The following is a 129,933-nucleotide window of genomic DNA, read 5'->3' as shown; positions in this document are numbered from 1 at the left end:
TTTGCTGTATGTGTAAATAAGCAACTGTTTGCTAACAAGTTTGTCATATTAACTTAAAGGGTGATGAAAATCATTTAATGCAGGTTTAAATATAATTTCTGATGCTCTTAGCAACACAAACAAAATTTCATTCAACATACCACCAATTATTGTATATTATTAACTATGAGGAAAGTCTGCTAATCTGCTCAATCTGCTAATGAAAGGACATGAGAAGTGACTGAAGCACCTGATGCACCATGAAGGTTTCTAGTCAAATGACCTTTAAGACAGAATATCAAAGAATCAAAGTCAACTGTTCCCTCGTCTGATCCATTTGCAGTGGTGGGAGGCCAGTTTCCATTGGCTCAAACACACACACACACACACACACACACACACGCAGTGGCACAGGGCTAAAAATTGAGTGGTGGAGTTGAGAGTGAACTATCAAAGGGAAGAAGTGTCATGGGAGGGCAACTTGTTTTTTGCCATGTAATTTTCCCATATGCTGTTAAAGCAGAGCAGATGTCACTGAGTATTGGCAGGGGTGGACCTGGTGGCCTTGGGGACCCAGTTTGGGATACATGGCCCTGTGAAGAGCCACATAATTAAGTGCCGGACCAAAGGGAAAGACCATGTAAACTGCTGTGGTGCGGTGCAGCGAGAGAAAACAAGGTCAAACTACCTCTGAATTCAGACACCTTAAGGCTCGATGAAATTAGTCCAAACTTCAGTAGAAAAGAATCACCAACAGTAGAAAAATAGGACAGTTCTGAGCGAGACAGTTTTGCACAGTCGAGATTTGTTTGCAGTTTAGTGAGTGTGTTTCGAAAGTGACATCATTCAAGCATTGGCTGGAATACCCCGATGGGGTTTGTGACTGCCTCGACAGCACTGAAGACAAACTCAGGCAAGGAAATGGATGTGCCAAATTACACAGTGCCACCCCCTGGGGAGAGCTGCAGGTGTGTGTGTGTGTGTGTGTGTGTGTGTGTGTGTGTGTGTGTGTGTGTGTGTGTGTGTGTGTGTGTGTGTGTGTGTGTGTGTGTGTGCGTAGTATGTGTATGCAGATATGGAAAAATTTTATTTCAACTGCAGTGAGCCTGTTGTTACCTATATTTCCTTTCATCCTCTTCCTCACCCTCATCTTTGTCTTCCTGTGTCTCATCCATCTTTTCTCCCTTCTTCTTTTTCTTTAATGCGTTTTTTTTGTCCTCCCTCACACAAACTGCAACCAGAGCAGCTCTACCTCCATCACATACATGACTGGCCCATTTTTTTCTTTCTCCTACTTTATAAGTGCCATAATCTGGACAATTTGCTCATTTCTGATCATTTAAGGTCTAATTTTCTTTAATTCCTGAGTTTCACTGCTGACTTAAATACTAATGAACATTAATTATTGGGAAGTAGAGTGGAACCAGTCACTGAACCAAAACTTTTGTGCTTTAAATTTAAATAGCCTGTTTTTCTCCAAAGGGAAATCATACTGTGTTTCTCAAAGCACCAATAAACTATTATTTCCATCTGAAAAAAAGCACTCCTGACCATTTTTTTTTTTTTACCCACAGAGCATTAGAGAAATCACTGACATATTTTTCAGGTTTCCCTAACAAGGAGCATCATGCACTGGAGCGTTTTTGGTGGCATTAAACCCAGATATTGTAACACATTTTTCACTAGAAGCTAGAACTGAAATCAACAAAACCAATGGAGTTTGAGCCCAAATATCATGATAAATCTCTGTCATCTCAGTGTCATCATACAGATTACTAAAAATGCCCTGTTACTTCTTTGTTTATGTCCATAGAATGTCTTTATAATCACGCAAACTGTAGTAATCAAAATAAATATCTATTCTTTCTGTATCTAATTGTGTTTCTCTCGAATACAGAACATGACATCCATTTTCAGGAGGCGTGAGACCAAGAAGTTTGGTGCTGATAACAGTGTTTTGTATTTTTCATCCTACAAATTGATTATAGAGAGCATCAAAATCCAAGAGACCATCTCTGTAAGTGCTAAATTTGAGCCTTCTGTTCCTCCAAATATCACACAGCTTTCGCATTAAAGGATGAAGATGGCATATTTTATCTTTTTTAGTATTATCAACAAATCCCACAAACAGACCAAAACAAAAATATGAGTATATTTATTTATGTTTCTGTGCTGCTGAACTCATTGTCGTGCAAAAACTATTAAAAAACACAGAAAAAAAGAGCCAAACAAGAGCCAGACTGATGCATTGGGTGACATAGTCTTTAATTGCAACAAACACAGACAGTGTAGCTCTGTTCCTCATAGCACTTCAATCGAGCTGAGCAAGGTGCCACATCCCCCAGCATGCCCAGTGACGTCTGCCCAACATGGAGCCGCTGTCCAGAGAAAATGCTGTTGCAGAGTTGTGTCAGAATAAACTAGAATATCACCCAATGGTATAGCTGTTTTATGTGTTTTTAATGGTTATTGGATGACGATGGAGTTCTGTGGCACAGAGGCATAAGCTCCAAGCTGTGGCTGCACAGACACACTTGTTAGCAAGATAAATTCAAGGCTGTGTTGGTCTTTTAACAGGCTTTGTTGATAAAAATAGAAAAAGATAGAATAACACCAGCATGATCTTTGAAATACAGCTTTGGGTGCAGCAAACTGTGGCAGCATTCCAAGAATAGAACAAGCTCAAGTGTAATGAACTATTCAACAGTAAAAGGGGCTGGTTTGGTTTTTATGGAGATCCAGTAAAGAACAGTAGCAGCCTATGGTTCATCCAGTACAAGCATTCCCACCTGCCCCCAGCCTAAAGCTACCTGTCGACTACGTAATGATCTGCTCTCTGTAGGATGGATGGCCTGGAGATACCACTGAGGCTGCTGAGACTAAAGCCCGTACACTCTCAGTGTGTGTGAGGGAAGGCACCAAACACATTTTAAGCCTCTACAGAAAATCCATCCTCTTTCCTGTCCAGAAAACCCTGTTACCACAAGATGCTACTTGAAGGCTCATTTTTCCCACTAGTTGGTCTAGTTCTGATGGCGGGGGATCGGAGAAGAAGTTTCATTTCAAGATTCACAACTTGTAGGAGGTTTCATTTCTGTTGTAACTGCTCTCATCATTCACAGCATTATCTTGCAGATTCAGAGCTATTTTGCAAAAGTCGTTCCTTGCCAGCTGAGGCCAGGACGGCGACTATCTCTCAGTTGCATCAGCTGGGGTTCACCATCAGAGGGCAGTCCACTAATGCCTTTCTCAGATGTGGGTTACTGGTGGCAGGGGAAGGTTGCGTCAGTGGACCTTTGGTGTCTGAACTCGCTGGCCTGTGGTGCTTTGGTAAAGACTAAAGAAAACTCTCAGAGGACTTCCCAAAAGTATCTTATCGCTTAGATCACATTAAAATGACTTTCAGTGGTAGCAGTTTGATCTTTGGTGCTAATCCAGACTACCAGGCTTTTTACAGATCTTTCAGATCAAATACACTGTGAGCTTGACATCAATATCTGAGCTTACTCCAAAAAAATCTGAACCGTTTTTGTTTTCTTTTTTTTTTGAAGCCTATTCTAGCTCCAGGATGCAGACATTCATTTGTCAGTGATGCATTGATGTTACTCCTGTGCACTGAATTCTCCTATCTTTCTAACAAATTGAATAGATGTTTGAATGGTAATTTTGACCCAAATTGACCCAGATATTGTTAATACTTTATCATAAAATTTAATAAACATCTGACCTTAAGAAACGTTTACAATTTTCTTTTAAAAGATGCAATAGTTTTTCTGATGGGAATCTAATCTGAATTCCACCATATCTCAAAATGCCTCTAGTGTTTACGCATGATACAAATAGGATACTAATGCATTTTCACACAACCTACTTTAAAGAATTTAAAGTCCGAAATTATGAGTTGTGGTATAAAGATGTCATCCCAAGTACCCAAGTATCATCCAAGCCACAAAAAAATTTTCACACCACTAAAATACAAAGAAACCTAAGCAGCTAGGCATTCTGGATACCAAAGGCAACTCTAAAGTCTACTCTTGGATCTTAAAAATTGTCCACATTAGTTTCTATCTGCTCTACTGAAGCTACTAACACACTGGAAACATTTTCACAGCAGTAAAGATGCACTGAGACCTCCTTGTGTGACTGACAGCTTACTAGTTTGCAAGCTTACAATAAAGAACACATTTTTTTCCTGCCCACTAGGTAGCCCATGGCATTTGCTGTTCACTGTCACTTCCATTCATGCGTCTACATCTTCTCACAGTTTGTTTTTACTCCTTTTTCTCACCAGTGTTCAATTTATAACTACCACTTAGACTGGACATTATTTTAAACACAAAGGCTCCCCATAATCCAAGAATTGAGTTGTGAGAGTATTTCAGCTCTTTGATATATTTTGTGTTGTTTGCTCGAGTTTCAGTGATGAATTCAAATAAATTGCCTGTCTGAGTTGAAAGAGGAAGGATGAAGTGGCGTCAAGAAATCCCCAGTCAGTAGTGATGTGATGCCTCAGTTCAAGTCCAGGGAAGACTGGATGAGTCACATTCTTTGGGAATGAAATCCTCTGAAAGGAATTACACCGGTTTCCTGTCTGGGTAGTCAGACAGCAAAACAGGAAATGACCATGGTTACAGGTGGAGGCTTAGATTAACGTGACAGTAACCCCAAAAAAACAAATTAGCCAATTAAATTTTACCACTGAAGTAAGTAGTTCAAAATGAGGAAGCAGTGAGTTTTTTTTTTTTTTGCCTGAGTGAGTTAAATATTGTACAATGTATCGGTTTTACTTTTAAAACCCAAGCAGCCCATTAAAGTTGTTAATGTTTTCAGATACTGGTAAAGTTTTGTTTTACATCAGTAATTTTTGTTAACATAGCAGAAAAGCAGGTCAGTATGTTCAAATATGATAAGTTAATTTTAAAAAAACAGTTTTTGCATGATTAAGACAAACTTCAACTAGTATACAAATACACTAAAATTTTGCAGGCCCAAAACAAGACCAAGAGCCTACGGCCCATCTAGCAGCTCTGAGGCTGTGATTAGGCACAGCGGTGCTTCGAGGTAAATGCTACAGTCTAGCAGGTGTAATGTACCATCTTAGCTAACTTTTGCTATTTAGCGCTAACACAAAGTACAGCTGAGGTTGATGATGTCATTAGTTTTGAAGGTAACCAAGGTAAGTACGGGGATCTCCAAGGTCATTAGAGTTCCCCCTAGGGGGGTCATGAATGTCTGTACCACACTTCATGGCAATACATCAAAACCACTACTGTCAACCTCATGGTCGTGCAGGAGAAAACATCAGGGGATCACCGAAGTCATTAGGATTTATCCTCTGAGCACCATGAATCTCTGTCCCAAATTTCACAGCAATCAACGCATGTTGTTGAGATATTTCGGTCTGAATGAAAGTCATGGACCGACTAACCCTTGGACGACATTGCCATTCCTGGAACCACGCTGCTATTGAGGCTGAAAGAAATCAAGCAATATAAGACTGTTGTAGTCAGTCCTAAGTGCTGCTACAGATCAGATCAGTGTTTACTGTCATCCTATGTCACAATATCTGAATTACTGAGAGATTGTTTTACAGTATTTACAGCCTACGTAGATATCTCACGACTTAGGAGAGATGTCATATGAGAGATATTATTTCACAGCACAACAAATCCTTTTATGGTTCAGGCACCTCACTCTGCCCTTTGTGAGTTCTGCAAGAATGATCCGAGTCCTTGAGCCAGGCTCAGGGACTGACCTCAGTTATGTAAGTTATGTAAGACCCAGTCAGAACCTGACAATTCAGTGCATGTGTGCGCACACGTGTGTGCGTGTGTGTGTGTGTGTGTGTGTGTGTGTGTGTGGGGGTGATGGGTGGTTGAGCCAGCTAATTCCTTGGGAGAGCATTGTTAGCCTGGACCATTTAGAGAGCTCTCAGGGGAGAGGCGTTGCACCAGTCTCTCATCAGGCAGATGACTGCGTGCTCTGCATACTGCACTCATCTCGGCCTCACTGCACAGGCCATATCTCTGCTTCATTTACTCATTGTCTGATAATAACAAGTGTCTCCTTTCTTCTATACTCAATTACATCTTCATTAGCTTGCTAACTAGCTTAAAACAAACCAGAATTGTGTGCAGAGATTTTAAGTCTATGTGACATTTATTACCAAGACGCCTGAGCCTATAGGTGATGACCGTGAGGAGTACAACAATTTTATTATTTCTTCATCTCTCAAGACCATTCACTCTCTCATCATAACATCAATTCATTTTAATTTTTCAGCTAATGAACTCAGTTCATTCATCATTTACTCTAATATCTAAACAAGTCAACTGGCTGACATACTGGCCTCTCACTTAAGTGTTCTGCCAATCAAATACCAGCTTCATAGTAATTAGCGGATAAACAATGGGGAGGCGTTCCCATAAGACAATGTGATATATATGATATATTGCATGAGATCCCAATGAATAGCAATCTAATAAAAATCATACAACATAATTAGCTGCCAGTGACTTATTGTGTACAATTGAATGATTGTGGATTAGAGCAGGTAAGTGTGGCGGCAATGTCAAGAACCAGACCAGATACAGAGCTGCAGATCTGAAAAATACTGTTACAAAAACACATAATGTGAATTCTAATCAAATGCTTTTCAGTTTCATTTGTACTACACCATCGCGTTTCCTGCACTGTTGCAGTTCCTCACCTTCTGTCTGAGAAAACAGGATGTTCCTTTCGTTTGAGGGAAGTTCCATCATGCTGAAGCAAACTTTGTTACTGTCCTGTAACAGCTCTCGTCTCGATCAGTCATCCTCGAAGTGGAACAGACAACACAGGAGGAGCAGGTTACTCTATACCACCCCTTTGTATTTCCCTATTGTTTCATCACACTCATTTTCCCTTTTTCTCTCTTTCTCTTCACATTATTCCACTTTGCTTTACAGTAATGTCAAATTTTGAGCTCATTTGTTCTCACGACTATACCCTTCTCTCCTCCTCTTCCCAGACCAATCCTATCTCTCGTCCCGGTCAGCAGGGTTAAATAGTTGGCCAGAGTCCAGAGCAGAGCTGAAATTTCTGAACAAAGTGTCATTCAATGAGACATAAACAGACAAGAAGCCGTATCTTAAATGTCCAGCCTTCCTTTCTTTGGGCACTGCCACTGACATGGTGTCAAAAACCAGATCCACCCAAGAAGTCTATCCATAATATATCACCAGGGCCAGCAGAATGGATGGCGAGTTGTATCAACCAGCTCTCTGGGGATTTTTAAGGAGAAAACAATAACAATTCAATAAACTTCTGGTCCCTGACTTTTCTGTTTCCCTGAAGGCTAAACATTTCCTTGACTTTAACCACCCTGAAACCACAATCTTACGTGTGATTACAATGAACGGTGTAACTATACATTTCAAAGATTGACTGTTGCTTGTATTTCCTCATTACTCTCAGCAGTGTAAAAATGATTTTGCATACTTGAGATGGATCCTACTACTGATGTAAGTCACTGTAAAGCACAAGTTACAATTGAAAAATCACACCTTACAACCACGACATTCACCTCACCCATCGTCTCTTTCTCTAAGCCATGTTGCTTTGACAACAGGGAAGAGACACGTGTAAATGGATGACACATGGCAGACCAATACTACAGTGAAATGACAGCAGATGGAAGAGTCACTGCGTGGTAACTGCTGAGATGTTTTTTTACAGGCAAACAAATCAGATCAATTTCCTTCCTCTAGTTCAAAGCTTGGATTTGTGGTAATAAGTAATAGTGGAGTCAGAGCCCCAACAAAAGAATCACAGAACAAAGTCTAAATGAGCATTGTTTCTCACAGCACAACTGACGCATTTCCTCTTTAAGCCGTCTTCACATGGTGTCAGAGCTAAATTTGTGTTTCCTGATTTTGTGGAAGAAGTGAAACTCAAAGCATAAGCAGAGCAGACATAAAGGAAGCATAGGCTCAAACAAAAAAGAATGGGTGAGGGCTCCTGAGACATGTGGTGCGACACTAACAACAGTCAGTTTAGGGGATAGTGAAGGTGTAGACACATTGAATATATTTTGTTGTCAGTACTGTCAGTACTATTTTTTGGAAAAGTGAAAGACTTTCAACATTGTGTGTTTGTGTGTAGAGTCAGATATGGCCAGCAAGGCAGTGTCTCTAAATCTGGAACCAGATTAAATTTAGTGCTGTATGTCAACAAAAAATTAAACATAATACAAAATAAAATCAAAATTTAGATTTGTTTATTTGTGCATTCATCTGTACAACAATTTATATTAAAAATGAATATTCACAAAAACTGTACACTGGAAACGTCAGCATAAAAACGACACTTGATATTACACAGCAGATTTGAACCCCTTGGACTTGAAACTAGTTTAAAACTTAAGTGCCATCTGTAATTTTGGACAAGATAAAGATCTGCCTCCTTTAAAAAAAAACTATGGCACTGAGGACTTAGGGTCCCTTACTGGCATAGTACTTACAGGAATTTCAAATGTGGGATAAACATGCTTTCTATACTCTAGGCAGCGTTTTCTCATACGCCTGGACAGATGGAGGCTTTGTCTAGTTTCGGGAATATGTCACACATCTTGGATCCAATGCTGCAGGGACATCGTCTTGCTGGCTGGACGCGGCGTCGCCAGGGGTCTAAGGGTGTTCTTGCATTTTGGAAGGGAGTGCCCTTTTAATTTCTGATGTTAACCTTTTCCCCTGGAGCAGCCAGGGGAGCATTTGCTCCCTCAGATCTGCTCTGGTGTAGATCTGCCTGTCTGCTCGGCAGTAGCCAGCCATGTCGCTCCCGGCCTGTTTCCCCAACCCCCCCATGTGGCTCGATATCTCTCTCTTTTCACATCTCTGCAAAACAGGGAGAGAGAAAACTACAAAAGCTCAGGAGCCAGAATAGGAGAAAAAGGCATACAGGCATAGTAACACTCACACAAACATGCACAGACTTATCAGTGAGCCTTGTAAAGATACAGGGGTTGTTATTAAATTATAACTTTAATTCTCTGTGTGTTGAGACCACTGATAGCATAGAATTCATGTTTTGTTGTTTGTAGTTTGTGTGTGTGTGTGTGTGTGTGTGTGTGTGTGTGTGTGTGTGTGTGTGTGTGTGTGTGTGTGTGTGTGTGTGTGTGTGTGTGTGTGTGTGCAGGGACACGTACATACGAACACATGTTCATAGGCCTCTGAAACACCACTGCTTTAGAGCTGATAGCAGGATCATGATGCTTATGTAGTCAAGTAAGCTATTATCACTAAAGGGTGTGTAGATAGCCCACCTGAGTCCCCCGACATGGCATTTACACACAAGAGGTGCTCAGAGATAAAAAGGGGGGTGGGGGGGTGGGAGGGGGTTGCACAAGGTAGAAACAAGGTGGCTACTAGTAGGCACTCTGTTTTTCAATGTGTAACAAAACACAGACTCTGTCAGCATCTCCAACAGCATTATACAGTGCAGTCTGCTGACACGAAGGTTTAGGAATAAAGGAATAAAGAAAAGACCGAGTGATAGGGAGGTGTAATTCTCTTAAATACGCACCAGCAAGTTCCCGGTCCAACATGTCGATAAAACTCTCAAGTTCCCTTGTGTCTCCCAGTTTGGCTGCAGAAAGAAGACAGAAGGTAACTGATTTTTAGAAACTACAGAAGGAAAACAGCAATGGAAAATTTTTGTGGGGAAATGCAGTTCAGTTCAGTGGTATTTCCTTTGACCAAAAGCTGAAAACGAATCTAAGCCCCAGAAATACATATGATCCAAACTGCTTTTGGACTAGCAAAAACATTTTCAGCTTCTTTTCTACAAACCGAGATATTGCAGATCTTAAGTACTATAAAACCTCAAGAGCTTGATGGATCCCACTGGGATCTGTGTTATAAATATGTGAGTAAGGTATTGTGTACAAACACAGACAGCGTGAATGACACCTCCTGGTCACCTTCTTGTTTTCATCCATTGAGATTTAACAGTACTCTGTGCATGAAACAAAATACAACAGCTCCCATTCACTTACATGCATACAAACACACACACACACACACACACACACACACACACACACACACACACACACACACACACACACACACACACACACACCTGAGCCACTCTCACCACTACCTAGCAGCACAAATAACCCCTGCAGGAGACTTGGAAAACAGGGGGGGGCTGAGATGTCACAGTCACAGTGGCAGGGGCTTTGTTGTGTGAAAATAAAAGAGCTCCCAGCCTAATGTAGAGCGTTTTTGTGTGGCCGTGATAGTGATCAGAGCAAAAGTGATAGTGATCACTGTAAGAACGAGGGCTATCTGGATAGAGATAGACTGATGGAAGCCTCTAGTACCTTTCGGTGCCAGCGTGATGCCTGCTGTGTGAAGCTCCTCCTCGCTGGAGTTCAAACTGTTTCCCAAAGAAGCTTCACTGCCTGGAGGGGGGTGCAAGGGGGGGAGGGAGCGGTGAGATAATAAACAGAAGACAAGCACTATGGCCAGCCCATGCAAATGATCGACAACAACGACAGTCATTTTAACACAATGCAAGAACTGCGCATAATGATAATAACACGCAGTAAAGTGAAGGTAAACACATATCCACTATTAGCAACTCCCATGTGTCCGCTTTTGAAAGCGGCTTGTCTGTTGAAACGTTAGGGGGCTAAATTACTTTCAATAATGACGACACACGGGAGCTAAAAAACACACTTTTTTCTTTTATCTCATAACCGTCAGCAAACGCGCAACGGCAGCATCAAAAAAAACACCCAGACAATTACAAAAGATGGGTTGTCCATAATTGCAATTCATTCCAGTGCCGAGCTATTGTCATGAGCAAAACAGCCACTTTAATAGAAGTGCACAGGGATGTTTCCTCTTGTACAACTAATTTCATGCAAATTAAAAGTGTCAAGCGGCAGTTGTTTGGGCTGATAAAGGGACTCAACCAGCACCCATGGGGCTTTCATACAAACTCACTCACAAACAAATGATGTAGTAAATAATGTGTTTCCTTCCCTATGCTTTGTACTTTGAGCAAAACATTATCTTAATCACAGTAACATTGTTCGTTCATAACTCACTATAATCAGAGTCCTCGACTCCGCTGTCGTCCCCCAGCCCCGTTCGACTTTTGGCCTCCTGCAGCACGCGCTGGTAAGCATGCGGTTTGCTTTGAGAAGGGGCCTTCAGTTCCTCCACCACATCCTGGAACTCCTGAAGCAACTCACCCAGTTCCAGCTCCAAGTCTGTGGAAAATGTGATAGCGGTTGGAAAGACATCGCATTACTTCACTGAAAGTAAATGTTAAGATCATCCAAGGTTATTTCAGAAAGCACAATTGAACAGCGACAGGCAGTAAATTACTCTATGAAATAAAAAATATATATATCACAGTAAAATCTTGTTTAAAAGCCTTGGTAAGTTCAGGAGATTTAAAATATTTTTGAAATAAAACAATCTCATTTCTCAATGATCTAGGACATTTTCCTGTATGAGAACTAGCTTACTTATTACAAATATCTTGCGGGTGAGAATGAAATTACATAAAAGCGAAAAGCAATGGCCTGCGGTTGAAGTTTATGTCAGTGGGCTGAGTCAGAAAACTTGATATGTGAAATAAACCTAACAGCCCATAAGCCATATAAAACACCAAACAGCCTGTAAAAGACCTGGCCTGCAAACTGTGATACAAAAATATTACATTTTAAATCTGAATTCTATACTTTGGACTGCACTAAAACGACACTTTTGGCCATATCTAGAATAAATGCACAAAGTATGCCAACAAATATGAGAACATGAGGTATTAAACGTGTAAAATAAAAGCACAGCAGGCTACATGATCTACAAAACTGCCCACCGTTTCTCACTTTGATTGCTAACAACTTGATGTGATATATATAAAAAATGGTTAGGCAAGTGGAATTTTAAAAGACTAAAATATATGTTTCAGCCTCTCTTAAAGTATTATACTGGTGGTGCCTGTTTCTCATAGGTCTATAATCACCATCACGCTGTCATCATTTAAAACTAATGGCTCGAGTAGTCGCTGGACTCACCTGTGGAAGTGTCTGAGGACATGATGGGACAGTGAAATGAAGGCTGCTGTGAGCGGCTGTGTGTCCGGGTGACAAGCGGGACTGTACTTTTATTGCAAAGTCCTCGGCACCCGCTCCACTAACGGATCGCCCCAGCCAATCACCTCACAGAGAAAAACCTCAGAGGTCTACTGTAAGAGGGGGAAAAAAAAAAAGGGGGGGGGGGCGGAAAGTTGAGGAAAAACCAAGCGCAAATGAGACGGGCAGAAATGAGCCGTTATGCAACCCCGGTCGAGGCTTACAGCGTTTTTCCATGCTTTCGAATTAAATATGAAACTTTCCCCCGTTTAGTATTCATAAGAGATTTGTCATGTTTTTGGCACAGGCAGCTGGCAACAAAAGGAATTTATAGAGGACCTTAAAGCGTTGAGAAAGCTTTATTGAAGAATAAAAACCCTGACGATAAATCCACGTGCAATACTTTGTAGGGGCCTTGTCACATTTTGTGGTCATTTCGTATCATCTTAAAATTAATACAATCTTTCGCGATACTTTTATTTAGCTATATGTTTTGATTTATTTTGGGGTTTTTTTTTGTTCTTGTTGTTGTTTTTTTGTGTTTGCTTTTTGATTTGGTAAATTCACACCTGAGTTGCTGACTCTATATTAGTCCACATGTCAACACAAAACTTTCAAGCATTATAATTCTGCTGTAGGTCGTGCAGTACTCTGCCCTGTCGACAGAGGCCCCTCGAGTGTAGTTTCTACTCCAAAAGTCCAGCCGTGCAAGGCTAAGGGCCCTGTTACACAGTTCTCAGTGAAGAAGCCTTGCGTGTTTACAAGCGGTAGAAGTACTCAAGTAAAAGTTATACCACAGATTTATATACCCCTTAAAGGCAAAATTCCTCAGGTGAAACTTTTACTTAACTAAGAGTACAGAAGCATAATTAGTAAAATACACAAATATACTAAAAATTAAGTTCTGAACAGGGCACAATATTCCCCGCTGAAATGTACTTCACAGTTTTACTTGAGTAAATATACTTAGTTTCTTTCTACTGTTGATGTTCACCTACAGAAGAAATTACCAGCTTACATCTATGTATGAATGCCCCGAGAACCTTTTTTAGCATTGTTAACACTGTTGCTGATGTAATGTGTAAAAACGTGATCCCTAGGGTTATATAAAGGCTCCTGGAGACGTGGACAGAACAGTACAATAGGACAGATCTGAGAGACAAAGTCAGAGGTAAAACATTATGAAAAAAATGGGTGGCAGGTGTGCCAATATATTATGTGTGGAAGCACATTTGGCATTGTAATGCTAATCCTGCCTTGTATAGTTTAGAGAAAAGATACATAGATAGCAAAAACCTCGTGCTTACTCACTGTTTTATTCTTTAGCAACGCATGAGTTGTTACAAAGGCGTTTGTTCAACTCATGCAGGTGAACCTGTTGTTCTCCGGTGTCAGTCTGACACACAAGAGGAGTGTTGTAGGAGGGGCGTGTAAAGAATTATGCCTTCATCAGGTTTAGGTTGCTGCCTCTGTCCTCGGCATTCATTTGCTGCCGGGGAACTTGGGTAACATGTGTGAGGGCGATGGGCCATGGGACTCCTGATAATATGAACAGGGCTGGACTACTGCAGGTCAGTGAGTCAAAAGCAAAGCTCATCCAGTCGCGTGGTGTCTAATTACGGTCTCTGTGTTTCTGATTGAGTGAAAGGGTGTAACTTGAATGTAATTCCTTAGTGTTGAATTTCAAAAAATATAAATGTACTGAATGTGTGCCGGAGCGCCTGGAGAGGCACTGAAGATTTGTTGGGATACATGAAAAATTGTGCAGATTCAGATTCTCTTAACGATTAAAAGAAAAATAATGCGTATGATCCTCAAATATATGAAATACCCAAATATTTGTGAAACTGCAGGAATATATGCAAGTGATTTTTTTGTAACACCAAATACACACTTTTCTATTTGCTTTTTGTTTTTTGTGTGTGTTTTTGCGAGTGTAATTGGTTAGAGATAAGTGGGGGGCATCACATTACCTTCATTGTACAGTTGCCTGCTTTTGAAAGAGCTCACTGAGGCTTGAAGTTTAAACCTTATCACCACCAGGAAAAACTGCTCTGTCAGACTGAGGGGCAACAATGGGATCACTAAATCATAACCAAAAATAAAAAATTGCCTGTGCCATTTTTCCCTTTTCTTTTTTTTAAATTACTGCTCACAGTTTGTTTCTTTCTCCATCAGAATCTGCTGCTTTTGGTCCATCTCAGGCAGATCATATGTGGTTCTGTCTGCTTTTTTGTCCCAGAGGAACAGGAACCTGGTACTCTGGCTGGATCACTTAGTAAACACTTTCCACCTCCGTACCAGCTCCTGACCCAGGAGTACCTGTGGATGGACAAAAACACAGGGAATTTCTACACCACTGAGCAAAAGATGGATCGTGAGGCCCTCTGTCCCAAGGAGACAAAAGCTGAGGAATGCATTATTCTACACAATGCTATCGTGAGGCCCTCGGGAGACCTTATACAGTTTCCTGTGATCATAGAGGACATCAACGACAACGCCCCTCATTTTGAAAACAGTGAAATACACCTAAGGGTGTCTGAGGACGTGACTGTAGGGACCAGTTTCTTATTGGATGACCAGGCTCAGGACAGGGACGCCGGTCTTAACGGAGAGCTGCAGTACCACCTAGAAGATTCCGAGGGAGTTTTCGGTTTAAAAGTAGAAGAAGACGTGCCTTTCATCATTCTGGTTGTGCAAACAGCCCTGGATAGAGAGACTCAGGACCAATATCAGATGGCGCTGGTGGCCACCGACTGCGGCGCAGACCCTTTAAGTGCTACAGCAACTTTAATAGTCACAGTGACAGATGTTAATGACAACTGTCCAAGCTTTAGCTCTGACAGCCCAAGCAGTATCACCATCCCTGGAGACTCCCCGAGGAACATGTTGGTTGCTCAGGTCAGAGCAACAGACCCAGATTCAGGCCCGAATGCTGCCATCGTTTATTCCCTCAGTCCCAAAGTCTCTGAGCGGGCCAAGAAGCTCTTTAGTCTTGACAGCCTCACCGGATACATCAGACTAACACAGGACCTCCAGAGTGACAACTCTGAGGAGCTGGTGTTGAAAGTGTTAGCTAGCGGCCATCACTGCCCCCCAGCAGACATGCAGGTAACCATATCCGTGCTCCCCAAGGCGAACCAAGAGCTGACAATCAAGATCGGGTTCATAGCAGAGCATCAAAACCAGACTATGTTGTTACCAGAGAACCAGCCCCCCACCGTCTTAGCCGTTTTAGAGCTTGAGGGTGACAGCAGCTTTAAAGGCTCATGTCTTGCCATTGAGGGCAAAGTGCCTTTCACTTTGAGCCCACAGAATGGCAAATATCTGCTTTCCACATCAAAGCCCCTAGACTATGAGCTGAAAAGGGAACACCATATTTCTGTGGTAGTGCATGAGAGATCAGGTGAAGTGTCTGTGATCGTTCCTTCTAGGCATGTGATCAGGGTGTTGGTGGCAGATGTCAATGATAATGCTCCACATTTCCTCCAGTCTCACTACCAGCTGGAGGTGGGGGAAAACAACCAGCCAGGGATGTCACTGCTGCAGGTCTCAGCTTCAGATGCAGACAGCGGATACAACGGCAGGGTGACCTACAGGCTGGACAAACACACACCTACCATCTTTAACATTGACCCTGTGACGGGTCAACTGTCTGTGTTAGCCGCTCTGGATAGGGAACAGCAGGGTGTACACAAACTCACTGTGCTTGCACAAGATAGCGGCTCTCCTCCCTTGGAGTCCCTGACCACAGTGTCCATTCGTGTTCTGGACCAGAATGACAATGCGCCTGTTTTTCTAACCCCTCACTTCATCTTTTTCATCCCTGAGAATGTACCACCATTTGCCCAGGTGGGGAGAGTAGGGGTGACAGACCCAGATGAAGGGGAGAATGGGAACACAGAGTTGCATGTTGTAAGCAGCAGTGGACCATTTGTTGTGGATAACACACAGGGGACACTTCGCACCAACAGCAACTTGGACCGTGAGACTGAGGACCACTATGAACTCTACCTGCTGGCCACTGATCACGGGCACCCGATCGCTTTGACGTCCACTGCCAGGGTAACTGTCTTTGTGGAGGACATCAATGACAACCAGCCAAAAGTGATCCTTCCTAGCAGCAACTCCTCATGCCTGACTGTCTCTCTTTATGCAATGGCAGGGACCATGGTAACAAAGATCTATGCCATCGATGAGGACTCAGGGCTGAATTCAGAGATTACATACACTGTTGTGCCACCAGAACCAGCGCAAAACAGCTGTCCCTTCCGGGTGGATTCAAGGTCAGGGAACATCACCTTAGCTAAGCAACTTCTACAGAAGGACCTGGGTATGCATCACCTGTTCATTGTGGTCAGAGATGGGGGGAAACCATTTCCACTTTACAGCACTATCTGGGTTAATCTGTTGGTCAATGAGCGCATGGAGCCCTGCCACTTGGAAAGGGCACCCACCTGGACAGGGACACCTAACTTGGTTCAAACCCCTTCAAGGGCCCCCATGTGTGAGATAAAGATCCCTAGATCTGCTCAGCTGACATTTTTAGCCGGCCTGGGTTTAATGCTGGCATCCACATGTTTGATTGGGGTGACAGTTGTTTTATACCTGAAATGGAGGAGAAGTTGTCTACGACAAAGCAAGCGGGGGCACACTGAGGAGAATAAGATTTCATTCAGGCTCCAAGACAAATATTACTCTGATGACTAACAGAATAAAGCAAGCAAAAGTGTGTAATCCTGGCTCACACTCTGTCAAGGATGAATTCAGCCTGTGAAATAAATGTATTCTGAACATTTGTCAAGGGCTTCTTGCATTTTAATGATCAAATTCATTGAATTATTCTGATACGCGGTGTATTCAAACATTTGTCAACAGCAAAAGTGCAAAATTCTGTGGAAATAAAGTTGATCAATTTTCTGATAAAGATCCCTGTAAGCTACCGGGAAAGCAAATAAAAGGTTATCTGATAAGTGAAATAATTCAAGTTTCAAGAAGAGACTTTTTCTCCATGCTTTCTGTAGAAAAATGTTGAACACCATAATTTGACACCAGTGATGCAGTATTACCCACCCTAACAGCATATCACACAGTAAGGCATGCTAAAATGCCAGTATTACAGTCATTATCTTTGGGGATTATGACCGCTGAAGCCAGAAGAAGACTGAAGTAATGGTCTGCTAAGTTGATTGGTCCTTTCTCCGATTTCTAACTCTGAGCGATGGGGATTCTAAAGTATTTAGACACACAAAAGGGTTTAATGTTCCTGCAGTGGGGAGGTGATGAAAGTCTCTCAAGAGGAGGCTCAGCTCTGAGGCAACCACAGGAGGTGGAGAGTGGCTGTGGACAGGTGAGAGGAAGCGGAGGGAAGGCACACCACCATCTCAAGTCACCACCTCACACCTGTTACGTGATAGCACTGCTTCTTGCACACAGCACACAGCACTGGATCGCCCCCAAAAGGCAGAAAACCTACTAAACTGCACCCAGTAACCCAACAGGCTTGTTGTTTTGACAACAGATGTTTGCGGTGAAATCATACTGTGTTCAAAGGAAACTTTACAAAAGGCAGTTGCTCTCATGTGTTACTGATACATTTGTAGGCCGGGGAGCAATTGGGATATCAAACCAGGTTAAGTGATGCATTTAGTATGAATGATTCAGGGTAAAATGTTTCTCACAAATCTGTGAACACACAATTACACAAAGAGGGCAAGGTAATTGTTTTAGCTTTTACAAAAAAAAACATTTTTTTTTGAAATCTTAACAGTATCATAAGCTATTGAGTGATCCTTTTAAGATACGGCTGTGTTAGAGAACAGGAGGAAAGCCAAGAGTCAGAGCCTGTAAAACACAATGTACAACAACCTGGTTAGTGTAGAACAAGGCTTGTATAACATGAGCAGTGTCTCTCTGAGGATTTGTAAGCTAGCAGCTCAGAAATAAATAATCTAATAGGGTTGTACTTTGAGACTAACTACATTAACATAGAGGAAATAAAGAGCCCCATAACAAAATTACAAATTAAAGTAGCATCTTTACATGAGGAATTATAGATTCCATTAGATTACAATATGTGCAAATTATTATTAAAGATTAGGCCAAGTGGGGTTTTTCAAAAGAGACATTTTGACCAGGTTGGCAAAAAGTCTAACACTTTTACAAAGTGGTTTTTACAGCATCGTGATTATAGATGCTGACTGAAAAAACTGACTTTTCATAAAAATTAGTATTATTATGGGAAATACTGTTCGTCTGCCTGCTGCTGTACAAATGCTGTGGCAGGAGAAAGCCTGCCATCTACTGGACGTAGATGAAGCCAAATCTGGCACTTAATTTCAGGTATTTGGCCAGAGGGTGGAGATTAATCAGGGGACAGTCTCTTTCTCTGCCTCCGTCAGGTTGCCTGAGATCAGTGATGTTTCCCTGCTGCACGCCGCTCTGCTCCACTCACAGCACATTTCATTTCAATCAAATTCATTTCTTCTCAAGTCTAACATTTGATAGTGGGTTATGAGGTTGCATGAGCTGACATGGACAAAGAAACCAGCTGACACTGCCCTGAACACCCAGTGGATTGTTTCTGATTCACATCAGGGATTTTATGATCACATATAACATAACAATCCAATCTAATTAAAATACCCAAAAAAAAAAAAAATTCTCATCAAAGAAGGTTGCCCCTCAACTAATCCAGTTTAAAAGACACCGTGTGACTTTATCAGAAGTTGAGCTATCCACGTATTCATGGGCTGTTAATTCCATTTGAAGCTTGCTTTTAATGGAACTTTCCAGGACTAAATAGATTTATTTAAGAGATAAACAATAAAGCACAAATGCCTTTTGCCAGCTGGGATGTCAGATCTCTTCTGTTCAGTATCATACCTCAAAGACTGCAGTCCAACAGAGACAATTTCCTAAATCTGGAGAGCATCACCTGACTTGTCCACAGGCTCATATTGATGGTTTTTAAATCTCAGACAAATAACCCTTCACTGTTCATAGACACACAGCATCTCACCAGTCCCATTCTGCATCACCCATGAGTTGTTTCTCATTTGGTTTTATTTATCAGGCTGAAAAAACAAAGGCCTTGGCGAACCAAGCATTGAAAACCCTAGGATTGAGATGGCCAACTCACAGAAGAAAAGTTTTTTTTTCCCCCCTGAGAAAATAAATAAACAAATAAAACTTTCCCTCTGCTGTATTTGCATAAGAAGTTGCAAATTGCTCTCCCTCTCTCTCTGTGCCAATATGCGTCAACAATGAACCAAGTAAATCTCTACAAGCGCAAGAACCTTGAACTCCTCATTATTCTGCGGCTTGAAGTTCACTGAAAAGCGACATTGTTTCTTTAAGATTGCACTTGCAGTCATCAGCGGGTCTGTCCATTGTTGGAAGAACAGAAAGCGAGTTGAGACTGATATACGGGGGCCGAAGACGAGTTGCGCATATCATCAGCGGACCAGCTGCAGTGTAGGCAGCAGTAGCCAACAAGTCCTGAACGCATCCTTCCAGACATGGGTAAGAAACTCCTGACACTACAATCTAACTTTATTAGCTTTTAGTGGATAGAACACTTCTTATTATCAAATCTGCATTTTATTTTATGTGATTGCACTCTGATATGAATGGCACAGTGAGAGTGCATCCGAAGTTATTACGTCTTTTTTTTTTCTTTTTCTTTTTTTTTGGCAGTTTAGGGGTTTGGCCACTCACCGGCCCTGATGCTCCATTGGTATCATGAGATTTATTTCATGCTTGAGATGCCAGGGCTACTCTTTGACGTTTGCTTTCGGTCGCAGTCTGTCTCGGTTTTGGAGGAGGCGAACCTGGCCTCGGCTTCGCGTCTGCTACCAGGACTAGGCCTGCATTTTCATTTGAGTCACAGTCGAGAGACTGTGGGCTGCCTCGGCCGAGAGCGCCGGAGCCGCTGGTTTCATTAGTTAGTTAATTGGTGCACGGCGCGTCTGAAGGCGCGTGGGCTAATATTGGTTCGACTGCATGATGTTTAAAGCTCTGGATCGTGTGCATGCCGGTACTTGTCTTGTACTCGTGGTGACCAGAAGTCTTTGGGTGCATAGAGGCAGCCTATGTGTAATTGCCCCTTTTTAATTAACTTCCTCTCTAATCTAACAATATTGAAATTAACTGTCTGTGTTCGCTAAACTCCCTCTTCCGTACTATAGCGGAGTCGTGCTCTCTGAATGACAGTGATCCCAGTTTGCCTCTGTCTCCCCCTGTCACATGGACAGCCATGTAGACGTATTCAGCTAAAGAGCCTATTTGCCCCTCCTGCCATCTGTGTTTACTGTAATGGTACCAGCCACAGTCAGTCTGCTTCCATTGTGCGCGTCTGTGTGGATGCACGCATGCAAGCGTGCAATGGCACACATGCACACAGTCGCATTGTTTGTTTATAGATCAGCTTTTTTTCCCCCCATCCTCTTCCAGCACAGACAGGGTCCCCACTATCACTTTTCTTGTTCCTGTGTCTCTGCAGGAGGAAGTCTATGAGTGTGCATATGTGTGTGCCAGGCATAGAGGTGCCTCTGGCCTTTGTTTGCTTGACATTGGTGGCCCTTGTACCCCCATGATGCAGTGGGACAAAGACGGTTGTCTCTGCCGTCACAAAAGCAGCCTCTCTCTCTCTTTCACTTTGTCTCTCCTCTCTGTCCTCCCCCTTTTCTCACACTCTCCATTCTTGGTTGTGAATGGAGTCAGGGTGTGAGCTGGGGTCAGAGCAGACACATCCCCATGCCCTTGGCCCTTGGCATCCATTCAAACAGCACATGACTATTAGGGAGAGTGCACGGCTTTACCAAGTGAACTATAGGTTGCAGCTGCTTGTCTATCCATAGTGATAAAGTAGTATGAGCAAATTTTCTTTAAATGGTTGGTTCCGATTTTTAAATTAAATGCTACCTACCCCTAGTGTTATCTAGGTATGCAGGGAGTTTTGTTTTTTTGTGTCCAGGTTTGAAGTTATCCATCTCTGGAAATTTCTGCCACCCCCCCCAATTCAAAGGAAATTTTGTGTGTCGTTCACACCATCAAAAAATGACAGGGTTCATGTTACTCGGGGTAATACACCAACCCCATTGTACACTTTTGTTCGTGGGAACTACTTTCTACCAAAGAAATAGTCACGATGAAAACTGTTGACAGTTTGGTCTGTGAATTATCCAGCATAACAGGAAAATTGTTTCTGGTCAGAGAAATTATTGTTTTGAGGATCAGTACCCATTTTATTTGTTAATTATCAAGCAAAAATTGTTTCCAGGTTCCAGCCTGTCCAGTGTGAGGATTTGCTGCTTTCCTCCATTTTACGTCATTGTAAACAAAATATCTTGGGGTTTTGGGCTGTTGGTCGGACCAAACAAGCCTTCTGAAGATGTCGACTTAGGCTCTGACAAACTGTGATAGACATTTCATCGCTTCTGGTGGACATTTTTTGACTAAAAAATAATAGTCTAATCAATGACGAAAATATTCTTTAGTAGCAACCCTAATTTCGAGCAGCACAAACAAAATTCAGTTCACCTTCACTGTATTGGGATGGAGGCAAAAATCTCAGAGGGATGTCTCAAAACCAAAGCCAGTACAACCAAAGCAGTCTGCATGGACACCACCAGACTAAGTAGAAAAAAAAAATGTTTTTTTTTAGCATTTGAGCGACCTACCCTTTTACAGGTATAGCACGTCTATATTAACTGATTGGAAAGAATAAAAAAAGAAATCCCTTCTTTACAAGAAAGAAGTCATATTCTACTGCACATAATTTGTACATTGGAGCAGAGTACCTGTCCTGTGTTGTCTGTCATATAGCATCAGTTAATAATGTGCCCTGACTTTCATGGTGCTTCATCTTGATTAACAGGTTGCTATGACTGCTGTATGCGCTGTTTGGGCGGGGTGCCATATTGCTCCCTTGTTGCCACACTGCTGTGTTTCACTGGCATTGCCCTCTTCTGTGGTTGTGGGCACCAGGCACTCACAGAGACAGAGAGACTCATCGAGACTTACTTTGCCCGTAACCTTCAGGACTACATCACCCTTGCCTACATGTAAGTAGTAAAATTTAGCATTTCCATCATTAGAGTGACATCGTTTTAACCTTCCCATGGGATTTCTTAGGGCTGTAGCCTCTATTTTGAAGGTTTGGGTTCTCTGCAAACTGTTTTCTTTTCCTTTTCCTCTCCTTCTCAGCATTCAATATTTCCAGTATGTCATCTATGGTTTGGCCTCCTTTTTCTTCCTCTACTGCATCATGCTGTTGGCCGAGGGCTTCTACACCACCAGCGCTGCCAAGCAAACCTTTGGAGAGTTCAGGAGCACCATGTGTGGCCGCTGCCTCAGCTCCTCGGTGAGAAGGCCCAGGGAAGGAACAAGTAAAGGGGATTGGAGAGATTGGATGGGATTAATACACATATCACTCCCTGGTGGGTGCTGATCCAAAAATCTTAAGGCTGCTAAAAACCTTCGGGGACATGCAAAGATAAGCATACAGTGTGTGTTTGAGCGGTTGGGGGTAAAAAAACAAAAAAACAAAAACAAAAACTGAGTGGTTCAAAGAGGAGGAGAACAGAGAGTGAGATAATATGTAAAGCTAATCAGAAAAAGTAAATGTGGTCACTAAGTGAGTCAGTGCTCATAAAAACACTCTCTTAGATTACTTATGTGCATCACTATTATGATGATGCACGCTGATGTTTATTCTGCTTTCTCCTTGTACAGTTTATAGTGATGACATACGCACTAGCTGTGCTGTGGCTGTTGGTGTTTGCCTTCTCTGCCCTGCCCGTCTACTTCTTCTACAACATGGATGCCACCTGCCACACCATTGACGTTCTGACGGAGACCCCAGCGAGTATCAACCAGCTCTGTGTTGATGCAAGGCAATACGGTAACAAGATGCCCTTTTATGGCAACCTATGTTACTGCCCTCTCACACTAATTGTATGATATATTCTATATTTTTCCTATTGGTAACAAATCCTATGAAAAGACAAAAAACAACAATAACCTGTTTTTTAAAGAGGGCTTTGGGCTGAGAGCCACAGACAAGGTAGGGAAGTTTAAAAGTATTTAAAAAGGACAAATATATATAATTGTTTTTGGTCTCTTAAAGGGATTTGTGTACAGTAAGAAAAATATATAAGAACACCAGCTTTATCCTTAATTGTGTCCGTAATAAATAGAATTGAGGAGATACTCCCAATTTCAACAGGGCTCCTGCCATGGAATGCAGTACCAGGCAAAGCCTGTGGTATGACTCTATCCACAGTTTGCAAGACCAGAGAGGTAAGGCCCAGGGAATAATTCAAGCTCTGTAGTCCTGTTCCACAACTCGCCTGAAATGAAACAAAGTAGACATGTTATCACCACCAATGTAAATCTCTTCCTTTCAGTACCGAATGACCTATGACCTCTACATCGCTGCCTTCACCGGAGCGGGCATCACTCTCTTGGCTCTGGTGAGTGATTACGCTTCAGCCGGGGCCAAGTTGTGTGCGCTTCCACAGCGGGGTACAACAATAGTGTTATGGCTCATGTGACTTAGTGACGCTCAAAGTGTGGGCGGCGAGGCATGTCAGGCCTCCATGACTGATGACTTTTGTACTATTGCTCTCTGTTCCTCTTTCTCAGCTGATGCAAACATCATCATAATTCTGTAATGTCTGGTGGTTTTCCAGCCAGGCAAATGGGGCACCCATTGTACTCACATGCGCCATTACAGAAGCTGTTATATGGATATAATCTGCTATCAAATTAATGCCATTAGCAGCTAATCAAAATTTTGTAGGGTTTCTGGGCGTTTTCTTCTCTTCACCTCTGTTCTGACACATCTCGTCTCTGCTTCTCCTTCCATAGCTGACCTATACTGTGTCAACCACCTATAACTTTGCGGTTCTGCGGTATCTGGGGAGGAAGGGGATAGGTGCACGATGTTAGGCTCACCAGCTTCCTGTCTACTCTGTCACTACTTCACCACCAACCACGGGGATCTAAAGGGACAACAACAATTCTCTCCTTTCTCATCATCTGCACAGGATCACCTGTGGTCACGGACTTTTTAAAAATCACGTCTTTTATATTTTTACTTCCCTTGTTGTAAGGATGTTCTTGTTTTGTATTTCCTTTTCTTTTTGTCATTTTTTTTTGTGTGTGAGGTTCTTCTGCAATGTAATTTCATTATTTTCAGTGCGACAGCACCAAAATTTTGCTAAATTATTGCTGGTTAGTGTCTAAAATTAATTTCTGCTTCCCAACACAGTCAAATAATAACACTCTACAAATAAATTAACACATGCAAAATATAACCATCAATTGGCAACACATGTGCAGCTAGAATGCAGCTGTTACGGAGAATAGGGATTATAGGTTACCATGGCTACCATCCCTCACATCTGGTTGCCATGGTGGCAGACAAGCTCACATTTGCAGTCTCACGCTGACCTCAGGACTTTTCTCACGGGCTGGAGAAAAGCTTCAACAATGGAGTCATGCCTGTTTTAAAAGCCAGCCAATAACGATCCGGTCCTGGGGGCCACCTGCGCTACGAGTCTCTGCCAAGGGTTATATTACATGTCAAGGGAGAGGGTCCTCTGGACAAAGACAGGGTCACACCTCTCTGAAGCCACAATGCAGCTCTTCTGGGACCGCAACCACACACACAACACATCCACACGCTGCTGCATGACCCTAGCCTCCCCCTGAATAATGGAAATGATGGATTCGATGTGAGGGAACTGAAGGAGTTCTAGATTATCTTTAATAGTTTCTTTCTGACAAAGGGACATAACTTGTTTAGTTCTGATCTAGAAAGGTCTGAAATAGTTTCTCATAATTTTGAGATGGCAAAGGCACTAGGTGCTAACTTATTGAGTAACCTCATTAGATGAAAAACCCATTGTTGAGGTGTGACTCCCCCCTGCTGTTAATGCACATGCATGACTGAGGTACTTTTATAGAGAGAGGACAGCTTTGTTTTGTCTCTAATCCATTAGGATTTTTTTTGTAGTTATTGTATAATCATTCTTTTTACTTATCGTAGCTCAATTTACTACTACTTTTACACTTTGGGTATTACTAACAAAACCTTTTGCAACATAATGAGTCATTTATTCTTTTTGGCAGAAATTTTACCCAGCTGTGAACAGTGGATTTGTCAAGTGGCAGCTGGCTGTTTGATGATTATTTTTTTGTGTTGGTAATATTTGATAATAAAAAGAATATTCTTTGAGGCATTTGTGCCGAGTGCCTCTGAAAATATATGTTTGAAGTCTGTGTGAAAGTGCAGTCTGGTGTAGTGCCAGAGTTTAACTGGTGCTCCATCCTTGGCTTTCGGCCACATCTGGGGGCCAAAGTGTTTTGTAAGGTCTTTTGTATTCTCTCCTCTTGCACCCACAGGTGCCCTGTTCCCTGCACTTTGCTGTGAACCAGGTGTACCTGAGGAAGCTGAGGCACAGAGCGAAAGAGGAGAGGAGAGGCTATGACCTATATGGGCGGCTGCAGAGGGACAGAGGAGGAACACTGTGCTCTCCGTACCCTGCAAACACATCTGATATCTCAGACAGTGCCTCCAGTCTTGCTGCAGAGGCTTTCCATGATAACCATCCCATATGAGCTGGTCATCAAAATTATACTGTTCTGTAAAGTACTCTAGTTTTTTATTAGAACTTGGTAGTAATTATGAAGTTGATTCCCTTCATTATTTTGGCTAGTATAGGCTATTCTGTGTTAAATTTCAGGTTCTAAAATGGTACTAATGCAGTTGGGAACTTTGGGAGTTTTTTTGTTGTTTTTTTTTGTTTTTTTTGTTTAACTGAGCCATTACAGCTCAATATGTTGTGCTTATTTCCTATGATGTTCTGCATTTGACCAATGTCTGAATATTTCATTAAGTCAGATTTACAAATATGTACTTTGAAAGGCAGACATGATGAGAAAAAAAATAATTTGCCTAGTTCAGATTTCATAGTATGCAGTGCATGCTTGATGTCCTTTTTAATGAAGGGAAAATAAAAGTGCAGTGCATGCTTGATAGCCTTTTTTTAATGGAGAGGAAATAAACAGTGCTCACTGTCTTTGTAGATGCTACACATACTTGGTCATTCAATGACATTCAATGTCTTGTCATGAAATTCAAACAAGGTGTGTTTTGGGGTAAAAATGCAAGATTTGTTTTACTCATGATTTTACTGAGAAATCGAGAAATGCTTAATGTCAACATTGCTGCTTATTAATGCAGATATTGGGGCTTTTTTTTCCCTGATGGTGAAGTGCCTGGAGAAAGGTGGAGAACTTCAGTTACAAATACATTTGAGTGACCTATTTTAGTTTTAAAAATAGTTTAGAAGAGCTTTGTTTTCAAACTTTAAAGCCACGTACTTTGATGGATTTTCAAGGCATCAACACAAAGACAACAGTCGAGATAGTGTCTCCATTTGGTATGTTGCATGTTTTATTTGTAGCCAAGCACTGGGGAGTATTCACCGCTTTGCCAGCATGTTGGCACAACCAGTCTTATCCCTCCGTAGTGCAAAAAGAGTAGTAAGGGAAGTTGTCCATTAGATCAACACATAATCAAGATGAACAGTCTAACTTTCCACACAGCATAATCACACTCTTGGGATGAGCACTGAGAGTGAAACAGACGTTCACTGTCATTTTGAACATTACTATAAAATGAATGCCCTTTTGCAATTTACATAAGCCATTAATATGACCAGCCCAAAGAAATTAGCTTTTACATTCATAAATATTACAGCAACTCTTAAAAAAAATAAAATACTGACATTAGAATGGGTTGCAGTGGTGTAAGACAGCAACACGCTGTCGGGTTATATCACCTTATAAATACCCACTCATTCGCAGGTATGTTAGATTTCAGGTAAACACTGTGGTAGGCTACATTATCTGAACGGGATGTCAACTGAAATGGTACAGTAAGGAGACAAGTTATTCTGTTTAATCCAGGAAGCATTAACACTGTTAAATGATACACTTTCAGCCCTCATTTTTGCTTTGAATTAATGTAGGCCAACAGCTCCATTCTTCTAAAATGCCCAACTCAGTTCACAGTTAATAAACCTTCTCGGGTAAGTAGGGCTGTAGTCTCCACGTCGACCGGTCAGTTCGGCAGCTGAAACGCTGTCAATGCTTGGACAATCCCGGCAGGTACTTTCACAAGGACAAAAAAGCCTTCGAGGATTAATCCACTAACGGGGGGGGTGGCGGTGGTTCGCGCAGCCCAACGGAGATCGCTAGGTCTAATTGATTTAACTTCTACTGAACAGTTACACCAACTAAAATCCTGTCGAAGAAGTCGTCGGTGTGGCTGCATTTTTTATTTATTTATTTTTTTTAAACGGATGACCAAAGAGTCGAGTGTAAACTTTGCAAATTGCAGTTTGCATATCGCAGCTCAACAACCAACACGGCATATCATCTAAAAACAGTCGGCTAACTTGTCTGCGTTAGGACGGTCTGTCAACTTTCCCGTTTAACACTAGAGGCTTTGAGCGTGAACATTACCGAGAATCGGCGTATTTCAGTACGTTATGCTGCAGCACTAGCTTTTGTTAGCATGTCTATGATTCATTTAGGCTAACAAGGCCACCAGGTGGCCGATTTAGTTCGTCAAGAGCTAACGTTTAGACCAATTTCCCCCCCGCAACCAATCGATGGTTGAAGAGCACTTACGATTTCAGTCTACCAAGATTGTCTTTGGTTGACTACAGCCCTACTCGTAAGCTTCGAGTACCACTACTCAAACACATCTTAGCTTTTAACAATAATCATATAGACACGCTATTTATTTCGAGCCCACATTAAAACAAACACCCAGGTAATAAGGTAAATATCACAGTACCCGATTGGATTGGGGTTCACTTTCACAGTGAAACTCTTGTAATGTTCACCGTTAGTCTTCATGCCCACTGAAATATGATGCAATTTTTGACTTGAAAGGCAAATAATATGATCTCAGGCTGAGAGACTACCAACACAACACCGTCAACACAACATAAAAAGGTATGAGAACATGGAGCCATAATGAGAACCATGGCGATTTTGTGCCTTGAGAAGATGAAAACATTTGATCTTTTCTATGCAACACGTTTGGTTGTTTGAGTAGACACAATATAAAATACTCTTCAAGCAGCAAGTGAAATACTGATAAGAATGAATTTAAACCAGGTTAAACTCAGTTTGAAGCATTGAATATCAGGCATATTATTCTTTCAAACCAAACAGACAAACAACACTGTCCTCTGGCCAACAGCAGTATAAACCAAAGGGACATATTCAAATGCACCTGTGGCAAGTAAACAGGTATTTAAAAACACTGCAATTAAAGTAAAGTACCGTTCAGATGAACACAAGTAAACCTCATTTAGTTCTCGGAATACTCAGTTATAAGTTTCACTCAATACTTTATGAATGGACAGGAGAGATGACGCACAAATTAACGGTAACGGCATTATCCTTGTGCTCATGCTATTTCACATTCAGCTGAGACCTAGAATGAGCGGACTGACAGCACAAGGTGTATGTGATATATCAGTAAAGCACAGGGGGCCTCCAGAATAGGCAAAGCTAAAGGACTGGAATGTTAAGGCCTGCCATGCAATCGACAAGGCAGACACAGTATTACAAACACGTCATGATTATGAAAATTAATGTTAATGCTAATAATTATAACCTCATCTACACATCAGGAGCACAAACTTTATTCAGCCCCTGATCAAATAGAGGAGCCTGATGTAAATATCAGATGATAATGGCTGGTAAAAAATTAAAAATTAAAAGAAAAAAAAAAAAAAGATCGAAGGAAGGGAATGTGCTTCTCAGAAAAGTAAGCAGCAGTTTATCAAGAACAGCAGTATTATTTCTGAACTCTGAGAAACCCTGAACCCTACATAGTAAACATGCCCATATGCATAAATCGTGGGAAATAAATATGATCTGATAATGCCTGGCTCGTACACCTGATACCTCCGGCTACACAGTAGTGCAATGGTAATAGATCTAATAATCAAATGAATAAGAGCACCACAATAGCCCACACCCAAGGTTTATAGTCAGAGCTGCAAAATTAAAGCTCATAATTCCCTTTCCATTGAAGACAAACAGGGTCATCTTCCTTTTGAGTGCAGCAATCATTTAACTTCCTCGTACCTTGAATCATATTGGTCATCATACTGATGTCGGGAGTCCTCAATCACAATATCTGCATGGATTGGGAACGCTGACAGACACAGAAAATACATTAGCTCTCCAGCAACTGCTGACATATCTGATAAAAAGAGAAGGCAATGTTGTACTCAGTCCTTCTAAAACCCTGGAAAATCAGCTCATGGACAGAAAGTTGAGCAGTTTTAAGACCAACTGTACGTCGCTTTGCCAAAGGTAGAGAGTGTTCTTCGATAAAAGACTGGTGTATTCTCTCTTCCACTGTATTAATTAAAATTTAAGTTATTTTGATTAAAATAAATGCTTTGAAAGCACTGTTTGATAAAACTCCCGGATAGGCAGACAAAGCTTAAGCTGGGTAAAAATGTTTTTTGTGCAACACTACTGAAAGCAGACAGAATACAAAGGATGAGTGTGCCTGTACCTTGGTTATAGCAATAATTCAACAATCTAGACACCATCTGAATCCTTGAAACTGCCCTCCTCAGAGCAGCTGTATCTTATCCATATAGGAGATAATGTAGTCAGTACCTTATACCTACAGCGTGTGTACCATAAACAAGATCTGACTGGCTCTCAAAACTGCCTCAGGAAAGTTTCAGCCAGAGAGATTAAGACAAGGTGGATTCACACCTGACCAATCAGCAGCAAGACCCACGAGAGGTTTTCCGGTTGCCATGGAGATCGATAGTACTACTTAGTAGTGCATGGTCAATCTGGTCCTCAGCAGCCAGAACCTCTCTGACAGCTGCCTCAAATGCAGCTGTGACATTAGTGTCATCCTTAGCACTGGTTTCAAAGTAAGGACAGCAGCCGTTCTCTTCACACCAGGCCCGTGCTTCCTCCTCCCCCACCTCCCTCTGCTCCATGTCTATCTTATTGCCAAGCACCACAAAAGGGAACCGCTCAGGGTCCTTCACGTCCGAGTAGTACATGAACTCCTTCTTCCAGCAGCCAAGGTTCTGGAAGCTCTGCAGGTCGTTCACAGCAAATGTGAGCAGACAGCAGTCTGCGCCTCGGTAGAAGGGCGTGCGGAGGGACTTGAAGCGCTCCTGACCTGCCGTGTCCCAGATCTGAAGAGTGACCAGGCGCCCGTCCACCTCCAGGTCCCGGTTGAGGAACTCCACACCAATGGTGTGAAAGGACTGGGAGTCGAAGCGGTCTGTGACATAGCGGTTCATCAAGGAGGACTTGCCCACTCCACCGTCCCCCAGCAGGATCACCTTCAGCAGCAGGCTCTTCCCGCTCATCATGCTACCCTCACCCAGAAAGGCCTCCTCACTGCGCTACAGCCCTCCACACCAGGTGGCAGACCAGGGTCAATTTAACCTAGAAAGAAAGAGAAAGAAAAAAATGGACATTTACTAGACAATCAAAAGAGAAAGGAAAATCACTACTGATCAATAGGAAATGAAAGATCCTGACTTGTCAAAAAAAAAAAATTCAACATGCACCACCCACCCATGGTTTTAGTTTGCTCATGATTCAGTGAAGATTACTAGGAGAAAAGACATAACAACATTTGTATTCAACTTTAAATGACTATATGAGAGGAGTGTGATGGTTGTGTAATAGTTTCAGGAACACAATGAGAGGGGTGAATGACCAAGATGTCTGCCAAAGGTCTCTGGCTGAAGTAAGGCGGCTGGCTCCGGGCTGGACCACTACAGCCTTGTTGCTTACTCCATGACACAGTAATTCTGACTCATGACTGTCTACACATGCACTACGCCTGGGTAAATTGAAATGAACAGGTGCCGGCCATAGCGCGGGGCATAAACATTGCTCTAAAAAAATAAAAGACAACATTTGTTTTATGACATATGTCACAGGTAATATGTATGAGTCCTACGCCACAACAGCAAGGGCGAGTCAGGACCAAACGCCGACTCTGGAAACGGCCACTGCACCTGCGCACACCACAAACAACAAGCAAGCTGACGGCTAAAACTCTCAATAAACTGCCTCGTTGCTTGTCTCTGTGAGACTGTCCCCAGGGTGCCTAAGGACAGAAGTGAAACGGGAACCGAAACAGGTAACAGACTTCTAAATACAACCTTCACGCAACAGACATGAAACTGTTATACTATGTAGCGGCTTAGCGAGCCTCGCAGCCAAGCTAGCCGGCTAGTCTGACGGGTTGTTGACATTCCAGCCTGGCAAGGCTAACCATTAGCCTCGGTGGATTTTTGCGACTCCTAACAATTTTAAAAAGCGTTGTAAGCAACAAATGAAAAAAATGTTGCAGCGAGGTGATATCTCTATCAATGACTGCAGGTAATAGAAACACAAATAAAACGTGTATTTTTACCCACCCTGCTCCTAGCAGTGGATGTCGAGAGGTCCGCCTGGCGCCCCTGCATCTGACTGAGATTGAGTGTCGTGACGTGCGCGCGCCCTCCGAGGAGCTGCACGTGCACAACAGCCCTGGCACACCGGGGTCCTAAAGCCCCCGAAGTTGTAACCAGCTTCCGTAAAGGCTGACAGCAGAGTGATTCCTGTTAGGTGCAACTTAAGCAGGCTACAGTTACTCAAGTACTGTACTTCACAACAAATCTGAGGTACCTGTACTCTACTTGAGTCTTGTCTTTTCACGACACTTTATAATTCTACTCCACTACATTTGTACATTTGTATTGTACTTTTTACCTACTACATTTATCTAACGTGAAAAAATAACAAATATTTCATGGTTGGATAGAACAAGCACAGTCCAATGGTGACAGCGTTTCTCACTATTTTTCAGAATTTTGACAAACCAAACAATCAATCAATAACTCCCGAAAATAATCAGCAGATTTATCCATAATGAAAATAACCATTACTTGCAGTCCTATATAAAATAGTTCAAATTAGCTCCACCTTGACCAGTTGCATGGGTAAAATGCTATTTACACATTAATTCATGAGTAATATTCATCTAATGATATAATATTTAATAGTTTAACACTCATTGAAAGATTTTTTCTGCTTTGAGTACATTTACTTACTTTAACTTAAGTAGGACTTTTACTTGTAATGGAGTATTTTTTAGTACTATTACTGAGGTAAAAGACCTGAATACCTCCTCCAAAACTGCTGTGACTTGTGGGTCTTATACAAATGTACCTAAGTGCATTTTGAGTTGAATTTTAATGCATTAGTATTAAAATCCAGTAATACAATATATAATAAGCTCTAAAACTTACAGGGGCTCATAACAAGTGTGTTTATTTTGTTGCTTTCTGTACATTTTGCTGTTAATACTCAAGTACTTTTGATCAAAGATACCCTCCACACTTGTTTTAGGACATGCAAAATCATCTGCTTTGAGTAATAAATTATGTCTGATATAATTTTTGCACAAACAAGTTCAATTATCTCATTACAAATTCATAATATTATAACCACTCCTTCTCCCTCATTGAGGAATCCAGAATCTATGCATCTAAAAATACTGTAAATGTCATAAGTTCAACTGCTGGACACAAGATACAGTGTAAGTGCACTGTGAATGTGCACTGGAGCCTTCAGCTTTCCACATCACACTTTTCAGACCATGACTGGCTTCCAAATTGGTTGGGATATCATGACTTCATCTTGTGTGTGTGTGTGGGTTTTAAACTCAGATTTAAGATAAGAACAGAGAAATGTCCGCCTTGGGCATTTGAAAACATTGTCTTCTAGTGTCAAACTCGGCAGATACTGTACATTATTCTGCACAGCGAAGCTCAAGCATCAACATTAAGTCTAATATAGTGCAATAATATAAGCACAATGCATTATGGAGTGGACAGGGACTTTAAGATTTCCCCCAGTGTTTAAAGCAGATGGCAATACCTGTGAAATTCTTTTTAGATTTAAAAATAATAAATACAAAGCTGTAATTGCCAAGCACAGACATTAAATTAAAAACTGTAAAAAAATTTAAAAAATACTGTAAAGCTAAAAGCTTATCTACAACAGGAAACACCGGTTTTTAGTTATTTCGACCTGTAATAAGAAAACAACAAATCTCCTTTTGATGATTATTTTACATAACTTATTACAATAACTTTCCTTCATTTGAAAAAGGATATTATTTACATTATTTAATTGCCAACAATAGCCAATTAGGATAAGCAAATGAAAGAATGAAATGGAAATGCTTTACTGGTCTGACTGTTATACTAGTTTCACATCTGCAGAAGTAAATGTAGGAAGCCTCTGGTTTGTATTTTTTATAGGAGACTATATTTCAAAGCTGCATTGAAATCATTGTTATTTCTTTCTTTTATTTTTTTGTATTAAGTATTTGTTGTAATTTCCGTACCCTAAGAGGACTTTTATAATATGTTGTGACAAAATAAATTTAACTTTGCCCAAACTGAACACTGAACTAACTTGTGCAGCGGTGTTCACAGATGTGTAGTAGAAACTTAACTGTAGAGGGCGCTGTGCGACTTTGCGAACCAAAGAAGAAGAAGAAGAAGAAGAAGAAGAAGCAGAAGAAACGGGACAGAAGCGTAGAAGAAAACGTAGAGGAAGAGTCCAGTTATTTGTATTCACTCTGTGCCGTTGGGTGTAATCAGATCGTCGCTCATCAAAGCCAACTTTTACGGAGAATAGCCATATATTTTTTTTTTTTTTGGAAGAAAAAAGAGAAACGTACTTTCATGTGTTTGCTGCAGTGACAATGGTTGGAAACTGTCAATGTTGCGATATTGATGCATGCTCTGACAACACTGACACGTATGGTCGAAACGTTTGTTACTTGCCAGGGTGTATGTTAAACGAAGTTGATTGAAAGTAGAAATAACTGCACCGTAACACTTGTAATTTGGATTATGGGCACCAACGCAGGGCGTGATTTTATATTCCAAACTGAGGATTCAGGCCAACATCAGGCAGTTTTGCACCTTTCACTGGTTGGTACTTGTGTCCGAGTAATGCCTGTATCTGAAATGTATTCTCTGTTCTTTTCAACCTTGCAGATGGCAGGTAGGGGCAGGCTGGTGCCCTGTGTGTGTCTGGGGATGTTTGGTGTCCTGTGCTGGGTATGGGTCTCCTTTGCCTCCTTTCCAGACGATCAACTTCCCTTGGAGGCCTTGGATGCAGTGGACCGAGGAGCCTTTCAGCCCCAGAGCGCTCTGTCAGAGATGGAGTTTGCCTCCATCACTTCTTACAGAGGACCTGGCAACAGTGACCGCCGCAGCAACAAGGAGCTGCCCATTATCCTGTGGTGGAGCGGGGGACTGTTCCCACATTTTCCCGGTGACACTGAACGCATTGACTGTGCCAAGTCCTCCTGCCTGGTCACAAGCAACCGCAAGGTAGCAGAGATATTTAACCTCACAAAGCTTTTTACTGAAACTCTTGGTTTAGACAGAGAGAAGATGCATGCACACATTAGTAATGATTATCATCCCAAGTTGTTCTGCCAGTAATTTTGAATTTAATCTTGAAAGGTCCAGCTGTACAAGCGGACAGCATCCATCATCTTTTATGGGACAGACTTCAGGGCATACGAGGCACCGCTCCCTCGTCTCCGCCACCAGACCTGGGCACTGTTCCATGAAGAGTCACCCATGAATAACTATGTCCTCTCTCACGGACCGGGAATCAGGCTGTTTAACTACACTGCCACATTTCGCAGGGAGTCCGACTATCCTCTGACCCTCCAGTGGCTGCCATCTCTGAACTACTTGCTGGAGCCTGTAGCTGTGTCCCTGCAGGAGAAGAACCGCCTGAGGAGGGAGGGCCTGGCCCCTGTGCTTTACATGCAGTCTCACTGCGATGTACCATCAGACAGAGACAGATATGTCAAGGAGCTCATGAAGTACATCGAGGTATGGTACAGGGGAGGTCTTTCAGGGCCATGTTTACTAAGACGCATGCCAAAATGAGTGCAGCTTTTTACAGTTTAGTGCCTGATTTAACTAGATTACTACTGGCAATTTGTATGTTAAGGGAGATGCAATACCCCAATTACAGTACCTAAGATGCAGTCATAGTTTTACATGCTGCAGCGTTGCTGTCAAAGCAATAAAAGGTTCCAGTTAGAGGGCAGACTGTGATATTGCCAATGAAGCTTCCAGTTTCTGCTGGAAAGAGCCAGAGATCAAGCAACAAAATATTCCCTATAAATAAACAATAAAGTTCCTTTCCGCTTTATTTTGGTAGTATAGAGTGATTTGGTGGGGTATATTTCCTTTTAATCTCACCCTCTGACATTTGAAAGAGAGCTATTCTTCAACAGAACACACCTTTTATTGTCTTGTTTCGTATCTTTATTTTGAATTGTGCACACATTAATAGTAACACCAATGTAAATGCTTTGTAAATATTGCTCTCAGTGATGTTTGTGAGTTCCCATCCGGGAGTGAAATGTTAGAGTTCAGTTCAGAAACGTCTAATCAGGGCTTTGTGAAAAATGTAGCCCATCACATATGTGTCATTGTCTCATTAATAATCTCTTCCAAATGTTTCCTAGCTATGCCCTGCCAATCTTTCAACTCCCTCACACGTTATTTCTGTCTCTGTAGGTGGACTCCTACGGGAAATGCTTGAACAACAAACCTCTGCCTGAACATCTGGAGGACACGGCCTCTGCTACCGGCGAGGAACCCAGATTCATGAACTTTGTAGCACGCTACAAGTTCCACCTGGCACTGGAGAATGGCCTGTGTCCGGATTACATGACAGAGAAGCTGTGGCGGCCTCTCCATCAGGGCTGTGTGCCTGTCTATCGAGGCTCCTCTGTGGTGGTCGACTGGATGCCCAACGACCACTCTGCAATCGTCATAGATAACTTCCCCTCACCAAAAGCTCTTGCTGACTTACTCCAACGTCTTGATGAGAATGATGATGAATATGCAAAGTATTTAGAGTTTAAGAAGCCCAGTAGTATTACCAACACTCGTTTGCTGGAGGCTCTAGAGACGCGTGAGTGGGGGGTTAATGACATGAGTAAACCTAACTACCTAAATGGATTTGAATGTTACGTGTGTGACCAGGAGAATGCACGACTGGCAGCAGAACAAGCATATAGGAAAGCACCTAAGAAGAACCAACCTCCTCAGCCTAAAATGGCCAATAATTCTCACATGGGATGCCCCCTGCCCAGCCCTGGGTACGGAGACATCCAAGACCTACCTGCAGATGATGGGTGAGTTTTACTTAAATTATTTCACCGTGCTGGCTGTGAAATCCTTCTATTTTCTATACTTTAATGTGAATAACAATGTTGTGAGGAGAGAGGAATCAGCCTAATTTAATTGTCTAATTAAAATATCCTTGTTGTTGAGCCTAATCTGTTTGTATATCTGTCCGCAGATGGTTGCAAATATGGCCTCAGGATTACTGGCAGAGCCTGGACCAAGCAGAGGGGCTGGAGTCTCTGATAAGACATAACGAGTTAGACCCTTCGCTGCTGTGGAAGCACATCCAAAACATAGCTGTGAGCAGAGCCAGAGGGAAACACTGACACAGGCCTTGAAACAGTGGATAGAGCACATCCCATATGGATGGAGTGCCCCATCTTATGCATCCCCTCTGTTTAAATGAGGGAATGAAGGAGAAATTACTCATATTTTTGCACCTGAGCCAACCCTCCTTTACTCTTAAGAGCAGTTTAGTTATACTGTAACAGATTTTGATATTGTATTCAGCGGACGTGATACTTTTGTCCTCTATTCCAAGTTCAGTGATGGGAAAATAATGTTTCTAGAGTGCTATATGCTAATATTTTCTGTAACTGAGGTGCCATTGTAGCCCTTGCTCTGCCTTGCATTGTTAACATGAACGTCACGCAGTGCAGTCGTTCCGGAGATGCACATTCTCATGGGAGGCACATTTTCGTTGGATTGGGGCAGAGCCAGAAACTTGTCCTCTGTACCAAGGGAGCTCTGCCTAACTGTGTGTGAAGACCATCATGACAGTAGCCAATGAACTGCATTAGCTTCTTTAAAGTTACTCAGCAGGGAGCTGATGGTTATTAGCTGAAGTCACATTTATGTACACAGCTATTTTAAGTGACTATGCAAGGAAAATATTATTTCACCAAGGAGTGAAGAAAGGCTAATGTAAAGTTAAGCACAACTCCCAGTGGGAAATAACCACTGCATTTGTAAAGTAGTTCTGAGGAACATCTCATCTAATGAATTTCTGTGGCAGATACTATAACTTACTTTATATTATTGCTCTAACTGTATTCTTTTACATGATGCTAAGATCACCTTTATGTGCAATAATTTTTTAATAATGCTTTTATAAAACATGTAACTGCTTGAGACTCCACAGCAGCCTTGTGTGTCTCCTAGGACACTACTTTTGTATCACATATTTATGCCAGGATCGTATAAATTATTTTATTTTGTTAACAAAGCATCATACATTTGAACACACTGTTTTGTGTAAAGAAGAACAAAGGAAGTAAACATTTTGTAACAAAGTCATTTTCTTACATAACTACTGTTGCTTAATTATAATAGTGTACCCCACTTGCCAGTATTAGTCTGTTCACAGTTATATGTATCGCATCATATAGTACGGACATATCCTTCATGATCTACTGCGGCAGATACAGCTTTCACCATCAGGAAAAAAAAAAACAACACAAGCTTGTATAACATGTTTGAGAAATTAGAAATTTAACCTCATGTAACATTCAACATTAAGAAATCATATTGTTCAATGTAATGGTCTCTGTAATCGCCCTAAACCACAGCAAAGTTCAAACTGAACACAGTCAAAACTTTGCAAAAGACAAGTTCTCACTTTATATGCAAATGAACATGAAGTGAAGGGGATGAGGATAAGAGGCTGCTGAGGAGCTTTGATAATCAGTCGAAAGCTTTGGAGTAGCAGCTCTCGCAGTGGACTTTCCCACCATGTAGGAACATACTGTAGAGCAGGTCTCCCATAGGCTTACTACACACACCACACTGAAAAATTATGAGATTGTCAATAGAAAGTACTTAAAAGAAAATACAGTGCAGAGCAGTGCTTTTATCCTTGAAATTCAGTATTGTATAGAAAACAGTTTTAGATGTGAAAACAAAAGTAACTGGTTAAACCTTGTTACATGGAATGGCAATATACAATGGCTAAAGATAATTTATATTTGAAGTTAAGTGGTTATAAATGTTAAAGGAATAGTTTGAGATTTTGGGAAATTCGCTTATTGGCTTCCTTGCCGACAGATAACAAGGTTGAAGTCCCTTTCATAACAGTCAAATATGAGGCCGCAGCCAGTTAGCTTAGCTTAGCATAAAGGCTGGAAACAGCTAGCCCAGTTCTGTCTAAAGATAACAAAAGGTAACAGCACCTCCAAAGCTCACCCGTTAACATGTTGTACCTCACATGCTCATAGCTGAGAAATAGTCCACAGCAAACAGGACGTAACATGGTTAAGATTTTACTGAGCTTTAATGGTGTTGGTAGGGAAACTTTTGAACTATGCATAGTTTCCCTGTAAGCTGTACATCATTTATTTATATCTGTCATTCACTCATGATAAGGACATGAGAGTGATATCAATCTGCTCGACCGGGGTCTTGGCGAAATTTCAAACTGTTTTTTAAGGTGAACAAAAACTAATTTTCTTCAGGGATACATGAATGTTTTCACCATTTTAGAGGGAAATAAATACCACATTCTGTCTCCAGCAGAAAAGCAGATTTATAAAATTACCTTGAAGCAGGTGGGGTGACAGTTGATATTGAGGTGCTCAATGGTGATCTTGGCGTCATTGCCCACCTGCTGTCCGCAGTATGTACAGGTGGATGACAGTGAGCCGCTGGGGAAGACAGAGCGATGGAGACCAGTTAGTTTGGCCGCTCAATTGGAAACAGCTCTTGTGCAGCTGCAGCTCTGTCTGGTTAAATAACCTGTGACCTTTTCTGTTCTGTGTGAGGGAATTTAAGATGTGTAAATAATCCTTTCATGTCCCCGCTTAGCCTCCTAATGAGCAGGCTTGGTGGAATTTCTGCCCTACTGCTTACATGTTTCTAGTTTCATCAGAATGGGAAATAACAAGGCAGTGGGAGAAAGAGCTTAAAGGGTAAAGCTCTTTCAAAACAGGTTTAGGGAAATGTGTGGTTGCCAGGAGTTAAGTGGAGGAGCTGTTCTAAGACTAATTGACAGAGCTTGATATCAAATAATCTGACCCAAACGAGAGCAACTACTAAACCACAATTTTCTGTGCTTGCTGAAGAAAGTTTGCTGATAAAACATTTGAAATACAAAGGAGCTGAAGGTAAAGTTGAAGTGTCAGTCACAATACAAACACTGAAAGTAGCTCAGGCGGCAGTTAAAACAGGAGTGATAAAAGAAGTTCAAGTTTCAGCGGAGGTGTAAGCAGTGAATTAAGTTCAAGTAACAACTTAAAATGTGACTGCTGAGTGAAGTTAAGCTTAGATTTCTAAGTTTAAGCGAAAATGCTGAAAGGAGTTGAAATGTCATGCTAAGTGTAAGTGATAAATTGAGCTTGAAGTGTCAGCTGATGTAGAAATCCTAAAAAATTTATTTAAAAGTGTATACACTGAAAGTGAAAGCACTAATGGCAGTTAAAGTAAAATGTGCAGGAAAAGTGGAAGTTGAGTAAAGTTTTATTTGCTGTTCAAAGCTTAAGACCTCAGATCAGAAAGGATTTCAAGTGTCAGTCGAAGTATAAGCATTGAAAGGAGTTACTTGGAAAAAAATGAATAAATGCAGTCAAGAAGTAACTTGATGTGTAACTGGTGAAAGCAGTTGAATTGTCAGAGGAGAAAAGGGCTCAGGCTTACAGCTGGTTTAATACAGGTTTAGGGAACAATGTTATTACCTGGAATAAGTGGAGGGGCTGCTGGAAGAGTAACTGTAAGAGTTTGATGACCCACTGAGGGAATATGAGCAATAAGTAAATCACCATTAGAGCAGTGTTTATTCAGCAGAATCTTTAAATAAATACTGGTGTTTGATCATGTAAATTATGTAGCGGTCCTACCTATTGCATGTGTCTCTGGCATTATACGAGGACGTCTCTGTTGCATTGACATACTCCTTCACATATACAAACCCCCTTGAACACAGGCAGGAAAGAGGGAGTTAATATGCATAGTTAAGATAGATCTTACTTGTCACTTTCATTTAAAAATATAATTTGTTAAATTATTCACTTTTTGGTCTCAGGTTCTGTTGTTTGGACACGGTGGTCGTCTTCTATCACGGACCTGGAATAGGTTTCATAATTGGAGACAGAGTGCAGCAGCGTTAGTCTCATCTTTCACTAACTGAGGACAGCAGTGTGATGGGTTATCCAGAAGGAATCTACATCTGTCAAATGTAACTCAGGAGATAATCATTTTCTGCCATCGCTTGTTAATGGCATGCTGTTTAACGGGCTGTGATTTAACAAAAGGACATCTCTAATACAGATCATTAATCTGACATCTGGAGGCTGATAATTAGAGGGAAGGAAATGAGGGCAAATTGAAAGACAATGGGAAAGCAGATCTTGTCATCTAACTTCAGTAACAGAGTTGAGACAGGGGACTGTCTCCCCAGGCATCATGCAAGAGTTGCAGGTACTGTAACTTGAGATCCAGATTTTAGTATTAAGCAGATACAGCTGCGTTCCCACACGGTTTAGCCTAAACCAAGTCCCCCAACTAAGACAGCTGTGTTACAAACACAGAGACAAAGGCAGATGTGGTAGGTGAAAGTGTAAAACAAGCCCAGATGACCTAAACATTAGTTATTGATTGCTTGATATTAAACACATTTCACTAAATTAAACATTTAGTCCACACAGAGAATAACAGGAAAATTTAGTTTCCATGCAGTAGCATTTCCTGGTTTGAAACTTCAAGAGTCATAAAAGACAGAAAGCTCTGGTAAAAAAAAAAAAAAAAAAAAAAAGTGTCTTTACAAAAGTGAGAAAATCAACAGACCAGATAGCAGAAAATAACACTCTGGAGAAAGTATTCTTGCATTATGCTGAGGCTGATAGTAACAAGATCATAAACTTACCGATCCATAGCAGGGTCTGGCTCACTGCGTATCTCCCTGGAAAGTAAGGAAAGCTGTATTAGACTTTTACTGTAGGCTGTAGCAGTCAATAAGCTGGACGCTGTCCAGTGAAAAAGAATTCTGCAGTTTTTCTAAGTGTATAAAGCTGATCTTTCTAACTCACAGCTCCAGAGGGGTCGGGGTTTATTGACCAGGTGTGGTCTGTTTTCTTTTGTACTGCAGCACCGCCTCATCCTGAGCCCTCCTCCCATGCATTGTAATTGTAAACATCACCTACATGCCTCTAACGCTCTCCATTCCTTCTAATATCCAAAGTTTTTGATCATAAGACTGGAGTTTTAACAATTTCAAAAGCCCCCCCGACCCCCAAACCTGATAGTGGCGACGTCTGTGTCTGTCTCTGTCTGTGTATCCTCTGGGCTACAAAACATAGAACATTCCTGCATTAGAATAAATCTGGCAGCGCAGAACAAAAAAAAACAAAAAACGGTGACACTATTAGAGTACAAAATAACAAGTTGAGAAGAAGTTGATTAATCTCACAGTGAGCCATGAGGAACTTGTACTTAGCTCTCTTTCAATTAAATGGTTGACAGCCACTGAATTTTAAGGTGCTATAATCATATCCTGCTTAAATGGTACAAAAAATAAAAGTCCTTTAATATGCATTTAATGAGCTCAGCCAGAGCAGAGATACCTTTGCTCTTCCTCCTCCTCCTCCTCCTCCTCCTCCTCCTCCTCCTCCTCTCCTGTAGTGGTAGTGATAGTATAGACAGTGGGTGATGTCCACCTGTCCCATGGGGAGTCATTCTCATTGGACCTTGAGCAGAAACAAAGACATGGCATTGTAGCATGAGAGGATGACGATTTCGTAATGCGTATATTGTACAAAAAAGAAAAAAAAAAGTAAATAAAGGCTGGAAGGGGATCTGTTTACCACAGTTATGAGGGAAAGTTGTAACAAATATACATCTGACCTATTTTCATCAGCACCAGTGCACAATGTCTTCTGGCTCAATGAGTAGATGCTGCAAAAGCCTAGTAACTTCACTGTAGTGAAAGGGAAGGAGGTTATGGGAACAAAAGGAGCAGATATGCACCCGGAGCTTTTAATAAAAAGATGACTTACTTTCTCTCAAACATGATCAGCGTCTGTTGATCTTCAGCTTGGCCTTCCATTTCAGGCTCTTGGCTGAGAGGGGACATACATTGAAAGGCTTTTAGCACGTAATGGACAGGGAGGGGTGCGTTTGGATAAATGAAACGCAGTTGTCCGCATTGTGTGGAAGTGTAAGAGTAAATCGAAGTGTGCCATCACCTCTCTTCTGTGTTAGTCGGCTGAGGCACGCTGGATTCCCATGTGTGTGCCCATTGCCGCTGAGTGCTGAGACTGAAGAGCCAAAGTGGAGAGAGAGAGAGAGTGAGAGAGACGATGCAGAAGTCGTGACAGATCAAGCATATCAGACATTGGTAATATAGGCCTGACTGAGGAATTGATTTCTACAGGTCCACACTCTTCATCCTTTCCTCTCCTCCTCTCACTCACACATTCATAACACAATTATGCCCTAGGTTTAATACCTTGTGCTGTCAGTGTTGATGGGGATGACGTCGTCTGAAAGGGATTTCAGGGCTTTACTGCTCATGCTGTCAAACACACACACACACACACACACACACAAAAGGGGAAAAATATAGTAGAATTTAAGACATAAGACACAGTAACATTGTATATCAAGAAATTTAAATTTTAGTGCTGAAATGACCAGTTGATATAAATTAGTTGAAAATCAGTGATTTATTGTAAAAATGGCAAACAATTTCTGGTCCCACTTTCTCAAGGATATAAGTTTGCTGCTTTTCTCTATTTTATATCATTATAATTGGAATTCTTTTTTGTGCTGTTGGTCAAACAAAACAATTTGAAGACATCTCTCTGAAGTCTATGGGAAATTGCATAAGGAATTTTTCACTAGTTTCTGATATTTTATATACTAAATTATTAATTTAGTGCTGGGCTGCAATTAACGGCCATTTCCATAATCAGTTAATTTGCAGATTATTTTCTCGATTAATCGATTCTTTGTTTTATCGACTGAATGTCAGAAAATAGTGAAAAATGCACAAGACAATTTCTCAGGACCTAAGGTGATAGCCCAAAACCCCAAAATATCCAAATATACAATGATTTAATACAAAGAAAAGCAGGAAATCATCATATTTCAAATCTGGAACCAATGATGATTAATGGATTACCAAAACTGTTACCAATTAATTTTCTTTCTAATTGACTGATTTTCTAATCATCTCAGCTCTAATCTACTGCTAAAAAAGAATCAACATATTAATCAATACTGAAAATAATTGTTGGTTGAAGCCTAATTTTACTTAATTTCTAGCTTAATTTCAGATAAAGGGTTAGATAAGTGCAACTAATTTACTTTATTTCTGGACTTGGATCTTTGTTCTCCATCGAAGTGGTTGGTGCACTGAAGAAATTAAATAAAGGAACTGACATAAGCATATCAATAAGATGAACTGTGATCACAGTGCGGATTGCTAGGTGCTGATTACGAATAATAATAATCGCAATAACTTACAAAGTGAGGCAGTTGTAGTCAAAAGGATATTATGTAGTAACATGCGACAAACAGAAAAAGAGGATTTTGCAGTATCACTCCTGTACCTGTTGATGGAAATATCTGCAAGGGGCTGGAGCAGGTCAGAGGAGCTGCAATACAGAAAAATGGCTCATAATCAGAGACTGCTGCATTATGCATGCCGGGATGCTATCTGACTGCCTGGAAAACAGTCATAGCTCCAAACCAATATGATTACCTGTTAAGGGATGTGGTCCCTATCGGATATGGATCAAACGGATCAGTCGAGCTGAAAAACAATTTCACACTGATTTCACTCTCAATTGTCAGCATGGCCCATCAGAATTCCTCTGACACAACAGAGGAATTCTGATCACATTGACTCATAATGGAAAGATTTAATGCAGTTTGAATGGTAAACAGAAACACAGAGGAACCCGGGGCCAGACTCAATCAAAATTACAATCTGGATGAATTTGACCAATGGAAAGACTATTCTGCTGCCGGTAAAAGTCTGTGTATTTCAGGTTTTCTTCAGTTAAAATGAATCCTGTTTGCAGTCAGTATCTATACACTAAACAAATACTTAATACTATCAATTCTGTTTTCATATATGTAACAAACACGAAATTTTTTTCCTATTCCTACTTAATTCATATCTTACAGGAATGAGAATGTATCTTACAATTGAATCCAATTTTTTGAGCAAATCAGATTTTTTTTTCACTAAGTGTAAGTGGAGTAAAGTATTTTTTAAACACATTTACTTACATATTACATGCACTGTAACACAGACATTCTGAAGCATAGCCCATATACGACATGGCAGTCAATTAACTACCTGGATTCAGTGACGGTAGTTGTCCCACGTGAGCTCCAGGGATCTGCATTGTCCTCTTCACTGCAGGGGGGCAAGATAGAAGAGTAAGGAGGGCGGTACGGCATGAATGGCATGATGGGAAGAGAAAAGAGGGCAAGTAAAGGTTAGTGTGGTTTTTCTCATACACTATTTACAACGCCACTCCATTAGAAAAACTTGAAATCCACTGAACTATTTAATAAGCATGAAAACCATCTGAATATAGTAACAGACTTTTTCTGTGTGTGTGTGTGTGTGTGTGTGTGTGTGTGTCTGTGTGTGTGTGTGTGTGTGTGTGTGTGTGTGTGTGTGTGTGTGTGTGTGTGTGTGTGTGTGTGTGTGTGTGTGTGTGTGTGTGTGTGTGTGTGTGTGTGTGTGTGTGTGTGTGTGTGTGTGTGTGTGTGTGTGTGTGTGTGTGTGTGTGTGTGTGTGTGTGTGTGTGTGTGTGTGTGTGTGTGTGTGTGTGTGTGTGTGTGTGTGTGTGTGTGTGTGTGTGTGTGTGTGTGTGTGTGTGTGTGTGTGTGTGTGTGTGTGTGTGTGTGTGTGTGTGTGTGTGTGTGTGTGTGTGTGTGTGTGTGTGTGTGTGTGTGTGTGTGTGTGTGTGTGTGTGTGTGTGTGTGTGTGTGTGTGTGTGTGTGTGTGTGTGTGTGTGTGTGTGTGTGTGTGTGTGTGTGTGTGTGTGTGTGTGTGTGTGTGTGTGTGTGTGTGTGTGTGTGTGTGTGTGTGTGTGTGTGTGTGTGTGTGTGTGTGTGTGTGTGTGTGTGTGTGTGTGTGTGTGTGTGTGTGTGTGTGTGTGTGTGTGTGTGTGTGTGTGTGTGTGTGTGTGTGTGTGTGTGTGTGTGTGTGTGTGTGTGTGTGTGTGTGTGTGTGTGTGTGTGTGTGTGTGTGTGTGTGTGTGTGTGTGTGTGTGTGTGTGTGTGTGTGTGTGTGTGTGTGTGTGTGTGTGTGTGTGTGTGTGTGTGTGTGTGTGTGTGTGTGTGTGTGTGTGTGTGTGTGTGTGTGTGTGTGTGTGTGTGTGTGTGTGTGTGTGTGTGTGTGTGTGTGTGTGTGTGTGTGTGTGTGTGTGTGTGTGTGTGTGTGTGTGTGTGTGTGTGTGTGTGTGTGTGTGTGTGTGTGTGTGTGTGTGTGTGTGTGTGTGTGTGTGTGTGTGTGTGTGTGTGTGTGTGTGTGTGTGTGTGTGTGTGTGTGTGTGTGTGTGTGTGTGTGTGTGTGTGTGTGTGTGTGTGTGTGTGTGTGTGTGTGTGTGTGTGTGTGTGTGTGTGTGTGTGTGTGTGTGTGTGTGTGTGTGTGTGTGTGTGTGTGTGTGTGTGTGTGTGTGTGTGTGTGTGTGTGTGTGTGTGTGTGTGTGTGTGTGTGTGTGTGTGTGTGTGTGTGTGTGTGTGTGTGTGTGTGTGTGTGTGTGTGTGTGTGTGTGTGTGTGTGTGTGTGTGTGTGTGTGTGTGTGTGTGTGTGTGTGTGTGTGTGTGTGTGTGTGTGTGTGTGTGTGTGTGTGTGTGTGTGTGTGTGTGTGTGTGTGTGTGTGTGTGTGTGTGTGTGTGTGTGTGTGTGTGTGTGTGTGTGTGTGTGTGTGTGTGTGTGTGTGTGTGTGTGTGTGTGTGTGTGTGTGTGTGTGTGTGTGTGTGTGTGTGTGTGTGTGTGTGTGTGTGTGTGTGTGTGTGTGTGTGTGTGTGTGTGTGTGTGTGTGTGTGTGTGTGTGTGTGTGTGTGTGTGTGTGTGTGTGTGTGTGTGTGTGTGTGTGTGTGTGTGTGTGTGTGTGTGTGTGTGTGTGTGTGTGTGTGTGTGTGTGTGTGTGTGTGTGTGTGTGTGTGTGTGTGTGTGTGTGTGTGTGTGTGTGTGTGTGTGTGTGTGTGTGTGTGTGTGTGTGTGTGTGTGTGTGTGTGTGTGTGTGTGTGTGTGTGTGTGTGTGTGTGTGTGTGTGTGTGTGTGTGTGTGTGTGTGTGTGTGTGTGTGTGTGTGTGTGTGTGTGTGTGTGTGTGTGTGTGTGTGTGTGTGTGTGTGTGTGTGTGTGTGTGTGTGTGTGTGTGTGTGTGTGTGTGTGTGTGTGTGTGTGTGTGTGTGTGTGTGTGTGTGTGTGTGTGTGTGTGTGTGTGTGTGTGTGTGTGTGTGTGTGTGTGTGTGTGTGTGTGTGTGTGTGTGTGTGTGTGTGTGTGTGTGTGTGTGTGTGTGTGTGTGTGTGTGTGTGTGTGTGTGTGTGTGTGTGTGTGTGTGTGTGTGTGTGTGTGTGTGTGTGTGTGTGTGTGTGTGTGTGTGTGTGTGTGTGTGTGTGTGTGTGTGTGTGTGTGTGTGTGTGTGTGTGTGTGTGTGTGTGTGTGTGTGTGTGTGTGTGTGTGTGTGTGTGTGTGTGTGTGTGTGTGTGTGTGTGTGTGTGTGTGTGTGTGTGTGTGTGTGTGTGTGTGTGTGTGTGTGTGTGTGTGTGTGTGTGTGTGTGTGTGTGTGTGTGTGTGTGTGTGTGTGTGTGTGTGTGTGTGTGTGTGTGTGTGTGTGTGTGTGTGTGTGTGTGTGTGTGTCTTTTATGAAGACTAATTTGGGACACCCTCTTGTGTCAGGTAGTGGGTTATTTTGTGATTACTATGAAGTTAACACAGTGGCATTTTGTTAATATCTGTTGTCTTGCCAACCCAACTATGACAGGAATGAGTTGTTGGTTTTATACCCGTTCTCTGTGGTGTGACTGTTTGCCGAGCCTCCTTCTTCTTTTGCCAGCTCAGGCTCATTATCCTTGAAACTGGGGAGGAAATAAATTCAGATTATCAGATCCCATGTTGTTAAGGCTGGAGGCACTAACGTGTTCATATTGGTATCTGCTTCTTTCATCCTTTTCTTTTTCCTGTACCTGGTTGAACTTGTGTCAAAAGAAATGAGAGTGTCGTAAAAGGCGGTGAGCGTGCCAACACTGGAGCTGTGAAAATTGATGGAGAACAAACACATGGCATTCCAGGGCAGCTTTCAATCACACATGTGAAAAGAACGAGAGCAAACATATCATAGACAAAAACAAAGATAACAATCTGAAAGCACATTTTAAGCTTTGCTTAAGAATTATGATATTCAGTTATTATAAAAAATATTTATGCAAACATAATGTTTGAGGCTCATTATCGCAGCGCTAGGTATAATTACTGTATATGCCATACTGTTGCAGTGGTAGAAGAAATATAAAGAACCTTTACTTAAGTGAAAGTGGCAATATCTGAATATAAAAATACTCCTGTACAAGTAAAAGCCCTGTGCTCAAGTTTTTGCTCAAGAAAAGTAATAACAGTATCGTCAGCAAAATGTATTTAATGTGTCAAAATGGTTCCTGTGGGTGTTATATTATTATATATTCAGTCACTGGACTCTTATCACCAATGCCTTAATGTGTAAGCAGCATTTTAGAGCTATATTTGGTCAAAGGGGAGCTCATTTTCGCTATGTTTGCTATTTTAATTTGTAACAATCCACAATATAAGTGGATATTAAGTTGGTCTTTGTATGTAAAATCTTACTTATACAATATACAAAGCTGCCAGCAACTAAACTTGTGAAGTAAAGGTATTTGAGTTAAAAAGTACAATATTTTCCTCTGAGTTGAAGTGGAGTAGAAGTATAAAGTAGCATGTACTAGAAATACTCAAGTAAAGTACCTAAAATGACTTGAGTATACAGTATTAATTAAATTGCTTTCCACTTCTGACACTAAGTTACTGACACAATATGTGGCAGCACTGATTTTGATTAGTGAGAATCTGACCTCGGCTTTGGAGACAGTTTAGATTCTGGCTCTGGTTCTGGTTCGGATTCAGGTTCTTCTTCATGATCAGGTTCAGGTTTAAGTTCTGTTTTCACTGCGATCGCTGTTACAGCAGACACTGGAACAGTTGATTCTGGGACAGGGGACACCGGGGAAGGTGGCTCTGGGGTAGGGGACACTGGAGCAGGTGATTCTGAGACAGGGGACACTAGGGAAGGTGGGGTAGGGGACACAGGAGCAGGTGATTCTGAGACAGGGGACACTGGGGCAGGTGGCTCTGGGGTAGGGGACACTGGAGCAGGTGATTCTGAGACAGGGGACACTAGGGAAGGTGGGGTAGGGGACACAGGAGCAGGTGATTCTGAGACAGGGGACACTGGGGCAGGTGGCTCTGGGGTAGGGGACACAGGAGCAGGTGATTCTGAGACAGGGGACACCAGGGAAGGTGGCTCTGGGGTAGGGGACACTGGAGCAGGTGATTCTGAGACAGGGGACTCTGGGCCAGGTGAGTCTGGGGCAGTTGGAGCCAGGGCAGAAGACAGTGGAGGGGTTGACACCGGGGTTGATAATGCTGGGGTCGGTTCAACCAGAGGGGTGTCATCTTGGCCAGACACCTCTGAATCGTCACGTTCTGGCTCTGTACAGACTGCTTCAGCACACACAGGGATGAGTTCAGGGAGAGGTGTGGCCACCTTGGTGCACCCTGGTTTCATGTCCTCAAATGGGTCTTCCTCCACAGGCTCTGGCGCAGTCTTCTCCACTGGCTTCCCAGCAGCGACATCAACAGCTGTTTTCACACTGGTGCAAACAACACAGGTAATGAATGAAATGGAAAAATCAAAAAGGACTTGTTGCACTGGAAATAGAAGCAAGGCACAAGACTTACATTTGCCTTGGTTTGGGCGCAGGTGCGGAGGCGACAGATGTGGCAGGGACGGCAGGGGAGGGGGGCGGAGAGCTGGCAGGTGCTGGAGTTGTAGTGCTCTCATCATCATCAATAATCTCCACCCTGCACATTTGTAGCCAGGCACACGTGCACACACACATGAATGCATATGTGGGGTTGGGTGCGCATACACATAAAGACAGACAGACGTAGAAAAATGTAATCACACACTTTGATTTCACAGGTTTTTCTTTTGGATTCAGTGTCAGATGCATTTAGAGGGAGCACTTACCTTTTAGCCACAAATGATTGACTGCTGCTGACCAATGAGGTGTCAGGTGCTTTTTCTTTAGACCTGAGGTTTTTCAGCACACAGCGTTCATAAATACCAGCATAAATACGCACCATTTATAATACTGTATATGTGAATGACAAGTGCAATTTCTCTGTGTGTGGTAAGTTGTTTTTTTTTAAATATATAACTCACCTCTTTTATGATTTAAGAATTCCAGAAACAGGTTGAGGGTTAAGATTAGCATAAGGAGACATAAGACATACGTACTCATATTTCTTAGCAGCAGAGAGCACGTAAGACCGTTGCCTGGCTGCAGATTTCTTCAGAACGCTGCTGGCCGCCTCCGTCCTGCGAAATGAATCATTATGATGTCACTCTAATCTCTTTCCTGGGGGGGTGTGACTTCAAATTGGAGGTTGTTCCTTGTGCGAGGAGAGCCTTACCGCTTCTCCTGCTCCTCATGGCTCAGCTGGCCCTCCCGGTTCTCCGGAGTGGGCCTCACAGTGTGGGGGGCTCTAGGAAAAGAAGCACGAACAGACACCTCATGAACTTCCCACTCAGTTGCCAACAGGTCACCGGGAAGTCGATTTTGTGCGCACTCACATTCTCTTGTAGCTCTCTGAAGGTTTTTTGCTGAATTGTGTTGCTCCACTGTAGAGAGAACAAAAACGAAGGATTAATGCGGGCGTCCGAGAGGTCAATCACAGTGCATCACTAGTCACACTATTAACTCTGCTCATTCAAGTAAGAGAAGCTCTTACCTAAAGTCGTTAGATGTTGAGGGTGATGCAGGCTTGTCGTCTAGTTTAGTGAAAATGCCTCTGAACGAAAAACGAAAAGTGTGAGAGGATATATAGTTTCTCTCTATGTAATCAATGCTTTAAAAGTACCGCCTATTCTTGTGTTGTCAGTCAACACAAATGGCACATTGACTGAGGAATAATTTCATAAGTCGTACCTGATCAGGAATCCTGACGCTGGTGCTCTAAGTTCAAAACAGAGACTGGTTATCAGCACAGTCATGCTTTGTGGGAGTTTTCAAAGTGCTCTGTAAATAACTGAGTAACATTAGAAACCTGTGTTTACCTTTCAGTGTCCTGCTTGGTGGGTGGTGGAGTGGATTTCGTTGGTGAGGACACTGGGCTGCTCTCAATAGGGGTTCCATTCAAACGGCTGGCTCTTACTTCTGCTACCCTGCATGGATGCACAGGAACTCGGTGTTGTCTATTCAGGTAACAGAGTAATGGATAACATGGACAGAACCTTATTTGTACAGGTGGTTTACCAGGGTTTCTCCTCCTCTGTTTCAGTCTGATCATTGCGGCGCTGCAACCAGCTGCCATCTCCCTTCAGCTTGGTCCGCACTTTGGTGGTACGAAACACAGCTGCTCTGTTCCCCTCTGAGACACAAACGTGTGCATGTCACATACCCACACACCATCTGAGATATTATACACACTGTGGGCTGCATCATAATGATATCCTAATCACTGTCTGGTTGATAGCGTGCATGATTTTCAGTCCCCTTTGGGGCCGACACACACCACATAATCAACCACTTGTAGTTTGTATTAAATCAGAGCGATGACAGAATTTACGGAGTCAACAGCCTGGCACAGAGATATGCCCTCTGACGCCCTCTGCTTTTATTGGAGGAACACGTCACCTCACATTCAGCCTGCTCACCGTTTGACATGCTCGTTCTAGAGGTTTTTCTCTCTTCTTTGTACTGTTTTCTTTACAGGACACCTAAAAAAAACATAGTGACGGAGATCGTGTTAAAAGAAAGAGTGCAATTTCAACAGCAAATTGCTATTGATTATAACACAGTCAGTTTCAAAATGGTCGCTATGTTCCCGCCCAATACGTAACATGTGCTCTGTAAAGCATTCCTCAGTCTCATCCTTTAGACATGTAGATCATCCTGTCCTACCACTTTCAAAAAACCTACATATGATCCTTTGACTTTGGATACAAAATATATACTCACGCAGAATGCCTTACTGTATTTGATTTGGAAAATATTGCTTCCTTTCACGCATATCCAAATTAGTTGACCCCTCGGTTATTTCTGGTCAAAAATGAACTGCTCAAAGGCAAACGCACTTCTCCAGGGAAATTAAGAAAAAGAGGGAAAATACTAATGAAACACTGATGAGTGCTCCCTTATCTGTAATTAAGTGTAGGCTACAGCTTATGCAAAATTGTGGAGTACTGTCAAACTCAGACTGCAAATATAACTTGTAAAGCTCCTGAGGTATCTAAAGCATGTTCTCACGATATTGCTTGAAGAGATTGTCCGGAATAAGGGTGACAGGGCTGAGGGCTCAGAAAGCATATTTATCCTGGGTTTAACACATCAGTCCACACACGATGAATGATTAATGAAGAGCTGTAGCATTCAAGGTAAGCGGGGAGCAGGACAGAAAACTCTACTGACAAGCAATCATGGCCGGGAAACGGCCAGAAAAATGAGTAAACACTGACAATCATTAGTTGACACTTTCATCAAACAGTTTATATAGCATGATTGAACAATTCTACACGTTCTGTCCCTGCAGCTTCTGATTACTGAAGCTCCAACTACAGAAAGGAGCATTTCACATTGGTTATAACACATACATCTTCCAGTCAGAGAACCTACCTGCGATCACTTTATAGCCAGCAGAGCCAAGTCCATGCAGTTCGGTCGAGGAATCAGCGACAGTGTGTCCCACGGAGTGTGGCTGGTGTGAGCGAAGAGAAAGTCTTTCTCTGTCTGACAGGTGTCTCAGTCGCTGAGCTGGTGAACAGGTACGGGCGTAAGCACCAACAAGCCCAGCCAGTCAAGGTAGGTAGATGTGGGGTGGAGCACTGTGTGTTTGTCTATTCGTGTGCGTGTGTGTGTGTGTGTGTGTATGTGTGTGTGCGTGTGCGTGTCCGTGCGCGTAATAGAAGTGGCTAAGAGCTCATTTTTGTTTACTACAGCTGTACTTTGTCCATGGAAGTAAGCATGCACATACCTGTCTTACAGGTACCTGACAATTCACTCTGAGGGCAAGCGGGGCAAGGAGAAGAGAACGACGACAAGGTGCACAGCATGGCACACATAAATGAAGCAACTTGAAGCAACATCTCCTGTGGGAATTCTGCTCTCATGCTGGCTGGGTAGAAAAAAACCAGGAAGCACACACATTATTAAAATGAGATTAAGAGCAACACACACACAACTCCAAGTGAGATAAAAAAGAGACAGTGGTCCACACACTAATAAAAATAATACACAAGTCAATATAAGCTTTTTCTTTTTTTAAAATTATAACACACCCAACTAGAATTTTATATTTGGAATAAAAGGTACAAAAGAGAAAAGAAACCACTGACATTAATATGTGTGTTGTTTTGAAGGATTGATTTTCTTAAATAATCAGTTTGATAAATGTCAGTTGTGACTTATTTTAACCTCTTGTAGGTACAAGCTAAAATGTAAGCCTGTGATAAAGAAAATGTTTGCTCAATCTGAGTGACTGTCTATGTTTGTACAAGTGAAGGACAAGAAAAATTGTAAGTCTATGCTCCTGCTATTGTCCAACAATTTCTTCAACAAATGGCAACGAAGAGCACTTTTCTATGTGGCTGGCCACAGTATGCACTCAGCTAAAACACAACATAAAGATCAACCTACCCCTGTTTCTTTACAAAAAAAACCCCAAAAAAAACAATGTCACACATGCTGTGCATGCATTTACAACGCCTTCTCAAATCAGAAAAAGGGTGTGAATAGATTTCGCAACGTGTCACAGAGAGTAGGTGGAAGAGTAAATTAGCAAGTCTGCGAGGCAAGGTATCAGTCTGGTGAACACACTGGTAAGTGTAAACGCTCAAGTCTATCATCTGCATGTATCCCTCTCCCTCTTTCCCGTGAACAAGAAACCAGTCCGACAGCCTTGCCCACTGACTCTCGCAATGAATCATTTGAGTGCTGCTGGCGTAGAATTAAAACGAGAATGCTAAGTATCTGAACTTAGCCCCCACCTTTGTTGTCACCACACCACGACCTGGAATGACAAAAATGGGAGACCTAGAAAAGAAAAATCTCAGCAGCAGCTAATTAATAAAGTTAACATTTCTACAAGTTTGTGACGTTTTATAACTTTGTCATTATCAAAATGACAGAATGACAGATTGAATGTGGAAATTGAAGGATTGTAGCTCATGATGCATTTTCACTGCCCATCCTATTATTGTATTCAATTACTGTCCTTGAATAGTATTCTTATAGTTTGCTCTACTCATAGAAACACGTACTATACTGATGATATATGGCATCTAATACCAGAGAGGCAGGGTTACTGCAGCATCAGAGAGGAGATAGAAATTATGTTTGGAACTCGAGGAAAAACTTTGAATTAATTAATATATAATTATGAATTATGTATCTAGGAAAATACTATGTGGATACCAAACATTAGTCCAAATTAGTCAATGTGATTGTTGAGCATCTCATTTGCAAAGCCTTCCCTCATATTAGCTTTGGCGTGAACTTCAGAATGTAGTTTTACACAGAATGAGGACTGTGTCCTGTGTCCGAATCAACCCCCTTTATATCCAATATGGACAGGAGGACCAATTACAGCAACCAAAAACTGTTTCAATGTACATATGGGTACGTGACCATTGTTTTAGGACAGACTTGAAAATTGGAGAACCTATGCTTTAAAATATGGGCAGTAATATGCTGCTCTATATAGCTGCCTCCGCTCGTTGGGGGAAGACTTTCCATAGGATTTTTGGAACCTGGCTGCAGGGATTTGCCTCAGTTCAGCCGCAAGAGCTTTAGTAAGGTCAGCCACTGCATTTTATGCGATAAGGCCTGGCTCACAGTCGCTGTTCTTATTCATCCTAAAGATCTGGATGGGGATAAGGTCAGGATTTTCTTGCAGGGCCAGTCAAGTTCTTCAATTTAAAGCCCAGAAAACCTTTTCTATATGCATATGGCATTGTGAAAAGGGGGAATGTCCTGTCCTTAGGGTTTCTCTTAAATCAAACTAAGGTGCTTAGAAAACTAAATTACAGCTAAATAAAAACAGACCTAGACCAAAAAAAAAAAAAACACATTCCTGTCCACATACTTTCAGCCATATAATGTAAAGCTAGGTATCGTTGTAAACAATAATTTTCATGCAAGTTGTATCAGGAGAACCATCATTTAATGGAATTTATTAAGGCATTTTCAGCAGTATCTCAATCTGTGTACAGTGAAGCATGAAAACTGAACAAGAACATTTGTAATTCTTTGCAGTTTGCAAAGTGTAAGTTCATATTTCAGTTGACATAAACTGTTTGCTAAGTGCTTCAAAACTTGTGTAATATCATACTGCAATGTGTTACCCAAAACCAGGACCGTCTGCTGCCATCTGCTGGCGAAAATCCTACATAGATGTTGAAAAGGCACAGAAATGCTACACATTGTGATGTATGGATAAAGATAAACTGTCTCCTCATTTTCATTTGTCCATTCGGTGTGACCCGATCACCTCGTTCTCACCATGAGCATAACTGTACTAACATCCACAGCATTACGTGTCTCAACAGTCTTTATCTCCATTCACCCATCAAGCCCCTTGTCTGAGGTGAGGGTAGCTCTGCACTGTACGGGCGATCCCTTCCTTCAGACTGACCACCGGTTTGTAGCCCATGTCCCGCTTGGCACGTTCACAGCTGTAGTAGTGGTGCGTTCCAGCCAGAGCCACTCTCATTGGAGTAAAAGTGGGTTTGAAGGACACTAGGGGGCGCAGGATCAGGGCCAGCAGCCAGAGGAGCAGGGCCAGCCCATAAACGAGGGTGTAGGGGAGGTGGTAGCGTGGAGCGGCATATCCCAGCCCCACCAACACCTCAGACATGAAGTCCCAGAATCTAACTGGCTCGTCGTTGGTGATGTGGTATGGCTGAAAGTTAAGTAGAGGATCCAAGTTAAAACATTTAATCTCACAAAGACAATACAGATATAAATGTGAGTCTGATCCATAAGAGACAGATGTATGGAACTAGCACCAGGATTTCATGGACAGAATCCTTTAAACCAGCTGTAGACCATGAGGTTTGCTCTGCTTTAGAATTTATTTTCACTCACTTTACCACATATAGGGGAGTCCGGCCTCAGGCACTCAGCAGCCAGGATGTGTCCATGAACTACATTCTCCACAAAGGTGAAATCCACCAAGTTGGCCCCATCACTGCGGCAAATGAAATTCAGAGCAATACCACTGAGTACAGAGGATCCGGAAAACAAAAATCAACTGTCCCTCAGCATACCGGTACAATGATCTTTTGATCTAGCGCCTCACAACACTTCAAACGGCAGGGAGAGTAAGGGGTAGGCTGGTGAGGGTGTGGTTGAAGAGAGGAAGGAGTGGATAGTTGGCTTTAGAAGTAGGTTTTAGAGATAATAAAATGTCAGAGCCCAGTCTTTTCGCCCCCAGTTTAAGGACACAGACTGCAGATAAAATCTTAAAAACAAACAACGTGAGTCATGAAGGTTTTAGATGTCATCTGGTCGAACAAGTTAGCAAAAATTAAGCCAAAAATTGGTGCTTTGTGCCGGTGGAAGCACTGTCGCCTTTACGGGTAGTTTGAGGTGTGCAGCTTCATGTCACTTTTTTAAGTTTACACGAAGCAAAGGTTTTATCAGGCTCTGCCTTTATATCTAGGAAGCCAAAACACAACATTGAAATATTTGATTTCAGGTTGGGGGGAGCATGAAGTTCTTGTTTATGACATGCAGTGACTGATGTTAGTTTAACTTAAACTGACTACACTGAGTCACATCTTTTCATTTTTAAGTATTTTTTGAGTTATTACTGCTGAAGCAAGCGCAATTTATTATATTTGTATTATTGAATAAAACGGCTAAATGGGCATCAGCGCAATGAACCGATAGTCACTCCCATCTGACTTACCCAATGATGAACTTCATCTTGCCCCTGCGAGCCGTATCCACCAGGATAGGAACCAGCTGTGGGTCCCGAGGGCCAAAGATGCCATGAGGCCGGATGGCAACCGTGAGGAAACCCTTCTTCTTGTCACAAGCCGCGAGGACCAACTAAAACAAAGACAGCGTATAATATTCAACTCTTAGTACAGGTGCTCTGATTATTTTCTCCCTTCTCTCTCGTAGGTGTGACTGACTGGGAAGGGCAAGTGGCAGATGTCATGGCAATAATAAAGGAGGTCCAGGAAAGGTGTACCCACTATGTTGTTGCGGGATGCTGATGAAAATAAAAAGTGATACTCATCTGATGAGGAAGGAGAAAAAGTCTAAAAACCACTAATCGCCAATTCTTTCAATCAAAACCACTTATTTCTTTCCAAATCACGAGGATCTGGAACCTGCACTAGCATCTGCTGGGTTCCGTACATCCCGGGGCTAACCACCGGGCCACACCGATGAATCCAATAAACTCAACTTGAAAATACCGCTCTCCCACCTTCTCCTGTTCGATCTTGGTCTCTGTGTAGTAGTCGATGGGCTTCTTGGCATACGGCAGGTCCTCTCTCCCATTCTTAATGTCCGTGCCTTCAAACACCACGCTGGCACTGCTGGTCAGGACCAATTTCTGGCAAACACAAAACGGTTTTACACACCTCAGTGGCGTCTCTCATCGTGTAGCGGTAAACCTCGCGCATGCGCAGAGGAGAAGCCCAGTCTCCCCTCCCCTGGCCGCCTCACCTGCACTCCGGCCTCGATGCAGGCCTGGATGACGGTGCGTGTGCCCTGAATGTTGACGCTCTCGAACAGCGCACGGTTGTCGCTGCCAGGGGCCGGCGAGGCACAGTGGAAGACCAGGGACACATCCCTGAGAGCTGGCAGCAGAGCCTGCAGCGGGACAAACAGAGAGACCTCGCACAGCTATACAAGATGGGTTTTCAGAGTCTTTTTGGGGTCTCGTGTGTTCGCTTGCAAATTGCATGTCAGCCAGAGGCATTACAGGTACCTGAACCATAAAATGACACTGCATTTGAACGTTTTTAATACTTAAACAGTCGAGGTGTTTGGCCACGCAAGGCGGACATGTCACTGTTATTTACTTTATACTGTTCCAGATTTTTACCAGGTCAAGTCTTAGGACTTGAATGCGTTTCATTCTGTGTGAAGTCAGGTCACTTCGATTGGGGGAGGAGGGGGGGCTCACAACAGCCCACGGTCTCCAGGCTCAGAGGACATCCCCTTACCTGTTGGTCGCAGAGGTCTCCCTGGTGGAAGGTGACACCGGGCAGCTCGTAGCTCTGGCGGATGTCAAACACAGAAACGGAGTAGCCGCGGTCCAGCAGCTTCTCCGCCAGGTGCCTGCCCAGGAAGCCGGACCCCCCGAGGACCGCACACCGCTTGCTGCTCTGCGCGACACGCGGGGAGCGGTTACTGATACAGCCCTGGTCAAAGCAACGGCGCCACAGCGCAGAATTTCACAGTAACTCACCGGTCGAACACGCGTGGCCATGATGAGCGAGGGGTGACCAACAGGTGAGCGAAAATACCGCACGGCCGGCGGGCGCTGTGGCGAAAAGACTTTTGTTTGCGAGTAGAATAGTCAGTGATGAAAAGTACACAACACGCAGTCCATAAATGTGCCGCCTTTTAACCGAAGAGGCACGTACGTTTTAACTCCACTCGCACAACTCGCCCGCAGTCGTTGCGGGCAACTTGCACCGCGTACAAAACCACGGACCGTGGGGATCAGCTGAGAGAGACCGGCCCTTGTGATTGGTGGAGCTACCGCTCAGCACGAAGGGGACGTTTGCCGGCAGCCAATGACGTCCAGGATACGTCAAAGAACGCCACAATTTAAACCAATCGGGGAGCACGACCGGATTCCGTCCGCCTCCTAGCTTAAAGACCACGCCCCTCGGAACCGCCGGTTGAAACTTGCGTATTCATCAATTGACAACAGTTCTTCTCTTTCCATGTCGCTTTCTTTCTCCCTGCGTTCTGGTAATAACTATAAAGACAGGTTAAACTTGTGTCCCTATAACCAGTGGATATCTGACACTGGTGCAAATGGGAGAACTGCCTGAAGGAGAAACGTATAACAGAGGCATAAGAGAATACTACGGGGAGAAAAGGGCGACAGCAAAAAGAAACAGCCAGAGAGTCAGTGTTCGAACATACACTCGCTCGCCGCTTCATTGAGCGCTAAAGTTTTCGTTGACGCTGGCTGTGTCAACACAAGGTTGTAATTCTATTGTATGTTTATTATTGAGGTGGTGGTGGGCGGTGGTGTTGCAACTGGAGGCCATCATGTTGCAAGGTGTTTCAAAAAATTCGCCCCCCCCCGTGTATATAAAGTGGGTGGACAAGTAAAGGGGTGTCAAATAGAATGATCCCCTTTTGAACAATGTTGGGGGAAAAAAAGACAAAATGAAGAGAAAAACTGGTGGCAGAGCAGTCGTGTTGGATTTTGTTATGTTGTACCGGTGGACCTAATCAAGTGGCCACTGGGCGCATATTTCGAACATATTTGAATACCGAGCCATTTTTGTGCCACGGAGTGTGACGTGCTGTGCTCTGGCTATTCCCCAGAGATGACAGTGGCCCCCTTGGCAACACTGGCATTACCATCATAGTATTTTAGTTTATTTTTTTTTTACATTTTTATCATTCATATGAGCTATTCTGTATTATATCATTATTCTCTATATGATCATTATTATTATTATTATTATAATCCTCTATTCTACTAGAATAAGCTGTAGTACCGTGAGCTGAGGGCTGCTGACACTAGAGGGTGTATTGAGGCAATTTCAGAGTAGCGCGAGCAAATGCACCATTTATATGATACAGTCTATAATATGACATATTTTCCATATGCGCCTCCCGATTCTCCAAAGCCTGCTCCTGCATTTTATGTCTTGACGGGAACTCCAGGGAGCTTTAACTTCGTTCCCTACAGCTCTGAATTTCTCTAGTCGTGCCTTGCGCCCCGTGACTCCCAGCAAACCAATCATCTCGCCGCCCGACTGGTGCGCTCCATTTTCACTCCTACTCGTGCCGGTCCGCGTCCCGGCCTCGGCGGTCAGGAGAACGACGGGGGGCTGGCCCTGCCGGCACCGGCGTCGGACAAATGAAACATCTAGGCGCCGTCGGGCAGCTGACGCTGCGCACGCATTTACCCGTAGACGTCAATTTTCTCCACATTTTTGGCAGCAGCCCCCGCGAGATAAACAGGAGGCTTTGGCGAACAAGCGCCTGTCTTGCGAGCGATTGACGTAAAGCAGAAACTGTTTTATGCTCTTCTCTTCCCTAAATGATAGGGAGGCTTCGTAGCCCCGAGGAAAACACTAATTGCTTAATAGATCTGCAGTTCAGTCCTGTCAATCAAATACACAGCAAGCGATGGTGAGTGAGAAAGTCTTATCCTCTTATAATAACCTAAATCTGTGTTAGTGTGTTTCCACGGGTTATGGATATTTAAACGAGTCCTCCCTCGTGTGGTTTATAGGTCTGGGGAAAAGCCAAATTTTCATCCAGAAAAACCCCTCTGATTCTGATGTTATCACAGATGTGTTGGCTCTTGTTTTTTTTTTTCTCTCTCTCTCTCTCTCGCTTCTGCCTACCCTCCTCTGTCCGCATCAGGCGACCAGTGCCAAGAGACCATCCCTGCAGGGTCCGGTGGCCCCTCCTCGCAAGAAGACATCCCCCAAGCCGGAGCTGACCGAGGAGCAGAGGCAGGAGATCAGGGAGGCCTTTGAGCTGTTCGACACAGATGGCTCTGGATACATTGATGTCAAAGAGCTCAAGGTAAAAAGGGCTCAAACACTGATCGCAGTCAGACGCGTCGGGGGAAAGAAACAGTCGCCTATGTGTGCACGGTCTGTCAGCCTCTCTCACTCTGTGCCAGGTTGCGATGAGAGCTCTGGGGTTCGAACCAAAGAAAGAGGAGATCAAGAAGATGATTGGGGAAGTGGATAAGGATGGCACGGGGAAGATCTCCTTTGCCGACTTCCTTACTGTCATGACACAGAAAATGGTAGATATCTATGTCACCAACCTATCCTTCATATGCATGTCGACTGCTTACAACTCCAACCGTGTTGAGTTTCTTTAAACCAGTTCTTTCGTTAGAGCCTACAACCTTTACTCCACCTTGTCAGCCCCATTTAGATTCACGATACCTGTATTGCTTTTCCCTGGCACATATCAACTCGGGCCCAAATTTCTGATGTGGTTATTCTATTGTCTGTTTTGTTTTTTGTTTTTTGAACTACTACATTACATAATTTGTGGTAAAACCGTCCTCCACGGTCTCTCCACTTTAGGCGGAGAAAGACTCCAAAGAGGAGATCCTGAAAGCTTTCCGCCTGTTTGATGACGACGAGACAGGCAAGATCTCCTTCAAGAATCTGAAGAGAGTAGCCAAAGAGCTGGGAGAGAACCTGACAGATGAAGAGCTGCAGGTAAAGCACATAATTATGTAATCAAGACACATTCATATGTATGAACACTCAGAATAACTCCTGCCCAATAACAGCAGACTACTGTAACTTACAGGCTGGTTGTGTTTACAAAGCCAAGGGTCATGACGGTAATTTTGATTAATGTATACACAAGATGTGCTCGCGGATGCGGTCAGACTAGCCTGATGTGTTTGCTCCATCTCTCCATTCCTCTTCTCATCACCTCTTATATCGTGTGCCCGTGAAGGAAATGATAGATGAAGCAGACAGGGATGGAGATGGAGAAGTCAACCAGCAGGAGTTCCTGCGCATTATGAAGAAAACCTGCCTGTACTGAAGGAGTTGCATGACATTAGGGTTGGTGGTACAGTGTCGAGAGGACCAGAGGCGGTTTTTACATGTAATGCTGCTCATATGTCCAGTTCTATTTCAAAATTCCCCTGTCCGGATTATCATGTCGTGCCATACACTTTAAAAGGTTTGACTGTCACATACTTCAATGAACGACTTGAACCAGTGATCTACATTACATTTGCCAAAAACAGTAAGAGAATGCCCTCTTCCTAGTTGGAAATGCTGCATACTTTTATGAAGAATACATTGATCATATTAATAATAATGTGTAGGTTATTTGTCAAGAAATTCTCAGTGCCTGCCTCAATACGGTGATAAACACAGTACATTCCAATGATTGATTGATTGATTGATTGTACAGTCTGTGCATTAAGCTTCATCCATCTGTACGACGCTTGTTTTATACTGGCTACTCCTGCGTTTCCTCGTTTGTAATGTGAGCAGTTGGTTAAGCGCTGATGAGTGGGGCGTGCTGTCTGACCTCAGTGCGGCCTGTGGATTTGTGCCTGTGCCTCTTCAAGGGGTGATCATCACAATCAGGGAAGCTGCCCAACCTCTCTAACCTGCACACCTTCCCCACAAGTCCCATTATCTTTAAAATATGGTTGATTGATGATGTATTTTCTTGTAGCATTAAGTATTTATCCTTCTGTTGTGTATATTTACTCCTCTGTATTCTTGAACGTTTTGTATGATATATGGTGAATTACTAGGTAGATATAAAGCATATTAGTGTTTAAGATAAAAATTAAATATCTTTAAGCAGTTTGTCCTGTCTTTTATTTGTATTTATTATAAGCATCCCTTATCTATGCAGTAGTTACCAGTGTTTGAACAGCTTGACTCTGTTTAGTCTTTTTTCTTTAAACTCACATCATAAAAGCCCGATTTTATTCCACTGCTGCTAATAAAACACATTGTTTGCCTTTGAAATGAAAATGAATTACAGGAATTACAATATGCTGCTACCTTACAACAGCATATTGACTCAGCTATCCAACTTTACTTTTCCAAACAAGCAAGTAAATTCGAAGCGTGGTGCAACAAATGTGGAAAGATCTTCTGTGCTGAACAGCAAGATACGGCTCTTCTCATTCAGCCAGTACAGGTTAAAAAAAAAAAAAGTTATAAATAGCAGTTTCTCAAATGGATTCCCATCAGACTTTATGACTAACTTTGATTCATGACTTTATTCTCCTGTGCGGCCTGCGTAGCCTTTGCTGCAGCTCCCGTGAGCGGTATCCACAGAGTAGAGGGGCGACACCCCCAGGCAGTAGGAGATGGTTGCTGCTACTTCAAGGACCTCACTGTGCAGGTAGCCAGGGATCTGGTAGCTGTCCATGACCACAGGAACTGAATGGAGAGGAGTCAGAACAGCCTGGAGGGTCAGGGTCACACAAGCTACTGGGTGCAGAGCAGGCAGAAGCATCCCAGGATGGTCAGAGCAGAGAGGCACCACCGCAGCATTTCCCACGGTGCGGTGGGAACATCGGCACAGCCGATGTGCCTGACAGGCGGGGTATGAGGACGAGAGGTCGACGGCAGGGAAGGGAAAAATTCACCTGGATGGTGTTTAGGTTGATACATACAGATACACTGCTGAGCACAGCTGATAGGGTCCACATGGCTCAACGCTTGCTTCCTTTGAGGACACATCAAGAATTTGTAGCATAGGGGCCAACTGACAGCTACAAATCTGTCCACAGCCAGGGCAATGCTCAGTAAGAGGTCCACCTGTGCAAAAAGTGAAGACATAAACGTAAGATATAGCCGTCCACATCGGTTGTCAGAGCAGGGAGACAGTTTGCAGAGACCAGAGCATGAATTACACTATTAGAAACAAAAAACGTGGCCAAACATTAGCCATTTTAACCTTAAATAAGTTGTTATAGCAGTTTAAAAAAATGTCAAATTTTACTGTATTTACTGTGCTGCCATTTGGTCTTATTCTTCTTCTCTCCTCAGTATTTCTTATTATTTAACATTTGACATCATCGTATTAAATTCTGCAACTCCACTTTGGGGTGTTGATCCCATAATAATATGGTTAAACATGAAATCCATGATCAGGCCTATACAATTGTTTAAAACAGGGAGTGCAAATCCATGTCCAAAAGAGAGAGTGGTACTCTCTGCTGTAATTTTCCTGTGTATTACGAATGCAACAAAGCATTATTTTCATTACCTATTCAGTAGATTCTTTTTGTAATTAACTGATTGATCATGTAGTATACAAAATGTCAGAAAAAAGTGACAAAGGGCCATCTCAATTTCTCAGTGACTTCTTCAAATTTCTTGTTTTGTCTAATCAACATCAAAAAACGACCAAAATTAAATTTACAATGATAAAAAAAAAATAGAAAAGCAGAAATCCTCACATCTGAAGGGCTGGAACAAACAAATATTTTTGTCTTCTTGCTTCACAAAGTGACTTAAACATTCTATCAATTATAAAAATTATTAATTTATGTTTGGATCGACTAATCAATTGAGCTATTATTTTAGGATTACAGTATAGACTGCTGTATAAAACATACTGTAGCTCAGTGTGACCAAAGAAAAATTGATTGCACAACGGTAGTCAACACATTACACACTAATGAGCAGGCCTGGATAGCAGCACAGAAGATCAGACACTGGGTCACAGGTATGCCTTCTCTGGATCTTAAAACAACTGCTTTGATTGTCCAGAGGAGCTGGTTAAATAGTAATGATGGTAATTTAGCTCAAAGAACACATTGTCATCTCAGCGTTAACAAAAGCTATATGGTCGTGTGTCATTAAAAGCTGATTCCAGTGGAATTGGGACCAAAAAGTGTAGGCCTACGTGGAGGATGTCACAGGTGGTGAGATGCATGAGGAGCAGGAAGCGAGTGTGCCTGAGGAGGGATGGTGAGCTCGTGATGACCAAGAGATAAGAAGGACTGAGCACGGTGTTCAAGGTGCAGCTCCCACACATGCTGACCATCTTTAATGAGGTGGTAGACGTTGGAGTTAATCTGTGTCTGGGTCTCTAGTATTGTCACTCTGCAGTGGATACCAATAACATAAAGCCCCCTTTGATCTGACACCCTCATAGTCGTTTCCTAATTTAAAAAAAACAAAATACACATCGTTAGAAGCAAGGTAGCTCAAAAAATAAATAAAATCAATTTTACCTCATGTCAGATGGAAAGATGTAATACACTCACCCTCACACTGTCTCAAAGTTAAAGCTCTTCTCTCTTGACCATTTCCAACACAACAAGGTACAGCAGACAGGGTCAGACCAGTTTCATTCTGATGGCTGATTTCAAGTGCATCTTCCTGTTGTGTGCCAGCGGTACAGGTTGCCCAGTGGCACAGCTTCACCATTGCAACGTGCCCACACCTCAGGCCTGAAACCTCACCCCCGTGGACAGTGATGTATCGACATTCAGGGTTTGTTATCGGGATTGCATTTGCTTCTTTATACAAAAGTCAGGGACGATATTGATACATCTGTACAGAACTGCACTCTACCGGTCAATATTTTCCTGATAGCATAGGTACAGTCATGGAAAACATAAAGCCGTCCTCTTTCACCCACACACATTACCATATTTAGGTTAAATATTTTCAAAGGACGCGCCACACCTGTACTGAAAAAATTGTCATATCGTATTTAAGTTATTTTGTAACTCAAACATTCCCTTTGAGGTTATCAGATAATATACATTTATATGATTTATGGTAGGTAATTTTAAGCAGATTAGTTGACCACTACATGCACGTATAGACCCTATAAAACCAAGGGACTGACACTGGATTAATATCTAAAACTGTGCAATTTATGGATAAACTAACTTACAAAAATTAAAACGTTTTCTATGTCAATTACAAAAAAAAAACAAACAAAAAAAAACAACTCAGGTAACTAAAAATTAAATGTCATAAATATTAGGAAAAATTATTCTGGAATAGTTTTCTTGCCCCACAACATTTAACTGTTCATACATAAAAATGTCAGGGGTCCATTTAATGTACAGTCACACTTTAAACTTTATTTAAAGAGTTCATAACAAGAAAGTCAAACCTGTCAAATATTTAAAAACAATAAAAAAAAAATAAAATATGGATGTAATCCTAGTGATCCCCAGAATATATTCAATGCCAGGGATAACAGGTAGTATGAATTTCACTGTTTGACAATGGCTCATTTACAGGCACACTCACACACACAGGCACACTCACCGACACACTCTAGGATCACATACTGACAAATACAGAAGTCCCATGAAAAACATAAAAATAGATTCAATACTAATAATCACAGCTACCCACTGATTTAAGAGGTATTTGAGAACTTGAACAGGTTTCCTGTGGTTGTGCAGCTCAGTCCACGGCTTTAAGTACAGTTACAAGCAAGATCTCAGCTTTGACTTAGTTTGGTCTTGGAGGCAAAGTCTGCACTAAGCTTACGCATCACTTCCGCGTGGCTTTGTCCCGCTAGCTCCTGTCGTACAGTCCCATAATTGTCTTTGACAAAGTTGGCAAAAGGCGTGGGGGCACGTGGCTTCGAAGGAGTCAGTAAGACAAGTTGACCTGTGCAGAGGGCACACACGAACCTCTGTGTGTCCAGTGACTTGGAATGACGCCCAATACTGTGAAGAATCATGGTAAAAATCAAGTGTAATTTTTATTACCCAGTGGAAATTAATACAAAAGTCTGTAAAATGCAAGATGAATAATAAAGAATGACTTGGTTGACATTTGAATTTAGTCAGACTTACGTATTCTGGCAGCGGGTGCACTGGTATTGGAATTTGTACTTGATGTCATAACTGTGGCAGCGAGTGACCATGGGCAGCTCAGGATGAACCACTGTGGCCCTGCGAGCATAAAGCTTCCAGAAGTTTCCGTGCCCATCCCTTACACCATTAATCAGCCACGTTGCAGCGTGACACATCTCATGAATCAGTGTGTCCCTGAGACGATCTAGGAGGGAAGGACAATAAAATTAAGACTGGCTATGTGATGAAGAAATCAAATATGAACAGACAAAAATGTTACTATGCATGACAGATGACAGTACATATTTAAATTCTGGGACAATCAAGCAGAGACAATTTATTACTTTAGTCTGTCTGGCTTACTAAAGCATTACCTGCAGAGTCACAGACTTTCTCTGACAGTTCAATGCGGGCGTAGCGGCTCCCTCCACCTCGCTCCTGTCCCGTGATACAGTAACCGGCTGTTTTCCGCATCTTCTTATTCCAGGTCACTGACATATTGACAGGGAGCTAGAAAAATCATGTCAAAAAAACCAAAAACAAACAAAACAAAAAAAAACGTGTAAACGAAGCAATTCAACAATGTAAAAACTTGTATACATTTAAAATCAGATGACATTTCTAAAAAAAATATAAATGAAACAAGGGAAATTGTTAGTCATCACCTTATTGTCAAATACACTGGTATTGTACAGCTGGTAGAGTTTGCTGGTAAGGTCTTCCTTGTTCTGCTTAAAGCCGCGGCCATAACTAGAGCCAGGGTTTGAAAGTGAATGCAAGAAGCACCCTGGGGTCTTACACAATGTTACTCTAAAAGCAAAAGAAGAGGGAAAAATAATAACAAATGTCAAACTGAGTGAGTGACAAACAGAAATGTTGCTCATGGCACAATATATGAAGTTGGAGTTGTTTAAATGTTTGTCCAACATTCAAGTCTGTATAAAAAAGCTGCTCAACAGATCTACCTGCTGGTGGGGCCGTGTCTGGGCTCTGTTTGACTGACTGGCTTCAAGATGGTGGATTTCCCTGGTGTTTTCCCATGCAGAGGTGTTTCCCCTAATGATTTAGAGACTGGTGTTGAGAGTTCCTTTACACGAGGAGCTAACACAGGAGGCTCCTTACTGCAATCTAGATTAAAAAAAAAAAAAAACAAGATATAACAACCTCACAACTAGAATGAAAATAAAAGCAAGAGACTGTTGGAACTGTTGGTGACAAAAACTAAGCAGCTACCTTTGGTGTTCTTAGGTGAGAATGAAGTGCCAGTGAATTTGTTTTTCTTTTTCAGTCTCTCTAGAAGGGATGTGAACTCCTCCTCAGAACTGGCCGATTCATCAAGCTTAGATGGTGCTGAGAAAGTACGCTTGGGAGAGGCCAGTGAAGTTGGAGTTTGTTGGGGGAGAAGAAGTGGAGATGTGACGGGATGCAAAGGCAGTGATGGCGAACTGTCGTCTTTATCACGCAGCAGAGCATTATTCTTCTTAGCTTTTGGCGGGGGTTTAGGTTGTGAGTGCCGAGTTCTCCAACTGCTCTTGACCACAATATCATCATCTTCACTGTCACTAACAAAGACTGGGGAGTCCCATTGAGACAGTGGTCTCCTCAGGGGAAGCTGGGCTGCTGGAGTATTGCTCTTCTTAGGCACTGCAAAAAAAGGGGAAACACACCACCATTATACAAATTTAGTTCTATGTTGCTTTTGTTTCTCTTTGAAATATAACCCCAGTACAGTCATTCAAAGGGCCTACCTTTAAAAGATGTTTTTGTCTCAATAAAGTCATCATCTGATGAGTAGTCATCCACTATGAAGTTTTTGAGGCTTTAAGATAAACACAGGTAAAACAGATATTTTTAAAAACAAGTTTTCCAGACAGTGACAATGCATATAAAGAAAAAAAAAAAAAACACAAACTCACCTGTCTTCACTCCCGCTCTCTGATATTTTCTTAGGCTTGGTATTAGGGGTTTTCACAAGTTGCAGAACTTAAGTATGCAAAAGGATTGATTGAGTGAAGTATAATCCATGACATAAAAATATTTTCCTCACCATCTTTTGATATTAGAATCTGACTCATTTATTGTCACTGGTTACAAATACTAACAACTGTACCGAACAGAAAAAGGCCACTTACATGTCTCAAAACTGCCATCATCGTCCGAGCTCACCACGAGAACATTTGAACTAAAAAAGGACAGCAATGGTTTAGAAGGTAAACTGCCATGCCCCAAACTTTGATGATACAAATTAGAGATCAAACTGAAACCAGAAACAGGACAAGATTTAGCTTCATGAAAAGATTTTCAGTGAACTCCATCTTCTTACTTGTCTTTCTTTACAGCGCCACAGGTTTTCTGAGCGGTAGGTTTAGCTTTCGGTGTAGCCCTTCCCACAAGAACTAAGAAAGAAAAGGGGAAAATGAACAAATTAGTGTACTTGCAAACCGAGTCCCACAATTTAACAATATTTATACAATGTAACTCACTCACACTGGTCAAAGTCATCATCACTGGACTCAGTCAAAGACTTGTTTCTGTATTCATTGGCCTTGGAGCACTGGTTCTCCTTCTCTGGATCATCTTCACTGTCAGAGAGGCCAAGCTGGATAGGGGGAGCTGATCGATCCACAGGCCGATGCCCACTTGTGGCAGCATGACGACTCTTGCCAATTGTGCTAATCAGCTAGAATCAATGGAGACAGACAGTATAGCTTCAATAACATACAGAGGCTTTTAAATAGGGCGGTCGCTAATAATTATTTTCATTATTGATCAATCTGCTGATTGTGTTCTTGATTAATTATTTTGTCTATGAAATATCAGAAAAAGTATTATTTTTTTTAAAAATTGTGTTATAATTTCCGACAGCTCAAGGTGATGTATTCAAATTATTGGTTTTATTCGGCTAAAAGTCCAAAACCCAATATTTTCAGTTTACTATGATATATGACAAAGAAAAACATAAAACCCTCACATGTAAGAAACTGGATCCAGCGAATTTGTTTAGCATTTTTGCTTGAAAAACGAGTAATTCTCAAATTAGTCAAAACTGCAGATTATCTGTCAATTGACTAAATAAGTAATCAACTTACTGTTGCACCTCTAATGTTAGATTTGAATATATGCTTGTGAATCTTTCGTTTTTCCAGTAACCTAAATATTTTTTATTGTTAGCATTAGTTTAAAAGTTTTTAAAACAGAATTAACAACAAATGCCCATTGACGTAACATCTTTCTCTCTATAGGTTAATGAAGCATGCAGCAAACCTTCTTTTCTGCCGTGTCCAGTCCTCCCTTATCCGTCCACCCCATCTTTTTAGCAACTCTTTCAAATAACTTGCAGGTATCATCATTCATAGTTTCCCCGACTCTGTGAAAACAGTATACAAACCAGCATTGAGTCATTTAACATTTAAAGTCCAGCGCTATTGTCAAACATATGATTTGTAAGGCTAGATAATGGTTAAAATGTTTATTTTTATTTAACAAGTTTATTTTTTTTCACTTAGCGCAAAAAAATCTATAAGCAAAGCCACACGACCGACATAGTTTACTGTAGCTAGGTTAGGAGCCGTTACCGTTAGCAACTTGCTAGCTAAGATTATTTTTGCTCAAGCTGACTTTTAAAAGTGGTTCAGTTTTTTTCGTTAAGCATTACATTTAAAATTACAACGCCTAAAATATATTTCACTTGAGATATGATTACCAAACGCGCTCCTGTTGCTGAAAATAAAAGAGTGAGGCGGCAGACGGGGTAAAAGCGCAAATTCAAATCTTGTGCTCCATTATACCGGAAGTTGTCAGGAAGACATTTGACCAATCACAGCGGGCTTAAAATGACGGTGACGTTCTGTGTAGGCCTTCCGACCATGAATGGATCCGAAGGGGATAAAAAGATTTCCGTACATTTATTCTAATTGTTCCGTGCAGTTTTCAGATACTTTTACTAACCTGAGTATTTCCATCTAGCGCCACAGTATACTTCTACTTTTATACAGAAAACGTATTACCAATTTGAAAAAAAAATACACTGTTGATGAAATTAACGTAGGATTCTGTTTAAACTAGCGCATTAAATTGCAGCAACATGTCAATTCTCAACAATCAAATAATACATAGCAATGCAGAGGGCTTTTCCAATAATAAGAACGTTACTTATATGTTCAAGTATAATATTGAATGCAGGAATTTTGGTGTTGTGATATTTCTACATTTCCTCAAGTAAAACATATGAATACATGGTCCTTCAGTTGTCTTTTCTAACCAACATGTTTAAGGTTAAAGAAAAGTAGCAGTTGTAGCACCTTAGTTCCAATGGAGAAAACACATGTAGCTTGCAACTGACTATGGTGACTGGCAGGTATAGGCATGAAGTCACTGCTCCAGTGAATTCAAATGTGCTTTAAAAAAAAAAAAATCCTCACATTTGAATTTAACCTTAGACTGCCTCATCGTGTGGAAAAAAAGGTGACCCCAGGCTAGCTTCAAAACAGGGCAACAGAGGCCTTGGGCTTTAACTTTTCATTGTTTATACCAACAACAAGTCAAGTGGGTGCAAATTTCAGTGCATAGTTTTGCCATCTCTTTATTTTTTAATATATTTATGCGGCATCATTGACAGCATACAGTTAACGGACAATACAAAAACAAAAACTGCTTAGAAAATACTTACCGAGGCCGTTCTCTATGTGATTAAAAAAAACAAGATCAATTTGTGAACAGCTCTGACATCTAAACTTAAATTTAGGCCCTTTCCAACGACATGAAACTCCTCTGTCCAGGTTTGCCCAATCATTTTTACAAGCAGAGTGTGACATCAAACAGGACAACACATACTGAACATATTTCGTGACTGAAAAAAAAAAAAAATGAATGAAAGTTGGCATTAGGTGAGGGAAAAAGTCTTTATCTAGACCTTATTCTTCAAAACTTGCACATTTACTAATTGTAGTCATTTAATAACAGCTTAAGACAAACTAAAGAGCAGTTGCAATCTATGTTTTACAATTGCATGTTAAAGCTGATGAAACTTAATTCAGAGTTACAATTTTCACGGTGCAACATTGTCCTCTTAAAACACACAACACTCTTTTATCCATTTATAAATAGATCAACAAGTAATGACAGCTGGGCATTCTCTCCACAAGCTGCAATTAGTCCTGTATGCACACGGAAAGGAGAAACAAAATCCACTGAAGCACTGAGGGGGTAACAGGACATTCACAATCGTCTCATGCTCACCAAATATACGGTGTTTTAGGACAGGAGTCTCAGACAAGGTGCCTGAAAGTCTCAGGCTCTACCCGGCTCAGGAAATGCAGATGTGTGACGAATGTGATGGGGGACAACTGTGTACATCTGTAGGCTCCTTTACAAATAAGAGTCCCATTAATAGTAAATGAGAGAGATGAAGACAATCGTTCAGAGAGAGGGGCTGGAGTGGAAACTGACCATTCAAGCTAGGGAGCTGAAAAAAAGATGGTGGGGCGGGCAGGACATGGCTGGGGTATAAGTGAAAAGAAATCAGCGTGCTTCCAGTTCAGGCATTCTCACTGGTCTCTACTGTCTGCAGTTTAACCAGGTGTTCTGGCTTGTTGCCATTGCTATGGTGCTCCCACATTTGCAGGTACAGCCTCTCCAGGTCCATTGTGTACTGCTTGGTGTTGAAAAGAGGGCTGCAGATTCGCTGCTTCCAAACACGTGCTCTGACCATCTTCAGGCTGCAGGAGACAGAGAAAATAGTCAGACTTAACGGTTTAGCAAACGGAAAAGACAATGTTTTTCAAATGAAGTTAGATGTAAGGCGACTTACTATTCCATGTCGGAGCCCAGTTTGACTGCTATGTCCTCATAGTCCTGGTGACTCTGGGCTATTAGCTCAGGGCAGCCCAGACAGTTGAGTTGTGAGGCAGCTACACGGGAGGCAAGGGTCTCACCTATACAAAGAGGTTTTAGAATTGAAAAGCAGCCTTCACTTGAATTTTGTTACACAGATAACAGATACTTTATCAACGGAATTCATAAAGCTTTAATTTGTAAAATGGCTTTATTTTCTGCATATTATAGTTGGAATGAATAAAACATTATTATGCAAGTTGTAACCAAAAGTCTGTCACTTAAAACCCTAGTTTTCTCACCTGGCAGCGTGACCATGGGCGTTCCAGCCCAGAGAACATCCATGCCTGTGGTGTGACCATTGCACAGAGGAGTATCTAAGCACACATCAGCCAGCTGGCCCCTTCTCACATGCTCCTCCTTGGGGGCCACAGGAGAAAAGATGATACGAGAGCCAGGCAGACCCATGTTCTGAGCGTACTGCTGGATGTTGGGCTCGCCCACAGCAGGGAAGCGAAGAAGCCACAACACACTGTTGGGTACACGCTTCAGGATCTACAACAAGAAGGGAGTTTTAAAGGTCATTTCCAACACAAACTTGAGGAATAAAGTTTTTATTTTTTTAAGTGCAGAGTTGAAGGAACACTCAAAGCAGTTGCCATAACCAAGTCTGTCTAACTTACATTGGCCCACATTTGAAGCGTAGGGGGATCAATCTTGTAGAGCTGGTTGAAGTTACAGTAGACAATGGAGTCCTCTGGAAGACCGTACTGGGAGCGGGTTGTCACAACGATCGTGCGTGGCACCTCCTCCCCAGTGGCAGCTTTGTTATTGATCTAAAATGAATGACAAAACAGTGTTTTAAGGTGGAGTGGCCTCAATGCTTTTGTATAACTGGCCTTGATTGTTTGAGCTGGTTGATATTAATATGCTGCCAAGCCAAGATCTTGGGGTTAATTTTAAACCCAATTTATAGTGCCACCATTTCCCCTCACCAACAATTCTGTGCTACCACCTGAATACACCATACCTGTACGGACACAGTCTGAGAGACTAGAACCTCATCTGATGAAAAGATCTGGAAAAGCAGCGAGCTAAATTAAACTGCTGCTCTTGCCTTTGTTTTAACATTTGTAGACACTCTGTGCCCATGCTATATTTTTCAATAAGTCGTACAAGTCATACATACCTGTGTGGTGGCGAGGCCATTGCTGACAGTGAAGCCATTGATTGTGACCTGGATTTGGCCTTGATTGATCATGTTGATGATTGCTTCAGCTGCTGTGTTCATGGGAATTACGGGCATGGACAGAGCTCCATTTGTGTCCCCAGCAGGTTCCTGGTTGTTGTCACACTTCATCTGGTCACAGAGAACAGTTTCAATTTAAATAACTGAATATAGTTCAGTCCTAATTCAATCAACAACATGGTATTTTTGACTGTATTGTTCATATTAATAAATTTGCTTATTTTATCATTCAAATCTGAATCAGCCAAGATTCTCTTATTAACATAAACCAAGGACAGAAAACTGACATGTAATTCACTGTTTCATTCTGCTTTGTCATTGTGACTGAAAGACAACAACATAACATGAACAACTAGTCAAACAATGCTCACTAAAAGATCAAAACTCAACCCTATTGCACACTATTGAGCAATGATACACATAAAACATAACTTGGTTCTCTTAACTCACTTTTATCACTTTGACATCTGGCAGACTGTCCAAGAAGGCCTTCAGATCAATACCATTAAGAACAATGCGGTTGTCAAAAATGTGTCCATTAGACTTGAAATCAATCACTGCCTTCTTCTGTGAATCACAAAAGGTTAGAAACACCATGATTATACTGACATTTGGGTTACTTTTCTGTTGCACGAAAGGGCAGCAATGTGAGGATGGACAGACCTTGAGATGAGGGAACATGTTGGCGTGGTCTCCAATGAAGAAAGTATTGGGCATGTAGGCGAGTTTCTCAGAATACTGCTCAGCTACGTCCATAGGTGATGTCTCCTGGTCAGTGATGATATAGTCCATGAAGGGAGCCCCACTGGTTCCTGGGTAACCCAGCCACATCGCCTGTTGAATGGAAAAAGAGACCAACAATTATTTGTGCATTCTTTGATGCAAACCCTTAGTTGCATTCTCCCATTAAAAGAGATCAGACTGAATGTGAGTGAAGATGCAGTTACCCGTTTGCACAGGTGACATCTACCCTCAAGATACAGCTTTGTGTCAATTAGAAATCATATGTAGAGCTTGCCTGAATGGGGGCAGGACGGAGGGCAAACAGCTCATTTCGGGCTCCTTTGGTGTATCCGTTCATGTTGACCAGAATGTGGATTCCATCCTGGTGAATACGATCGGCTGCTTTGCCATTGCAAGGGATCTGGAGGAGAAAAGGTACGAGTTTCAGTTAAATGTTGTTTTTTTTTGACAAGGCTTACAATGCTTGATTACTTGTCAGACTGACAAACCATTTAGTTACAAATTCATATCCTTAAGGTTAATAGACACTCAGTAAATATACAAATACTGATCAAGAAGCAACTCCAGGTCATATAAGTTACCTGGGAGAGGTCTGTGAAATGATGGGCCTCTGCTACCACTTTCACACGGAAGTTGGTACTATCATCAGGGCTGAGCGCGTAGCAGAACACCTTAGGGGGAAAAAAAGGTATAGATTCGTAAGTTAAATAAATAAATAAATAAATAGACAAAAAAGGCAATAAGAACTCTACTGTATATATCCATATTAAGTTTATAATTTCTACAATTAAAATTACAATAAAGATGACCTACCTCAAACTTCTCGGGATTGTGCATTCCAGGAATGGACTGCATCAGGTGGGAAGTCGGGTGGTTGCCAAAGTCAGAACTGACATAGCCAATACGCAGACGTCCACTGCTGGCCTTCAGATCCTTTGGATGCTCATAAGCCGGTTTGTGCAGTGCATTGATCTGTGGAATAAGCAAATGTGTAAGAATACAACAACAGCAAGACAGCCAACTCAATTACAGTGACTAATGCTGAATCAAAAACTAGTTTATTGGTTAATCTCAAATCATGTCGAACTTCATACTATACCCTTACCCCTGCAAGCAACCCCTCCACCACTGACTTTCACCTCTTTTTTCTACAAAGTAAAATATATCCAGTATCTTGTCCATCCCTTACCTTCCCCATATCCCTGCAGACAGCAACTGCTATCACCAGCCACCTTCCATCCCCCCAAAAAGTTAATTAAAGGTTACTTGCTTTCATCAGTGCGTGTACCTTGTCCAGGCAAAGGTTTCCGTGGCGCTCAGCAATGGCCTTGCGGAAGCTGTGGCGGAGAGGGTACAGCATGCTGTGGTGTGGGTGCACTGAAGGCAACCGGTTCTTATCCAGCTGGTCAGCCACAATGCTTACAAGCTTCTTCATCCGCTCGTCATAATCTGTCCAGTCACACACAATCTGGAGGGTGATAACAATAACAGAAGTTAGAGGATGCACTTCTCACTCAACAGCAAGACAAGATAAATAACTACGGCTCATATTGAATCGTGATAGTTGACATATGTATGAGCATCTGATAACCTGTAGGCAATGCGCCAAGTTGCAGTAAGCATCGGGGAAGTCTGGCTTGAGTTTCAAGGCTGTGCGGTAAGATGCAATGGCCTCTGGTATGTTTCCAGAATCCTAATAGTAGGGAAAAACATAACAATTAGAATGTCATTAGAATACAAAATTAAAATTCCTGACGTTGCAAAAATTTGTTATGTTTTTGTCTCTTGTAGAAAGTCAGAAATTGAGACATAAAAAAAGACATCTGCATAAAAGGAATATTCTGGTCATTGTCAGCCCTTGCCTTACTGTTGTAGTATTTGACATCACGATTCTTTAACTTTTTTGTGCGCATGCGCTGACATGCATGCGGCCTGTTGTAGTTGCTACTTTTTGTTTTCTTATTTTTCCAACTTCTTAGCTTTCTTCTTTTTGTCATACTTCTTAATCTAAGATACAGCCTCTCTAAACATACTAGTTGAAAGAGATCTGGTCCATTTTCTCACAGTGAAATTACTTCTTTAGCTACTTTTTTGAATGCTGTCAGTCAGCAACGTTACTGTTGCACAGAAACTCCACGTTCTCATTGTTTTTCCTGCAGAAATCAGAGGACACACAGAGGATGTAGAGGAGGAACGAAGTAATGAGGGAAGAGAGCTGGGTCCAGAAAACAGAGACTGATGGAGCGGAGAGGAGTGTGTCTCCACTCTGTCATCAGGGGCAACATGAGATCACTGATAAAATAGGCGAGCTGAGGAATCAGAGGGACTTTCTGTGAGTGTAGTGTTATGTGTTTCAAAGAGATATGGCTAGAGGAAGATACTCAAGATTCCATCGCTACCATTGGTGGCTTTCAGACGGTTTGGGTTGTCAGGACAAGGAATTTTTCTGCAGCCCAGACATTGAACTGTTAGCCATGGGGCTATGTCCATACTGCATATCCAGACTGACATCACCCATTCTGTTGTCATGAGACTCCACATTCTGCACCTCAGTGCTTTTCTTCGTGATCTCCGGAAACCTAAATTCTCCTCACTTTCGATTCAGCTTGTGGACTGCACTACCAGAGGAGACACGACCCTGAACCTGCTGTATGCTAATGTTAAGAAGCCTGGAGATTCTATCTCACACATTACTTTTTGCACATTAGCATTTGTACATTTTTCTATGCACTTACTTTGTATTTATTATCATTACTGTTGATAGTTTGTTTTTTTTTTACTCATTACTTCCTGTTGCAGTTGTAACGATACAATTTCCCTTTGAGGATCATCAGAGTTTTTCTGATAAAAATCACATGTATCACATTTCTCCAGGTGGCCCATAGCAATGCCTTCTACCATATATAAATATGTGGAAATTTCCATTTCACATACTTTCAAGACACTTGTGCAGTTGAGCATGTAGAGCTCCAAGCAACCTGAAAGTATGTAAAACCTTACGGTGATTCTCAACGCAGTCAGCTTAACTGAAAAACACAAGTGAATAATGTCAAAAAACAAGAATTATCCCTACCTTGTGGATAGAGGCTAAATTGCTGTGAGCATCAGCAAATGCTGGGTTAATCTGGATGGCACGAGTGTAGCATTGAAGTGCTCCTTGTACATCTTGCATTTCCTTCAGGGTATTACCCATGTTTGAGTAGGCATCAGCAAATGTGGGGCTGATTCTAAAATCAAACAGGAAAACTGTGTAAACACCTACGTAAGCCCATTAACAAACGTTGTCTTGTTTAAAAAAATAAAAAAATAAAAAAAAATAAACAACACGGAAAAAAAAATAATATTTATAGCATTAACAGTTGATTTATGACTGTTTACTTATGACTGAAAGCAGAAAATAATAAACCAAGTTATACTGTACATGTTCACCATGTGGTTGGATTTCTGAGCAGTGATGTGTCATACCACTGATACGATTAAGTATACTGAGGTTTTTGCATTAACCATCATGGCATAACACAACTTTAACACAAACTAAGTTAACAGGTACTGTACCCGTGGCATTTACAAACCTGATAGCCTCCTTGTAGTGCATGAGGGCCTCCTGAAGTTTTCCCTGCTGCTGCAGGACACTGGCCAGGTTAGAGTGAGCTGCTGCAAACTCTGGGAACACCTGATGAAAAACAAAAAGTTACTAAAAAGAACAATACAAAAATGCAGTATACAGCAATTCAGTATTTCCCTATCATACCTGAAAGGGAAATATTAATACACTTCATTCTTCACTCACCTCTAGGGCTTTCCTGTAGAGCTGAACTGCCTCTTCAATGTTTCCCTGCTCACGCTTGATATTGGCCAAGTTGTTAAGAGAGTCAGCATGGGTTGGACACAAACGCAAGGCTGTGTTGTAGCACTCTTCTGCTTCAGACACCTGGGAAAGATAATGGCATTTTAAAAGTTAAATTCAATAAATACTTAAGAACTTAAAGAAACCTGACAAATATTTAAGATTTAATTATGTCAGATGGTGTAGATGGGACACACAATAAGTACCGACTTACATTGCCTTTCTCCTTCAGGGCATTTGCCAAATTGCAGTAGGCATCTGGAAAGTGGGGCTGCAATTCAATAGCACGACGGTAGGTGTCAATAGCCAGGTCAATGAGACCTTGCTCGTAGTAGACACAGGCCAGGTTCCCATGGACAACCGCATGGTTGGGGCTAAGACTCAGAGCTCGTAGGTATCCAGCCACAGCTCTGGAAACATGCGGACACAAGCTCAAAATCAATCTTTTGCTGAAATTTGAAAATGTAGTGATCATGTTTTTAAATAACCTCACAAGGCATTACGTGCATTAAGAGTGTGTTGCACAATTTTACACATATTTTAAACAACTTGAGAACTATCGGAGCACTTTGTATACTGTTACAAATTTATTGCTGCAGCTGCAAGATCACCACAGACAAGGAGGTAACGGAACTGACAATGTTCTTGACTCATTCTACACGCCACGTGGGATGTGGCAGGGTGGTGCTTTTAAAGACAGAAGACTAGACATGAATTTATAATTGGTGTATCACACTGTATTTGTCATGATTTAGACTAACCTGTCAAAGATTCTGGCTTCCTTCAAAACGTTTCCTAAATTGATATAAGCGTCAAGGAAATTTGGGTCCAGAGTCACTGCCTAAAAATTGAAACCAAACTTAAAAACCTGGGACAACACAAGAATATGTCAACACAGAAAGTTGGATTGAAAAATGTTGAAAAAAATGATATGACTGACCTTTTCAAAATGGTGTATGGCCAGCCATATCTCTCCCTGAGCGTTGAACACACAGCCCAGGTTGCTCCAAGCCACTGCAAAGTTGGGCTGAGTCTCAATGGCTTTCAGGTAACAAGCCTTCAATGGGTTTATAATAAAAACCACAGGAAAGGAGGAGAGGTAGAATGGGAGGGGTATAGTTTGTAGAAGGGAGGACAAGGGATTGTAAAATAAAAACAAATAAAAGATTGAGAATAAAAGTAAGAAAAAACAAAAAGGGGCAGAGAAAGCAAAATTAGTGACTATTCTCCATGATGGCAAAAGTGAGTCTACAGCATGGGCTCGCGTGCGCACAAGTCTGCCGCGCTAAGCTGCATTGCTTTTTCCTGCGCTGCGCAAATCCAACCAACACCCACACGTAGGCCCTCATCCTGCAGTTATGACCACACTCTTGCCAAATGTAGTGGTTGCCACACACAGTTATAGTCTGTTGCCCTCCAATAATATCAACATTGATTAGTTATAACCAAAAGCACTCAATTAAAATTCAAAAATAATTTCAAGTATCTCCACAAATATTTTATGTGGGCATAACATCTCACAACCTGGGATGCTAGACAGTTCGTGCAGGTGATGGTCCCTGTAATGCATGCGCAACAAACGCAAGCGCGCGGTGTGTGTCTATTGCCACCATCACCACAATTCACCATATTATGCCGCTTGCGTGACCTTGCTCCTGGCAAAGGTCATTGCGCTTCGCTGCTGCGCTCGCTGAATGGCCAGATAAGAGAGGTGTAGACCAACAACCCCTGGCAGAACACCTGCAACACCAGACTGGCACACACTCAGCCCCCATTGACCACCAACACTGTGATGTTAAAACATTAGCATTTGGAAATAAACCACCATTAAACAATACAGTCATTTGTCATGGAATTAGTAAAAAGAAGTTATTGCACATGACAAAATAAGTGGTTTTTATGAACCCAATTGTGTCTGAGATTTTGGGGCATTTGGGAGCGAGGCTGGTTGTGAGTGGGGAGAGGTCCACAACCAACAGGCCAAAGGGAGTGAGGGGGTGGGGTTCGCACGCTTGCGCTTTCCGCCTTTTTGGTTGCTTGGAGGGTATCGCTGCGCAGCCCCTGCGCTACTGCAGACTCACAGCGCACTATCTGCATCATCATCAGAACGCTGCAACTCCAAATAAAGAAGGAAAAACAAAACAAAATAGGAAAAATAACCAACTTGTAAGAGTTAGAGGGTTCTTACTTGTTTTTCACGATTATTGCTTCCAAATCCAAGTTTCTTTTTACTTAATACAGAATTGGGTAATTAGTATAGCATATTTTAAGAAATGCTTACTGTCTTTTTTTTGTGTTACTTTTTTCTTTTGCTCTTCAAAAGGAAGCCACAAGACAGAGGAGCTCAAGCATAAAGTGAGGTGGTTTTTCTTTTGTTGGCAGTTACAAACCCGTTACCATATTTTTGGACTTTGTCAGAGTGGTGGCCGCAGCTGGCTGGAAGAAGAGGAGAGGACTGAGGCTGCCCTAGTGTTCCTTTCCGCCAGGCACCTACGCAGGAATAGTGTCACCCACCTGAAACCTTCTAAATAACAATATCAGTTGTGGAAAAACCAAAAGAGACAAAATCAGAAAACAAGATCGTTAGTAAAGTTTTCAAACAATACATTCTTTCTTAAATATGGAAATAAAACAGGTTCTTCCAAATCACAACAAACAAACGAAAAAAAAACAAAAAAAAGACTATTCTTAGTTTTCATTCATGCAATGAATGTTTCATTTCAAAGAAAACAAAAGGAATGCTTCAAGGGTAACGGGGGGGAAGAAAGGCTTTGATTTGTTCACTTTATCCATGAGTTATAGTCAGGCTTCCAGCTGTCCATCAATTCAGTTTTCATGTCGAACTACAGGAGGGCAGTTACTGGCTTGATCTTGCCCAAATGAACTGATCCCATTTCTTTGGGAATAATATTACATATTTGAAGGAAAAGGGAAAAAGTATTAATCATTGCTTTTTGTTTATTCTTTTAGCATTTTCATGAAATATTTTTAAAACTTTGATTTCTTTATCCTGGCCTGCTTTCTTGAATCCTGGCCAATGGGGTAGGGAGAAAAGTCTGTGGTTTAATTGTTTGTATCTAGAAGCCTCCAAAGCTCTGAAATAAAGAAGTCATCGCTGTTTCTGCGCGTGCTCCTGTCTTTCTAACCCAGCATCTGACGCAGGCGGTGGAGTACAGATTGTGAGCTGTCTGCCTGACAGGACCATTGAAAGGCACTTGAAAATGAGATCTCCTAAAACCCCCAGTTTAACAAGCTATTCAATAGCAGTGGATATCAGAACAGATAACCAGCTGGATTAAATTTTCAGTATCAACCATACTTAAAAGAAAAAATGAATGCATATGTGCATGAGCACCGATTGGATGTAGCTGAAGGGTCAGGAAGACAGCTCTTGGCGCGCACTCCACCAATCCTCAGCGAGCGCGCGGGGGGTGGAGCGACAGAGCAGGGGAGCTTGTGACTCCCTGATGCTCCTCCCCACTCCTTTACCCCCCTCTAGCACGAAATAAGATGGCCTGTAACCAGTGGGACAACTCCACATCTCCAGATTTGACCCAACCCAGGGAGCCCCCTGTAATACAGACAAGTTTTAATGTGACAAATAGAAGTGTAAAACTAGAAAAAAAAAAAAAAAAAAAAACACAAAAAAAAAAAAAAAAAAAAAAGGAACAAAAACAACCAACAACAAAAAAAAAAAAAAAAAAAAAACCAACCCACACTGGCAGCAACTGTACTGACAGCAAACCAGCAAACTGAGAACAAATGCTTGTCATTGGGCAACTTGATAAACCATACTGGAGTACAGTGGTTAGGCTAGAAACCATCTTATCTTTTGCACTGCAAAGTTAAACTAGCTTCTCATCAGTTCATGTATTCTTCAAAGACCGAGCCAGCATTTTCCCTCCAAAATGCAATGCCGAGGTTTAAAAATGACAATATAGATCCCCCGTGTCAATTTAAAAACTCCAGCCTTTCTTCCTGAAAGGGGTGGGGCTGACCTCTGGTTAAAGGTCGGGGTAAAGCAAAGGACAATGGGACTAAAAGTGATACAGAGTGGGGACAAATGTAATGTGTAAACTATACTGAAAAACAAAATACACGAAGCTGTCTAAAAAGTAATCAACAGAAAGTGTGTGTGCTATGATTTAAAAAAAAATACAGAAAAGTTGGTTGCCTCATATGGGTGTTGACTCATTCCAGTCCAGTATTTGCAAAGGTTTTTGGTAAGTTAGGGGTGAGAAGCTCACTGCAACTCTGACAATTTAGAAAAAGCTACAGTTTTCTGTCCTTCATTTTGCCAAGGGAGCTGAAGGGAAAAGACTCCATGTGGCTTAAAAATGTCAAAAGGAAGTAGGGGGACAACATCTATGGCCTTAGTGGGGGGACACTAAAAACAAAAATTTATGGACAAGGAAAAAAAAATAAAAAAATAAAAAAAATAAAAAAATCTACAACAAAAACACAAACAACATCTATACAAATGCCAACCCGCTGCAACATACCTTAGCCTCTTCCAAACGCCCAAGGGCTTTAAGCAAGTTGCCCAAGTCACTACGGACACAGTAAAGATCCTGGGGAAGAAAGCAAAAAATACAAAAAGATCATTTTATTGCTACAATAAACCACAGATCAACATGTTGACTCCAAATATGTTTGCCATTTTAACAGTTAAAGAGTTTTCTGTCAATTTAACGATTTCAACATATGGCATGTCACTTACAGGGTTATACTGTAACGCAGACACATAAGCCTGCACTGCTCCCTCCATGTCCCCTGCGGCCACCAGAGCTGCTGCCAAGTTGATGTATCCATCAATAAAATCTGGCTTCAGTCTCAGAGCATGGCGATAATGCTCTATGGCCTCCTGCAGTTGTCCACGCTCCTTGTACACGTTCCCCAAGTTGGAGTAGGCCTCAGCCAGCATTGGGTTCTGTTTAATGGCCAAGGTGCTGAAGTGGGCGGACCTGTAGGGCCAGAATGAGTACAGAATGGTTAAAATCCTGAAGGGAGGGGCTTGGCAGTGTTGGCTCGATGCGTTGTGTAGAGGCAGCAGCAGGGTGCAAGTGGTGAAGAGGAGAAGCTTGTCTTAAGGCACAATGGTAAGTATTAAACAGCACATCAAGATGAATATCCTTAAAATGTTGAAAACATTAAGAAATGACACATAGTATAACACACTTTTCACCAACGTCCAAACTTAGTGAATCCATCATGCTACTGTCTATTATGCAAACTAATCATCATGCTGGCAGTATACTCTAAATGAAAATCTGCTTGCACAAACAAATGGTGCATCTATTGCAAAAATATGCACCATAATTTGCTTTGATCGTTAAAAAGTGCACATGCTTTGAGTACAAAGATCTTTACTTAATGAACAATGACAGATCACTGAACCAAACTGTCATTATTACAGCACATCAAGTAATAATGTCATCATTTTTCTGCATATTTCCTGATTCCTTTTAGTGCTGTATTTGAGAGCAGAATGACAACATACTACATTCAAATCACTTTGGAGTATACTGTTGACATTGGGCACATTAAAGAAATAGAAGCGGGTAAACAAGATCAAACGTTTAAAGCGCTAACTTGCAACACCCGAAGCTTCACCATGGCACCTGCAAAACAAAGGTATGCCCACCAACTAAAGTTGTAATAATTGAGGGGACAGCATGAGACCATACTAAACCAAGCAACAGGAATTCCCGAAGACAGCTCAGTTGATGCATTTCACTCCCCAAGACCAGCTGTGTGCTTTGAAAGTCACAGAAGACCCATTATTCTCTGCCACTTCCACGCCACATGCTCAGTGTGCGTTGAGCCAGCCCCCCCACACCTCACCTGTCGAGTCTTCGGCACTGGAAGTGGATGGAGGACAGGAGCAGCAGCACGCCTGTGTTATCAGGCTCCTGCCTCCACAGCTGCATGCAGTGGCGCTCAGCTGCCTCAAAGTCCCCTGACTGATACTCCCGGTGCGCCAGCTCAGCCAACCCTTGGAAGGAAAGCATACGTTTTGTCGGTTCTGGAGCACCAACACAGCCCAAGGAGGGGGGGGGGAAACAACATGTTAGAGGTGATGGAAGAAATTAAAGCAGACAAATGAAAACAGAAAATAAATAAAGAGATGAAGCTAATACTGTCGATGTAAGATAATGGCTAACAATTTGAACTCAAAAGAAAACAAGACAATGAGCAAAATCAAGTGATCACTGAGATCAAGTGCTGCAATCATGACACATCTGGAAATTTTAAATTTAGATTCAAATTCTTGGGGTCACGATTGTATTAAGAATCAAATCTCTGTCCAACTTTATGTACGATACAATGTAAAGTTGTCTTGGAGTTGTACTGCTCACATTACTACAGACGACTGCCAAAACTTCATACTCTGACGCACTTTATTAATCTTTATTTGGAAAAGTTTCAGCGCTATTTAGCTGTAAGAACTTTACGAAAAGTCTGGCTGAGTGAATTAAGTTTTGCAAAGTTACAGTGTGTGTTCTTGGCACACAGTTAAATCTTTTGAGTCCATCAGTAAAATGTATTTAGTGAGATGCAATTTTACATTAAAGTAAACTAGGGTTTCCGCTCAAAGTAGCGAGAAGAACACAAATTTGGAAAAGACGGTAATGCGTGAGATGAAAAAACAATAGCAAACAGGGACAGGGGGAAGATATACTGACAGCAATTCAGAAGTCCAGCGACACTTTGAATAAAATGTTAGCAGAAGAATTCACAGTACATCGGCCAAGTCACGTTTCAGTACCACACAGCCTTAAAAACAGCAACTATCTATAAATAATGATTTTATTTTTATTTTGCATTATTTTATCATTACTCATCTCTCTCTTACACAGAGTGTTTCAGAAACATTTTTATCATTATCTTTCATTTTCACTGTATCAAAAGGCCGCGATACAGATGGACCTGCAGTGTCACTTGAGCTCAGCTTATTCAGGGTGTGGCATAAACAAAATGAAACCAAAAACACATCATGATTGGTGTGCAGCCGGGAGGAGGTGATGTATTGGTTTGGTGACATTTCGACTTGTATACAGTGGATAGACACACACCTGCAAATTGATGCAATTATGGCAGGGCCTACACTAAGATCGCAGTAGATCAGGTTTTTCCATCCTCGATAATTACGTCATAATGCTGGTACTTACAAAGGATGGATGTTTTCAATTACATAATGCAAGATACAGTCAACGACCACATGCAGATATCGGCCCCATTGATCACCTCTGGGGTGAACTCTACAGCAATGTGGCGCAAAAAAAAAGAAAAAAAAAAGCAGCCGTTAACCTTGTGCACCTGCGCCAACAATGATGTCTACACGGCCTGTTGTAACAGCGGGACGCCTCAGGGCCCTCCTTGTGTCAGTGGCCATGACCAGTTGTGGCTCAACAGTCATCAGAGCCAAATGCGTTGGTGGTGTAATGTTTATGATTGAGAAAGCCAATTTTTGGCGTGTGACGGAATACATTCGCGCTACATGTCGGCTAACACCTGGCGATAATGCAATTCCTTTTTAGGCAAAACCGTTTTCGTTACTAGCTAACGCTTACTGCTAAAAATTATGCTAACATTTCATTACCATTAGCCCAAGTCTATGGCGCTTACTCAAATGTAATATGACATGGTGATCATAAACTGGGCCTGCGCTGCCGATGTCGTCGTGTTCAGTTATGTCGCGCAAATAATTATAATAATAGTTTTAAATGTTTTACTTATTTTAAAGATCTTTACTTGCTAGCCACCAGCGCGGTTCCCATCTAACGCTGTAATACGAAAGATGGAGTCGTCTTCACAGCTTGCTACGTTACTTGCCATAGCTAACCTTGGATAAGGAGAGGCAACCAACCTGTGCTGTCAGCCACGTTTCCCACTGAGCTCGCCATCTCCTCACTCTTCGTGTCTTGCACGGTGGTCGTCAATGTGCCTTCTTACAGATGACAGTTTCAAGAGAAAAATGTTTGACTGGCAGTCGTCTTTGTCGGCTTCGGCCAGCAAACACGTTGCCTGGCAAGTAGCTAACTAGCTAACCTGATCTGTGATTTTTTTTCCGTACCTCGAGCGCTAAATGTTGACCCTGCAGTGGTTAGTATATAGCTGGATAGTAATAAATCATCTAACCTCTTTACAATACCTAACTTATACTGGAAAAAAAAAAAACTTCTGATATTTTAAGGTCCAAGCTGGTTTTCTCCTCATGCAGCTATGGAACATGAAATGGCGAAATGGGCTGGAACTTATTTTTGAGAGAAAATAGATCCGCATATCGCCATTACGAAACGTTTGTAAAATTGTAACCAATGTCGTGTTAGTAAAATAGTAATTCATAGGATGTGGGATTAAAGTGTCATTTACAAAAACCATGGGTTGTAAGTTTTGCCTACGAAAAGTAAACCGGTTAAGAATGATAGTGCGCGGAAGGACACATTCGTGCAGTGGGACGGAGTGCACATGATATCAGGGTATTCTAGAAAAAAAAAAACAACAGCACCAGTTCTTCAGGTAAGAATGAGATAAATGTTCTGTCGAGTTTAACATGGCGTGACAAGTAAATGTGTCTGACACGCCACAGTCTGCAATCTATAAGGTAACAGATCAAAAGAATAATACAGGATGATGACATGAGACAACTATTATTGGTCAAAGTACTCTAAAGTGCAGGCTTGCGTTGAATATCCTGCATGTAGTTTCCTGTCAATTCAAGTTAGAAAATGGAACCGCTACCCTTGCACACTAAAAGTACACAGCTGTACACATTAAAGTGCCGGAATACAGATTACTCCACATTTTACCGTGCATTTTGACAAAAGTAGGCCCAAACAAAATGAGAGAGGCAGTTTTTGTGATGCTAGTTTATTAATCCTGATTTTTTTTTTATTTTTTTTTTAAACAGCAATATAACACAAAACCGCAGAATCAAAATTTAACAAGGCAAACATACTGCAGTGAACACTGTTGACACGCGTTTCTTTGACGAGCTGAACAGGGACAAATTCATTAAGTAGAACACAATTCCAAAGATATTGCATCGGTATGGTTTGGTTACCATGTTAGGTAATGTAATTTCTTAATTTCATTGTGTTGTTTTGTGTAACAAATGATGCTATTCCAGCGGCCACGTGTAGACAGTATTTTTAATTGTTTCCGAAATTAATTCAGGATAAGCAAGGTTTCCTAACGCTACCTACGTCCATTTTGACCCTCATGCAGAAGAACCCGACCTTTGCACAACAACTTTGTTCATCTGTTTTTTTTTTTTTTAATGAGTGTGTGTGTGATCCAGAACGTATAACGATGATAGTCAGATAGTAATTCAGCTGTAAAAGTACTGTATGTGGGCTTGCTGTAAAGATAGTATGCAAGATTCACGTTCACCAACAGGGGGCAACCTTTTTCAAAGAAAGATTTCTGGAGCCCTGCAAAGTGGCTTTGAGCAAGATTTTTCCTGGTATTCTGTTGTTTTTGCAGGTCCAGCATACATGATATTTACCTGTACCTGTCTGTAGTTTTCAACAGGATCCTCTATCTTGTGATTAAAATATGGTAATAATAACAAGTAATAATAGTACGTTTGGCCAACATCACAGTTTTTCCTACAAACCTCAGTGAATACTAATTTGAAGCCTGAATTGTAGGCAACAGGGGCTCTCATTTTATTCCCCTACTATGCACAGTATCTCCTAAGCTCCCATGTTTAAAAAGTCAGTTTCAAGGATGTGGCCCGTGAAGTGATCAGTCAGTCATTAACGGGCCATTCTGCCCTGAAGATGTAGAAAAGGGGGCTACCGCCTGCTGCACCCCAGTTTTTCCCATAGTCCCTCTATGGGAAAACAGTTGACATCATTGCCAATGTTGGCTTTGCTCTGTGTACTCAAAGCATGCATAGGGTGCAGGGTTTGTGTACTCTTCCACACGTTCCTCTCCTTTGCTCTCACTCTTCACACTGCTCAGCGGTCACTTGCGCACAGAATGATGTCATGGGCACTGTGTGTCTATGGCAATTGCATCTGACATGCTTTATCTTTGTGCAAGCTACAGTCACTGGGAAGGCAGTCGGGGTGAACACATCTTCTCTTGCCTAAAGGGTGGGTGACAGCTCTCCACAACAGACCCTTTTTTCACAGAGGCTATTTTAGGAAGCTCGTGAGAGCAAGAGGTTCATTCACTCACAGGTCAATTTAGACTGGTTGCTATTAAAATCTCAGCACAGCCTGGAGATATTGGGAGTTTGTTGTGCTGTTTAATTGCCAGGCCAGAATATTCTGCTACCAATTGAGTGGCCTAAATTATTTCAGTCCATTTATTTCAGGATAAGATCCAATGCAAGCTGATGACCCACATTATTTGCAGTGTTTTGGAATGCCTTCCTAGATACTTCATTAGGGTTGTTTTGGGATACAGAGGGAGTGATTTGTTCATTAGTTAGCTATTTTTGCTCCATTCAGTGACTCATAACGTTTCAGCTCTTACACTGCATAAGCTCAGACAAATATATTTTACTGTAATATGTGAATGTGCTCTTGCTCATTCACATCTGGAATAGCTATCACGGGCAAGTATCTCAATACCCATCTACAGTTTCAGGCTTACTGATCAATGAGTCCTCTTGATTTTGTGGCTGTGTTATTGGCGATTCCAGAGGTCCTATAATTCAGAACTGATGCTCCAGCCCTGAAGGGATGCTTTAAAAGTATTTATTTCCTTTTCTGGATGAAATTAGACAAAACCATCTGTTTAGATTGCCAAGAAGTAGAAATTCATGAAGAAGTTGAATTTCAATTTATGATGCTGACATTGCAAGACCAAACTGATGATGATAACTGAACCAATTGCACCAAGTGCCAAATAGAATTACGTCTTTATAAATAAATGTCCTGCAAGATAGAATATTTACAACCAGCCCTGCAGCTGCTAGACTTGCCTTTGGGATTATAACTTGCATGGAAAGGGAGAGCCAGTAGACGGACTATGTGCCTCCTCAATTTGTTCGCTGTCTTCACATAGAGCACACCGACGGGAGCAGAAACAAATAGCGACACTTAAAAGATTGCTGGTAAATGGTAAATGAGATGAAAGCAAAGATTAAATAAATAACCAAGAAGTAGACTAACATAATTTCTGCATGTGTGTAACACTTTAGTGCTTTGCCAGATGGCCTGCAGCAACAGACATATTTATCACCATAAGCTTCCTCTCTGTAAGACAGACAGACATTTCCTCAAGAGCAGCGATTCTGTTATAGTAGAAGCCATCTTACCTGCTGTGATTGTTGTCACACTAACACAATGAGACGAAAACAAGTCACTTTTAAAAGTGTGACGCTTTAAAACCATTGTGATTTAGGGTGTTACAGTCACTATTTCATCAGAGCTGAGCTTTCAAATAACTGAAGTGTGCTAACCATAACTGCACTCTGTGGAAAACACTTGGACTTCGAGCTGCCAGCTAGGTTAATCATCAGGTACAAGCAGTTTGATTCATGCTCCTGGCCTTTATTTAAGACATTTGTCAGGTGCAGACTGATGTTTTATAGCCCCATTTTGTGGTTGCATGTTATGTCTAAACAACACAACTATGCAGAAAAATGCACTGCTGTAAACTGTTTGGTTCTCTTTGAAGTTATGTTTAATACTCATTTCTTCCAGGGTTATAGCTTCTAAGTTATTCAGCACAGGTGGATAAATACAGATTGTCTGTTTTAGGTTACTATCATAATAATCGAAGTTGTTGAGTGCAGATGGGAAAACACACAAACGGCAGATCATTGTCATTCATCATCATTCAGGTTACATAACAGCACTTTGAAGTACTTTTATATTCCGCCAGGTTACTTTACACTTTAACCCTGCCTGTTTCTGCGTCCATCACATTGTCAGAGAGCAGAAACAGGCAGGTCAGGGCGGGTGTTTGCAGTGAAGGTGTCAGGGCCTGTCTAGTACCTCCTTTAAATCTTTGCATTCATCACCTTTCGTCCCTCTCTGACTCCCTGACCCTCTTCTCATTTCACCCGGCCCACTCCTCTTTCCCTGTGTCCCTCCTTCCTCCTCTCTTTGCGAGGAGGAGAGTGGCAGTGTGTAGGGCCTGGTGACACCTCTCATGACAGCAGCTGTCAGTCTTTCCTACCATTTACACCAGCTGACTGACACCCTCTGCAACCTTGATCCTAGCTTTTATTCACCCTCTGGGAATCTCTGCCAGTTGCGACGGCACCCACCTCTGGCCCAGTCATCTCACTGATGTAGACCCCAATTTCTGTCCAAGGACTACCACCTCTTGCATGAGGAGAGCAGTACACTGTTAGTTAAGCAAACAGTTTTTGCTCCAGTAATAGTTTAAGGATGTCACTACATATGCTGCACACTGCAGTGTGTTTTAATGGTGAAGATGTGGCTGCTCCCAGGGTTTAGACTAAATCCCGTAAGTAAAAAGTCTCCTCGGACGGAAAACTCCACTGATCCCGGCTTTGCCAGATCTCATTTAGATCCACCTGAGGGGGCACTGTGTTTCATGCACTCCCCAGAGACGGGATGTCTGGGGTGGGGAAGGATTAGAGGAGACTCCCCCTAGCTGGTTGGGGTCCTAGATGATCTGAGAGGATCGTGTCTATGTGGCCATGTTTTGTGCAATTGATTTTCTGATGTTGTTGTATTTTATCCTCTGTGAATCATTGTGCAACCACAGATTTTATCTCCCTTGTGTTGTGTTTTTAATTTTTTTTTACATTAATGGTTTTCCACACTTTTTTAAAAAATCTTGCAGGTCTCTCCTTCTTTAGACTTGTTTTAATTTATTTTATGAGTGTGATGTTTGCTTCACTTGCTTGTTAAAACACTTTGTGAGTCTGGATCAAACAATTATCTCCAAGTCTTGTCTTCAGTTTGTTTTATAATGTTATTAACTCTTTCTTCTAGATATTCATCAATTATTTTATACCCTTTTCATGTTTTGGGGTTTCTTGTAATCCAAAATGAAGTTGACAAGGGACCAACTAAGCATCTCCACTACATAACACTGGGAACATGCTCACTGCTTCTCTGTGACCTCTCTCTTCTTTCTACTGTAAACAGAGCACAAATGGAGGTGGACCCTTACATCCTTAAAATGAAAAACTCAAACACGCTGCCAGGGGTTTACCTTACAATTAACAACTGTACATGCACTATCCACACAGTGATACAAGCGGGAGATTGATGTTACCCTGTAGGCTGGAAATACTCACACACCCTGATTCCACCAAATAAAACAACAATCTGCCATGCGGTGGGCCCCTATCTTTAGATTAATGTGGCTAGTCATTCAACATGTAGTTTCTACTTCTTTTGTTTTGTCTGTCGGTTTCTCTGCATCATTCCAATGGTTTTCCTCACCAGTGACAGTTACAGCATAATTGACCTGTGGCCAGCCTTGAGCAAACAGGACTTGTGTTGTGTCCCATTCTCACGCAGAAGTCATCCACTTTGTGAAACCTTTTATCCAGAAAAATGGATCATCCATCACTAACCCCTCTCCCCTCTTCTAGCCTCTTTCCTTCCATTGGTTGCGTAATAGGCCGTACCTTGTGAGTCAGTCATGGTGGGGGGAACACTTTGTCCGGAAAGAAGGTCAGAGAGTAGAAATCAGCCTTTCACCAGGCTCGGGGCACAATACACCACTGTTCACCCTAAAACCAGAGGTCTCCACTCGCTGCCTTCATATAAGCAGCTTAAGAGGAAGCCCATGTGTTTGAACTGTATTTACCACACCTGTTCGCATAACAGGCCGAGGGTTCATACGTCACGACTAACTTATTATGGTCTTCCTCTGTGTGTGAGAACTTTTCCCTCTCTGTCTTATTGATGCCGTTCCAAGTTATGTAACTGCACACTATGCCACAATAAAGGATTAGACCAATTTTGAGAACATAAGCTTCATAATAATAATAATAATATGCAGAAGCACAGAGCTAGTTTTCTGAACTCTGAGGTGTTTATGTTTCATATGTAATCTCATTTACTATCACTAGTTGCAGCTCCCAGCTGTAGTTCATACATGTGGTTAAATCGGTTTAGTCTGGAGTCTTCTTCTCATTTTGATCTGTTTATTTGCCCTTTCTCCCACATGGAGATTCACTGGTTCCTCTCATAAAGGCATTGTACGATTATTTGTTCATGCAGTTGTGTGAACAGTTTACCTCCAATGTCAGCCTGCCTCTGTCTTTTCCCACCCTGTTCTTTTCCTCTGTATCCTGTTTATATGACACACACAGTTGAAGAAATATTGTCGAAACTGGGACTCATTTCAAGATACATCACACACTTGATTTGAGTGTGTGTATGAAGGAAAGGTTTTGACAACATTTTGTAAATATAGTTATTCTAACCCAACTTTGATCAAAGTTGGTTATTTCCTTATGCCAGCTTGGATCTTTCAGAGACTGACACGTTGTTGAGGGTTGTTTTTTTTGTTTTTTGTTTTTTTTTACTTAACTAAAGATAATTGTGTTGCTTCATGCAACATGTGCAGTCATGTCTTGCCAATTTATGTGAGTATTTCTTTGTGCGTCTGTAACTGTGTGTACACAGCATAGGTCGGAAACGGGTTGGACCACAGCGGCTGTGGAAGGAACAGGGAAGGAGTCCGGAGGAAAAGGCGTTAACTGCTGCCTGTTGGCCCCCACATCCACTGCCCTTGCCACAGGGTGCAATAAAACATACACTGGAGACAATTTCACATTCACATGCATATATGCAAAGACATAGACAGGGAGACCATAATTGTAGATGTGCTGACCTTCTCTTGTAAAATGGCATGTCATAGCAAAAAATGACAAGAAGAATTTTGGGCTGAATCCTCAGAGTGATGGCTGTGGCTTTACTTTAGATGTGAAAACTAAGTGAAGAGGACAATTGAAGTAAAACTACTAATCTGTGTGGGAATGGGCTACTGTGGGTCGAACAAATGAACACTAATTTTGGTCACTGCACATATGCAGTGATCACACCCTGTTCTGACTTTAAATTGAGCTGTTCAGTACATTCAGACAAATTATATCATTATCTACTCAAAGTCACACACCCTTTTTTTCAGGATTTACTAACTAAATCAAATTTAACATTATGCAACAAACCAAATTCTTTTGAGAACATGTAGTAGGAATCCTCAACAACAAAATCAGTTATATTTGTATGTTTTTTCTTCATGGGCTTATGAGAGTAACTCTTTTAGAAAAGGGTCTGTACTATTTTTGTAGTAGTCCTCTAGGTTAAAAGAGTCATTTTACTCACTTAGTAGACAGTGTGGGATGGTATTCAGACACAGCTGTGGGGGCAAGGCTGTTACTGTCAAAGGCCACCAAGAGAAGAGGGGCTGTGAAATCTACTGTATTGTGTATGCCAAGAGAACTAATTTAAAAACTTTCATTACTCCAACATCGACAGAAGGTTAGTAATTTACTGGAAAGTTAATAGATAAGAGAATTATTTATTTTTGATTCTGCAAGCTGTTCAGATTCACAGTATTACGTCCTCTCTTTTTCCTGTGTTATCTCTTGCGAAACAATTACAAGAATCATGGGAACTTTTGTCTTGCTGACTGTATGAATGAAAAGTGAAACAAAGAGGATATAAAACTTGATCCAAGGTCAGGAACCCTCTGTATTTTGCAAAAAAATGATTCACATGAAGCAGTAGAACTGGTGATCTATGTTCCCTCCATCGGGTAAATGCAGTACTCCTGTGCGGGTGACACCCGAGAACTGTCAGAGGGTTTTCAAATGTATGCTTCTATGTAAAGTTACAGGAGTTATACTACAGTCTTACCCCCTCTAGTAGCAGCTCTGTACTCTTGAATGATCTTTAACCTTCTCTCCTCAGCGCTGAGTTACTCCTCGGAGACAGCTTTGGGACCAACCAGGGGGAAACATGGCGGTGAAAGGTCAGAGGTGGCTATTGCAGAAGCAAGGGTCAGTGAGGGAGTGGATGGGGTGGTGACCTTTGACATCACAGTCACAGAGTTGCAGACTCCAAGTCTTTAACCACCAATCAAGTTAAAATTACTCACTATATGTTTGCAGTTCTAGTTTATTACATATTACTATAAAACTAGTTTACAAGTACTCAGTGAAGCTGTGGAGGGGCCTAGTTTATAATGTGTAACCCTCTGTCAACATAGACACTGAAAGCCATCACCAAGCCAAACTGAATAGGAATGTCTTTTTGCAGGCAGTTGTTATATCAGGTACAGCACAGGTGTAACAAGTAACATTACACGTTATTTTGATGATATTAATTACACCAGTGATTTTCCTGCCATGAAATGTCTGCTTTGAAAATATCCAATGCAAATCGTCTTTCAGAATTGTCGTACAGTTGTAGTCTACAGACTGAGCGGCAATTCCCTTATCACGTGAGTCTGCAATTGCATTCCTGTTAGTTTTTTATCTGTGAGGGGGGTGGTTTGATTTTGCCCCAACCAGTAGGCCTTTTTTTCACAGAACTCAATTCGACTCATCATGGAAGAAAAAAGCACAGGTGGAAGTAATCGCTAACAATGGCTCTGTTCCATTTATGTGTCTCCATAAGCCAGGCCAGCGAGCGAGCACAAAATTTGGACCCAGGAAGTGAGGCATCTAAATGGAATGCTGCCGTTATTAATGTTATTAGTTACACTTGTGCTTTCCCTGCCTTATTTCAGTCAATGCTAAGGCTGGCAATTTTTAAGTTAAGCAATTTTACAGGGAGCGGAAGTGCATATTGTTAACACATGTATTGCAAAGATAAATTGCTAATTAAATAGGTGACTACGCATGAACAGATGTCTTGATATTGAAAAATAACAATAGTTTTAAAAATGACACATAATGTACTCTGTTGTTTTGGTGTGTCACTCTTTGTTATCACGGAAACATGGGCACTTACCAAAGAAACGCTGTGTTTGATTGAAAGCTGTGTGTAATTACACCAAGACAAATAACTATCCACATTAAGAAGAAATGATAAACACTGTTTGTACCCCACACCCAGAGTGCTTTTAGCAAACAGCTGTCCTGTTCCTACTCTGGGGCAGCTATTTTCTTTTTTTTTTCGAGCATTTTCTCACCAGGATAAAACATTTAACTAGCTAATTCTCTGTCATGATAACGTAAGGACATATAGGTGTGTTAGGAGAGGGCGGGAGCCATAATGATAGCCAAGATTTTAGCTAATGTAGATAACAACTGTCAGCATAGCCCGGTAATCTTCACTAGCCTGAGTCTGAGGTGGGTTTATCTATTAACCTGTTTGAATCCAAAATGTTAGATGTGGGCAACAATCCAGGGGCTAATATTCATGGGCCTGCCCTTATATTGTTGTTGGACCAGCAGGCTGTTCCTCAACGGACCAGGGGTGGAAGAAAGCTGAACAGTCCCGAGAAGGGAAGTGAGAGTACATTAAGAAATGGATATTGGCTCTGGCAGGAGCACTGACTCAGAAAAACACAACCTTATTAAGTCTGTAGGATGTTGGCTGTTCCAGCTAAATGAGAAACATAATATATCAACAAATGCATGGAAAGGGCAGATAACAAATAAAAGATAACAAACAAACCCAAAAGTTTAGTCTTGTTGGAGTGTGGCCATTTTAAAGGCCAAATCAAAAAGGAGAAACACTTAGCTGAAGGACAGTAGAGAGTAGATAAAGACTGAGGGTGAGAGTTGTCATGATGGCATATAGGTTTTTGAACAGCCATAATAAAGAGCCGAGACTGGCAATGATCAGTTTGAAAGATTTTCATGGACATAATTCACTGTTTTATCTTTTACATTGTCATACTCTACTTATTTGACTCTCATTAATTAATATCTGATAGTAATCTCATACTAAATACTTATTATTACTATTTTTTATAGCTGTATTATTATTAGGCCCACTGTTGCTGTTGCGCTTATGTTACTGTTATTATTATTGTTAAGTGGAGGGAGAAAAAAATACGTAGTGACATAACCAGCAATTCAGACATACCAGCTTGTATGCAGTGTGTGCACGCCTGTTTTTTTGGGCTGGCCTTGGTTTGGAGCAAATCCCCTTTGTGTGATACACAATGCTGAAACCAACTAGCTCGTAATTAGCGCTGCCTAGCAAAGACCTGCCCAGTGCACCTGGGGAAATGGGAGTGGAAGAGGGACTACTGGATGAATGGTTATATGGAAGTCTTCTAAATGTGCAGCACATTGCAATGTGTCTGATGGTTACTCTCTCACAGCAAGTTTGTGTTTTTTTACATACTGATGTCAAAAATATTCTACATCATTTCCTGCCCATAATGGTCATGTTCGCATGTTAGCAGGGTTTGTCATTGCTTTCAGTTGTAATGAGTACCCTTACCTTATCTGCTATTTTTATGGGAGCACTATGTTATTATGGCCCATGGAGCACTGTGGCTGCTGTCTGTGGCCCTCCCTGGTTTTTACACTCATGTCAAACACCTGGTGGGAAATAAGCCAAGAATTAACGTTGAGACTCGAACATGTCATTACAGTTCCTCACATAAGCCTTTCCTCTGTACATTTTACTTTGATTAGTAAAAATAAAACATGGCATAACATGTGGGGGGAAATACGGTTTATGTCCCTCCATGTGTGAGATCTGTGAGCATATGTGATCACTGAGTGGAAATACAAAGGATCCATTTCAACACATTAAACCAGCTTTGGAGGTTAGGCCTAACCAAACAGCACTTCAAAGGAATTTCCATGTCAGTCAGGGATCAGGGTCCTGCATATGAAAGAGCCTCTCTGTGCCCAGATCTGTGCCCCTGGACCCTACAGCTCTGATGTTCCACATAGTGGCACCCTTCTCTACTTTGATGCCCACATTGTCACTGAGTCCTATGGAAGTAATCAGGCGTGCTCTGTTTATGCTTGATCACAGCACCAGCCAGAGCTGGACATTACGACTGGCGTGTCTCATGTGCGACTCCTCTGCGGGTCACTGGATATGACTGAGATCAGCCTAAGATACACAGAATTAACCGTGGGGTCTCCTGTGCAACAAGAACCAAAACAATGATGACGCCAAGTTGAAGCTGAGAGGGGTGTCTTATATGGACAGAGCTGTTGTGAGGATCTGTAATGTGTGGTGACTGCAGTTGTGGTAAACGTTATCTACTGAAAAGCATTAGTGTGGGTTAAAATACAGAGAAAGAGCTTCAATACATGAATAAACACTACGATAAAATACAAATAGATTTTTTTCACAATAAAAATGCATTCATGATGAAAACTAAGACAATGAACAAATGATCAAATGAAATATTCAGTACCTTGGAATTAGACCAGTGAGGAGAATCTAGTCAAAGCTATTTGTTTCTAAAGTTATTGCCTCCCTCTTCTCCTCCCCCCTTCTATTCTTAACACCTCCTCCTCCTCCTGCTTCTCCTCCACACTTCTTGCTAAGGTCACAGTTGGAAGACCATTAAGAATGCACTATAGTACATCCCCCAGCATGCTGAATGAGGGAGGCGTTAAACAAGAGCTTTGCCATTATCATTCACATAAATGTCTGTCTGTGTATATGTGTGTGTGTGTGTGTGTGTGTGTGTGTGTGTGTGTGTGTGTGTGTGTGTATCATGGGGGGGCTTAATGAATGTTGCGTCCGTTGTAGCTGTATGTACTCTGCAAAGCTCTTGGCTCAGTCAAAAAGAGTTCCTTCCATGTCCTATTTGGGTTATGGTATAGTTAACTGGTTCCTCTCGGTTGGATTTCATTGGTCTCAATACACAAACACAGCACCTCCTGTTAACTCTTTATACTCTCTGGGAACAGCAGGCAGGTGTGACCAGGAACAACAGGATGACAGGGTTCAACACCTCTGCTCCCCACTGACTTCCTCTCACACCCCAGCTCCACATTCAACCCCACCCAGAGCAACAAGACATACAATGTCTGGCAATGTACAATATACAGTGTGTGCACGAAAATGTGTAAGTGTATATGCTCTGTGTTTGTGTCTGTGTGGCTGATGAGCTTGCGCTCTGGTTTTAACCCCTGAATACCTTCACTGGGTTAATCCATTTAACTGTAGAAGTGCTCATCTACTCAGACAATTGTAGTTAACCCCAAATAGTCACTGATAACCTCTGAGCCTAACCTGTGACCTCTGACCTTAACCTCAGGGCTCTTCAAACAAGACATTGGCCTCTAGGGATTCAACACACATATCTTAATGGGTTTCTCTTTTCTTTCTCTGTTTTGCTTTCTCCCTCTGCATCTCTCTTTCTACTCTAATATCTTGTTCTCCTCTCTCTCTCACTGGTTTCTGTGCAGGGCTGGCCCAAGATAATCCTTTGACTCTGTTTCCTTTAAAGCCCATCCTGAGTTTTCACAACACTGAGCCAGAGGCTGCTGTGTGGTGTACATGTGAGGAGTAAATAGCAATGCATAGATTTGTTTATCTAACCTGCTCTGGGCTAGCCAATACTTCTCCTGGGTACAGTGTTTTATAGCAGATACTCTCTTAGTCTCTTATTTCTTATGAAGCACTATATCAGTTATTGAGAAAATTGATTTTAAATTTAGATTTTTTTCCATTGCTCACAATAAAAGTGGTTTGAAACATCTGAAGGATAAGGCTAGTAATATTTTAAATTTCTCTTTTTGTCAACTACTCCCTTAAACAAACAAAATGCATTATTCCGTCTCTCAATACTTTCTCAGGCTCTTATCCCCAGGCCCATTTGTTCCATTGGAAGACGTAAATCTTTAAAAAATGAGTCACAAATATATTTCTTTATTTAAAAAAAAAAAGGCAAAGCAATTTCAGAAAACATCTGGAAGCTGTAGACTTTAGAAAAGGTTACTCAAGCAGGAGTAAATTGGTTGGGGACTATTTTAATGCCACAGAGTGAGCACACAAGCAAATATTCAAGGCAGCAGGATGGTGTATGTAAAAACAAAAAATAAACAAATTTTTGGACAACACTGAGTCTATGGCACAGAAGAGGAAGCTATATCATACAGTACTTGTTAGTTAGATCAATTCATTGTTGGTTTGTTTTTTCCATGGGATATTGTTGGCAATAAGAAAAAATATAGGATATCACCAGACTCATGTTTTTAATAGCTATCGACAGTTCCATCTGTAAAGTACCAAACTTTTGGCTATTTATCAGACTAAAACATACGCATTTATATTCCATAAAGACAAAAAAAGAAACTGATCACTTTCCTAATGGTATTCAATAAATCTGTGAAAACACCAATATAAATACAAAGACAATGTATTTTCATACAGTCATTGTATCTCTTTCTGAAAGGTACTGTAATAAATGCATCCTGCAGAGTCTGATTATTGGTCGTTTTCTCTGGGGAATGCTATTGTGACCCGTTATTTTTAAAACCCACTGCAGTCAGAATTATGCAAGGGATAAATAGGGGTGTGATTTCTTCTAAGTATGTTGTTGTGTGTGTTTTGGGGTGTAATGTTTCGGTTGTCAAGGACAGAGAGGCAGTTATACTGACACCCTGTTTGACCTTTGATTGGACATTCTGAAAATCTGAAGAACTTTGACATTGTCCAAAGCAATGAAAGTACAAGGCATGCAAGCAGGTTAATATTCAGAGTAGTGTCAATTGTGTAAGAATGTGTCAAAATAGGGAGTGGGTTGAATAGGGTGTGGCTGTTTGTTATAAGGTATTTGAGTGAGCTTTTTGTAATAGAGTGAGTTATAAAAATACTTAAAACATATTCACGGCATCATATATTTTCAGGTGCATCGTTTTTTTCCACCCATCACTCACTGGTATTTAGGCTTCCTCTCAGACTCTTGGTAAGTTCTTTAGATCCCCTGAGTGGTTAGTGAAGGCTCGAAGAGAGTGATAGGAGGTAATAGTGGGTAATAATACTAATTGGTGGTGATTGCTGTGCTTCTAAAGTGGAATATCTGTGCGAGTAAACAGAGAACTGGTTCTTTTCAATGAGCTCAGCCAGAGTGCTCTCTCTTTCTCACAGCACAGCCTAGCAACAGCCTGTCCTTCCATTTTACTGGGTTTTGACCAAATAACTCAGCTGGCCATCACAACTCTGCCTTGGTCACTCATCCTTTTGTTCCCGCTCTTTTCTCCCTCTGCCAAACATGCCAGATCTCCATGTGTCAGAGAGAGAGGAAGGGAGGGAGAGAGTTTGCACATGATTTCGAAAGAGTAGAAAAAACCCATGCTGTCTTCCCATTTATCTGACACACATTAAGCCATTTCTCCCTTTTTCTTTCCCTCTCCATTAATGGCTTTGAGTTCATCTTGTCTTTTTAGAAGTGACGTTAACTGCTATTGCCATTGACAATGGCTGTTTTTGTCATGTTTAGGATTACCAGAAGAAACCAGTGGGCCGTCATGTCAGACACAACTTCATTCTCTCAGCAATACTTGAAGGAATAGTTCAACATTTTAGGAAACACCTGTATTTGCTTTAAATGAGAAGATCATTGCTATTCTTATATCTGTCTATCTGTGAGCTTAGCTTAGCATAAAGACTGGAAACAAGTGGAAACAGCTAGCCTGGCTCTGTCCATAGGTAACAATATCTGACTACCGGCACCTCTAAAGTTCATTAAATAACACGTTAGATCTTGTTAGTTTAATATTTACAAAAAAACGATGTGGGGGGGGGGGTATGTGCCGGTCAATGAATTGGCTGACAGCTGTAGTTACTTATTGAACGGACAGACATAGGAGTGTTTGATCTTCTCAACTAGCTCTTAGCAAGAAAGCAAATAAGTGTATCTCCCAAAATGTCCGACTATTTCTTAAAACTATCCCACATCTTATATGCCACTCATTAATTCCTGCCTCCACTATGACGTGTGCCCCACATGTCCAGTCACTCACACAACAGCTCCAGCCTCCAAAGATTTCCCCCACAAAACAAGAAACTGGGCCTTGGGCTCAGGGGTTCTAGGGGCCCAAGGGTGCCTTGTTTTACCAACAGCTCCAGTGCTGCAGCAAAAGGCAGGCCGCATTGTTATGCAACAGTTTAGTGAAGATGAATAGGCTTCAGCACAGGCCCAATGAATGCCAGTGGAAATGATGGGAAGAGAGTAGCAGCCAGGTTAATCCCAGAGGGAGTTCCCTTGAGGCCTGGCCCTCATAACTCCTCTGTGTTTTCCTTTCAGCCTTAAATGTGTTGGCTGAATGTGTATCGGAGCTGGAGAAGGAGCCGAAAGGAGGAGGATGGGTTCTGTGGGTCCATCAGCAGAGCAGGCTGGTTAATCCCTGCAGCCCCAACACAAGAGCCAACCAAAACTCTGCCCCCCCTAATTTTCCTACTTTGCTAACCTCTTCACTGCTAATTTTCTATTAACTTCTCCTCTCCTCTCCTCTCCTCTCCTCTCCTCTCCTCTCCTCTCCTCCCCTCTCCTCTGCCAGCATGGCCGCCCTCAGGCACTGTCTCTCTGTAGGTGACATCACTAGTTGGCACAGAGAAGCAGGGGGAGAATAATTAGGTTTAGATGGCTGAAGTAACAGTGTGTGCGTGTGTGTGTGTGTACTTGCATGGTGAGTGTGTGTGTGGTGATGTAGAAGGGAATTTGCAAGGGTATACTCAACATGAAGCACGTAGACATTACAATCATTACTGAAATGGAAACCAGGGGAAATAATGCAATTTATCTGAAAGCTGTAATTGCAAAGTGTTACGCACTACAGGTCCAATAAATAATGCAGTCTATATTTAAAGAGGGAAATTCTGAATTCAAGCAACAAAATGCAATTAGTTTGGTCCTCTCTTCACTAATATGCACTTAAATCTAGAGTTTTGTGACAAAATCAAAAAATGAATTACAGCCAAAGAGACATGTTACAAAGAATGTGTGGTTGGGTTTGGAGTTAGCTGTGATGGCGGGGGAGGAAGAGCAGGAGGCCCTGCTTTAATAACTCACTATAGACTCCATAGATGTACCCCCCAGCCAAGCCCATCCGTTCACTGCGCTTCGTGCTATATACACAGCCTACTTAGGGAGAAGCCTTTGTTTGTACGATGCGCTTTGTCAACCTCTATTTAGTGGCTTCTTTACAACAGACCCAGCCCTTTGAATATTAACTGTGTGATCACTCTTGCCACACAAGCAGCCACTCAGGACCCCCTATCAACGCAGCCCAGCTCCCCTGCGCTCTTCAGCAGGGCTTTGTGCCCAACCGCAGCTTGGTATACAGACTCTTGTGGTCTCTCATCAGCAAGTTAGGGAGAATTTTAGTTTCCATTACTTTGCTGACATCATTTATGGAGCGCTTGATTTGCTTCACATATCAGGGGAGTCTAAACCAGGGATCAAATATAAGAGGAGTCTTACATTTCACAAAAAGAGACAAAGAAATGCAAGGACAGCAGGGGAAGAAACGGGCTGATTCGTCTATGTCGCTGTATGTTACTGTGTCATTGTGAGCCTCTAGTGGAGTGCGACTGTAGTTCTGACTAGTGTAATGACCGTAGCAGCTGGGGCAGGAAGGCGACTGAGGGTGGGAGAGTCTGGGCTAGTGTTTTTGCAGGCCAATAATCCCCTTTATTGAGTCTCAGGAAATCCTAATTGGAGTCGGAAGTGGGTCTAGTGGCCAGATGTGCGAAGACAAACAGAGTCGACCCAACCCCCAAGGACAACTGACCACAAGCACCTCAGCCTCCCTTCCAAACTTCTGAGTTTTATTTAAACGCACTAACACACACAATGTGCACGGACAACTGACCACAAGCACCTCCCCTAGCATCTCCTACATCCAGCCTGGGGAATATAACCTTATCACAATCCAACAGACACACACGTGTGCACACATGCCTTCGGTGCTAAAAATGTTGTGGCCGTAGACAGCTTGGTAAACAAAGCGAAACGTCAGCTGTGTACTTAGGACAGTCTATGAACACAAAGCGAGATACAAGGTTCAGTGGTGCCTCTCGTCTGCTCTCTCAATCGATTATCTTCAGAGAAGCTGTAGCTAATATTGTTGCAAAAGCACACGGTGGAAATTCTTAAACAATTAATGTAAAGGAAGCTTAAAAAAATAGAAATAAAGAAAAAAAAACTTGTAAACACACAAGCCTGTCCTGACAAAGACATGATATCCCGAAAAAAATGAAAGCTTCCAAGGATAGCTTTTCATAGTGTGTTTTCTTTTTCCCCTCAAGTTTTAGTCATAACCCTCTCATCTTTCTGTCTCCATAATGTTTGTCTCCTCATCCAGTGGCCTGTCTGTGAACCCCTAAAAGTCACACTGTTCAGCAGTGTGACTGTAGGGACGTTACACTCTCATGTATAACATATGTATGTGTGGGAGTGAATATACCCTGAGTTCTCATGTACGGAGCAGTCATGTATGAGTTAGTGTGTGCGCACATGTGTGTTTGTGTGTTTTGGGAGTTTGGGAAAACAGGGCAAGACGCTGAGAGTGTGTCTGTGTTGTCTGTCTCTTGCTGTCTCTCCTTATCAGGCCGGCGGTCTGACCAAAGCCAGAGATCCTTGTCAGACCCTTGTTCTGGATAACTGCACGTGATCCCAGTGCAGCTGGGAAACCAAGAGCGATCTGAGGAAGCTGGGTTTGATTAGGAATACCTCCCCAGACCTACCGTCCCAGTCTGGGATCAGACCCAATTGTGGGTGCATGTCTATACATGTGTGTAATACCCCCACAGAGTTACACTGACCTATTTACTCCACCATGGAAATGGCCAAGACCCAGGAGGCGGACCAGACTCACCAGAGGCAGAATAACACTAAGCTCCCATATAGTTATATCAATAGTTTCACATGGAATACTTTTACAGCCACTTTTTACACGCTATTGAAATGGGGCATCTGGGCAAAAAATCTATTGTATTGATTTCTTTACATCCGGATTCATTTCTGCAGTGTGAAAAGCCAATTGCAGCAGAGGTCACTGTATAGAATTTGATCACCATAGCAAAAGAACTGTGTAAAACAAATACCATTTTTGTGTGTTTTTGTCTGCGCGTGTGTGTGTGTGTGTGTGTGTGTGTGTGTGTGTGTGCGTGTGCGTGCGTGCGTGTGTGTGTGTGTTCGTGAGTACCAATGATTATGTGTGTGTAAGTTATGGGAGGAGGGAGCTAATGGCCTTCACCTTAGCATAACCCTTCTGGGACTTCAAAGCGTGATTAAGAAGGAGAGATGGCGAAGGGGCTAACACTTGCTGCATGGCTGCAACCATCCCAGCAAAGTAAGAGCCCTGTGATTCTGAAAGGGTTGTTGGTATTGGGGGTCTCATGTGTTAATCCTTATTTCTCCATCTGGAGGAAAAGGTAGAAAGGTTCTTCAAGGCATCAGAGAAATGTCACGCTTATGATCCGTCAATTTTGAGATCTTTTCCTGAACGCCTGATCAAGAATAAGCACCTATTTCTGAAAACCATACGTCTGAGCAGCGCTATCTAGCTTGAATGCACGGATCCCCTCTAAAACTGACACGGACTCACACACAGATCTTACACATGAACACACTCATGCGCATTCATTCAGTAAAGAATGGGCCGAGTGAAGCACGGGCTCTGAAGCTCACTGTTATGCAAAGGGGGGAACCGGCTGGAAGTGGGCCTGTAAACACATCACAGACTGTTTTGTCTCCTTGCAAGTTAACCGTCTTGGTGAAAATAGTGAGGGATGCCAAGTTAACTCCCCACTATCCATTAATCACTGTCGCAATGTCTGTGTTTCATGAATGCTGGCATAATATGTGGAATTGTGGAGGGTTGTTCAGGCCCTTTATGGACTATAAAGCTGCCATCTCTCAACAGTGGCATTTCCTTGTATTCTGAGAAGTATACTGTACTCAGAGAAGTGAGTGAGTGAATAGAAAGTGAAGTTTCCTGTGAGAGGTTTATTCTGGCGCGGGTACACTATAACATGCCCTGCTGCACAGGCACAACAATAGCTAGATCTTTCAGGTCGTAACCCCCAATTACTGCAGCCGCAGAAGTGATGACGTCCGCTTGTCAGCGTGGCCTGTGAAAGGGGCTACCTGAGCCGGACTCGGGAGCACCAGGTGACATGGGCCAGGAGCGCTCCAGCACCTTGGATGAAAGGTCAGTGTTATGGGTCTACATCCCAGCACCTGGGCCATTTCAGCACCCTAGAGGGACTTCTAGCCTCTTGGCTTTCACCTGTGCCCCGTTCTTGGTTCAGGGAGGAGATGTGGACATCATTTCCCAAGTCTGATAGCCATCTGCTCCCTCTCTCAGGTTCACAATAGCAGCCTCTTCTGAGCCTGATCAAGGCCTTCTGCACCAATTACAGATCAGAGCCTTGCCCACTATGATGATTAGTCTGAAACAGAGACTTCTCAAGTTGTCAGTACAACTCCTGACAACCATCTTTCATGTACAATCTTATCTGGACTTGGCAAAAATGAATGCAAAAACGCTGTATGAGATATCAAAGCCATTATTTCCTCTCAAAGAAAGGAATGAAATAAGAGTTTAAAGCTATGGGTCACTTATGTTGTTGAGGATCACAACACTTTAATTCCATCTTTTTCCACTTGGTAAATCAGCAGGACCAAAACATCTTCCGAGTCTAAAAGCTGACGAAAGTGGAATTAAGATCGACTGTAGCCTACTCCCACCTGAAAACCCTAAATCCGCCCCATGGGAAAACTGGGAGGATACAATAAAGGCATATGAGTGTGCGGGGGCGCGCCTGCGCGGTCCTAGTGAGCTGTGTGGAAGTTTTCCCTGCAAGTTGAGAAAGACAAGAGGACTGCAGCGAGAGGAGCGGCACAAGTCGCCGGGAAAAGGGACACGCAACAAACAAAAAGTGGGGACTGAAGCGAGTTTCTATTGAGCTGTCTCCCAAAATCAAACCGGCGGCTCTAGTTGGTGTTTGTGGACTTACCTCAGGGGAGAAGAGCAGTCATCAACGGCAGGTAAGTGAAGTAACTTGATTGGGTCGTCCCGAGTCACTGACATGAGAAGTACTTGGACAGTGTTTTGTTCATCTGTAGTTGAGGCATTATTTTTAATATTAATTAAACCTAGATAAACTACCGGGTTTGGGGAACTGGTTTTGTCATCTTAAACAAATGTCAACATGAAAATTGCCTGAAAAGTTTCTTAAATCCCTTGTAAAAATCATAGCCGATGTTAATTTTGCGCTTGTTTGTTTTTTTTTACTCGCTTTTCCCGTTACCCCCCCCCCCCGATCAATAAGATCTGACAAATGAGTCCTCGCTTGTAAAGATACACATCTCATGAAATGATGGAGGCTGAGATTTACCAGCGGGGGGTGGGGGGGGGTTGCAGCGCGCTCCTGCGGCGCTCGGTGGAACCGCTTGGCAATCAAGCGCATCCCAAAAGCTGTGATTCATGTTAGGAACGTCAGAGAGGACGAGAGGATGTGTTTGTTATTTAGTTAATGCAAAAGCCATGTCATGACTAAAGACTTTCCCCAGAACCAGACACCTGAAACCTCTGAGTCATTCCTAATTGCATTACTAATCCTATTTAAACTCGCTGGTGCAAGTGTGTACAACTCTGGCTTTCAGATGTTAATCTCCCATAACGCGGAAAGAATATTACAGAGCCGTGATTTTCTGAAGCAGACCCTCTACTTCGCAGCTTTGTGGTTAACTGTGCTTCATATGTTGCCTGTGGTGTCTCCATATATTCTAATTAGAGGGGAGAGGGCGCATGGTGGAGGTGTGTGTGCATGCAGTTGGGTGAAACTGAACAGGATGGGACAAGCTGTTCAAACAGTCTGGAGGGGGGGGGGGCATCATGCCCGGCTAGTACTTTCCCAAAAACGCCTTGAACTTCCACTGAAAGTTGAAGAAGGGGTTACATTTTTTAGCTCCAGCTACTTGTTAGATCAGTCCATGCACTGGAACCATGCTAATGAAAGGAGAAGCCAGGCCAGGTGTCAGCTCGAGGGGCCATTGACCTCGGGTCAAACTGCCAGAGTTACTAACTGTGGCAAAAGACCAGGAGAGCAGGGATTTCCTGACTCTTTCTGTGCTCAATATTGTCCGAGATAAGATTTTTATTTTTGTTTTCTTGTTTCCTTGTACAGGGATTACTGATGGACCTTTGAACTAGAGCCGTCTGGAAAGTGGAAAAGACATCATCGACTGACTGAGCAGAAACTGATCACCCGCTATCACCTCCGGTCTCTATGCTCATCAACCTGACGGTGGCCATCAAGGAATCGCGTGCCTTTCATGGAACACAACCTGCCCACCCCGCCGCTGCCCCTGAAGCTGTGGAAGTGACAGCCATGGATTCACGTCCACTGCGGGTCGCCCCTCCACCGCCTCCCCTTGCACCTCCACCACCTCCGCCGCCACCTCCGCCTCCCCCACCGCCACCTGCGTCCTCCTCGTCCTCCCCCTCATCACCCTCGCCTTTTAGCCGGGCAGACAGTGCCCGTCGGAGCCGGCTGAGGAAGCTGAATTGGGAGCGTATCCCCAAAGAGAAGGTGGAGGGGAGGAAGAGTGTGTGGAGCGGTGCGGCCCCGGGCGAGGACGAGTTCCCCATTGACCTCCATTCTCTGGATGAGCTGTTCGGTCAGAAGGACAGTAAGCCTCAGGACAGAGCCAGCACCCTGAGACGCCGGTCTGCTCTGCTGCGCTGCAGATCCCCCCAGGACAGCTCGGAAGAGGTCAGATCATGGGGATTGCAGTGATATTTTTCAGTAATGTATAAAGATAGTGAGATTTACTTGCACTTTTCTTCCCCTTATTAGTGTCCTTTGCCTTTTCACAGATCTCCCTATTGGACTCCAAACGCAGCATGAACATTGGAATATTTCTCCGCCAGTTCAAGATGTAAGCCTCCTTATTCCTTACTAGAGCTGAAAGATTAGGCAATCAATCAATTAATGGATACACAGAAAATTATTTAGCAACTATGTTTTGATAATTGATTAGTAAATTTTTAAGCAAAAGTGCCAAAAATGCCAAAAATTCGCAAGTCCCAGCTTCTCAAATATGAAGTTTTGATTCTTTTTCTTCTCTCTGCGGTTTTAGTCTGTTGGCTAGATATTGGACATTTGAAGATGTCATGTTGGGTTCTGGGGAAATTGTGATGGACATTTTTTCGCAGCTTTTGACATTTCATAGACTAAATGATCAATCGAGAAAGTAATCGGCAGACTAATCACTAATAAAAATAATCATAAGTTGCAGCCCTTTTCCTAACAATCTGGTAAACTTGACCAGTTCCAGCTTTTAACCTTTTTCTCTGAATTTGCTGGAGGTCACCAACAGTCAAAACTGAAAGTAGTTCTAAGTGCAGGAGACAGAAGTGTGTACAACTGTGCCCAGGGGAACAGCACTTCACTTGAGACTGAACTGGAGTGTGCAGGCATATATCAGACATGGATGGATGTCTATGTGTGTGTGTGCAGTTTGTGTCCGAGGTGTAAAATCTCTCATCGGGAGAGACGGAGTCTATTGCTTGGGACAGGTGCAGGGGAGGGTGCAGCCTTAGCAGCTGGACTTGGGGGGGGGGTGTTGTCTTGAAGGATGGTGGGTAAGTGGCTGGCTATAGTCGTAGGAGTCAGAGTTGACACCTGCTTGACACCCTCTTAAAAAGCTAACCCCCCCCCTACACAGAGGAGACCCCACTGGTGGCCTGTCATATTCATCCATCCCCTAAAGCTTCTTTAGCATGTTTGCTTGGCTCGAACAAAGCTGCACTTCTTGTAATGAAGAGACCTGTTAAATGAACATTCAAGTGCACATATAGCACAGTTTGGCATCTGAAACATTGTTATTGATGTTGAAAATCATGTGCTGGTAGAAAGAATTAGATAAATAAAGGGAAGGAAAGTACTGAGTTGTTAAATTGTCATGTCTCCACGTGTGCAACTCTCAACTGAAGAGCACTTTTTTTTCTTTACTAGATTTGTCAAGACTTGTAAGGAAAGCCATTTAGTGAAATGAGCATCTTCTGTACACAAGCATTTGTCTTACTGGGAGCTTATTTGCCCTCTGTTCTGAACTGAGATTGAGCTATTGTTCAAACGTGGGTGTAGTTTAAACAAAATATAGTTTTATATTGTCGTCATTGTCTGAGTAGCCTTTTCAGTATCTTTTTATTGCAGGATATTTTTCTTAGCATTGTGTTTTCAAGAGAACCAGGTGGGACAAAAATCAAGGAATGTTTTGCCACTTTTCTGTTTTTAAAGGGAGTTCTCATGAAAATAATTTACTCTCAGACCACCGTGGATGTGTTCGTAGGTAGACCCTGAACTGCTGTTGTCAAAGAGTTAGATGTGGATGTGAATGTTGAGCTGTGAATGAGGAGAGCATGAGCATGTGTGAGAGGCTGTAAGATGAGGGGGAGGCTAGAGGATAATGGAAAACTGCTGGAATAGAGGACAGATGTGTTACTCGGAGGAAGTAAGTCAGAGGTCAAGCGGTCATGCAGCTCAGTTTCTGGTCTTTCACCTTGACATCCCAAGGGCCTTTCAGACGTTTCAGTCTCTCTGCGTGTCTGCCTTTTATTTGCCTAGTGGATATGCCACTTTGCGTCGCCAGTTCGGCGTCAACCAATCCTCCCTCCCCGACACTTTGACTGATAAGAAGAGGATTAGCCTCAATATTGTGTGAACAAGGCGAAACAAAGGGCTGATACCGCTCATAACATGAATTTTCTTGGAGGGTGTTGTGCCCTTTTTTAGGCTGAAAACCCCATCGAATGTTAACAACGATGTCATACTAAAAACGAGTCTGTTGTCATTTTTCCGCAGGCCTGCTAAAGAGATAGTCGAGGATATCAGGCAGGGTGCTGGGGACCGTTACGGAGCGGAGAAGCTCACAGAGCTCTGCAAATTGCTGCCTGACAACGAGGAGGTAAAGTGCCTTTTTGGCATACAAATGCAACAGTGACAACCCCCTCCCTTCCTCTCCTTCTTCTCTTACTCATCATCTGGCTCTGGTTAGGATGATCAAAAGTTTGCCGTCACAACATGTCATACGATGTGGTCTGTTTCCAGCAAAGGAGCACGCTGAATGATATTGGAATTGATGGTTAACAGTTGTAATGTTGGTTTTAGTATTCCAGATTTTTTTTAATTTTATTTTTTTTAATTGAAGCTCTCCCGATTTTACTCAGCATCTGTTCTCTCTCAGGAGTCCCGCCTGAGGAGGTTCAGTGGGGAGCGGAGCTGGCTTGGAGAGCCCGATCTTTTCATGCTGCTGCTGGTAGAAGTCCCCAGGTACAGCCTCCCCCTCCTTATTCCTAGATTGGATAAAATTACCAAAAATATCCCCAGTGCCAGCACTTACCAACTGATCCTTTGATTCTTTAGCTTTAAAACTCCTCTTTTTTCCTGTTTACTTTTATGGGACACTTGTCCTCCTCACGTGCTTCACTTTGTGATGACATGTGCTTGTTTAACTGATGAATGATCAGGAGTGCCTTTTTGTCTCTGTCATCAGTCATCCCCTGTCCATTCATCCACCCGTCCCTCTCTTTCGTTTTCCATTAGTTTTCGGCTTCGTCTGGATGCCATGATCCTGCAACAAGAGTTTGACCCCGCTGTGACCTCTCTGTGTGTGGCAGCCAGATGTCTGAGGGAGGCGGCCAGAGGTAAAGTAACAGCAGGGAGTTGCGTACTCCACCACTATAAAGATCTCGGTCTGTGTGTCCCTTTTATAATGCTCCCATTAATGTGGTGACATTTGGATCCAGAATGAAAATGCTATAGCACAGTTAGAATTCAGAATAAATTGCTGATTTAGGAGAAACCTGCTATCAGTTTTTTTTAAATTTTTTTAAAAATTTTTTTTAATGATGTTTACTTCATCAGGCAGCTTGGGTGTCAGTTCTTCAAAACAAAGTTGCTGACTCATTTTAAGACCTTAATTTCAGTGGCGTACACATTCATACTCCTTAAAGTACAATATTGAATCTCTGTCTTTTACCCTCCTAGAACTGCTGAGCTGTCCTGAATTACACTCCATCCTTCGATTGGTGCTGAAAGCTGGGAACTATATGAATGCTGTGAGTGCGTCTTTATTTTATTTGTATTATCTTCTTTTCTTCATCCTGACAAAGCAGAGCCAGTCCTTTTTTATCTGTGTACAATACACCAGTCACTAGGGGTCTGGGTGTGTGTTCAGGGGCGTCACTCTGACTGCGCACCTGGGTTTTGTATCACTGTTTGTTTAAAGTTGTCACATGTTGTGTGTGTGTATATGTTATTCTAACCTTGTAAGTGGCTTCTCAGGGTGGATATGCGGGGAATGCCGCTGGTTTCCGAATTTCCTCGCTGCTCAAACTGGCCGACACCAAAGCCAACAAGCCGGGCATGAATCTGCTGCATTTTGTAGCTATGGTAAGGACTGAAATTTATATGCAATACAGGCACTGAATAAAATAAATCATTTAAACAAAACACTCGGATGCATTTCTAAATATAAAGTTTAGGAAAATGTAAGGGAATAAAGCTAATTACATGACAGACAACGTTTTTTCAAAATATGAACACTGCTCCTTTTTATGAAGAACACTTTTTGCAAGAAACAAACGGCTCTGACCACAAAGTGTTCAAAGAACAGTAGCTGCGCAAGACCTTCAATCAAGACTGCTCCACAGAGCATATGATTTAGTCAGCATTAGCAAATGGCGTGTTGCTTCTTTAGAAACAATAGCTGGATAATCATTTGTGTTTGTCTCCACAGGAAGCTGTGAAAAAGGACCAGAGTTCACTGTCATTTCCCAGCCAACTAGGCCATGTTGGCTCCGCCTCCAGGTCAGTCTCTTCCTAAAATTCAGATCCCATCAGATCCTACAGTGACTGAGTCCGAGGGAATACACTAGCCCTGCTTAATAACGTCGGAAAACAAACTGCTACTAAAACAAACGTAATGTTAATCTATTGCATTCTTGTACCAGAGCAAGGCGGCCGGCAGTTAGCAACATCTTGCTGCCTGAGTGAAAGTGGGTCATTACAACATTGATACTCCAAGCCAATATTTGAGCTCTGCTGGAGAGTTTTGCACTGTTTCTGACACTTTCGTCTATGCTCTAGTTATAGTTAGTTATGGTGCTAGGGAATGACTATCCTTACTCTGCTTTTAAAAGTAAAACATGTTTTGCATGAACTCAAGTCCAAGTCGACTGAAAAAATGTAATTCCTGCACACTTTGGATTGGATTTCTGGAGTTTTTAACATAATTGTGTATTGTACGTCTTTTCATTCCATTTCAGGTTGTGTGAGGAGTCTGTGCTGGAGGATTTATCCAAGTTAAAAAGCAGAGTGGTTGCCCTCAGGGCAAACATCCAGACTGAGTCAGAAATTCAGCAGCACACACAACCTTTCCTGGAGGTATACAACATACTGTTTTTAAATGTACTCAGTCTTCAACTAAAAAATTCCAACACACCTGCAAATATCTGATTCAAAATTTAGCATGCTTTTATGGAGGGTAATAAATAGGTCCAAGAATACAGGATGTAGAGGAATGTTTTAAAAGATGAAATGGTAAAATATGTCTTTCCATCTGTGTTCAGGTGGCTGAGGAGCGTCTGAAGGAGGCAGAGGATGAGGTGGAGGGCCTGAGGATGTCGAGTCAAGCTCTGGTAGAGTTCTTCTGTGAGGACGACAGCACTTTCAAACTTGAGGAGGCCTGCAGGGTCTTCCATTTGTTTTGCCACCGCTTCCAAAGAGCTGTCCAGGTTAGATCCAGAAATCGATGGAGAAGTCTTTTGATCAAAAAGATATATATAGTCATAAAGAGCTAGACAGAAAGATTTAAGAAGTGTTAACAAATTAACCTTTTTCTACAGGAGAATGCAGAGCGAGAGCTGAAGGAACAGAAACGTCTGGAGCGTCAGCGTGAGATGGGGGAGAAACGTCGCTCTCTGGCCATTTGTACAGGGCTTGACCTGGGCCTGAGCCTTGCCAAAGAGCCTCACAGTCAGGAGAGCCAAGATGAGTTGGAGAAACTCCTAGAGAAGAACCTGAGTTACACTTGGAGTCGACGTAGCCTGAGAAGCTCTGACCCCCGCAGACACTCACACCACCTCCACAATGACACCCTCCACGGCTCGTCCATGCTAAAGAGCTTCCCTGAGCTGGGCAGCAGCCTGACATTGAACAGTTATCACTCAAACAGCTCTTCTGACCATGAGAACACCACTATACTTTGTAGCTCTCCAGAGACTGACGGCACATGTTCCCCCACTGACCAAGAACCTGTTCTGAGCAGAGCGAGCAGGGCTCAGCCCAGCCAAACAGTCAGCCAGAGCATGGAAGCAGTTCAGGACTCGCACGTTGCTACATTTAGACATTCTCAGCATGGACGTGGCAAACAACAAGGGACTGAGAGCATTTCCTATTTGCTGCAAGGCCAACTGAAGGAAACAGGACCTGAAAAAGAAGCTGAGATTTCACATATACACATGGCTTCGATTAATACTGAATCTTCGTCCAGTTCCTTTACAAACTCTGCCACTATAAATACGGATACACCTGCCCTATGTGTTAAAACCCAGACCTCTAATCATAGACATAGTTTTGGTCTGCCAGTAACAGACAATAATCGTCCTCTTCATAGTAAATCTTATGGCTCATCTGTCAATGAGCCTGTACCTCAGCCTGTTCATACAAGAGGAATACTTCCTCATAGTGACACCAGGGCTGGGCTGTTGAGGTACCAGAGATCTGATAGTGAATCGCAATCATCCTTAAATGCTCCAGATAAAGCCCAGTCACAATCACAGATTAGAGAGACGCGTGCTGTGACAAGTGCTGCAATGCCTTTGCCTGATCCAGGTCTGACAAAGCAGACAGATACAGAAGTGGCCTCCACACCTGTGGACGAGAACTGGATGCCCTCCAGTCTACCAGAGTTCAGCCAGTCACATTCAGAGGAGTACTCTGATTTGCCAAGTTCTGAGAGGGAGATTGCAAGGTCATACTCCCGTGTTGGTGAAACACTGGAGTGTCACACTTTGGTGAAGGGCCTCCGATCCTATGACGCCTTGTCACCCCCAACCTCCCCACTCCCACGACCTGCACCGAGCCTTTGCTCCAAGTGGAGGAAAGAGAGGGAGGTTGACCTTCGAGAGAGCACAACTCCAGGGTCTCCTGCATCAAAGGAGGAGATTCAAACCATGAAGATCCCAGTGCGTAGTGGAATAGGATCCAAAAGGGGACTTGTGTCACGTGCAGGCCCTTCCAACAGCACAGGTATTCCCAGGGTCCGCTCCAAAACTGAGCCTTCAAATGGTGCCCCAGCCCCTACAAACCCACCCACTCCTACCCGGCTGTCTAGTCCTCGCAGCATATCGATGCGCTTGTCTCCCATCACTCGGCTTCCCACCGTTCAGACAGAGGTGAAACGAAGTAATAGCACCCGGGAGAGGACTGGAAGTGAGCCACAGACTCCAGGAAAGCCCAACCTGACCCGCAGGACTTCAGACAGATCCGTATCAGAGAAGGTCTCAGGCAGCATCCAGCCAGCCTTCGTCAGAGGGACTCCTCTCCGTGTGTCAAAACGACTTGCCCCAAACTCTGAGACTCAGGTTTCTTCCCAGCCTCACACTGCCCACAGCCCATCCTCCGCCACAGCCAAGACAATACGCACGGCTGTCATATCTGCGGCCCGAAATAAAACTGCCAAGACCACAAGCACAAGCACCTCTCCTGCTAGTTCTAAAATCCCTACAGCTTCACGGATACCTGGTCCCAAAATGCCTCGAGCTACTGCAGGTCAGCCACTGTGGAGGTGATGGAGTGAATAAGTGCTCGTACTCTGCAGTTTGTTAAATGTTTTCATGCAGTTTATGTATGTCATTCTAATATATAAAGTGTGGGTATTCATGAATGGTGTGAGTCATCAGTGACATGATTTCTGGTCTGAATCAGCTCTCCTTCAACTGCAGTTCATCTAAATTCAACACTTATGAAATATGTATGTAGTTTTGATTGCTTAGGTTCTTCATATGTGACAAAGAGCTGCACTGGGAGCATCTGGGAAACTTCATCTCCTGTGTTTCACCCGCCACTAGAAAAGTAGAATAGATTCTTTAAATCCTACCTCTTTACACATCCGCTTGTGTCCTTTGCAGGCAATAGGACACTACAAGGGACCCATGTTCATAAAGTATGTAGAATAGTTTAACATATATTTCATGTTAGTAAAATGGATGTAACCAAGTGAACACTCTGTGGCTGGAGTGTGCTCTGTAAAAACAGTGGTTTGGGGAACTGTTTCAATCATGTTTTTTTCGCATAGAATTTTTTTTTTTTTTTTTTTTTTAATAATTTTATTTTAGGGAATTGTCCAAATGTTTTGAATACTGTGACCCTTCTGCTAAGTGATCAGTTTCGTTGTCACACTTGGCATTCTTACAGTCCGAACTTAACTGGGTACACTATTGAACTGTTCATCCTCTTGTTGAGAGGCCTCGTCATTCTGATGCACTTTACAAACTGAAGAGGCTGCCAGGAGATGATTACTGTAACTTCTGTTTTATATCAAAATATTCTATAAGTCTATTGAATAGCATTGGTTATTATTCGCTGCATTATTTGGATTTGTAAATAAGAAAAGATGAATAAAGATGGTTGTCTGAACAGAGTTGTTGTCTGTCAATAAAAGGGCACTCATCAGTTGAATTAAAAAGTTCCAGTCTGTGTTACCGACATACTCTCAAGCCTGTTGTTTAGCTCTGCTTTCAGGGAAGCACTTTCTTTGAGAACTTTCACTTTCAAGGTCCCCACTCTTCATCATCAACTACTGCACTTGCAATTTGCGTTCCACTGTCTTCTTGTCACCCTAATTTTTCTCTCTCCCTCTTCGTCTGAAGTCCCGCTTGTTGCATCTCTTGACACAGTCACCCCAGTCCTGTCAGTGGCTGTTGTCATGGAAATGCTACAGACGTCCCAGGGAATCTCCTGGCAGAATAGTGGGGTGCAAGGGTTGGGGTGGAGGGTGACTGTGGGTGTAGGGTCCCAGTGGGAATTCTCTCTTTATAGGCCGCAGTGACGCCAGAACCTCTTGGGAAAGGCAATAAACTGGTGCCTCTTTGTATTCTTGAGTGTCCGGTTGTTGGTCAGTGCTGGCCTCTTAACCTGGCTCAGTGTATAGAGGTGACATCATCAACAGGTCTCCAGGGGTGCAGGACCAAGTAGTCCAAAGTGATCCCTTTTTTTTGTAGCTTCCTTCGTGTCTTCTGCATTGATTTGAAAGCAATAGTTCAGTGAGAATAATGCCATGTCTGAAGGTGAATAAATGACATATGGGCTTTAAGGCTAGCGCTGACCACAAAGAAGATGAGGTCCAAAAGACAGGAGACAGGATTGGTCCGTGGCCCTTTGTATGACGATATGTATGCATACACAGTGACACAGTGTGGCGTCTCATGGCAAGAACGTAGCAAGTTCAAGAGAAAGGATAAGGGCGAAGTAGAAAGCCTGTAGGTGTCCATGCATTCGGACTACTCTTTAACATTAACAGGGTGATGACAATCCAGGAGAAGCCTCCTTCATTTCCAGTCACACTGACTGGATTTAAAGTGTTAGATTGGAAGTCAGCAAGGTTCAGGGACACCCTTTTGATTATTTGTCACAAGTTGTAATGTAGGTAATTTTAAGTGCTAACTACTGTGGTCGAGACGTCACACTCATGGAGAATGAAGTTGTCTTAGATCAGAGATGCAATGAATTAGAGATGAATTACTGAAGGAAATAAATGCTGTCAGTTGCAGGGAGAAATATGTCTAACTCCATTCATAAATCTGGCAGTTTAATATGATCACGACTACATATATTTGATCACAAATATGAAGCGCTGTTACAGGTACCTAACAGTGTATAAAGTAGTTAACATAACCTGCACTTCAACCGGCTACAAATGAAAACGCTGTGTTAATCCATGAGTAAATCCAAAATAACTTTTTTCTCTAATTATATTTTACTTAATTATTTAGGAAAATCATAGAAATGCAGAACAATATAACAACGCCATCTAGTGTCAGACAAATGAACAATCACAAAATGAACTACAAGTACCAGTTTGCATTGTTTCAGTACGTCGATTTTTACGTAATGGACAGCTCCCCGGATGCGGCTGTGATTGACTATACCAGGCAAAAAGAGATCGAAAGCCAAGTGGCGGTAAGTCACAAAATGCTTCAGATTTCACGGTTACAGCAAATTACTACTTCTGAGACATACATTAGACCAGAATATAATTTTTTGAATAACTTGGGGGTGTTATGTGGTCAGGAACAGTCCTTTTTGAGAAGTGGTTTGCAAAAAACTTCCAAGTTGTTTGCTAACTAGCTAGGTTGTTAGCCACCAACTACGCTAGTTCCTTAGCTTGATGCTAGTTGTTACGGGAACGCCTAGTATCATAAGTGAACAGTGCGAAATAATACATGCCAGGATATAAGCGTCTCGCTTCTGTTTCACTCTTTGGTCTTTGTTAAGAGACTAGTTCTGTAAACTTTCCAGACGCTGTGAACTAGTGGACGGATAAAATTACCGCTAACGTTAACCTGTGTACCGTTAGTTAAGTCGATGAGCTAACGTCGGCGGCGGTTAGCTCGTCTGCTAACTGGTTGAAAAGCTGGATTACTGTACAAACTGCTGTCACAGAGCCACTAGCCGGTGATTTGACCGATCTCTCTTAAAGCGTAATAATCATACCCCTTATCATTGTTGTGAAAAGCTTAGGTTAGCCTCTCAGAGCATGGGGTATTGCAATTAGAAGTTACCCAGGTGTCTTCTTTTTCTGTTGTCAGGTGCTGCAGCCCCAGTGGTCGTAGGCAGGATGCAGACCATAAAGTGTGTGGTGGTGGGTGACGGGGCAGTGGGTAAAACCTGTCTACTCATCTCTTATACCACCAATGCCTTCCCTGAAGAGTACATTCCCACAGTGTTTGACAACTACAGTGCTCAGATGAGCGTGGACGGCCGCACTGTCAGCCTCAACTTGTGGGACACAGCAGGCCAAGAGGAGTATGACCGCCTGCGCACGCTGTCCTATCCACAGACCAACGTTTTCATCATCTGCTTTTCCATCGGCAGCCCCTCCTCCCATGCCAATGTCAGGCACAAGTGGCATCCCGAGGTGTCTCACCACTGCCCCAACGTGCCCATCCTGCTCGTGGGCACCAAGAAGGACCTGAGGGGCGATGCAGAAACGGTGAAGAAGCTGAAGGAGCAGGGCCTGGCCCCTACCACCCAGCAGCAAGGCAATGCCCTGGCTAAGCAGATTGGGGCTGTTAAATACATGGAGTGTTCCGCTCTACAGCAAGATGGTGTTAGGGAGGTGTTTGCTGATGCTGTGAGGGCAGTGTTGTATCCAGTCACAAAAAAGAACCCCAAGAAGTGTGTGCTGTTGTAATAAATGGTTCCCACGTTTGGACTGTGTAGAGAGATGATGGAGATCCACAGATGCAAAGGAAGGCTGAGGAACAAAGGTCATCATCTGGCTGCCTTCATACCACCCCAGCAGTTCAGACTTTGTTTTCAGCTCCTCTGTTACTCCTCTCTTCCTTATTCATCTCCTGGAGGATTTCTCTCCGTTGCCATCATCACCAAAGTGACTATGCCAAAATGGGGGCAACAGACTGTATCTCCTCTATTTTTCTTACATTTTAACTTTTTATATTTACACTTTTTCCAATTTTACATCTGTTCTAGATTTATAGCTTCTCTGCTTTGCCTTATAAAATGCTGATCATGGTTGTCACAAGCCATAATAACATCCAAACAAACCAACCAACCAACCAACCAACCAACCAAGCAAGCAAGCTACCCTGTTTGACTGGAGATAAGAGATCTGCCTTTGTTCAGGTGGAGAAATAATGACTACCTCATACTCTCACCTAGGTTGCATCTCATGAGTCTCAAGCAACTTCACCATCAAAATGCTTTGACTTGCCTATTTAGATGTAATAAACAGACAAGTAGAGGGTGAACAAGTTTTAATTTCAAGCAGCTTGAGTCCAGACAAGGTGTGATGACTCCCGGATGAATGCCAGTACCCCTTAACCAATAAGCACAGATTAGAGGTTAAACTTTGAGCTGCACTTCCCTTTGTGCTCAGTCTGGCATGTTAGAGCTGTCTGGCAGGCTGCCTCTCAAGCCTCTCGCACCGCTCTCTCACTGCCACGATGGAAGAGCCAGCAGGCCTTTGAAGATAAACCAGATCCATTAAAAGCAGCCGACCATTTGCCCTCTTCAGTAATAGAGGAGCAAGTGTCATAACCCGTCTGCCAAATTAACCCACACTGGTACTGGAATTCTTGGGCTGACATTGTCAGGATGTCAGGTTGTAGTACGGCTCTCCTCTGTCTTCGTAGTAACTCTTGATGCTCACACCGAGTGCCATTAAAACCATGCCTAAGAATTCATTTTTGACTGGGTGGTGTCAAAGAGACTTTATTTTGTCTAATTATGATGAATTTTTCTGAATAATTTTTTTTTTTTCTCAAATGTTTTTAACCTATGAGTGTGGTAATGGCCAAAGTGGAATATATTTTTTGTAATAGCCTATGTTTATTTGATCAGTAAGATTTTTTTTTGTAATTAATACTCAGATTTGATAAAACAGAACTCCATAACATTTCCCATTTCAATTACATTATTGCCTTACATTTAAGGTCAGCAGACTATTACCACTGCATAATTGATATAGCATATAATACCAGAATATGTTTTAACTGGCTTATGCTAGGCTATATACTTCTTTTCCTATATTGTCTTGGTTAGGTGAATATCATTTCATCTTGGAAGAAGCAGTGTCATAGCTGCCTTGTTAACCGTGTAACAGCAGTTTATCTACAATATGGAAGGAGCCTTTTATTTGGTCAGGTGCCTTATCTAAACCAAAGACCAAAGCAGTGCTCCTTTGTCCAACCCAAAGGTGGTCATTACAGTGCTGCAAGTGCCACGAGACCTTTTAAATACAGGTCAAACCAGCTCTGGGTTTCATTTTTGTAATTTTTCAGAAGCTCTCTTTTGTTCCTTCCAGTAAACACACTCTTCTTGCAGCACTCTTTGTAAGACACAGGTGCTAAACTGACATCTTTGTGCATATGTGAAACGGAGCGCTCGTGGCCCACAGTTCTTAACAGATTGTGGTTTACATCCTTGCATCGCATGGTGCAGCGAGGGCGAGGCACAACCACAACTTGTACATACGGTTAGCAAGAGCTGCGATGGTGGAACGTACCTTGTCACATCTGAGGATTTTTATACATTTTATAAAACAAATTTTTTTTATCAATGACTGGTTGCTCATTTGTGCCTACAGCTGCCAGTAATAACAGCAGTTATTTTCATTTACTCACTCAAGCAGGGTGTGACAAGCCAACCGAAATTTTGGCCTGTGTTAAATCTAGGATAACCTAAGCGCAACATGAGCAGACAGTTTTGTGTGACAACAGTGATGTGTGAAAATTTCCCAGATTGGTGTGTGGAGGGTTGAATGTAAGTGCACAATTTGTCAAACTGTCAACTGTGGTGAGTTTGTTTTTTTGCCATGTCCTGATTTCACTCAGATAATGCTGTTGAAGTGGAACATACACCTGTGGGCTCTGTATGTCTGTGTCCCGGAGCTGTATGCTACCGTGTGCGTGGTACTACGCTTTTACACTGGGAACTTGATTTGTAGAAATCTGTTTGTAATTGTTTTATATATAACAAAAGCATATTTGTATAAATGAACTAACAGTGAGATGATTTTAAATTATGCCAAATAAAATGGTGGTTAAAACCAGACTTTTTTTTGGTTGTTTTTTTTTAAGTGATGATAGATGTGTTTTTTTTCCCTGCTGTTTTTCTGACTTGACAAAAGAACTTCAGTATTACACATAATCAGCACATTACTGCTACAGCTGTATAATAGCAGAAGAATAGAGAGAAACCGAGGTGTAAGTGTTGTGTGAGGAGTCACACATTTACATGCAGCTACTTGTATTTTCAGCTCCAGAAACCACAGAATGTTCCAGTAGTATACATACTGTAAAGTAGTTAATTTTCTTTCATATTAATGCATTTTCAGTTACCATGTCCAAACACTAGATGGACACAGCCTTCTAGCTCAGCTCCATATAATCCAGAATGAGTGCTGCTCTTTAAAGCCTGTGTTTTTTTTTTCTTTTTATACATTTAGAGTTAATGGTCTATACCGATTGGGTTTTCAGGGGCCATCATTCATTTTAGCAGACACCCACAAGTTCAGTCAGTTGCAGGGCCTTAAAAAATCTGCGTGCTGCTCACTCTGAAAAATTCCCGTGACCTTTATGGGTGGTGGCTGTGACAAATGGCAGATGTGTTGAACTCCACCAAAGGCTCATTACCACATCACTGCAGCAACATTTAGAGCTTGTTTCCTCTGCGGCCTGTCCCTAAATGTTTTACAACCAAGACAATGCTGAATGTATGTTTACAGCCTGCAAAACCATTCTTACTGCCCGTGTTGGTGCTTGATTTATTACTTCAGTGAGCTCTGCCAAGTATGAATTGTACAGGCATTCAGGACAGCAGTGCTTAGAGGCATGCCTGAGTAGTGTGATGGTTAAATAAGATGAGAGAGGATGAGCGCATGTTGTCTGCAAAGCGCTTAACTAAGGCAGGTGGATTAATGAGACTTGGGTCGGTTAAGCTCATCCATTTTTTGGTGAGTGGACAGCAAAAGGATTTTAATGGATATTGTTATATGTATGTAATTTTGGTACATATCTCAAAACTGTTTTTTTACATGTCTCCCCTCCATCCTTTTTGTTTATTGTAATTAAATAAGATCTGAGTCCTGTTCCCTACAGATGATAAAGTACTAAACTAAAACTTTCTGATTGTTAGAAGACCAATAGTGCAAGAAAACATGATATTTATCTTAGACATTATGATGGGTATTTGTGATTTGAATACTAAAATTTATTCAATCTACCTTTATGAGCTTTAATTGTATATTGTATGTATACGTTTAGAAACCATAGATAAAGTAAGGTATAATTTTCAGGTACGGAGTTAGACCGAGGAATTGTGATCTATGGTAAGATAGCTAACAGAAGGTTCACTAGCTGAACTAGGTTTGATGATCAATAATGCAGCATCAACAGCTCTGAATTATTACACTGGAGAGAACCTCACCAATCAATCACAAGCATCACTCACGGCCTACCGACATTTGCTCATAATAAAATTATTGTATGGCAGTTTGGAAACAGTGGAAACATTATGGGGGAACAGTGTAATGCACAATAACAGCATTAACACTGCAGCAACACATATAAAATCAAACCTATGTCAATGAGTCTTTTGCCCGAATGCATTCTGGGAGATCATGGTTTTAATTTTCTACTCCTATTGTCTTTATTTCATGGTTCAAGATAACATCATCCAGAATTAACAAATCAAAGAGGGCTCAGTACTCCATGTGTGCATTTATCTGGTTGTGACAGACACCAGACTGAATGGGCGTTTAGCTTATGGTGCGCTGTAAATGATGTAAATGTAGATGTTTTGCTTGTTGAATAGTCACACAGCGAGCCTTGTGTTTGAACCTAGCAGGAGGTGAAATTTTCTCTGTGTTCCACCTCTGCCTCTTTGATAGAAATGTGCGGCAGAGGGTAAACCGACAACCAGACATCCTTTCTGTGAGTCATCAGCGAGAGGCAAGTGGGAGTTCTTGCCTCCATCGGGACCTTGATCTCAGCTTTGTCTATCGCGCCTCAATCTCCCTGGCTCCTTTCCGCGTTCTCACTGTCCATTTGATGATGTGCTGGGTAAAGCCAAAAGGCCGGGCAACTCCCGGCACTGTTCACTCAAGGAACTCAGGAGATTCCTCCTCTTCTCCTTGTCTAAAGATGAAAAAGCAAAAGGCCTTGATCTAATAGACGGCCTGCAGCTAGAGCACTACTGAGAAAGCTGCAGTTCTGCATTCAAATCAAACCGTTCCAGCAGACGGAGAGGGAAAATGAGATTGGAAAGGAACACGGAGAGGGGAGTGAAGGCCGTTGGCTGTGTTCGCAACAAAATAGGATTCAGAGCTGAGGAGAAAGAGTGAGGTGCTGAGACAGTAATGGAAAGAAAGAAAATGGGCATAAATAATGATGGAGTGGAGGGCCATTCATTCAAGTTGTTTCAAATGTAAAATGACATGAATATAGGAGGAAAGATTGATGGAGAAATAAAGGAGTAAAGCAGCCCTAACCTATTCTACCTCCCGAGGTCTCATGGGCTGAGAGGTTGGTTGTGAATACGCCTTTTGCAGAGCGAAGACTGATACCACTCTTATGTTTGTTAATTATATTCATACGACAGTAGCGGTTGGTTAGCTTAGTTTTAGCATAAAGACTGAACACAGGGGAAACAGGGGAAACAGCTACTGTTCAAAACTAACAAAATCTACCAACCCAGCACCTCTAAAACTCACTGATTAACATGTCATCCCCTCAATGACAACAAGACTCCAGGAGGCTTCTACGTCTGGCCAAGGAACAGTCCAGCACGTAATCCTCCGTTAAACTGCAAATTGATGCTTCGGTTTTTGAAAGGACGGAAAAAAATGAGATATGCCGTGTTATTAAGTGGGCTTTGGAGATCCTGGTAGGCACATTTTTTTGGTAGGCTGGTATCCTGGTAGGCTACGTTTCCCCCTGTTGCTAGTCTTTATGCTAAGCTAAGATAACAGACTACTGGCGGTAGCTTCGTATGTAGTGTACAGAACAGGAGCGTGGTATTGATATTCTCATCTAAGTCTTGGCAAGAGAGAAAATAAGTGCATTTCCTACAATTTCAAACAATTCCTTTAAATGAGCAGTTTATTTTAATGTTTACATAAATATTACCCACAGCTCTGAGGATGGAGCAGAACCAGCCCAAATGAAAACCTGTAGGCACTAAACTATTATGAGATTGTAAAGAGAAAAGCGAACAGATGAGCAGAACAGAGAGAAGAAAAGAACAGACACTCAGGTCTACTTAAGTGTTAATTATGTTGGTTTGCAGCTATGAGGTGGGAAACATCTGCGTGTGAATCACTGAACGAACAGCGCTGGGAACAGAAAGTCCTCAAGTGCCCTCACAAAAAAAACCCTTATCTGAGTGCTCCGGAGAAAACAAAGGCAGAATGAAACTAGACTGATCAGATGTCCAGTGTTATGCGGCCGCCCATTGTTGATATGCAATGCCTCTAAATCCATAAGAGGCTCTTCACACGCTGTCATTCATTTTTGTCTGTATCACCACAGCAGGGGAAAGGCCAGATGTGCCAGGGCGCCAGAGCATTGCAACTCTGACACTTTTCCAAAGCAAGCTCACACCACCGCAGGGTTGGAGCGACAAAGTGAGAAAAAGGGAGGTGGAAAAGAAAAGGAAAGATCTTTGTGGGACAAGCTGAGGTTAGATGTCAGCGAAAGCAGTCAATGCGCTGAGTTTGAGCTTTGCGGTTCTTCATTAAGATTGGATGGGACATATGACAGACCACACACAGAGAAACTTTTGCCCTACCCAATTACTAGCTATATCTTTGGTTTTATGCTCTGTCTGAGCTGTCATAACACTGTTAAGTCTAAACAAGCCACATTTCCACATTCCTCTCCTTTCCCTTCCTTTCTTTTCATCCCCTCTCTGCCTTTGTTTTGCTTTCTGCTGTGTGTCAGTGTCAGCTATCCCCTGGATACAGCACAAGAGAGCAGAACCTTTTCAACAAACATTTCAATTCAGACTGCGAACAAAACAGGTCACTCAGCAATTTAGGCCGCCCGGTACTGAACCGACTCCAAACGCTGCCAACTCTGAATACATCTGCAAACCTCAGCCCAATGAGCATGCAACCCGAGGGAAGGACAGAGCAATAAGACCCTGCTCCTCTCTGGAGCCCTGATGCTTCAATGCAACGTGTAGTTCAGCCATGAAGAGAGAGAGTTGGTGTTTCTGGGACTGTGGCCTCTGTGTGTGTTGAGAAACATCCTCTGCTGGCTTGTTTATTGCTCTCCTGCAACACCATGCCTGCTTTAATCTCAGTCCTCTCATCTTTGAGGAGCAGATTTTACCATTCTGCTCACACCGGAGTAGACTGTTGGGTTTAACCAGGGGGAAAAGGCTTTCTAGAGGAGTAGGGAGCTATTTCTCTGCCTATCTGCACTTGGGGTTTTTTCTGTGGCCAGAGGCAAGCTCTTTTCACTACAGATCTCTGCTTTTTGAAATCCACATTTCTGTCTCTCATTGGCTCGATTTCATTTGTCAGGGTTTTGTCGTCATTGAGGATGACACTGTTACAGCACTTTCAGGTGCTATAAGTTGTGAAGGAATGAGTCCTCACAGTCCAAGCGTTAATCCAATTGTCTTTAGTCCCATGTGAGGAAAAGGAGATTTGGTTCTCTGTGTGCATATGTGTCTGAGATGTTTATGGATTACTGAGAGGTCAGGCTCTGCAGTTGAGCTTTTTCTGAAAAGGGAAAACGTCACTGGGGTTGAGACTGTTGTACTTGGCTCTCAATACATAAACCTTGGAGCCCGCTCTCAGTACAGTGTGGAAGCTGCATTTCAACAAAAAGACAAATTGAAATATGATCTGCTGATTTAATAAAAAATGTTTCCCCTCAGGGTGTAATATCTTATGTCTCATTGTGTTGCGGAGCAGCAGTTAGTGCTTCAACTGTGACTATCATTAGTGCCTGCTTAAGTTGCAATTACTTTAGGTAGCCAGCGAGAACTTATTCAGATAAAAGAAAAATATTGCCAAATATTGCTTTCCCAGGGGTAGCTGCTTCTCTCAAAGTAAGCAATGAGATGCTTCTCCCTGCTTCTCCCTCCCTTATTTTATCTTCCTCTCTCCCTATCTCTTTGTTTCTGGCGCCGATGGATCCGCAGAGAAATGTATGCATTTACTGCCGGCTCTGTTCATTGTTTTTGTCTCTTGTCCTGATTTTAACTTGGAAACCCAAAGGAGCCACACATGTGTGGATGGATATTTTTATCCTCCTGCTTAGAATCAAGATTCATATTTTGAGAAGGTTCGGTGATATGCAGTATAGATGGGCCTAAAATGAGTCAGTGTATGGCTTGCAGAAATATAAGATATTGACACACATCTGCTGAAGAAGATCATGTGATATGACCAAAAGATCCAGTATAGCTAATAAATAGAACTTGTGGTTAGATTGTTTTCTCAAAAAAAAATAACACATGTAACAAAGCTGGTAACTTGAGACTCAAATCAGAACTAGGTCAGTAAACTGAGTAGATGACTTGGACTAAAAACTTGAAAGCAACAACACTCAAGTCTCAAGTTTTGGGACTTGGTAAAATCCCTGAATCTTTTGACTTGGACGTGCCCTATAAGACTTGAGAACAGCACTAATTTGTACAAGGTCAAATTACAGTATGTGCCTCATGCCAAAAACATGTGGACACCTGACAGTTACATTTTTGAACATCTCATTTCAAAACCATGGACATTAATCTGCTGCTGTAGCAGACTCCATTCTTACTTCCACAAGATTTTGGAACCGGGCTGCAGGTATTTGCCACAATTCGGCCACAGGAGCGTAAGTGAGTCTGACTCAAATGCGGGATTCCACTTTGTCCCAAAGGTGTTTGATGGGGTTGAGGTCAGGGCTCTGTGCAGATCAGTCAGTTTCTTTCATATCAAACTCAGAAAACCATTTCTTTATGGACCTGACTTTGTGAACATGTGTCATGGTGAAACAGGATATGTCCCCTTCCCCAAACTGTCACCACAAAGTTGGAAGGAGCATAGCCTAAACTAAACAGCCCAAGACCAAAAGTACACAAACAGGGGTGTCCTATTGCTTCTGGCTAATAAGAATGTAAGGACTCACTGTGTGGAGAGGAATATGGACTGTATTGTGCATATGAGCACTTAATACAACAATGTTGGGAAATGTTGTATCTAAATGTGGCATTTGTTGATTTTAATAATGAAATCTTCTACAAATATCCATACCAAAGTGGATCTGCATTTCAGTGGCTCCATTGCCAAATCCCCATGAATTCTGGGGAAGAATCTGACTCACATCTTCCCTGTGTATGTGTTTTTATGTTTATCTGTACACAAATACTTAATTATCATGATTAATATCATACTTTCTGTGCATGTCTTTGAAGATAACGTATTACGGGGATATTACACACACACACACACACACACACACACACACACACACACACACACACACACACACACACACACACACACACACACACACACACACACACACACACACACACACACACACACACACACACACACAAACACATCAAGAAAAGAAAAGAAAGTCCAATACATATATGCATCATTTAGTAAATTTGAAATACTTCCTCAAAATAAGTCAGCAAAAAATATCATGGGACCCAGCTTTTCTAGGTTTTTATCTTGCACAGGATTGGCTGAGATGAGCTCAATTTGTGTGTGTTTGTGTTTTGTGCGTGAAACTGTGTGTAGACAGTGCATGTTAGAGTACTCTAATAGATGGTTTGCTTTTATAATATTTGACATACTGAGACTGACAGCTTTTTTTGTGACCATGGAAACGGGACATTAGCCCGTTCACAGGCTACAGTAATCTGCAGGCTGCCACTTTAGATGCTCACATCCTGAAGAGCATAACTGAGGAGAGGAGTGGGGAGAGGTGGCAGACAGATGGAGAAAAACACAAAGATGAGAGATTACAATTCACATGTTGACATTTGGGTGTGCTTGGTATCCCATTTTACCCTAGAAACCCTTCCCTCTAAGGGGACAAGTGGACCCACACCATGCCAGCAAAATGCCCCCCAAAGCATAACAGAGCCACCGGATTCCTTCACTGTAGGGGTCAAGTATTCCGGCCTGTACCGTAGTCTCGGTCCAACGCCACGCATGCAATCGCCCACTTGTTGAGAATATGGTGAAGGATGACTCATCTGACCATATCACTTTTTCCTACATCTCTGTAGACCAGTGTCTATGGTTTCTGCACCGCTGAACTTTCATATGTGAATTCATCTTTGCAGTGAGGGGTTTATGCACTGGAACCCTACTATAATATCCCTCTCAATGTAATTGTTGATGGACTGTTTTTGCTGGCAAAGTCTGATCGCGTCTGCATTAACCTTCTCCGTCACCTGAGGAAGTGTTTGTCTGTTTTGTCTGTTTTTCCCTACTTATCGCACTAATGCACGAGCATCAAGTCATCAACCACAATTTCTGACCCTATTTACTGACGTCTTTCCCATAGATCCAAATTCAGACGTCACTTTAGTCGCTCTACCTACTGAAACACGAGCCAGCTGAGCAGTCTTTGTGACAGAAGCTGCTGTAATCCATGCCTCAACAATGAACCCTCTTACAAAGTCACTTAAATCTTTTCCTCTTTCCATCTTGATACAAAGTCAGAATCAGCTGGGCCTTCTCAGCATTTTTATTCATGCCACAGAGCATGATTGGATGTTAATTGTGTAATTGCAGTGCACCTGCGTGGAAGCATCAGCATTTGTTATGTTTTTCCACTCATTTATTCAGGTTTTTCCTTTAATATGTCGCCCATCTCTATCTCTACCAGATGTGGTATCGGCAGCTTAGCACTGTGCGGTTAGGCTCCTTAGATGGCTTAGGAAGCGAGCTGTGTTCAGTAATTGAGGCTGGCTCCCCCATGGGCTCCGCACTAATCGCTAATAAAGTCTACCTCCTCCCTGCCACTGCCACCACCGCCCGGCGGAGTGGGTTTGACCCCCGCCTGCCTTCTCTGTGTGGTCCCAGAATGAAGGTCAGGATGACTATATGCACTCACACACTGAATCCACTAAGCCAACTCAAACCTATATATACGGTAAATCAGGCAGTATAGACAAGAAGAGGCCTCACTAAAGCACATGCAAATAAACAGTGCCACAGTCTGCACTGGACACTGTAATTACACTACAGAATCATGCATGAAACAGCTGCTCATACATGCTGTTCGTGCATGCGTCACTGCACACATTAGGTCAGCCACACATGTCCCCTTACAGCGTTTCTGCGAACCCTCCAGGGTTGTTTTATTTATTTTTTTCCCACAGTTTTAATTTCACAGCTGAAGAGAGGAGACAACTCTGTCTACTTGGCACAAGGCACACTGGTAAATGAAAAGGATTTGTATTGAATAAAACATCTAGTGAGAATCCTTAATGCCCATAGTGCTGAGCTGAATTTAAGCCTTACAAGTAGAAAGAGGATAAAGAAAGGACTCTATTAAGACTGTTTAAGTCGGTCTCATACCCTATAAGAAAGGGGCCCTGTGACCTCTGCTCTCATGTAGTTTAAAAGCTATTATCAATGTACACCAATAAGCCAAAACATTAAAACCAGTTACCAGTTGATTTAGTTTGACAGCATGTCTCATTTCCCATTCTGACATACTTACACTTGCTATTTTGAGTGCACAAGTGCGTTCACATTGACAATTATGGCAACATGCAGTGCACTATGAGTACCCGGATGGTGTACTCCTAACGGTCACAAAGTTGAGTGTGAGACGCTGGACACTTTTCACCCTCAATGAACAGCATCTTGCCTACATAGTGGAAGGGGAGGGACCACCAACCTATTTTCAAACTTGTGAAAATGGTGGCGAAGGACCAGCTGCCGCTCTTGCAATGGTTGCAATGGTGAACGCTGCACCATAGAAATTTAAGTTATACATGTCTACATAAAATGTTTTTTTTTCATTAAGTACCACTATACTGTTGTCGGATAGAAGACATCATTTTTAATATTGTGTTCATTTAGCAGTTTGTAACGATTTGGTGCTATGAATGATAACGCAAATGCTGGTTAGCTAGCTAACAGCGGCGATTGTCATTTCCGGTAAGTGCACAATGGCTGCGTTTGATTTGAGACACCACTACTCAATCGAAATTCAAGCACTATGCAAGTAAGTACAGAGGGGACGTGGTTTACTACATGGACGCATACTAACAGAAGTATCCCAAATGAGACAGTGTTAGTCTTCTGACAAAAATGTGTATTAGTCTTAGTCAAATTTTGGTCAATTGACTTTTTTTTAGTTTTAGTATAGTTTTAGTCAACAAAACTACAATCATTTTAGTCTAGTTTTCATCAGTGGTTATAAGTTTGATTTTCATCATACATT

The 129,933-nt window shown here is 42.2% G+C and overlaps 12 protein-coding genes, 1 long non-coding RNA gene and 1 pseudogene across 27 annotated transcripts; 6 read left to right on the top strand and 8 right to left on the bottom strand.

The window, feature by feature from the left end:
• Positions 1–8,249: 8,249 nt before the first annotated feature.
• Positions 8,250–20,049, bottom strand: si:dkey-27i16.2 (regulator of cell cycle RGCC-like). The gene is made up of 6 exons (XM_040120676.1): positions 19,829–20,049; positions 12,053–12,222; positions 11,075–11,239; positions 10,343–10,423; positions 9,541–9,603; positions 8,250–8,852 (listed from the first exon to the last, which is right to left on the bottom strand). Exons 2-6 carry the CDS (start codon positions 12,072–12,074, stop codon positions 8,845–8,847), a joined length of 339 nt encoding a protein of 112 aa, XP_039976610.1. The 5' UTR covers positions 12,075–12,222; positions 19,829–20,049; the 3' UTR covers positions 8,250–8,844.
• Positions 13,633–16,819, top strand: pcdh20 (protocadherin 20). Its single transcript, XM_040120665.1, has 2 exons — positions 13,633–13,680; positions 14,288–16,819. Exons 1-2 carry the CDS (start codon positions 13,633–13,635, stop codon positions 16,817–16,819), a joined length of 2,580 nt encoding a protein of 859 aa, XP_039976599.1.
• On the top strand, positions 19,383–26,205 carry plp1a (proteolipid protein 1a). Of its 3 annotated transcripts, none has more exons than XM_040120670.1 (7): positions 19,383–19,633; positions 21,990–22,176; positions 22,319–22,475; positions 22,847–23,015; positions 23,340–23,413; positions 23,521–23,586; positions 25,523–26,205. In XM_040120670.1, exons 1-7 carry the CDS (start codon positions 19,630–19,632, stop codon positions 25,736–25,738), a joined length of 873 nt encoding a protein of 290 aa, XP_039976604.1. In that variant the 5' UTR covers positions 19,383–19,629; the 3' UTR covers positions 25,739–26,205. The 3 variants fall into 3 exon arrangements, with proteins under 3 accessions (XP_039976604.1, XP_039976605.1, XP_039976607.1); XM_040120671.1 differs by lacking the exon at positions 25,523–26,205 and adding an exon at positions 23,984–25,382 and having other exon boundaries at positions 19,385–19,633; XM_040120673.1 differs by lacking the exon at positions 25,523–26,205 and adding an exon at positions 25,250–25,384 and having other exon boundaries at positions 19,386–19,633.
• Positions 26,206–28,921: 2,716 nt separating this feature from the next.
• On the bottom strand, positions 28,922–31,762 carry rab9b (RAB9B, member RAS oncogene family). Its single transcript, XM_040120675.1, has 2 exons — positions 31,624–31,762; positions 28,922–30,637 (listed from the first exon to the last, which is right to left on the bottom strand). Exon 2 carries the CDS (start codon positions 30,559–30,561, stop codon positions 29,950–29,952), a length of 612 nt encoding a protein of 203 aa, XP_039976609.1. The 5' UTR covers positions 30,562–30,637; positions 31,624–31,762; the 3' UTR covers positions 28,922–29,949.
• On the top strand, positions 31,186–37,706 carry fut11 (fucosyltransferase 11 (alpha (1,3) fucosyltransferase)). 4 transcript variants are annotated; one of them, XM_040120668.1, is made up of 6 exons: positions 31,186–31,343; positions 31,635–31,799; positions 34,261–34,599; positions 34,735–35,115; positions 35,812–36,434; positions 36,602–37,706. In XM_040120668.1, exons 3-6 carry the CDS (start codon positions 34,261–34,263, stop codon positions 36,750–36,752), a joined length of 1,494 nt encoding a protein of 497 aa, XP_039976602.1. In that variant the 5' UTR covers positions 31,186–31,343; positions 31,635–31,799; the 3' UTR covers positions 36,753–37,706. The 4 variants fall into 4 exon arrangements, with proteins under 4 accessions (XP_039976602.1, XP_039976603.1, XP_039976600.1 ...); XM_040120669.1 differs by lacking the exon at positions 31,635–31,799; XM_040120666.1 differs by lacking the exons at positions 31,186–31,343; positions 31,635–31,799 and adding an exon at positions 33,788–33,965.
• Positions 37,672–44,775, bottom strand: znf185 (zinc finger protein 185 with LIM domain). Its single transcript, XM_040120674.1, has 15 exons — positions 44,720–44,775; positions 44,117–44,167; positions 43,965–44,009; positions 43,720–43,767; positions 42,860–42,925; positions 42,597–42,668; positions 42,408–42,470; positions 41,976–42,098; positions 41,651–41,698; positions 41,279–41,314; positions 40,426–40,479; positions 40,254–40,328; positions 40,092–40,145; positions 38,960–39,065; positions 37,672–38,211 (listed from the first exon to the last, which is right to left on the bottom strand). The coding sequence occupies exons 4-15, from the start codon at positions 43,749–43,751 to the stop codon at positions 38,110–38,112; spliced, it is 831 nt and encodes a 276-aa protein (XP_039976608.1). The 5' UTR covers positions 43,752–43,767; positions 43,965–44,009; positions 44,117–44,167; positions 44,720–44,775; the 3' UTR covers positions 37,672–38,109.
• A 2,633-nt stretch (positions 44,776–47,408) lies between these two features.
• Positions 47,409–48,840, bottom strand: LOC120785599. Its single transcript, XR_005706624.1, has 3 exons — positions 48,471–48,840; positions 47,571–47,636; positions 47,409–47,462 (listed from the first exon to the last, which is right to left on the bottom strand). It is a non-coding gene; the product is annotated as an uncharacterized LOC120785599 (long non-coding RNA).
• Positions 48,841–54,821: 5,981 nt separating this feature from the next.
• nsdhl (NAD(P) dependent steroid dehydrogenase-like) lies at positions 54,822–58,422 on the bottom strand. Of its 2 annotated transcripts, none has more exons than XM_040120330.1 (7): positions 58,108–58,422; positions 57,863–58,024; positions 57,360–57,506; positions 57,097–57,246; positions 56,590–56,732; positions 55,764–55,866; positions 54,822–55,578 (listed from the first exon to the last, which is right to left on the bottom strand). In XM_040120330.1, exons 1-7 carry the CDS (start codon positions 58,126–58,128, stop codon positions 55,246–55,248), a joined length of 1,059 nt encoding a protein of 352 aa, XP_039976264.1. In that variant the 5' UTR covers positions 58,129–58,422; the 3' UTR covers positions 54,822–55,245. The 2 variants fall into 2 exon arrangements, with proteins under 2 accessions (XP_039976264.1, XP_039976265.1); XM_040120331.1 differs by having other exon boundaries at positions 57,118–57,246; positions 58,108–58,418.
• A 1,372-nt stretch (positions 58,423–59,794) lies between these two features.
• cetn2 (centrin, EF-hand protein, 2) lies at positions 59,795–62,172 on the top strand. Its single transcript, XM_040120332.1, has 5 exons — positions 59,795–60,023; positions 60,261–60,425; positions 60,526–60,654; positions 60,944–61,081; positions 61,329–62,172. Exons 1-5 carry the CDS (start codon positions 60,021–60,023, stop codon positions 61,416–61,418), a joined length of 525 nt encoding a protein of 174 aa, XP_039976266.1. The 5' UTR covers positions 59,795–60,020; the 3' UTR covers positions 61,419–62,172.
• Positions 62,173–62,605: 433 nt separating this feature from the next.
• LOC120785733 lies at positions 62,606–64,512 on the bottom strand (annotated as a pseudogene).
• Positions 64,513–65,437: 925 nt separating this feature from the next.
• Positions 65,438–70,019, bottom strand: gcna (germ cell nuclear acidic peptidase). 2 transcript variants are annotated; one of them, XM_040119999.1, is made up of 13 exons: positions 69,890–70,019; positions 69,451–69,553; positions 68,674–68,866; positions 68,510–68,582; positions 68,319–68,368; positions 68,103–68,169; positions 67,935–68,005; positions 67,420–67,830; positions 67,152–67,314; positions 66,852–66,996; positions 66,561–66,696; positions 66,187–66,391; positions 65,438–66,057 (listed from the first exon to the last, which is right to left on the bottom strand). In XM_040119999.1, exons 2-13 carry the CDS (start codon positions 69,538–69,540, stop codon positions 65,826–65,828), a joined length of 1,836 nt encoding a protein of 611 aa, XP_039975933.1. In that variant the 5' UTR covers positions 69,541–69,553; positions 69,890–70,019; the 3' UTR covers positions 65,438–65,825. The 2 variants fall into 2 exon arrangements, with proteins under 2 accessions (XP_039975933.1, XP_039975934.1); XM_040120000.1 differs by lacking the exon at positions 69,890–70,019 and adding an exon at positions 69,762–69,873.
• A 737-nt stretch (positions 70,020–70,756) lies between these two features.
• Positions 70,757–86,218, bottom strand: ogt.1 (O-linked N-acetylglucosamine (GlcNAc) transferase, tandem duplicate 1). 8 transcript variants are annotated; one of them, XM_040119453.1, is made up of 23 exons: positions 85,729–86,218; positions 83,703–83,883; positions 82,579–82,822; positions 82,361–82,429; positions 78,799–78,915; positions 78,620–78,699; positions 78,073–78,268; positions 77,802–77,942; positions 77,584–77,684; positions 77,085–77,238; positions 75,603–75,704; positions 75,282–75,479; positions 74,825–74,983; positions 74,593–74,682; positions 74,286–74,411; positions 73,931–74,101; positions 73,718–73,834; positions 73,208–73,378; positions 73,049–73,096; positions 72,702–72,854; positions 72,321–72,573; positions 71,996–72,119; positions 70,757–71,903 (listed from the first exon to the last, which is right to left on the bottom strand). In XM_040119453.1, exons 1-23 carry the CDS (start codon positions 85,763–85,765, stop codon positions 71,723–71,725), a joined length of 3,213 nt encoding a protein of 1,070 aa, XP_039975387.1. In that variant the 5' UTR covers positions 85,766–86,218; the 3' UTR covers positions 70,757–71,722. The 8 variants fall into 8 exon arrangements, with proteins under 8 accessions (XP_039975387.1, XP_039975388.1, XP_039975389.1 ...); XM_040119454.1 differs by having other exon boundaries at positions 75,300–75,479; positions 85,729–86,217; XM_040119455.1 differs by having other exon boundaries at positions 83,703–83,853; positions 85,729–86,217.
• Positions 86,219–105,534: 19,316 nt separating this feature from the next.
• Positions 105,535–115,064, top strand: fhdc2 (FH2 domain containing 2). The gene is made up of 12 exons (XM_040119424.1): positions 105,535–105,752; positions 106,895–107,482; positions 107,587–107,648; positions 109,577–109,679; positions 109,959–110,044; positions 110,318–110,418; positions 110,762–110,832; positions 111,059–111,166; positions 111,513–111,583; positions 112,042–112,159; positions 112,345–112,509; positions 112,621–115,064. The coding sequence occupies exons 2-12, from the start codon at positions 106,997–106,999 to the stop codon at positions 114,565–114,567; spliced, it is 3,318 nt and encodes a 1,105-aa protein (XP_039975358.1). The 5' UTR covers positions 105,535–105,752; positions 106,895–106,996; the 3' UTR covers positions 114,568–115,064.
• Positions 115,065–116,882: 1,818 nt separating this feature from the next.
• rhogd (ras homolog gene family, member Gd) lies at positions 116,883–120,561 on the top strand. Its single transcript, XM_040119425.1, has 2 exons — positions 116,883–116,956; positions 117,586–120,561. Exon 2 carries the CDS (start codon positions 117,615–117,617, stop codon positions 118,188–118,190), a length of 576 nt encoding a protein of 191 aa, XP_039975359.1. The 5' UTR covers positions 116,883–116,956; positions 117,586–117,614; the 3' UTR covers positions 118,191–120,561.
• Positions 120,562–129,933: the final 9,372 nt, after the last annotated feature.

The sequence above is a fragment of the Xiphias gladius genome, chromosome 23 (assembly GCF_016859285.1).
Source record: "Xiphias gladius isolate SHS-SW01 ecotype Sanya breed wild chromosome 23, ASM1685928v1, whole genome shotgun sequence".
NCBI lineage: Eukaryota > Metazoa > Chordata > Actinopteri > Istiophoriformes > Xiphiidae > Xiphias > Xiphias gladius.
The sequence above is the reverse complement of the archived record's forward strand: the minus strand, read 5'-3'. Positions and strand labels throughout refer to the sequence as shown.

Bases quoted from the DNA above. Each gene is read 5' to 3' on its own strand.
- si:dkey-27i16.2 (XM_040120676.1), bottom strand. From the start codon at position 12,074: ATGTCCTCAGACACTTCCACAG. The intron at 11,240-12,052 runs GTGAGTCCAGCG...CATTTTCCACAG, and splicing joins GTCCTCAGACACTTCCACAG to ACTTGGAGCTGGAACTGGGT. The intron at 9,604-10,342 runs GTACTAGAGGCT...TTCTTTCTGCAG, and splicing joins CATCACGCTGGCACCGAAAG to CCAAACTGGGAGACACAAGG.
- pcdh20 (XM_040120665.1), top strand. From the start codon at position 13,633: ATGGGCCATGGGACTCCTGATAATATGAACAGGGCTGGACTACTGCAG. The intron at 13,681-14,287 runs GTCAGTGAGTCA...TTTCTCCATCAG, and splicing joins ACAGGGCTGGACTACTGCAG to AATCTGCTGCTTTTGGTCCA.
- plp1a (XM_040120670.1), top strand. The intron at 23,016-23,339 runs GTAACAAGATGC...CAATTTCAACAG, and splicing joins TGTTGATGCAAGGCAATACG to GGCTCCTGCCATGGAATGCA. The intron at 23,414-23,520 runs GTAAGGCCCAGG...TCTTCCTTTCAG, and splicing joins CAGTTTGCAAGACCAGAGAG to TACCGAATGACCTATGACCT.
- rab9b (XM_040120675.1), bottom strand. From the start codon at position 30,561: ATGATGAGCGGGAAGAGCCTGCTGCTGAAGGTGATCCTGCTGGGGGAC.
- fut11 (XM_040120666.1), top strand. The intron at 34,600-34,734 runs GTAGCAGAGATA...TAATCTTGAAAG, and splicing joins TGGTCACAAGCAACCGCAAG to GTCCAGCTGTACAAGCGGAC. The intron at 35,116-35,811 runs GTATGGTACAGG...CTGTCTCTGTAG, and splicing joins AGCTCATGAAGTACATCGAG to GTGGACTCCTACGGGAAATG.
- znf185 (XM_040120674.1), bottom strand. From the start codon at position 43,751: ATGGAGAACAAAGATCCAAGTCCAGAAATAAA. The intron at 42,926-43,719 runs GTAAATTAGTTG...TGTGTTTGACAG, and splicing joins GATCCAAGTCCAGAAATAAA to CATGAGCAGTAAAGCCCTGA. The intron at 39,066-40,091 runs GTAATAACATTG...TGTCTTCCCCAG, and splicing joins AGCCCCTCCACTTATTCCAG to CGGCTCACTGTCATCCACCT.
- nsdhl (XM_040120330.1), bottom strand. From the start codon at position 58,128: ATGGCCACGCGTGTTCGACCG. The intron at 57,507-57,862 runs GTAAGGGGATGT...GTCCCGCTGCAG, and splicing joins GAGACCTCTGCGACCAACAG to GCTCTGCTGCCAGCTCTCAG. The intron at 55,867-56,589 runs GTAAGTCAGATG...CATTTGCCGCAG, and splicing joins AAGATGAAGTTCATCATTGG to TGATGGGGCCAACTTGGTGG.
- cetn2 (XM_040120332.1), top strand. The intron at 60,426-60,525 runs GTAAAAAGGGCT...ACTCTGTGCCAG, and splicing joins TTGATGTCAAAGAGCTCAAG to GTTGCGATGAGAGCTCTGGG. The intron at 60,655-60,943 runs GTAGATATCTAT...TCTCCACTTTAG, and splicing joins CTGTCATGACACAGAAAATG to GCGGAGAAAGACTCCAAAGA.
- gcna (XM_040119999.1), bottom strand. From the start codon at position 69,540: ATGAATGATGATACCTGCAAGTTATTTGAAAGAGTTGCTAAAAAGATG. The intron at 66,697-66,851 runs GTGATGACTAAC...TGATTTTTCTAG, and splicing joins CCAGTGTATTTGACAATAAG to CTCCCTGTCAATATGTCAGT. The intron at 66,392-66,560 runs GTAATGCTTTAG...CTTCCCTCCTAG, and splicing joins GAAAGTCTGTGACTCTGCAG to ATCGTCTCAGGGACACACTG.
- ogt.1 (XM_040119453.1), bottom strand. From the start codon at position 85,765: ATGGCGAGCTCAGTGGGAAACGTGGCTGACAGCACAG. The intron at 74,683-74,824 runs GTAGGTCATCTT...TTTCCCCCTAAG, and splicing joins ACAATCCCGAGAAGTTTGAG to GTGTTCTGCTACGCGCTCAG. The intron at 74,102-74,285 runs GCAAGCTCTACA...TCCATTCAACAG, and splicing joins TCCGTCCTGCCCCCATTCAG to GCGATGTGGCTGGGTTACCC.
- fhdc2 (XM_040119424.1), top strand. From the start codon at position 106,997: ATGCTCATCAACCTGACGGTGGCCATCAAGGAATCGCGTGCCTTTCAT. The intron at 107,483-107,586 runs GTCAGATCATGG...GCCTTTTCACAG, and splicing joins CCCAGGACAGCTCGGAAGAG to ATCTCCCTATTGGACTCCAA. The intron at 112,510-112,620 runs GTTAGATCCAGA...CTTTTTCTACAG, and splicing joins GCTTCCAAAGAGCTGTCCAG to GAGAATGCAGAGCGAGAGCT.
- rhogd (XM_040119425.1), top strand. From the start codon at position 117,615: ATGCAGACCATAAAGTGTGTGGTGGTGGGTGACGGGGCAGTGGGTAAA.